Genomic DNA, 144,179 nt, shown 5'->3' with positions numbered 1-144,179 from the left:
GTCGGTCCCATTGAGGCTGGGACGGCCTTCCCTGGGACAAGTTGGAACAGAGTCGCATCACGCGCCCAGAGTACCCACGCCTGGAGGCCCTGCCCGCTGACCAGCTCAGCCAATCGCTGAGCGGGAAGGCGGGAGGGGCGGGGCCGGGCGGGCCGCAAACCCAGGCCTTAAAGGCTGAGTCAAGCGCGACCTGGCCAGCACCTCGGGCCTCGGCGACCTTTGGAGAGATAAACGTGCGACCGTGGAGTGCGCCTGCGCAGCTTTGGAAGCCGCAGGTCAGGAACCCAGTCGGGCTGAGGCGGGTCCGGGCCAGAGACTGGAGGAGGCGATATCCAGGGACTCCGGGGAGGGAGTAGGCGCGACCTCCAGGAAACAACAGCGTCTATCCGCCGGGAGTTAACGAAGTTGGGTTCGGCACTGCCTCGAGCTTTGGCCTCCTTGAGGTGGTGAAGGGGGAAGGGCTATTTTGGGGAAACCCAGGGCGAAGCTGAGACCACAGTGGGTACTAGGCCGGTCAGTCTCTGGGCACAAAGTCCCGGTGGATCGCTGTAGTCGGACCTCCGAACGTAGGGTTACGGGACCAGTCGCTCGCTGCGCCACCGTAAACATCCTCTGGAAGCGACTGGCTAGTGTGGAGGAGGCCTGAGAGTGGGGCGGCAACGTTCCTGGGCTGGCCCCACCTGCAGCGCTGGTGCGAGCTCAGCCCGGCAGGGTTCTCCGAGCCCTAGGAGTCAGAGTCGGGCCCTGTCTGGCACGAGAACTGGGGCTGAGGTCGCCGTCGTGATCGCGTGCCAGTTGGAGGGAGAGAGAAGGAGTGTGGGCTACACAGGACAAGGGGAAGGACGGGTGGAGGGCTGGGTGCACTTCGGCCCATTTTGTCTTGGGGAGGCTTTTCAGAAAGTTTTCAAGTAGCGGAGATTCGAAGGTGTAACTCTCCCTCTGCAGTATATTAATCAAGAAGAAAGGTGTGAGGTAGCACCTAATTTTTCGGAATTCATGTCTGTCCCTACTTTGGATCAGACGTCCTGATAAATAAAATTTTTCGTCACCTCCGTACCTTCTTCAGTAAGTAACCTGAACCAATGGTTTCTTAGCTATTATTGTCTGGACTCCGACCCGTAAGATGGCAGAGACCCGTGCGTGCCTGCGTACATGTGCATTCAGTCTTGTCCGACTCTGCGACCCATGGACTGTAGCCGCCAAGCTCTTCTGTCCATGGAATTTTCCAGGCAGGAATATCTAAGTGGGTTGCCATTTCCTTCTCCAGAGGATCTTCCCGACTGAGGGGTTGAACTGGAGTCTATTTGGTCTCCTTCATTGGCAGGCGGGTTCTTTACCCAGCTGAGCGATCCTTACCATGGTGAATTTTCAGTGCACTCATAGTGAAGTCGGTTTCAATTCCTATAGCACTTGTCAGCCTGTTTTTTCAATTTGATGGCTGAACCAAAAAGTAATAATTTTGTGTAATATTTTATCTGTTTTTCTCCATCTGTATCTTTAACCTTTTTCTACAGACCTTTCATAAATATTTGAGAAGATCATTTAAATGTTCTCAGTCCACTATAGTAGCTGTAACATCTCAGAAGAAAGCTTTTTTTATTTAAGGATTGGCCTCATCAAATACTTACTAATTTCTTTTTCTTTCTTAGGTTTTTGAAATATGAATCCTTCATTCTTCCTGACTGTCCTTTGCTTGGGAGTAGCATCAGCTGCTCCCAAACTTGATCCAAATTTAGATGCACATTGGCACCAGTGGAAGGCAACTCACAGGAGGTTATATGGCATGGTTGGTAACATCTGAAATATCCAGAGGGACCCCCACAGAGAATGGTCTGTGCTGTTGGTCTGAATAGTTTCTGGAGTAGTTTTGTCAACTTTGACCAAGGTGGTAACTTAATAGCATATATTTCTGAGCACAGCATGGGCATTCCTGTGTGGGAGTTTGGAGAACGGCTCCCAGAAGTATAAAGCCATTCCTGACAATTTTTCTCTGTCTGAAAATCCATTTGGTGAACGTGGGTTGGGTTTTAAGGAGAAATAAAAATGATCAATTATATGTTTACATCTAGAATGAAGAAGAATGGAGGAGAGCAGTGTGGGAGAAGAATAAGAAAATAATTGACCTGCATAATCAGGAATACAGCGAAGGGAAACATGGCTTCCGCATGGCAATGAATGCCTTTGGTGACATGGTGAGTGTGGCATGAGTTGCTGAATTTTTTGTGCCTCCTCTCCTCTGTACTTTAGCAAAATAACTTCTTACTTTTTCTACATTTTATTTACTTTTCCTTAAAGACCAATGAAGAATTTAGGCAGGTGATGAATGGTTTTCAAAATCAGAAGCATAAGAAGGGGAAACTGTTTCATGAACCTCTCCTTGTTGACGTCCCCAAATCTGTGGATTGGACTAAGAAAGGCTATGTAACTCCTGTGAAGAATCAGGTATGACAGTATTCAAATCCAGGTCTTCTAACTTAGGAGTGTTTGGGTATATGGATTGTTGTTGGTCTTTGTATCTGGCTTATAAACTGATGGCTCTTTTATTTTCAGGGTCAGTGTGGTTCTTGTTGGGCGTTTAGTGCCACTGGTGCTCTTGAAGGACAGATGTTCCGGAAAACTGGCAAACTTGTTTCACTGAGTGAGCAAAACCTGGTGGACTGCTCTCGGGCTCAAGGCAATCAGGGTTGCAATGGTGGCCTAATGGATAATGCCTTCCAGTATATTAAGGACAACGGAGGCCTGGACTCAGAGGAATCTTATCCATATCTTGCAACGGTAAAAGGAGCTCCTTATCTTGTCATTACAGCTCTGCTTTCTAACATTTTCAGAGATAAGAGACACCTTATTCAGCATTCACATTTTAGATGCAAACTGTTAGAACCGCCATTATAAATTATCAGCTATTGCAGAGGTCTCTGATTTTAGATGGTTAACATAGTTTGTCTTCTATGCAACATGGAGAATATGTGTGCCATTTCTATGCATGCATGCGTGCTAAGTCACGCCAGTCATGTCAGACTCTTTATGACATCATGGACTGTAGCCCGCCAGGCTCCTCTGTCCATGGGATTCTCCAGGCAAGAATACTGGGGTGGGTTGCCATGCCCTCCTCCAGGGGATCTTCCTAACCCGTGTCTTATTATGTCTCCTGAATTGGCAGGTGGATTCTTTACCACTAGCGCCAGGTAGGAAACACCATTCTGTATATAATGCATATTTCTCCATAGTGAAAAATTTATTATGGCCAGGTAGATCTTAATGGCCTCATTGAAGAAATACCTACTACTTTTTCAACTTCAAACCAATCAGTAGCATTTTTCTGGGCTGCTTTATAACAAAATTGACTTAGAAATCATTAAGTTGCAAACTGCTGAGTCTTAATGGTCCTAGAATTCATGTTGCCCAGGAGGTGAATGGTAGTAATCAAGTCTTTTTCCCCTTTACCTTTAAAAGGACACAAATAGCTGTAACTATAAGCCTGAGTGTTCTGCCGCCAATGACACTGGCTTCGTTGACATCCCTCAGCGGGAGAAGGCCCTTATGAAGGCAGTGGCAACTGTGGGCCCCATCTCTGTTGCTATTGATGCAGGCCATACATCCTTCCAGTTCTATAAATCAGGTAGGTATTTGTCTTTTATTATAGAAATTCAGGCAGTCAAAATTGGAAGACACCACCATGATTGACTTTGGCATGGAGTCCTGTTTTCTAGGACTAAAGAATTTTGAGTGTATTCATTTAATAACGGTGTTTCCATTTGACATTATACTTTAAGCATTTTCTCATGATGACAAACTCTTCATAAATATTTTTAAATGGCTATGTAATTAATTCTTTATATACAACCTATATGTAACTATTCTTCAATTGTTGGGCCCTTTTTCAAAGTGTTTTACTATTATAGTTAGAACTGTAAAGAATCCAATAGTTCAAGTATTTTTTTAAGTGCAAAATTTATCTATTTTGTTGAATTTTGTTGATTTCTAGTAAGTTGAGTTTTTATTTTTATTTTTCATCAGTCATTTTTGGTTGACTGTTTAAGTCTTATTTGGAATTTGTTTATGACATTTCTTTGAATTTTGAGATGCTTCTCTTTTAATTAGTCGATAGAATGGGTTACTTGCATGTGTCACTTGGAGCTCCTTATCCCAACACTGAATTTTACTCTCCCAGGTATTTATTATGATCCAGATTGCAGCAGCAAAGACCTGGATCATGGTGTTTTGGTGGTTGGCTATGGCTTTGAAGGAACAGATTCAAATAACAATAAATTCTGGATTGTCAAGAACAGGTATAAAACCCCAAATGTTATATTTTAAATTGAAAAGGGAAGTATTTAATTACAGGTACAAAAATTCTGAAATCCCAGAAAGTCTTTCTCCTTGTTAGAATAAACAGAGAAGTACTAATATGTGATTATAAGATTCTTTAGTGAGTTTGTTGGGGTTATTATGTATTTGTAACATTGCATTTTTAAATTCTGAAAATTTTCTTAATTCAGAAACACACATTTAGCCCAAGGGTTTTAGATAAAGAATTTTTCACCTGTAGAGTTGAGAGCTGCCTTCCTTTTTCTGTCTCTAATTTTTGAACAAGGAATAGTGGGCAAAAAACATTTGCCTCTGCTGATTGTTTCAGTCTGAAAGATTGTCCAAGAGTCCAGTGGCCTCTGTGCATCCTTTCTTTCTATTATCATTTGATGTCCTGCCATTGCATTTTACTCCCAGTGATTAGAGGTCTGTGAGGGTTGTAAGAATCAATTTTCACAGCTAAAGCTCTTTAAAGTGAGGTGTAAGATAGCCTGTGGAGATGGACTGCTACATTGGAATCTCAGTTCTGCCTCAATTTCTTACCTTAAAAAGTAAAGATAAGGACCCACAGGAGTAATATAAATATATGTAACAGAACTTACAATTGTACCTAATACATGATAAGTACTGTTTTAATTATTAGTTGTTATTATTAATGAAACTAATGTGTACTTGATTCTTTATATAAAATGGAAAACATGTTCTTCTTTCAGTTGGGGTCCAGAATGGGGCTGGAATGGCTACGTGAAAATGGCCAAAGACCAGAACAACCATTGTGGAATTGCCACAGCAGCCAGCTATCCAACTGTTTGAGCTGATGGATGGTGATGGTAGAGGACTTGAGGACAGCCTATCTGGAGGAATTTTATCTTAAAACTGACCAAACCCTTACTGTATAAGATCATACACTTGAATCATTGAGGATCCAAGTTGTGATTTGAATGCTGTGACATTTTTATAAGGGTAAAATGTTACCACTACTTTAATTACTATTATAAATAGCTTTATAATGTTGAAGACTCATTGCTTAACTCTAAGACTTTTGAATTTTCATTTTTTAAAAGGATATATAAAACTCTGCCTTTTACAATAAATTTTAATTCAATACATAAAGGTGGAACTTTTTCTTTTTAATGCATTAACTTGTAGTAGTTGGAGTATATAATTGGCCTATAAAGACATAAGTGACTATGTCAATGTTGCATTAGGACTAGACACTGGGTGACTTTGCAAATATTTTAGTTTTAAATACGCATATTTTATGTCAACTGTGTTACCTAGTGTTTCCAAAAGTAAATTTAATGGTTGTGATTAACAGATTTTCAGGTGCTTGTTAATAACTGGAGAAATGTGTTCAAGATCCATAAGAAATGAGGCTGAGCTACAAGAATAGTCCTCTGGCCTCAGAAGACTGATGAGATCACTAGGGCACACTTGGGCTTAGCTACCTAATCTCCGAATTAAAGACCTCAGAAAGGAACAAAAGAGGCTAATCATATGGCTATACAGTGACTACAAATAAAACAGTATTTTTGTATACTTAAAAGATGGGAAGGAAATATGCCAAACTTCTGGATGAATTAGGGATGATTATTTTCTTTAAGCTGTTCTGAAGAAACCATGTATTTTTATTAGGAAAAAAATTGTAAAAATATATGTACATTTCCTGCAAGCTAAAGAAGCACGCATACATGTTTTAAAAGTCTCATGTTCCCAGTCAAGGAAATACAAAGAATGCGCTGCAGAAGTATTTAATTTAGCCATAATCTATTGTGAAGGAAATAAGAGATGGAGGACAACTGGAACCTTATATCCCACAAAACCTTTAATAGTCTTTGTCCACAGCCATTTCTGGAAAATGCAGTTTATCACATTCAGTCAGGCTTCCCTTCATCTTACTTTACAACAGCAGGCTAACTCAGTGCTGTCTACAGACTCCTGAAACAACTGAAGACTAAGCAAACATGTAGATGCTAAATTGAGTGAAAGTATGATGGATTTTTATTTAAATAATAAAGTTTCAAGTCTGTCAAAGCAGAATACCTCCTGTAGATGTCTAAATTGTATTTTAGTATATTTGATGTTTCTATAACTTTAGCTTGCAAAAAGTTCCAAACCACATCTGTCATCTAACAAGATTTTTTTTTCAGAGGAGACAATAGACTTGAAATAGAGCTGGAAACAAATTTGATCATCACAAAAATCTGAAGTACAAACTTACTACAAGTATTTCCTATAGTCCAGATATTTTAATAGTTCCTTATAATAGTTAAATTGCAAAGGAAGTAAAGAAAGGTGAGAGAGAATTCAGCAAATTAGTTTATGTGGGTATGTAGCTCTAACGCTTGCATGCATGTATGCTAAGTCACTTCAGTCATGTCTGACTCTCTGCAACCCAGTGGACTGTAGCCCACCAGGCCCCTCTGTCCATGGGATTCTCCAGGCAAGAATATGGAGGGTTTTACTATGCCCTCCTCCAGGGGACCCAGAAATGGAACCCATGTCTCTTACGTCTCCTGCACTGGCAGCAGGTTCTTTACCACTAGTGCCACCTGGGAAGTCAAAGGGAAGGGAAGGGCTCTGTAATAAAGCTTCATTCATAGCACATACTTCAGTCAGTATGTATTGAAGGTATTTGGGGGCTTCCCTGTGACTCAGCTGGTAAAGAATCCACCTGCAATGTGGGAGACGTGGGTTTGATTCCTGGATTGGGAAGATCCCCTGGAGAAGGGAAATGCTACCCACTCCAGTCTTAGGGACTGGAGAATTCCATAGACTGTAGTCATGGGGTTGCCAAGAGTCAGACATGACTGAAGCAACTTATGCAGGCATGCAAGTGTTAGAGCTACATACCTATATAAACTGTTTTTACAAATTCTTAAAATTTGTAAACATTTTTTAAATCCTTAAAATCAAGTGTAGCCTGCCTATTTCTGTTAATAATTGGTGATTGACAAAAGTTAGAGCAAAAAGGCCACATTAAGTGTTTTGCATGTAAAATTTGAATTTGGTCATATTTTCTAATCTTAGTTACCTTTTGACTGGTATATGAAAAGCAAAGGAAAACTTCTGGGATTTAGAAAAGCAAATATTAGTGATATCTTCACTTTAAGCAGTGGAGAAGGAAATGGCAACCCACTCCAGTATTCTTGCCTGGAGATTCCATGGACAGAGGAGCCTGGTGGGCTCCAGTCCATGGGGTCGCAAAGAGTTGGACATGACTGACCGACCATCACTCACTCACCGACTCACTTTAAGCACAGAATTTCACAAATGTCCATGATCATCTCTATTTCTAAATAATAAACTATTGCCAAGAGCTACTCCATGGTCTTGTTCCTTAGTACCATATTTTGAAACTTTTGTAGTTTATGTACATTCAAGTATTAAAATCCCACTTTTATGTGACAACACTGGATGGGCTCTGGGGGCACGGGAGTAAAGCAAACAGTCACAGTCCCTCCATCATGGAGCTCACATTCTCATGTTGCTGAGCCTATGCATAACCTCCATCCCGGCCACAATGGCCACTTTGTTCACAAGCCCATTGGCAATGATAGGAGTGGCTGGGTAAAGAATCTGGTATCCACAGCACACTTCATCCTATTCACTTGATTTACTGAGGTCACCCTTAGGTGAGCATTCACCTAGGACTCAAATATACTTGTGCTTTTTGCCCATTCAGAGAGCTCTATCCACATACCTCTTCTCCAGACCTCTATGTTGTCTCCAGACCAATTTTCCAGTTATGTTCCAGATCTCTGATCATCCAGCCAAACCGTGGCCACAGTCCATGGATCAGTATATACTCCTGGCCATTTTTCCTTCTAAGCAAAATGAACAAGATGCTCAACATTCTGCTTACAGGGAGAATTATCCTTTGTCCCTGTCCTAGGAATGTCCCAGAAAAGGACTTTAGTGCTGCAGCTGTCCATTTCACTTGGCGCCTGTATATCATGCAAAACCTTCTGTAGCCCATATTTAAACATTCATTCTCTACTAAGACCCAGTAGCAATATAAAAGCTATTTCTCAAAAGCATAGTTATCCACAGAGGATACCATGACTTTGTTCCAAAAGCCAAGGGTCTGCATTAAGATTTGCCTATCAGAGTCTCAGTGATTCCAAATAGCATCTCTCTTTGCTACTGATACTTTAAACACAATTAGATCTACTGGATCACTTAGCTCAAGTGGCAGAGCAGCTTACATGGCAACATTGGCATCCTGGACTTGTTAGAGAATCTTGTTCTGTTGTTCAGCTGCCCAGTCATGTCTGACTCTGCAACACATGGACTGCAGAACACCAGGCCTCTCTGTTCCTCACCATCTCCAGAAGTTTGCCCAAGTTCATGTCCCTTGCCTCAGTGATGCCATCCAGCCATCTCATCCTCTGACACCCTCTTCTTCTGCCATCAATCTTTCCCAGTACCAGGGACTTTTCCAATGAGTTAGCTTTTCACACACATCAAATGACCAAAACACTGGAGTTTCAGCTTCAACATCAGTCCTTCCGAGTATTCAGGGTTGATTTCCCTTAAGATGGATTGATTTGATCTCCTTGCTGTCCAAGGGACTCTGAGGAATCTTCCCCAGCACCACAATTTGAAGGCATCAATTCTTTGGCACTCTGCCTTCTTTATGGTCCAGCTCTCACAACCATACATGACCACTGGGAAGACCATAGCCTTGATTATATGGACTTTTGTTGGCAGAGTAATGTCTCTGCTTTTCAACACACTGTCTAGCTTGTCATAGCTTTCCTGCTAAGAAGGAAATGTCTTCTGATTTCATGGCCGCAGTCATCATCTGCAATGATTTTAGAGCCCAAGAAGTGGAAAGCTGTCACTACCACCTTTTCTCCCTCCATTTGCCATGAAGTCATGGGGCCGGATCACATGATCTTAGTTTTTTTAGTATTCAGTTTTAAGCTGACTCTCACTCTCCTCCTTCACCCTCATCAAGAGTCTCTTTAGTTCCTTTTCACTTTCTGCCATTAGAGTGGTATCATCTGCATATCTGAGGTTGTTTATGTTTTTCCCACCTATCTTGATTCCAGCTTGTAACTCATCCAGCCCAGCATTTCTCATGATGTGCTCAGCATACAGATTAAACAAGCAGGGTGACAGCAGACAGTTCTGTCATACTTCTTTCTCAATCTTGAACCGATGAGTTGTTCCATACAGGGTTATAACTGTTGCTTCTTGACCTGCATACAGGTTTCTCAGGATACAGGTAAGATGGTCTGGTATTCCCATCTCTTTAAGAGCTTTCCACAGTTTATTATGATCCACACAGTCAAAGGCTTTGGTATAGTCAATGAAATAGAAGTAGATGTGTTTCTGTAATTCCCTAGCTTTGTCTATGATCCAGCAAATATTGACAATTTGATGTCTGGCTCCTCTTCCTTTCCCAAACTCAGCTTGGACACTGGAAGTTCTTGGTTCTCATAAAGCTGAAGCTTAGCATGCAAGATTTTAACCATGACCTTACTAGCACGGTGGGGCTCAGCTGGTAAAGAATCTGCCTGCATTGCAGGAGACCTGAGTTCAATCCCTGGGTTGAGAAGAGCCCCTGGCGAAGGGAAAGGCTACCCACTCCAGTATTCTGGCCTGGAGAATTCCATGGACTGTATAGTCATGAGGTTGCAGAGTTGGACATGACTGAGCAACTTTAACTATCACTTTAGTAGCATGGGAGATGAGTGCAATTGTGTTTGTCTGAGTCCCACTCAAAACTAAGCTATTTGGGTTGCTCAATCAATGGACCAAAGTAGCTTGCCCAAATGAGAACTATGCTGCCTCTAAAATCCTAAGAAGCACACTAAGCATTGGGCCTGCCTCTCTTTTGGTTATAAGAGGGGCCAGATGAAACAACTCATCCTTCTTCTTAGAAGGGATATCTTGACAGGTTCAACTGAACAACTAGAAATTTAACTGAGATGAGGAGCCACTGAATTTTTCTAGAACTTATTACCCACCCTTTGTGAAAGTGTCTCTACTAATGGGACAAATAAGTCTATAGTAGTTGCTACTTCTTGCTCACTAGTTTAACATAATGTCACCAGTGTAATGAATCAGTATGATGTCTTGATGAAGGAAAAGACAATCAAGACCCATGCAATCTAAATTATGAAATAGAGCTAGAAAGTTGATATATACCCAAGGCAAGACAATTATAATGTATTACTGACCTTACCAGTTGAAGACAAACTGTTTCTAATGATCTGTCCTAATATGTATGGAGAGAAAAGCATTTGCCAAATTAATATACTGTATACCAGGAACTAGGGGATTATTAATTTGCTTAAGCTACTTAACAGAACATCTGGAACAGCATCTACAGTTGGAATTACCACCAGGTTACATTAATGATAATTCACTGTATGTCCCCTAGATACATCTGTTTTCTTCACAGGTCAAATAGGCAAGTAGAATGCGAAGGGGGTGAAAGTTACAACCCCTGCAACCATCAAGTTCTTGATGGTGGTACTAATCATTGTAATCTTGAGGGAATGAGTCATTCCTTTTGGTTTATTATTAATATTGTGCTTGATAGAGGCAGTTCTAGTGGCTTCCAATAGGCTTTTCCTACCATAATAGCCCTCAGCCCACATGTAACCCCTTCATGAATCACAACTTTGTCATGGTGAAGGGACTTGCATAACTCAATGAAGCCATACCATGCAGGGCCACCCAAGAAAGATGGGTCATAGTGAAAAGTTCTGACAAAATGTGCTCCACTGGAAGAGGGAATGACAAACCACTTCAGTATTCTTGCTGTAAGAACCCCATGACCAGTATGAAAAGGCAAAAGTATATGATACCAGAAGATGAGCCCCACAGGTTGGAAGTTTGCTATTGGGGAAGAAGGGAGAACAATTAATAATAGCTCCAGAGAGAATGAAGAGGCTGGGCAAAAGTGGAAAAAATGCTCAGTTGTGGATGTATCTGGTGGTGAAAGTAAAGTCTGATGCTATTAACAATACTGCATAGGAACCTGAAATGTTAGTTCTATGAACCAAGGTAAATTCGATATGGTCAAGAAGGAGATGGCAAGAGTGAACACCAACATCTTAGGAATCAATGAACTAAAATGGACAAGAATGGGTGAATATAATTAATATAACCATTATATCCATGACTATGGGAAAGAATCCCTTAGAAGAAATGAAGTAGCCCTCATAGTCAACCAAAGAGTCTGAAATGCAAGACTTGGGTGCAGTCTCAAAAATGACAGAATGATCTCAGTTCATTTCCAAGGCAAACCATTCAACATCGTGGTAATCCAAGTCTATTCCCCAACCACTGATGCCAAACAAGCTGAGGCTGACCAGTTCTATGAAGACTTAGAAAACCTTCTAGAACTATAGGGGGTTGGAATGCAAAAGTAGGAACTCAAGAGATACTTGGAGTAACAGGCAAGTTTGGCCTTGGGTACAAAATGAAGCAGAAAAAAAGGTAATAGAGTTTAGAAAAAAAGGTAAGAGTTTTGTCAAGAGAACAAACTGGTCATAGCAAATACCCTCTTCCAACAATAAAAAAGACAGCTCTATACATGGACATCACCAGACAGTCAATACCAAAATCAGATTGATTATATTCTTTGCAGCCAAAGATGGGAAAGCTCTATACAGTCATCAAAAAAAGACCTGGAAATGACTGTGTCTCAGATCATGAACTCCTTATATCAAATTCAGACTTAAATTGAAGAAAGTAGGGAAAACCACTAGACCATTGAGAGAGTCATTTCCTAGGCAGGTTGATAAAGTCTAGGGGTCCCCAAGGAGAGAGGGGTCTGGAATTCTCAAGGAGGAAGAAAGGACAAACTTTTTTTCCCCTCTACATTCCTTAGGATTATATAACAATAATGTATCCTGCCTGAGGACAGCCTCTGGATTAAACCTGGCTAATCCTGTTATCTTAAAATGTAAGTTATGGGAATAGGTCTGGTCTTTACAAGGATGATATAACAATAATGTATCCTGCCTGAGGACAGTCTCTGGATTAAACCTTCTGGCTAATTCTGTTATCTTAAAATGTAAATTATGGGAGTAGGTCTGGTGAGGACTTTACAACCTCCAGACATTCTTTGGATTCATTGGATAGTATATAACTCCATTGCTAACACTAGCAAGGGGGTACTCTCTCTACCCCCTTCTGATGTCTATGTCAGAAGCTTTCTCTATCTCCTTTATACTTTAATAAAACTTTATTACACAAAAGCTCTGCACGATCAAGCCTCGTCTCTGGCCCTGGATTGAATTCTTCGCCTCCGGAGGCCAAGAATCCTGGAGTCTTTGCATGGTTCAGCAACAATCTTTCACCATTCAGGTATGACCTAAATCAAATCTCTTATGATTATGTAGTGAAAGTGACAAATAGAGCCAAGGGATTATCTCTGGTAGACAGAGTGCCTGAAGAAGTGTGGATGGAGGTTAATAACGTTGTACATGAGGCAGTGACCAAAATCATCCCAAAGAAAAAGAAATGCAAGAAGACAAAGTGGTTGTCTGAGGAAACTTTACAAATAACTGAGAAAAGAAGAAACGTGAAAGGCAAGGGTGAAAGAGAAAGATATACCCAGCTGAAGGCAAAGTTCCAGAGAATAGCAAGGAGAGATAAGAAAGCCTTCTTAAGTGAATAATGCAAAGGAATAGAGGAAAATAATAGAATGGGAAAGACTAGAGATCTCTTCAAGAAAATTGGAGATATCAAGAGAATATTCCATGCAAGGATGGGCACAATAAAGGGCAGAAATGGTAAGGACCTAAAAGAAGCAGAAGAGATTAAGAAGAGGTGGCAAGAATACACAAAAAACTATACAAAAAAGGTCTTAATGACCTGGATAACTGCAACGGTGTGGTCACTCAACTCTAGTCAGGCATCCTGGATTATAAAGTCAAGTGGGCTCAGGGAGCATCAGTACAAACAAAGCTAGGGTAGGTAATAGAATTCCAGCTGAGCTATTTAAAAATCCTAAAAGATGATGCTGTTAACGTGCTGCACTCAATATGTCAGCAGATTTGGAAAACTCAGCAGTGGACACAGGACTAGAAAAGGTCAGTTTTCATTCTAACCCCAAAGAAGGACAGTGACAAAGAATGTTCAAACTACCATATAATTGCCCTCATTTCACATGCTAGCAAGGTTATGCTCCAAATCCTTGAAACTAGGCTTCAGCAGTATGTGAACCAAAAACTTCTTCATGTACAAACTGGGTTTAAAAGAGGCAGAAGAACCAGAGATCAAATTGCCAACATACATTGGATCATAGAGAAAGCAAGTGAGTTCCAGAAAAACACCCACTTTTGCTTCATTGACTACATGAAAGCCTTTGACTGTGTGGATCGCAACAACTGTGGAAAATTCTTAAATAGAGGGGAATACCAGACCAGCTTACCTATCTCCTGAGAAACCTGTATGCAGGTCAAGAAGCAACAGTTAGAACTGGACATGGGACCATGGATTGGTTCAAAATTGGGAAAGAAGTACATCAAGACTGTATATTGTCACCCTGCTTATTTAACTTATATGCAGAGTACATCATGCGAAATGCCAGCCTTGATGAATAACAAGCTGGAACCAGGATTACCAGGAGAAATATCAACAACCTCAGATATGCAGATGATACCACTCTAATAACAGAAAGTGAAGAGGAACTAAAGAGCCTCTTGATGAGGGTGAGAGACAAGATGGCGGAAGAGTAGGTGAACGTGGAGTACATCTCTCTCCTTGGATGCATCAGGAATACACCTTAGACAAAGAATATCTTGCAGAATACCAGCTCAGAGTGGCCAGGAGTCCCTGACCACCAGAAAGGAATATATAGATCCATATAAAACTTGGTAAGATGAAGGAAAGAGGCGGGGGGGTGGAAAGGAGAGTGAGCGGGACTGGATTTGCATCCAGTGGGTGGGGGAACTGACACAGGGGTCAGCAATTCTTGCTGTAGCCCTACATACCCTGGACAGGGAGACAGTTCCTAAAAACCACAGTGGCTGGAAGCTCAAGTGCAGGGATTGGAGAGCAGTCCCAGGGTGAAGTCTGCTGTTGACTATGGGTAAACGGCCAAAGCGGATGTGAGTCAGGAGATCGCAGTTTGAAATGCCTGTGGAGGAAAGCTGAGCAGCTGTGGAGGCAAGGCAATACTCCTGAGTCACACACAGTGGGTGGAGCCATCACTGTAGACTCTCTTTTCCCACACACCAGCACCAGCAACAGAGAAATAGAGAAAGACTCCATAGAGGGTGGCCCTTTAAGTGCCTAATGTGTGCAGCAACAGAGAAGAACCAGCCAAAGAGGCCCTTGGAATGTTAACTGCCAGAGGCTAGGAAAATACTCTAATTGGGCCATAGTTCTTGCAGCTTCCCTCATAGCTCAGTTGGTAAAGAATCTGCTTGCAACGCAGGAGACACCAGTTTGATTCTTGGGTCGGGAAGATCCCCTGGAGAAAGGGATAGGCTATCCACTCCAGTATTCTTGGGCTTCCCTTGTGCCTCACTTGGTAAAGAATCTGCCTGCAATGCAGGAGACCTGGGTTTGATCCCTGGGTTGGGAAGATCTCCTGGAGTGGATGGCAACCCACTCTAGTATTATTGCCTGGAGAATCCCCATGGACAAAGGAGCCTGGTCAGCTGGAATTCCATCACCTCCACTAGCTTTGTTCCTAGTGATGCTTCCTAAGGCCCACTTGACTTTGCACTCCAAGATTTATATCTTTTCCCAAATTTGAGAAGTTTCAGACACTATTTTTTCAAGTACTTTTTCAGTGCTACTCTTTCTCGCCTCTCTTTCTGTGTTTCTGATGGCATGTGTGTTAACTCTTTTGTTATTGTCCTACAAGTCCTTGAGATGCTGTCTTTTTTAAACTTCTATTTTGTAGTTGTGGTTTCTCACATATGGTGATTTCTACTGATTTGTCTTCATATCTCTGAATCTACCTTCTGTTGTGTCCACCTTACTATTGAGCTTATACAGCAAGTTTTTCATTCTGATTATTGTATTTTTCAGTTCTTTAATCTTCATTTGCTTATTTTTTGAATTTTTATTTCTTTGGTTAGATTTTCTATTTTTCACGTTTCCAAAAATATGTAACTGCTTGTTGAAACATTTTTAAGATGACTACTTTAAAACCCTTGTCAGACGATGCCACAAAAAAAGAAAACTACAGGCCAATATCACTGATGAACATAGATGCAAAAATCCTTAATAAAATTCTAGCAATCAGAATCCAACAACACATTAAAAAGATCATACACCATGACTAAGTGGGCTTTATCCCAGGGATGCAAGGATTCTTCAATATTCGCAAATCAAATTCTTCCATATCTGCAAATCAATTAGTGTAATACACCACATTAACATATTGAAAAATAAAACCCATATGATTATCTCAATAGATGCAGAGAAAGCCTTTGATAAAATTCAACATCCATTTATGATAAAAACTCTCCAGAAAGCAGGAATAGAAGGAACATACCTCAACATAATAAAAGCTATATATGACAAACCCACAGCAAACATTATCCTCAATGGTGAAAAATTGAAAGCATTTCCCCTAAAGTCAGGAACAAACAAGGGTGCCCACTCTCACCACTACCATTCAACGTAGTTTTGGAAGTTTTGGCCACAGCAATCAGAGCAGAAAAAGAAATAAAAGGAATCCAGATTGGGAAAGAAGAAGTAAAACTCTCACTGTTTGCAGATGACATTATCCTCTACATAGAAAACCCTAAAAACTCCACCAGAAAATTACTAGAGCTAATCAATGAATACAGTAAAGTTGCAGGATATAAAATCAACACAGAGAAATCCCTTGCATTCCTATACACTAATAATGAGAAAATAGAAAGAGAAATTAAGGAAACAATTCCATTCACCATTGCAATGAAAAGAATAAAATACTTAGGAATATATCTACCTAAAGAAACTAAAGACCTATATATAGAAAACTATAAAACACTGATGAAAGAAATCAAAGATGACATAAATAGATGGAGAAATATACCATGTTCATGGATTGGAAGAATCAATATAGTGAAAATGAGTATACTACCCAAAGCAATCTATAGATTCAACGCAATCCCTATCAAGCTACCAATGGTATTCTTCACAGAGCTAGAACAAATAATTTCACAATTTGTATGGAAATACAAAAAACTCGAATAGCCAAAGCAATCTTAAGAAAGAAGAATGGAACTGGAGGAATCAACCTATCTGACTTCAGGCTCTACTACAAAGCCACAGTCATCGAGACAGTATGGTATTGGCACAAAGACAGAAATATAGATCAATGGAACAAAATAGAAAGCCCAGAGATAAACCCACGCACCTATGGACACCTTATCTTTGACAAAGGAGGCAAGAATATACAATGGATAAAAGACAATCTCTTTAACAAGTGGTGCTGGGAAAACTGGTCAACCACTTGTAAAAGAATGAAACTAGACCACTTTCTAACACCATACACAAAAATAAACTCAAAATGGATTAAAGATCTAAATGTAAGACCAGAAACTATAAAACTCTTAGAGGAGAACATAGGCAAAACACTCTCTGACGTACATCACAGCAGGATCCTCTATGACCCACCTCCCAGAATATTGGAAATAAAAGCAAAAATAAACAAATGGGATCTAATTAAAATTAAAAGCTTTTGCACAACAAAGAAACTATAAGCAAGGTGAAAAGACAGCCTTCAGAATGGGAGAAAATAATAGCAAATGAAGCAACTGACAAACAACTAATCTCAAAAATATACAAGCAACTCCTGCAGCTCAATTCCAGAAAAATAAATGACCCAATCAAAAAATGGGCCAAAGAACTAAATAGACATTTCTCCAAAGAAGACATACAGATGGCTAACAAACACATGAAAAGATGCTCAACATCACTCATTATCAGAGAAATGCAAATCAAAACCACAATGAGGTGCCATTTCACTCCAGTCAGAATGGCTGCAACCCAAAAGTCTATAAGCAATAAATGCTGGAAAGGATGTAGAGAAGAGGGAACCCTCTTACATTGTTGGTGGGAATGCAAACTAGTACAGCCACTATGGAGAACAGTGTGGAGATTCCTTAAAAAACTGGAAATAGAACTGCCTTATGACCCAGCAATCCCACTGCTGGGCATACACACCGAGGAAACCAGAATTGAAAGAGACACGTGTACCCCAATGTTCATCATAGCACTGTTTATAATAGCCAGGACATGGAAGCAACCTAAATGTCCATCAGCAGATGAATGGATAAGAAAGCAGTGGTACATATACACAATGGAGTATTACTCAGCCATTAAAAAGAATACATTTGAATCCGTGCTAATGAGGTGGATGAAACTGGAGCCTATTATACAGAGTGAAGTCAGCCAGAAAGAAAAACACCAATACAGTATACTAATGCATATATATGGAATTTAGAAAGATGGTAACCATAACCCTGTATATGAGACAGCAAAAGAGACACTGATGTATAGAACAGTCTTTTGGACTCTGTGGGAGAGGGGGTGGGATGATTTGGGAGAATGGCATTGAAACATGTATAATATCATATAAGAAACGAATCACCAGTCCAGGTTCTATGCAGGATACAGGAAGCCTGGGGCTGGTGCACTGGGATGACCCAGAGGTATGGATGGTATGGGGAGGGAGGTGGGAGGGGGGTTCAGAATGGGGAACACATGTACACCCATGGAGGATGCATGTTGATGTATGGCAAAACCAATACAATATTGTAAAGTAAAAATAATAATAATAATAATAAAATATATAAATAAATAAAACCCTTGTCAGATAATTATATCATATATATCTTGGGGCTGGTATCTGTTCATTGTCTTTTCTCATTTCTTTTGTGATTTTCCTGGTCTTGGTAAAACACGTGTTTTTTGTGTGTGTGTGTTTGTTTTGTTATTATATCTGAGATATTTTATATATTATTATGAGATTATGGATCTTATTTAATCTTCTTTAGCAGTCATAGTTCAAGAGCCAGGTGGGTGTATTTGTTCAGCTTCCTGTCAGGATCTTCCAAAGCATCCTGGCCAAAATGGGGCACTGACTCATGCTCCTTTATTGCAAATGGGTAGGGTAAAAGTTCAGATCCCTCATCACCTCATCGTCATTTGTCAGGCAAAGGTGGGGCAGTGACTCACATCACATTGTTTTCTCTGAGTGATGTTGTATGATCAATTCACTGCTTGGCTCTACTGCCTTCCAGGTGGGAAAGAAGAGTGAGCAGAAGTCTGACTTACACCATTTTGTTACTGTGGGTAGGGGTAAAGGGTCAGCTCCCCATGGGGCCCCACTGACATAAGGCGAGGGGAGAGGCAAAGCATGAACTTCCTCTCGTTGTACCAGTCCGTTCTGCCTCTCTGATGCCAGATAAGGTAGAGAGTTAGCTCCCCAATAGGCCTTGATGACAGGGGTAAGAGAGGTGAAGCCTTGTTGTAACTACGTCTCCCTTGTACAACCTTGTGAAGTTTCACTGTTAGCATGTGGGAGTGGAGGATCAGTTCAAGGCTTGACCCCACTGATGTTCTCCTGAAGAAGCAGAGGGGAATCAGGCCACTGCCTGCATCTAGGAAAGTATGGAATTTCAGCCCTTTCAAATACTACTCTTTCTCTCCTTATTTGTGTCCGGGTTTCAAAAATATGATGGCTTTGCTTTGTGAGATCTCCTGTTTTTATTCTCCTCTCTCATTTCAATTTAAATCTCTTTTCATCATCTCTGTTTTCCTTATCACACTTGATTTTGATTCAACTGCAAACAATTTCTTTTCATTGTGGGACTTTGTCTCACAAAAATGGAACCCCGGCAGGTCAACTCAGAGTTCATAGCAGTTATATTGCTCTCTCTGTTTTTACTCTATCTTAACATAGGCCTCTTGCACTAAAGTGGTACTGGAGACAATGAACTTCCTTTCAGAGCTGCTGTTCTCAAACTAGCCCATCTCATTGTTTCCCTTGCATTCTCTTTCACAGATGCTACTAATGTGCAGATGGTGTGTCTCTACACCCATATTTTGGGATTTATGGGGCTATCTTGTCATCTTTTTTCTTTTCTTTTTTTTTTTGGGTAAATTTATCCCTGATGCTTGATATTTAGTTTTGTTTTGATATCTAGTTGTTTTGTTTTTTTATGTAGTAGTTTAGAATGACTAAACAACTTTTTTGCCACTTTCATTGTCTTCCAAGAATCCCATCTCTCTTTCCATTCTTCATTTTCTATCATTCATTCTTCTCAGAACAGTCTGTGTGGTACTCTCTCTCTCCATTGTTTCTTCATGGATAAAGTGGCATCACAGGTACTCACAGGTTATCCAAACAGAAGAGAGAATTCTCATTTTGAGTCAATGACTGATTTAAGCCATCCCTCCCACAAGTTCAATGATGATGTGCTCAGTCACTTCAGTTGCGTCCAGTAAACTCTGCAATCTATGGACTGTAGCCAGCCAGGCTCCTCTGTCCATGGGGATTCTCCAGGCAAGAGTACTAGAGTGGGTTGCCATGCCATCCTCCAGGGGATCTTCCCAACCCAGGAATTGAACCCATATTTCTGGGATCCCCTGCATTGTAGGCAGTTTCTTTACCCACTGAACCACCTGGGAAGCCCATTAGCGCATTCGGTTCAGTTCAGTTTAGTTCAGTCGCTCAGTTGTGTCTGACTCCGCAACCCCATGAATCGCAGCACGCCAGGCCTCCCTGTCCATCACCAACTCCCAGAGTTCACTCAAACTCACCTCCATCAAGTCGGTGATGCCATCCAGCCATCTCATCCTCTGTCATCCCCTTCTCCTCCTGCCCCCAATCCCTCCTAGCATCAGAGTCTTTTCCAATGAATCAACTCTTCACATGAGGTTGCCAAAGTATTGGAGTTTCAGCTTTAGCATCAGTCCTCCCAAAGAACACCCAGGACCAGTCTCCTTTAGAATGGACTGGTTGGATCTCCTTGCAGTCCAAGGGACTCTCAAGAGTCTTTTCCAACACCACAGTTCAAAAGCATCAATTCTTTGGTGCTCAGCTTTCTTCACAGTCCAACTCTCACATCTATACATGACCACTGGAAAACCATAGCCTTGACTAGACGGACCTTTGTTGGCAAACTAATGTCTCTGCTTTTGAATATGCTATCTAGGTTGGTCATAACTTTCCTTCTAAGGAGTAAGTATCTTTTAATTTCATGGCTGCAGTCACCATCTGCAGTGATTTTGGAGCCCCCCAAATAAAGTCTGACACTGTTTCCACTGTTTCCCCATCTATTTCCCATGAAGTGATGGGACCAGATGCCATGATCTTAGTTTTCTGAATGTTGAGCTTTAAGCCAACTTTTTCACTCTCCTCTTTCACTTTAAGACCCCCTAAACCTTGTTCCTATTAGCTCATGGTATCAGAATGAGGAGAAGTAAACCTACAGGTCTGTCTCCTGACTGCTTTCCTAAGGCATGTAACTGGTCTCTTATCAACTGCACACAGGCCTCCTGAATGCATAGTTTCTCTATCCCACAGAGCTCCTTAAACTGCTGTTGTAAGGGACATATGCAGTAAGCAAGGGCACCAGTATAAAGACAAATGCTAATCAAATAGTGTCAGAGCAGCATTTCACATACTCCCATCAAGCACAGGATATGAAGTGAAGAACAGAATGGAGAAATCATGTCCTAGAGAGGGCTGGTGGGCACTGCGAGTAGGCTGTGTAGGAGTGTCCTGTGCACTACCAAGAAGCCAAGAGATGCACTCCACACCATGTTTCTACCAAGAAATGGGAAGAGCCAGGTCTGACAGGGAAACATTCTATCCCTAAATTAAAACAGAGTGCAGTTCATGGACTGTGAATGCACATTTATGGCATAAAAGAATTTCAAATCTCTGTTTTCATAAAGCAAAAATCTCAAGTCTTTGTGATTGAGTTTCACATTAACTGGGACTTTATTTGCTTTCAACCTAAGCATTGTCAGTTTGAGAAGTAATCCACTGAGATACATAGATCTCTCCATCTAAATTCTAGGGTTTCTTCTTTTGATCCTTGATAAAAAATTTTTATCCAAGAAACAGAATAGATACATGAACCATTAGAGAATGAAATAGGGAATCAAGAAAGATTTAAGTTTTGGTGGCCCTTGCTTTTTTTTTTTAAGTTTTTTAAAGACTATAGCAGAATAAAAGGATCACTGGCTCCGAGTCTCCTAGAGACAACAAGTGATCAAACTAAAACAAACAAGCAAACCCACATCCCTAAACAAGTTTCAGTTCAGTTCAGTCACTCAGTCGTGTCTGACTCTTTGCGACCCCATGAATTGCAGCTCGCCAGGCCTCCCTGTCCATCACCAACTCCTGGAGTTCACTCAGAGTCAGTGATGCCATCCAGCCATCTCATCCTCTGTCATCCCCTTCTCCTTCTGCCCCCAATCACTCCCAGCTTCAGGGTCTTTTCCAATGAGTCAACTCTTCGCATAAGGTAGCCAAAGTACTAGACTTTCAGCTTTAGCATCATTCCTTCCAAAGAACACCCAGGACCTATCTCCTTTAGAATGGACTGGTTGGATCTCCTTTCAGTCCAAGGGACTCTCGAGAGTCTTCTCCAACACCACAGTTCAAAAGCATCAATTCTTCGGTGCTCAGCTTTCTTCATAGTCCAACTCTCACATCCATACATGACCACCGGAAAAACCATAGCCTTGACTAGACGGACTTTTGTTGGCAAAGTAATATATCTGCTTTTGAATATGCTATCTAGGTTGGTCATAACTTTCCTTCCGAGGAGTAAGCATCTTTTAATTTCATGGCTGCAATCACCATCTGCAGTGATTTTGGAGCCCCCAAAAATAAAGTCTGACACTGTTTCCACTGTTTCCCCATCTATTTCCCAACAAGTTTAGGCAACCTCAATTCCCTGCCCTGCCCCATGGTAAAAAACATGAATACTTTAGGTAGCAGTTCAGAATTTATCTTTATCTCTTACCTGACCCATCAATGGAAGTTCAAAGTCATGATTTTTTTGGACATCCATATTTTTGCATATAGAATATAAATTCGTATTAGATGATAACTGATTTTTTAAAAATTCAGGTAGAGAAAGAAGCAATAACTTTTAACTAAAACCTTCTACATTTTTTGATTACTGTTGAACTTGCTACCATTTAGCAAAAGCAAAATTTCATATGTTTACCTCAAATCTCATTGCTTTACAACTGTGGCATACATTCCACTAAAAATAAAAAGATGAAGCAGTTGATCCAGTGATTAATTTAACACTGCTTTCATTAGGAAAAGGGGGGAGGGGGTCATGACGAAGAGGAAACCAATAGACAAAAAAGGTAAATTAAACATACAATGGTTCCCTTAAAAAAAAAAAAAAAAAAGAAGAAGAAGAAGAAAAAGAGTTGTCATTTTCAATTATCAATTAGTATCAATTCAATTATCAATGGTGATAATTGAAGTAAAGGAAACTTCAGCTAGTCTTTTACATCCAACAATGTGGAAAGATGGGATGTATTTTTCAAGTTTAAAATTTCTATATTGACAGTAACATTTTATAATTAGGCATAATATAAATATGCATCCAGTTAAAATTAATACATAAAAGTCTTGCCACATGACTAAGAATGAGACTGATTTTTCCCTACTAATGCTTTTGCAATTTTTTAAGTGAGAGGCTTGGTTCCACAGTTGCCAAGCAATAGAGATTAAAATAAGTCTAAGAAAGTCATCTTTTAAAATGAAATAGAAAGTAATTTTATCAAGAAATTAATTTCTCTAGTTGAGAATCAAAGGATAATTCAAAATCCCTATTAAAGGAAGCCTATCCTTATTTTAGAAATGGCCAATTTTCCATTGGTACTCAAGCTTAAAAGGAATTTATTATTTGAAATTTGCATAAGGAAATAATGAAAAACTTTCTGGTTAAAGGCTACTAATATGTCTTCCTTATGGTGGCTGCTGCTGCTGCTAAGTCGCTTCAGTCATGTCCAACTCTGTGCGACCCCAGAGATGGCAGCCCAACAGGCTCCCCAGTCCCTGGGATTCTCCAGGCAAGAATACTGGAGTGGGTTGCCATTTCCTTCTCCAGTGCGTGAAAGTGAAGTCGCTCAGTCACGTCCGACTCTTAGCGACCCCATGGACTGCAGCCTACCAGGCTCCTCCATCCATGGGTTTTTCCAGGCAAGAGTACTGGAGTGGGGTGCCATTGCCTTCTCCTTCCTCATGGTTACTAATAAATAAATATGCTATAATTCTAAATAACTAGGGCTGCTTCCCTCCAATAACTCAGCAAGTAGTTTATATTTTTAAAAACTAAAAGATCTTCATGACCCAGATAACCCAGATCACTCACCTAGAGCCAGACATCCTGGAATGGGAAGTCAAGTAGGCCTTAGGAAGCATCATGACAAACAAAGCTACTGGAGGTGATAGAATTCCAGATGAGCTATTTAAGAATCCTAAAAGATGATGCTGTGAAAGTGCTGCACTCAATATGCTAGCAAATTAGGAAAACTCAGCAGTGGCCACAGGACTGGAAAAGGTCAGTTTTCATTCCAATCCCAAAGAAGAGCAATGTCAAAGAATGTTCAAACTACTGCACAACTGCACTCATCTCACACACTAGCAAAGTAATGCCCAAAATTCTCCAAGCCAGGCTTCAACTGTATGTGAACTTCCAGATGTTCAAGCTGGTTTTAGAATAGGCAGAGGAACCAGAGATCAAATTGCCAACATCCGTTGGATCATCAAAAAAACACAAGAGTCCCAGAAAAACATCTATTTCTGCTTTATTGACTGCGCCAAAGCCTTTGACTGTGTGGATCACAACAAACTGTGGAAAATTCTGAAAGAGATGGGATTACCAGACCACCTGATCTGCCTCCTAAGAAATCTGTACGCAGGTCAAGAAGCAACAGTTAGAACCAGACATAGAAAAACAGACTGGTTCCAAATTGGGAATGGATTATGTCAAGGCTGTATATTGTCACCCTGCTTATTTAACTTATATGCAGAGTACATCATGAGAAACGCTGGGCTGGATGAAGCACAAGCTGGAATCAAGATTTCTGGGAAAAATACCAATAACCTCAGATATGCAGATGATACCACCTTTATGGCAGAAAGTGAAGAACTAAAGAACCTCTTGATGAAAGTGAAAGAAGAGAGTGAAAAAGCTGGCTTAAAACTCAACATTCAGAAAACTAAGGTCCTGGTACCTGGTCCCATTACTTCATGGCAAATAGGTGGGGAAAATAATGGAAGCAGTGAGAGACTTTATTATTTTGAGCTTCAAAATCACCACAAATGGTGACTGCAGCCGTTAAATTAAAAGACGCTTCTTCTTTGGAAGAAAAGCTATGACCAGCCTAGACAGCATAAAAGGCAGAGACATTACTTTGCCAACAGAAGTGCGTTTAGTCAAAGCTATGGTTTTTCCAGTGGTCATGTATGGATGTGAGAGTTGAAAAATATCTTTATGTTGTTGGACAATATCTTTATACTGAGCGCCAAAGAATTGATGCTTTTGAAATGCTGTGTTGGAGAAGACTCTTGAGAGTCCCTTGGACTGCAAGGAGATCCAACCAGTCCATTCTAAAGGAGATCGGTCCTGGGTGTTCTTTGGAAGGAATGATGCTAAAGCTGAAACTCCAATACTTTGGCCACCTCATGCGAAGAGCTAACTCATCTGAAAAGACCTTGTTGCTGGGAAAGATTGAAGGTGGGAGGAGAAGGGGATGACAGAGGATGAGATGGTTGGATGGCATCACCGACTCGATGAACACGAGTTTGAGTATGCTCCAGGAGTTGGTGATGGACAGGGAAGCCTGGTGTTGTGCAGTCCATGAGGTCGCAAAGAGTCTGATATGAATGAGCCACTGAACTGAACTGATAGCCACATTTCTCACAGCCTTTAAAATCCTGATGTTCACAGAAAACTGTAGAATCTTTTAAATTTTATTTATTTATTTATTTTACTTTACAATATTGTATTGGTTTTGCCATACATTGACTTGAATCTGGCATGGATGTACATGTGTTCCCCATCCTGAACCCCCTTCCCACCTCCCTCCCCATCCCATCCCGCTGGGTCATCCCAGTGCACCAGCCGTGAGCACCCTGTATTATGCATCGAACCTGGACTGGCGATTCTTAAAATACAAAGTGACTTTTCATGAATTTAGGTCCCTTGGACTTAACCTATTTTTTGGTCAAATCAATCTACATAAATGTCAAGTAATTGACTAAATTCTTAACACTTTTAATCTAAATATGATTTTCCACATTTTATTAGATCTCTGATAATATTTGTTAGAATAAACATACACACACATTTCCAAAATATTTCATTTTATGCAATCCAGGCACTTTTTATCAAATTAACAAGAAAAGTTTAATACTCAGATGGAAATGCAAAAGATCTAAATAACTAAAACAGTTTATAAAATAAAAATAAAATTGGAGAACTTATATTGTTTGATTTGAAAAATTACTATAAAACTATAGTAATTGGCATGGGGTGGGAGGTGGGAGGGAGGGGACATACATATACCTATGGTCAATTTATGTTGATATATGGCAGAAACCAACACAATATTACAAAGCAATTATTTTCCAGTTAAAAGTAAACTTTTTAAAATGTCAAAAAAAACTTGTAGTAATCATAATAGTGTGATATTGGCGTAAGGATGGACCTACAGAACAATAGAGCAGAATGGCAAATCCAGAAATAGACACAAACATTTGTCTGTTCAATTAATTTCCTATACAGGAGCCAAGTACTTCAATGAACAATGATAGTCTTTTCCATAAATAGTGATGGAATAACTGAATATTTGTATAGGGATAAAGCTTAATCATTACCCCATACTCCATATTATGCATAAAAATTAACACAAAGTGGATCAAAATCCTGACTTTAAACATTAAAAATATAGTTTCTAAAGGGTGAAAATGTTTTAAACAAGGATTTCTTTATAAATAACGTTAAGCAAAAAGAAAAAATCAATAAATTAGACTTCATCATGATTAAACCTTCTGCAATTTGAGAGTCTCTTAAGAGAACAAAAACTAACCATGTGATGAAAGGTTTTATATAACATGATCATCGATGTTAAATCCTGGTTATGATACTTTGCAAGATATTACCATTGGAATAAAATGGGTACATCTCTTTACATTTCTTTTTTTTTTTTTTTAAACTTTACATAATTGTATTAGTTTTGCCAAATATCAAAATGAATCCGCCAAAGGCATACATGTGTTCCCCATCCTGAACCCTCCTCCCTCCTCCCTCCCCACACCATCCCTCTGGGTCGTCCCAGTGCACCAGCCCCAAGCATCCAGTATCGCGCATCGAACCTGGACTGGCAACTCGTTTCTTACATGATATTCTACATGTTTGAATGTCACTCTCCCAAATCTTCCCACCCTCTCCCTCTCCCACAGAGTCCATAAGACTGTTCTATACATCAGTGTCTCTTTTGCTGTCTCGTACACCATCTTTACATTTCTAGAAACTGTATATTAATCTATCAGTTCAGTTCGGTCACTCAGTCATGTCCGACTCTTTATAATTATTTCAAATTAAAGGCTTAATCTAAAAAAAGCACATCACAGACTGAGAGAAAACATTTGCAAAATATATATCTAACAAACAGCCTATATACAAAATATATTTCAATATTTTAGATATAAAAAATAAGATGATGAAACTTAATAAAGGTAAAATATTTGAACAGACCACTCACTGAAAGTTGCATACAAACAATGACAGGAAAATATGTTCAACATAATTGTCTATCCCAGAGATGCAAGTGAAATCTCCATCCAACTGAGTGGCTAAAATTAAATGACTGACACTTTTCTGGCTCCAGGCTAGATGTAAGCACATGCCCCTATCTATGTTCCTCACACTGCTTTCAAAACAAACAAAGAACCAAAATAATTCTAGATGAAATTTATAAAGCAAGCAACAAAAGATGCCAGAAGTAGAGGGAAGAAGATAGATTGTATAGAGACCCTGAGACTAGAGAAAAGCCAGTGGTGATTTCCTATAGGTTTTGTTTGTTTGTTTGTCTTTGTTTTTTGCCTCACATATCATAGCCTGGGCACTTAAGAGTCTTGTGACCTGGAAAGAACAATGGGCAAAAAGAGAAAAACTTCCAGAAAAAGCCCACTTTCTCCAGCATAAGAACCAGGAAAAAGGACAAAAAACTTTTGACCATTCCTTCCCAATTTAGGGATACATAAAAGAGCACACACAAAGACACACACACTCACCCCTTAATTGTCACTGGCCATGGAAGCTGCAAGGATTGTAGACAGTCTTGTCTTTTACCCCACCCTGCAATAACAGGGAGGCACCTTCTTGTCAGCCATGGAGCTGACATGAAGTCCTGACACTCATTCCTGACAAGTAATAATGGAGTAGCACTTTACATTTACAGCCATGGAGACTCTGGGCAAAGACTGATTTTCGGTCTCTTCCCTTCAGTAACTAGGTGGAACTCAGCCCTCGCCAAATGACCACAGACTGTGGGAACACACTTGTCCTTCATCACTGACCTGCAATAGCAAGGTGGTGTCCCTTTCCCTCCACATGGGATGCTGCAGCTGCAGAGAATACCAGCAAAGTTCTGTCTGTGCTTACCACCCTTCAGAAAAAGGGATACCCCTCCCGACTAAATAAGGGGGGATGGGGGTACAGAGGACTATAGAGAGAAGTGAACTAGAAAGAGCAATTTTCTTAATCTTTGCATGAAGTCCTGTGCAGATCTCTGAACAGCCCATGCATAAACCAAAAAAATAAGAAAAGGTTTAAGAACTGAACACTGATGTGGACTTTTGCCCAGGTTTCGAATGCTGTCATAATTTAAAAAAATTAGAAGTTAAAAAAAAAAAAACCTGAATTTTGCAATAAGGAGCTCATGATATGAGCCACAGTCAGCCCCAGGTCTTGTCTTAGCTGACTGTACAGAGCTTCTCCATCATCATCTCTTGGGTTGTTGAAGAAGTTTGCTATGAACAGTGTTCTCTTGACAAAACTTTGTTACTCTTTGCCCTGTTCATTTTATACTCCATGGTGAAACTTGCCTGTTATTCTAGGTATCTCTTGACTTCCTATTTTGGCATTTTAGTCTGCTATGATGAAAAGGACATTTTTAATTTTTTGAGTGTTAGTTCTAGAAGGTGTTGTAAGTCTTCATAGAACCAGTCAAGTTCAGCTTCTTCAGCATCGGTGCTTGGGGCATAGACTTGGGATTACTGTGATGTTGAATGGTTTGCCTTGGAAATGAACTGAGATCATTCTGTCATTTTTAAGATTGCACCCAACTACTGAATTTCAGACTCTTTGGTTGACTATGAGGGCTACTCAATTTCTTCTAAGGGATTCTTGTCCACAGTAGTAGATAAAATGGTCATCTGAGTTAAATTCATCCATTCTCGTCCACTTGAGTTCATTCTCGTCTATACGTCAATGTTCACTCTTGCCACTCCTGCTTGACCACATCCAATTTACCTTGTCGTGGACCCAACATTCCAGGTTCCTATGCAATATTGTAGTTTACAGCATCAGACTTTACTTTCACCACCAGACACATCCACAACTGAGCAATGTTTCCGCTTTTGCCCAGCCACTTCATTCTTTCTGGAGCTATTAGTAATTGCCACCCACAAGGGATCAGTTACATTGGGGCTTCCCAGGCGACGCTAGTGGTAAAGAACCTGTCTGCCAATGCAGGAGACTCAAGAGACATGGGTTCAATTCCTGGGTCAGAAAGATCCCCAGGAGGAAGGCATGGCAACCCACTCCAGTATTCTTGCCTGGAGAATCTCATGGACAGAGGAGCCTGGTGGGCAACAGTCCATAGGGTCGCTGAGAGTCGGACACAACTAAAATGACTTAGCATGCACACACACTTCCTCAGTAGCATATTGGACATCTTCCTAGGTGTCTTGTAAGGGGAGCTTATCTTCTAGTTTCATATATTTTTGCCTTTTCATACTGTCTATGGGGTTCTTATGGCAACAATACTGGAGTAGTTTACTATTCCCTCCTCCAGTGGACCATGTTTTGTCAGAATTCTTCACTATGACCTATCCGTCTTGAGTGGCCCTGCCCCGCATGGCTCATAGCTTCACTGAATTGTGCAAGCCTCTTCATTACACAAGTCCCTGTGATATATGAAGGGGGTTGTTCCACTGCCTTCTGATATTTTTCAAGTGACTTCATACTTCCATCTTTCCAAAATTTTTATCTTTTTGAGCAAAGAACCCTTCCAGGTACCTTTTATATTCTTCCAGGGAATTGAAATTTTTTGCAATAAGCAAATTTTGTAAAGACAAAAATAAATGGAAATCTGAAGGTGTAACGTCTAATAAATACGGCAGATGAATCAGAACTTCCCAGACAAGCTGTAACAGTTTTTGCATGATCATCAAAGAAACATGAGGTCTTCTTTTATCCTGATGGAAGATTATGCATTACCTGTTGCCAATTCTGGAAGCTTTTCTGTGAGTGCTGCTTTCAGTTGGTCTAACTGGGAGCAGTGCTTGTTGGAATTAATTGTTTAGTTTTCCAGAAAGAGCTCATAATAGAGGACTGCCTTACAATCCCACCATATACACATCACCTTCTTTGGATGAAGACTGGCCTTTGGTGTGGTTGGTAGTGGTTTATTTCACTTGCCTCGTGATCTCTTCCATTTCATATAATTGTATAGCATCCACTTTCCATCACCCATCACAATTTGTTTTATAAAGGGAACATTTTCCTTACGTTTCAGTAGAGAATTGCATGCAGAAATATAGTCAAGAAGGTTTTTATCATATAACTTTTGTGGAACCCAAACATTAAAGTGATTAACATAACCAAACTGGTGCAAATGGTTTTCAATGCCTGATTTGTATATTTTGAGTCTGTCAGCTATCTCCTTCATGGTATAACATTCAGTTCAATTCAGTTCAGTCACTCAGTCGTGTCCGACTCTTTGGGACCCCACGAACCGCAGCATGCCAGGCCTCCCTGTCCATCACCAACTGCCGGAGTCTACCCAAACCCATGTTCATTGAGTCAGTGATGTCATCCAACCATCTCATTCTCTGTCGTTCCCTTCTCCTCCTGCCCTCGATCTTTCCTTGCATCAGGATCTTTTCAAATGAGTCAGCTCTTCGCATCAGGTTGCCAAAGTATTGGAATTTCAGCTTCAGCATCAGTCCTTCCAATGAATATTCAGGACTGATTTCCTTTAGGATGGACTGGTTGCATCTCCTTGCAGTCCAAGGGACTCTAGAGAGTCTTCTCCAACACCACAGTTCTAAAGCATCAATTCTTTGGCGTTCAGCTTTCTTTATAGTCCAATTCTCACATCCATACCTGACTATTGGAAAAACCATAGCCTTGACTAGACAGACCTTTGTTGACAAAGTAATGTCTCTGGTTTTTAATATGCTGTCTAGGTTGGTCATAACTTTCCTTCCAGGTATAACACTGATTGTTCTTAATTAATGTCTCAATTTGATTGCTATCAATTTCAACTGGTTTACCCAACCATGGAGCACTGTCCAGCAAGAAATCTCTAGCACAAAACTTTGCAAACCACTTTTGACATGTTTGATCAGTCACAACACTTTCTGCATACACTGCAGAAATCAAGTTTTGTGTTTCAGTTGTGTTTTCACCTTTCTTGAAACAATAAAGCATAATATGCCAAAATGTTACTTTTTTCTTTCAGCTTCAATATTAAAATGGCTACACAAAAATTCACCTATTTTGATAAGGTTTTTCTAATGCATGTATTGTGACAGCTGTCACAATACAATCTAATTGTTTCAAATGAAGTTAAAGACAAGTAAGTGCTACTAGAGCCATCATAAGAAGAACAAAAATTAAAGAACCTTTTGGCCAACCCAATAAATCACAGAGAGAAAACAACCTGAGGGACCTATGGGACAGAAACCAAAGGTCTGACATTTAAATCATCAAAGCACCAGAAAGAGAGAAGAAAGAGTGTGAATTAATATTTACTGAATAAATATTTGAAGAAATAGTAACTGCAAAGTCCTAATACTTAGAAAAAGACACACACAAAAATCTAATGTCTGAGGAAGCGGAGCAAATACTAAAAGAAAAATCCAAATAATCTGTACCAAGACATATCAGAAGAAAATTTTTGAAAAATAAAAACAAAGAAACATCCTGAAAGCAGCCAGAGATAAATGAGGGTTAAACCTACAAGAGAATAATGATTTGAGTAACAGCTGATTTATCATTAGAAATGATGGAAGCCAAAAAAGGCACAACCTTTCTAAAGTGCTGAAAGAATGAACTGTCAACCAAAGTTTTACATCCAGAAAAAAATATTCTCTAAGAACAAAGATGAAATCTATATTTTCAAATGAAACAAAATTCAGAGAATCTGTCACCAGCAGATCTTCTCTAAAAGAATGATTAAAGTAAGTTCTTCAGACAGAAAGGAAATGAGAGCAAAAGAAAACTTAGAACACCCAAAATGGAGAAAAATCAACAGGAAGAGTAAATATATAGTTAATACAATATACTATTTTTTCTATCTTTTGAGATTTTCCTTTTCAGTGGGTGAAAATAAAAATGATAACACTGTCTAATGTGATTCTCAGTGTAAGTAGAAGTAATATTTAAGACAATCATATTATAAAGAGGGAGGTTAAGGGCTGATAAAATTTCTATATAATCTTTGAAGCAGTAAAATATTGATACTAGTAGCCAATGATATGTTACAGAAATTGGGAGAATGGATTACAAAAGATGAAGACAAAATTTTAAAAAACCAAACTACATGCTATGCACAAAATCTCACATGAAATGTAATGATTTAGGTATGCTAAACCTAAAAGTACCAAAAAGATATAACTTGCAAACACTAAGCCAAGAAACCTGGAATGACTATATTAATATCAGACAAAGTAAATTTCAGAGCAAAAAAAATTACCAGAGACAAAAACAATGTTATATAACTATAAAATAGTCTGTTCATGAAGAAAAGATAACAGTTCTAAATATATATTCATCAAACAACAGAGATTCAAAACACAGTAGATGAAGTAAAATCTGACAGAATTGAGAGGAGAAATGGACAATAGATTATAATTATAGTTTGGATGTTGGGCTTTCCAGGTGGTGCTAGTGGTAAAGAACCCTCTTGCCAAAGCGGGAGATGGAAACAGATTCAGGTTCTATCTGTGGGTCGGTAAGATCCCCTGAAGGAGGACATGGCAACCCCCTCCAAAATGCTTATCTGGAGAATCCCTTGAACAGAGGAGCCTGGAGGGCAACAATGCATAGGGTCACAAAGAGTCAGACGTGACTGAAGTGAGTTCGCACACACACATAGTTTGGGATTCTAACACTCCTCCCTCAATAATGACAGAAGTAATGAACAGAAATTCAGAAGAGATAGAAAAGAATTGAAGGACCCCATCAATCAACATAATCTAGGGAACTCCTTGGTGGCCCAATGGTTAGGACTTGGTGCTTTCACTGCTGTGGGCTGGGTTTGATCCTTTGTAGGAGAAATAAAATCCCACAAGCCATGTAGCATGGCCATACACACATACACAAGCAAAAAACCAGGATCTAATTGAAATGTACTGAACAACAGCAGAATACATCATTTCAAGTATACCTAGAAGATAAAGACAGTCTATGTCCTGGGTGTTCATTGGAAGGACTGATGTTGAAGCTGAAACTCCATTTGGCCACCTGATGCAAAGAGCTGACTCATTTGAAAAGACCTTGATGCTGAGAAAGATTGAGGGCAGAAGGAGAAGGGGACAACACAGGATGAGATGGTGATAGTATCACTGACTCAATGGACATGGGTTTAGGTGGACCCCTGCAGTTGGTGATGGACAGGGAGGCCTGGCGTGCTGTGGTTCATGGGGTTACAAAGAGTCAGACACGACTAAGTGACTGAACTGAACTAAACTGATGTCCTAGGATATAAAACAAATATGAAAAACATTAAAAGAATTAAAGTCATACAAAATATATTCTCTGACCACAGGGGAATCAAACTTGAAAGCAATAACAGTGATCAGAAAGTCTTCTGACCTTGGAAATTAAACAACACTTTTCTCAGTTATGACAAACTCAACATTCCAATGGTCAAAATGAAGCTTCAGGAAAATAATATATGTGTGAAAATAAAAATACAGCATAACATCTGTTGGATGTGGTTAAAGCAGTGCTTATTAGGAAATTTAGAGAACTAAAGTTATATAGTAGGAAATAAAACCAATAATCTAAGCTTCCACCTCAAGAGAACAGTAAAAGAAGAGAAACTAAACAGAAAGCTAGAAGAAAGGGAATGATAAAGATAAAAACAAGAATCAGTAAAACGGAAAACATGAAAGTAAAAGAGAAAATCAAAGTCAAAGCTTTAGGCTTTTTAAAAATACAAATGAAATTGATAAACATCTTAGCAAGACTGACAATGGTAAAAGGAAGATACAAATTACCAACATCAAGGATGAAAGCGAATTCCTACAGAACCCACAGATATTAGAAAGGATAATAAGACAATACCATGAACAAGTCTATGCATAGAAATTCAACAAATTAGACAAAATGGCCCATTTCCTTGAAAACCACAAACACAGCACTCATCCAGGATGAAGCTGATTGTTTAAGTAGTCTTATTAAATAAATTGAATGTGCAGTAAAAAGAAAACAAACCCAAAAAAAAGAACTTGCAAAAAAGGAAATCTCCAGATCAGTTGTCTTCACTGGTGAATCTACCAAACATTTAAAGATGAACTAATGTGTGGAATCTAGTCAACCTCATGGAAGCTGAGAGTAGAATTATAATTGCCCAGGGTTGGGAGGGGGAGGAAATGGGGAGATACTGGTCACAAGGTATACCATTTCAGTTATGCAAGATAAATAAATTCTGGAAATTGAAAGAACAGTGGGCAATGTGATGACTATAATTAACAGTATGTGAAATTTGCTATGAGATTAAATCTTAACTGTTCTCACCACAGAAAAAAAGAAAAAGAAAATGGTAACTGTGTGAGGTGATAAATATGTAAATTAGATTCTTTGTGATGATCACAATATATATGTAAATCAAAGTACCAAGTTATACACCTTTAATGTAAATGATTTTTGTCAATCATACCTTAGTGAAAGTGGGGGTGATATAACATCAGAAATTGAAATTTTTAAAACATATTATGATTATTTACAATTCTCCAAAAAAATAAAGCAAATTTTATAAAACATGAGCAGGATCTGTATGGCAAAAAATACAAAATGTTGACTAAAAAAAATAAAACAAATGGACATACATGACATGTTCATAGATTAAAATCCTCAGTATAGCTCAGATTCCTGAGGTTTTGGAGTAAAGTTTGCCTTTACCTCATGATAACCATCTTCCATCTGAAAAGCAGCTTCTGATTTGCCATTGGATCCTGACAGACACTAAACTCCTGAATATAGGAAAGCAAGTGATTGCTGCTGCTGCTGCTGCTGCTGCTGCTGCTGCTGCGTCGCTTCAGTCGTGTCCGACTCTGCGCAACCCCACAGACGGTAGCCCACCAGGCTTCCCCGTCCCTGGGATTCTCCAGGCAAGAACACTGGAGTGGATTGCCATTTCCTTCTCCAGTGCATGAAAGTGAAAAGTGAAAGTGAAGTCGCTCAGTCGTGTCCAACTCTAGCGACCCCATGGACTGCAGCCTACCAGGCTCCTCCATCCATGGGATTTTCTAGGCAAAAGTACTGGAGTGGGGTGCCATTGCCTTCTCCGAAGCAAGTGATTATGTGACCCAAAATATCCATCATTTACTTATGTAATCTGCTTCACTGAATTATAATAATGGATACATAAAGCTATTTCTTTGTTAAACGGGATAGCAAAATATAAGACCAGACCAGAGCCTCCCTGTGGTCCAGCGGTTAAGAATCCACCTGCCAATGCAAGGGACACAGTTTTGGTCACTGGTGCTAGAAGATCCCACATGCCGAGGGGCACCTGAGCCTGTGTGCCACAACTTCTGAACCCATGCTCTGGAACCTGCCAGCAGTAACTACTGAAGCCCATGCCCTGTATAGTTCATGCTCTACAACAAGAGAAGCCACCGCAATGAGGAGCCTGCTCACTGCAACTGGAGAAAGCCCACACACAGCGACGGAGATCCAGTGCAGACAAAAATAAATAAATTATATTTAAAAAAAAGACCAGAGCAAAACAGAATCAGAAAGTATAAGCAAACTGTATAATAAAGTAGTTCACAGTGTCATGGTATCAATACTTATTTTAGAAAACTGTTGACCAAAGCCACCTGCATACTTGGGCAGCCATAATGATAATCACTTGCAAGAGCTGTTTTGCAACAGAGGTCCAGATAAGGAATAAGGTGCTGTAGTCAAAAACTAACTGGGAGAATTCAGGAGGGGCCTAAAAGAGGAAGGAGATGTCAATCTATATTCTACCAAACTCCCATAATCCTTCTTGCTGAAATTCATCTTGGCTGAGAGACACACACACCACCAGGAAGGACCCTGAGTCATACCGAACACAGGTCAAGCAAGGTGATTGGCCAGAGAAAACCCGGAAACTAATCCCATTACCATAAAACCCGAGATTGTAAGCCACATGATAGAGCAGTTCTCCTGGTTTCCCTTACTTTGCTGCTCTCTGCCTGAATACCACTTCCCAATAAAATCTTTTGCTTTGTCAGTATGGATGTCTCCTTGGACAATTCATTTCCAAGTGTTAGACAAAAGCCCACTCTCAGGCCTTGGAAGGGGTCCCCTTCCTGCAACACTTACTCTTATTGACTCAACACATGACTCCCCAATGCACCTTAGAGCCCCATGGGAAGTCCCCTATAAACATTTAACAGGGGAGGAAAGAGTACCTTTCTTAGGTTATGGATGTGTCTGCAAGGGATGGTGGCAGAATGGTGACCCTAAAAAACTGTAGTGAAGAAAAATCCTCCTTAGTGGGCAGAGTTTGGGGAGGTATATTTAATTGTCCACTTTGTTCGGAGGAAGATATGTTTAAAATCATACTAATTCTCTTGGACTGCAAGGAGATGCAACCAATCCATCCTAAAGGAAATCAGTCCTGAATATTCATTGGAAGGACTGATGTTGAGGCTGAAACTCCAATACTTTGGCCACCTGATGGGAAGAGCTGACTCATTTGAAAAGATCCTGATGTTGGGAAAGATTGAAGGTGGGAGGAGAAGGGGACCAGAGAGGATAAGATGTTTGGATGGCATCACCAACTCAGTGGACATGAGTTTGCGTAAACTCCGGGAGTTGGTGATGTTCTGGGAGGCCTGGCGTGCTGCAGTCCATGGGGTCTCAAAGAGTCAGACACGACTGAGTGACTGAACTGAACTGAGCTGATGTTGAAAATCATACTAACTCAAGATTAATGATTCAATGAGTTCACTGGTAGTCTGGGACTGGAAAATTATCAAGGAGACTTGGAAGAGACTATATGGATGCACTTCTAGGAACCAAACAGAGAGGGAGGATACAAATAATCACTACTGGACAGGACAAGAGGGTGAAAAACAAGTAGAATTTGGGTATTTATTCCTTTGGTCTTCTGTACGAAGCCTTGAGTTGGCCATTTTAATGTTCCTCTTCTGAAGACCATAGCTCCTCTTGGGGCAATTTCTTGCCAAGCTGTAGTTATATACCCAGCCCCCCACCATAGGTCTTGTGGTGAAAATGGCTCCATACAGCTACTAGTCACAGGGTGTGTCTCAACAACCCTGCTCGTATTTTATTAGATCTCCTTAAGTATCCCATTGTTTCCTAACAACTGACCACAGCAACCCTGATCATAAACTCCACAAGAGTAAGGATTTTTATCTCTTAATATTGTTTGTTAAAATCCCAGCATCTAGGATCATGTCTACCGCACAGCAGGTTTTCAATAAATGTTTGTTGAACAAATATATGTATGGCCCATTTTCTCTCCATTAGAACACTGTAGACTTAAAACTAGTCACAACCTAGAAACTGAGAATTATGTTTTTGGTTTCTTTTGTTATTGTTGGAATGTTTAGGACTTCAAGCCTGGGAGACAGCATCTCAAGTGACCCTCAGAGAATTGTTCCGAAGAGGAAAGGGGAAGGAGTCAGGCCATATTCAAATTTGCAACAAAGGGGGCAGGTAGTCTGAACATCAAAGATTATTGTTTCAAGTTAAGAATTTAGCACTATTCTGTGCAAGAGAAGATGCAAGGGTCTGGGCTCACTAAAATTATTCCTTTCAGATGCATTTCAGCTGTCTGTGGCCAGCATCTTGGGTTTCCACACTCCCTACAGGGAGTGCCTCAGCCTGATGGCTATTAGATAGCAGATATTCTTCTTCCTGAATTCCCTTAGGACTCACTGGCTCACACAGAAGAGCTGCAACACTCATGACTGTGACATCATTGTTTACTGATATGGCAGGAAATAAATACTCCATTTCACAACATGAATAGCAATTCATATGGCATCACTAATAATTAGTTTTCAAAAATGCATGTTATCTGCTATCTGGTATTGGAATGGATGTGAGAAAACAACATAAACTGATACAGTTTTTCTGAGGACAATTTATTCAGTTCAGTTCAGTTCAGTTCAGTCACTCAGTCGTGTCTAACTCTTCGAGACCCCATGAATTGCAGCACGCCAGGCCTCCCTGTCCATCAGTGAACAGAGTTCACTGTTAGCGTCTGTTAAATATTTAACATTGACAGGGCCTACATGGAGGCTCATGGTTAAACTGGCTCATTATGTTGACCTCACAAAGAATGAAGTCACATTGACCCTTGAGACTGATCGCATTGCTCAAGCAGACATTCTGTTTTCCCACTAGTGCCGACTTTCTCAAGGCTATGCGAGCACCAGATTCCAGACCTCAGGTTACGTGACCACAAGACCCTAGCTGCAGGCTAAAAATTAACCACCTGCTCAAAGAATTTTTCATTGGCAAGGTATAAGAAGGACCCCGTCAGGAAGAGAGGACACTGGTTCTTCTCAAGGGCCAGTCACTTTCTTGGTTTCCCTTTAATAAATTTCCTTTTCTTGACTGACTGTCTGGCTCACTCTCTTTTCTCCACACTTGCCTTACAAACATGACCTTTTTTTTTTTTTAATGCCATCTGGCTTTCAGGATCTTGATTCCCCTGCCCAGGGACTGAATCAGGCCCTTGATAGTGAAAGCACAGAATCCTAACCACTGGACCACCAGGGAATTCCCATGTGTATACACTTTAACTGGGCAAGTCTATCATTTTGGCATTTCTGTTAAAGAAATAATCACAAACATACAAAAAATGTATGGGCAATGATGTGTGCTATATATTATTTATAAAAGTGAAAACTGGAAACAAACTGAACATCAGTCACAAAGAGACTGATTAAATAAACATGATATACCCCTACAATGCAGCCAAGAAAAAGAATGCTTTAGTTCTACATAGCCTGACTAGATGGGCTTCACTGGTGGCTTAAACTGTAAAGAATCTGCCTGCAATGCAGGAGACCAAGGTTCAACTCCTGCTTCAGGAAGATACCCTGGAGAAGGGAATGGCTCCCAGTATTCTTGCCTGGAGAATTCCATGGACAAAGAAATCTAGTGGGCTACAGTCCATTGGGGTCACAAAGAGTTGGACACAACTGGAGACTTCCACTTCACTTTCAACCTGACCAGATAACTGGATCAGGAGACACTTTGTGCAAAAACAAGTAGTAAATAAGTAGTGATCATGCTTTTTGGAAAACGCAGTTAGCTCTAACATAAAGTCTAGAAGTCAACATCAGTTAATACTGGTTTTATACGGACGATGGGATGGAGAGTAGAGGGAAATTCCATTATCCGGCAAGGACTTATAATTTAAAGAGAAACATTAAAATATACTTACATTAAAAAATAAACAGGGACAACTGAAGTGTTTAAAAGAAAACAGGCTTATTTAATAGCTCTGCTCAGCACAGAATGTAAGGATGATAAAATATCAAGTTGCGAAGCTTATTATAACACTAATAAATGTAGTCGGGATGACCATCTACTGAACTGTCACATTTTGCTTTCCCAGTACAAGTTCAATGGTATTTACCTTAAAAGCTGCATTTAAAGAAAAAGAAGGGTATTTGATTATTAACAAACCAACTGCATTGTTTATGGAAAACACATTTTTTTGTCCTTCCTAAAGAGTCCACATGACACTGAGTGGGTCCATTTTTGCAAAGATGGAAAATTCAATATGATTAACGAGGTATATCCATGACCATTGGGAGTTGACCAACACAGAAGACTCCTTACCCAGTTGAGGTAAACCTGAATTCCTTTCACTCTGGCCTGGGGCCTAGCCAGGGAAGAGGGTCGAGGGTGGGGTGTGGGATGTGGCAGGAGCTCATCTCCACGGGAGACGTGCCTAGATCCCGGCTGCGGGGAAATCCACCCTGTCTCCCAGTGAAGAGGAAAAGTTAAAATTTTACATAACCTCCTGCTCCTTCTGCCTCTCTAACTCAGCTTACTCCTTGCAAAGTCTGGATCACATAGGTCATATAGTCTCAGAAAGGGGGGACTTACAATACTAGGAACTGGAGCTTATCTCACTCACCCTTGTCCTGCTCTTTGCAACTGCCCAGCCCCTGCAAACCTGCTTAATCATGCCTGTCCATGTAAAGGTCAGGCATCCCCCTCCCCATCTTGACTGCTGTTTCCAAGCGTGCAAAACCCCTTAGTTTAAACCAGCCTATTAGCAGCTAGTGTTGCCCACTATAGTCATTCTATAAAAACTCTGTAACCCCTTTGTTCTGGGCTCAGAGCTTAGAATGTTAACTCCTTTGGGCCCGCTGGCGTAATAAACTTGAGTTCTCCAACTCTCCCGAGTGTGGTGCTTGGTTTCTGCAACACCAAAACCCAGGCGTGGGAGCACGCCCACAGACTCCTGCAGGGCAGGTGAGGACGCGCCCAGTCGAGCACTAGCACATCCACTCCGGCGGGGAGACGCCTCCGGATCCAGCCAAGCAAGGCGGGAGAACACGCCCAGACGCAGGACTGCGGTGGATTCCCTGAACGAGGCATAGCGAGGCCAGAGGATGCCAAGATGGAGCGGCAGCGGTGGTGGCTGGGAGCAAGGGAAGAGCCCGTTAGCACCCGCTGAAATGCTCCCACTGCCCTCTCTGCTGGCCCAGAGCCCTGTCCACCCTGGCAGCAGGGAACTGAGGAGGCTGAGCACCAGGGGCAGGGTGTTCCAGGCACGGGTCAGGCTGAGAATTTCCTAGGAAAGCTGCTGACGCTTTATGTCTCTGCTCACGTAAATTGCACTAACTACTTGATGATTGTATTCCTTTTTTCATCTTATGAATAGGACCAAACTTTAAAAATCATTGTTATAGAAAAAATGTTTGATGTGAATTAATATGACCTTATTAATATTAAATTACATATAGTTAATATATTAACTTTAAATATATAAATATTTATTGCTACTGCTACTGCTAAGTCACTTCAGTCATGTTTGACTCTGTGCGACCACACAGACGGCAGCCCACCAGGCTCCCCCCTCCCTGGGATTCTCCAGGCAAGAATACCAGAGTGGATTGCCATTTCCTTTTCCAATGCATGAAAGTGAAAAGTCAAAGTGAAGTTGCTTAGTCATGTCCCACTCTTAGAGACCTCATGGACTGCAGCCTACCAGACTCCTTCCATCCATGGGATTTTCCAGGCAAGAGTACTGGAGTGGGGTGCCATTGCCGTCTCCAAATATTTACTAGTGATTTATATTAATATTAACTAGAATCTAGTTAATATTAATATATATTAATACATTAGTTCTTATTTAGTTAATATAGTAACATATTGCAGATGTTAACAAGCACAATATATGTAATTTAGTTAAAAGATGTCCTTATAATATTATTCTCATATGTACCTAATTTGGTTAAAAACAAACCAGGATGTTTACTTAAGGTGGCAGCAGAGTCATCTCTGAGAAATACGTGTTTTTTGTTTTTGCCGCACTGTTGTGGGAGCTTAGTTACCTGACGAGGGAACCAAACCAAGGAAGCTCAGAGTCTTAACCATGGAACTGCCAGTGCTTTTCTTGATAATCATTTTCTTATTTTGGCTTGTGTTCATTTTCATACATTAATCATTTTTTAAATTCCTCTTTTCCCTTTCCTGAGATAAATTCTGTTTGTCTCAAATACTTTCTTTTATAGTATCGCTGTGCTCAATGTTCAAATGTCTTATTTGCCTTATTCCCAAAATGTGTCTTGACTTCTTTTGGCAACCTTGAGTTTTAATGGGAGCATTGATGGAAAAAGAATGCCTATTCTTTTCTTTGTATTAAAAAAAATGTGAAAAACATAGTGATGGAATAAATGTTAGGTATTAAAGCAGGACTCCAAGCAACAGTTAGAACCAGACATGGGACAACAGACTGGTTCCAAATTGGGAAAGGAGTACGTATGTCAAGGTTGTACATTGTCGCCCTGCTTATTAAACTTATAGGCAGAGCACATCATGTGAAATGCTGGGCTGGATGAATTACAAGCTGGAATCAAGATTGCTGGAAGAAAATATCAATAAACTCAAATACACAGATGACACCACCCTTATTGGCAGAAAGTGAAGAGGAACTAAAGAGCCTCTTGATGTAGGTGAAAAAGGAGAGTGAAAAAGCTGGGTTAAAAGTCAACACTCAAAAAATGAAGATCTTGGCATCAGTTCCCATCACTTCATGACACATGGATGGGGAAACAATGGAAACAGCAAGAGACTTTATTTTCTTGGGCCCTAAAATCACTGCAGATGGTGACTGTAGCCATGATATTAAAAGATACTTGCTCCTTGGAAGAAAAGCTATGAACAACCTAGACAGCATATTAAAAAGCAGAGACATTACTTTACTGACAAAAGTCGGTATACTTAAAGCTATGGTTTTGCCAGTAGTCATGTATGGATGTGAGTTGGATTATAAAAAAGCTGAGCACCAAAGAATTGATGATTTTGAACTGAGGTGTTGAAGAAGACTCTTGAGAGTCCCTTGGACTGCAAGGAGATAAAACCAGTCAATCATAAAGGAAATCAGTCCTGAATATTCATTGGAAGGACTTATGCTGAAGCTGAAGCTCCAATACTTGGGCCACCTGATGCAGAGAACTGACTCATTTGAAAAGACCCTGGTGCTGGGAAAGATTGAAGGCAGGAGGAGAAAGGGAGGACAGAGGATGAGATGGTTGGATGGTATCACTGATTCAAGGGACTTGAGTTTGAGCAAGCTCCTGGAGTTGGTGATGGACAGGGAAGCCTAGCGTGCTGCAGTCCATGGGGTCGCAGAGTCAGGACACAACTGAGAGACTGAACTGAACACATATTCAAGTTTCCCAAACTGTCTCTTTTATGAAAAAACTGCTATTTCAATCGGGAGCCAATAGAAGACCACCCGTCGCATTTGGCAGTTAAGTTAAAATTTAACCTGTTCTCTTCAGGATCTTTGAGATTCTGGGCAGGTTACTTTTTAAGACACTGCTCTACTGCTTTCTAAAATGCATAAAAGCCTCCAGAGAGACCACAACTGTGGACGCGGAGGTCTATGGGAAATGTAGTCTTGAATCCGTCTGTTTCACCGCGCGGCACTCTGGGAAGAGCATTCTGGGCTTCTTCAGCGCGTGTGCAGCCGTAGCCCCGCCTCCTCACTCGTCTCTGAACTCTAGGGGAGCGGTGTCGTTACGTGGGGTTCTGCTCGGAAAGTGAAGGGTGCGCACCTGGGGTGAGAGTGCGAGGGGGCGGGGGGTCAGCTGGGAGGGGGTGCCTTTGTGCCTAGGGATGAGAGCGGAAAATCTTTGACACGCACTCCCACCAACGCTGGTGTACATGCTCGAGCGGGCCCTCAGCCTGGGGAAGGCCAGTAAGGAGTGACCCGGGCCCTCGGGCTCCGAGGGTGCAGGTCGGGTTGGTCCGGTTAAGAGCAGGTGTTCAGTCTAGGCCTGGTTGTGTGGGACCTTGGATTTGGCCTCGCCTGCAGCCTAACAGGGGGAAAAGCCCATGTCGGCGACAGGAGAGAGAGTGAATTTATACCGCTGATGATGGCCATGGGTCTGCAATGAGAACCCTACTACGGAGCCAGAAGAGCCTGGGTAAATGCCAGGTCTGTCACCTGGAAGCAGGGTTACAGAAGGAACCTGGATAAGAGTCCAGTTTCTCATGAAAATGATACTAGTGATGACTGTTTCATGGCGTTGTTTTGAAACTTAGACCTAAGTCATCCCTTGCAAAGTATTTACACAAGTGCCAGATAATGAGCACTGAATAAGTTCCAGTGCTATTATAGTTGGAAGACACTTTATTCTTTTTCACTGGATGGCTTTATGTAACCTCACAACCACTTTAACAAAAGGGGAGGCTCAGGGTGGTGGAACGATGTGCTCAGGTCATAAGTTAGTGGTGAGGGAATTCAGATTGGAGAGTAAGTGTGCTTTACTTACAACCTCAGGCTTATCTAAATATCACACCAGCCTAAAACCGTCATTGTAGCCTTCACAGCCCTTAATATAGTGGCCTGCCCCCAGTTTCCAGAAATACAAGGAACGTGAATGTAGATGGAATCCTACCATGTGTCAGATGTGTTCTGGGAATTCTACTGTCTCTTCCTGTCACTTGGGGCAGACAGCGGTCCCTGGCCTCTTCTGCATTGTCAGGAAGTCTCTCTTTTACGTGTAGTATTATAATAAATTCCAAGAATTAGGCGTTTGCTCCTAAAATGAATTTGTTTCTTAGATCCACATCCCACTTACCTTGAAATAAAGCCATCCTTGTGAGGTTGGAAGCAGGGAGTCTCTATAAAAGGGAGTCTTACCTGGAAGAGAGCATGCATAAGACTTTAGACCTCGCTCCAGAATCTCCTAGCAGACACAGACTGGGCCTAGAAAGGAGTAGATGCTAAATTTGCAAGATCAGAAGCTGTTCTTAATCCCCCTGCTCAGAATGAGCCAGTCTTGGTGATGATGCCACCTCCAGAAGCCACCAAACTCTTGACCTTGGGGAGTTTGGGCCATTGCTGAGAAGAGCAAAGTGAGCTGAGGTGGTCCAGGGGCAGGCTACTCAGGAAGAGACATTTTGTTGGATAGCTTGTAAGGGCAAGGGCTAGGGGTAAGAAATAACCAGCAGAGGAAGGAAATGCTGTCTCTCCTCCCCTTGAATGGCCCCACTTATTACAGATGCTGTGCTGCTGTCACATGTGTCCATCACATGTGACATCCTGACTTCACAGGATCCCAGGATGATAATATGTGAAGGGCTTTCCAAGGTCGTCTATTTTAACTCTCTTGAAAACTTTAAAGACATTGAACCTGAAAGGTTCAGTAATTTGTCCAGGGAAACTCAGTTTGTGACAGAATTAGGAGAACAGTGCACTCGATGCTGTCATAGGTTAGTCACCAAAAGCATCTTATCAAAAAGGCCTTTTAACAAATACATCACAGCTAAAACAATTTAAAATTATTGCCTTATAGCATCCTATCTAGGCTTTCTGTGGATTGTTTATACCAGGGGGTAAATAATAGTATTAATAGTAAGAAAAATAGATAAATGATTCATACTGAATATTTTTCTGCTAAGTTAGTTTTAATGAAAGAATAGTGTCTTATTCTTTGGTGTATTTGATTAAACTAAATCTCTTGTTTTTATTTATTTGTGTTAGAAGGACACATGTATTATTTTTAAACAGTTGAGAAAAGTTTACATTCACTTGGTAAAAAACCACAGATGTAATCCTCATGGTCATCTCAGAGTCACACAAAGAGAGGTGGTGCCACCTGTACATGATCCCTCTCATGCCTTTTCAAGGCCCAGAGGAAGATGAGGAAAATAAGGAAGATGATCCCCAACTGGGGTGCTGAGATTTGGGGAGGTGAATCTGGGAGCTATACAACAGGTTAAATCTCATGACATCCATCTTCTTTCTGTCCTCTCAGCTGAACCACAATTCTCTACTCTCCCAAAAGCAGAAAATGAACATAATTCAGGTGAGCTCTTTATTCTTTCTCCATTCTGCATTGTATTGGATTTATAAGTCTAAGAAGCATACATATATTAATGGAAAAGGAAAACTAGAAATAGATCAAGTCAATCTTGAGGGATAATATATACACTGTCTTACTATTCACTGTGATGTTTGCTGTCAGCCTTTGATAGGTAACCTTTGTCAGGGTAAGTAGGTTACTTCCAGGAACCAGTTTGCTAAGATTTTACATTAGTCATGAATGCATATTAAATTATGTTGATTAAAGAACCTGCCTGAAATGCAGGAGACCCAGGTTTGATCCCTGGGTTGAGAAGATCCCCTGGAGAAGGGAATGGCTACCCACTCCAGTATTGTTCCCTGGAGAATTCCATGGACAGAGTATCCTGGCAGGTTACAGTCCATGGGATTGCAAAGAGTTGGATACGACTGAATAACTAACACACACACACACACACACACACACATTTTGTTATCTATTGGAGAAAAACTATAGCTTATTTCCTTTATAAATACTGTAAACAATATAATAGATTTTCTAGTGTACTAAACGGAGAAGGCAATGGCAACCCACTCCAGTACTCTTGCCTGGACCATCCCATGGTTGGAGGAACCTGGTAGGCTGCAGTCCATGGGGTTGCTAAGAGTCGGACACGACTGAGCGACTTCACTTTCATGCATTGGAGAAGGAAATGGCAGCCCACTCGTGTTTTTGCCTGGAGAATCCCAGGGACGAGGGAGCCTGGTGGGCTGCTGTCTATGGGGTCGCACAGAGTCGGACACGACTGAAGCGACTTAGCAGCAGTAACAACAGCGTACTAAAATCCGTGTAGACCTTAATTGCTAATAAGTTTGGTAAGTTGCTTCTTACATGTTTTCCTAGGACTTTTTGCTAGTACTGTATTTAGGATGTTTATTTTTGTATTCACAAGTTGAACTACATATACTTTCTTGTTTCTGTGTCCAATTATGGTATCATGGCATGGTCATAATCTCATGAAAGGAAATGGGACATTTTCCTGCTCCTTTAATAATATTGTAGATGAGAAAATTGTGTTTATGTGTAGGTTTTGTAAAGCTCACCTATGACTTAGGACCTTATGAAGACTTTTTGCATGAAGATTTTCAGTATTTATTGGTCATAAGTCTATGGTGGATTTGTATTTTTTTCTTTCATCATTACATTTTCATAGAAAATTGTTCATTTTTATTTAAATGTATTTATATAAGCTTGTTTATAGTATTCTCTTAGGATTTCTAAGTATTTGTTTCTTTTATCAGCAGTATCCTTTTTGATCAGCTTTAAAATTTTATTCAGTATAATTGTTGCCAATCAGGAAAGGACAAAGTATGTTCTATTAGGCCCAATCTAAAGCTAAGAATTTCTGTGTCTGAGGGTCTTAGTATTCTGTGCTAGCAGTGGAATGTAAATATTGTGAGTAGAAGAACATACACTTGCCTTGTTTGTGATTTTTACCTTTGGGTACGTTCCTGTCAGCACCCTTTGTTGACAAGAGTATGCTTTCTCCATTGAATTGCATTAGCATTTCTGAGGGAAATCAACTAGCATCCTACGTATGGATCTGTTTCTGGATTCTGTTTACTTCTTTTTTTATTTTCTAAATATTTTTATTGAAGTATAGTTGATTTACAGATTTCTGCTGCATGACAAATTGACTAAGTTGAATATATATGTGTGTGTGTATATATATATATATTTAGTACATTCTTTTTTATATTCTGTTCCATTATAGTTTATCACAGGATATAGAATATAGTTCCCTGTGCTACACAGTAAGACCTTGTTGTTTATCCATCATATATATAATAGTTTGCATCTGTTAATCCCAAACTCCCAGTCTTTCCCTCCCCTGTCTCTGCTCCCACTTGGGAACCACAAGTCTACTTTTTATATCTTTGTGGACTCTGTTCATTTCTGATGATCTTAAATCCTTTTGCTAATACCACATTTTCTTGATGAGTGTCTCTTTACAGTAACTGTTGAAATAAATAACATGTGTCTTCCTACTTTTTTAAAGAGTGTTTTGGAGATTCAAAGTTCTTTGCTTCTCTATAGAAAGTTTTGAAAATCAGCTTGTTGATCTCAGGAAAACCTGCTGAGATTTTGATTTTGACTGCACTGACTCTATAGAATCTGTAATATAGCTCAATTTGAGAAGAATTGGCATCTTCTTCAAAGTGAGTCTTCCAATTCATGAGCACATTATCTCTCTCACTGGGGGATTCAGAGGGTTTTCATTTTTTTTTAAGTTTTGTGTTTTTTTTTTTTTTTGATGTGGACCACTTTTTTCAAGTCTTTATTAAATTCCTTACAGTATTGCTCCTGTTTTGTGTTTTGGGTTTTTAGCCATGAGGCATGTGGGGTCTTTGCTCCCTGACCAGAGATGGAACCCACACCCCCTGCGTGAAATCTTAACCACTGAGTCTCCAGGAAAGTCCCAAGGTTTTCATTTTTATTCTTTTGAGTCAAAATCGTAGTTCTGACTTACAGTTTTTACAGTTTAAAAGAAAAGTCTGTGTTTTGAAGATAAGCTCTAGTGGTGTAGTAGTGAAAGCAGGAACAATATAGGAAGCTATTTCTGTAATCCTAGCAGGGATGATGGTCGTGAGAGAGTTACTTACAAGAAGTAGTGGGATTCTGGAGGTACCTTAGGTAAGAGCCAGCAGTCTAAGAGTGTGTGTTTCTTCTCTATGACCTTACAAATAGAGTATGTCATCAAACTTTTTGCATTTCTACAAATGTGATTAAAAAATGATAACTAAAATTTAGTTTTACAAGCTTTCTTCTTCTCATAAGTGAAGTAGAACATCTTTTTTGTTTGTAATTCATCTATATTTCTTTTTTATTGAACTGTTTATTTCTTAAACATTTTCCTGTTGATGTGCTAATTTTTAATTACTATATCCAGCATAGCTTTATAGCCATTTTATGACAATATAAATTGTACAATTTTCCTAGTTTTTTGTATTTTTTCTCTGCTCATGCTTTTTACTTTTATTTTTTAACTGGTGAATTGTTTGGGCGTTTGAAAAATATTTATTGAAATATAGTTGATTTACAATGTTGTGTTAGTTTCAGGTGTATAGCAAAATGATTCAGTTATACAAATATACAGACACATATTTGTACACAAACACAGATACATGTATATATATATATACAGTGTATATATTCTTTTTGAGATTCTTTCCCATTAAAGGTTAATACAAGATAATGAGTATAGTTTCCTGTGCTATACAGTCAGTCCTTGTTGGTTATCTATTTTATATATAGTGATGTCCATATGTTAATCCCAAACTCCTATTTTATCCCTCCATCCTTTTTCTGTTTGGTAACCATAAATTGTTTTCTATGTCTTTGAGTTTATTTCTCTTTTGCAAATAAGTTCATTGGTATCTTTTTAGATTCTACATATAAATGATATCCTGTATTTGTCCCATTCTCTTTATGCCTTACTTCACTTAATATGATAATCTCTGGATTCATCCATGTTTTGCAAATGGCATAATTTCTTTTTTGTGGCTGAACATTATTCCATTGTATGTATTCATGTATGTCTGCTTTTGTGTATATGTATATCTTCTTTATCCATTTTACTGTGGAAGAACATTTAAGTTGTTTCTGTGTCTTGGCTATTATAAATCTATTCAGTTCGGTTTAGTCACTCAGTCGTATCCGACTCTTTACGACCCCATGAACCACAGCATGCCAGGCCTCCCCGTCCATCACCAACTCCTGGAGTTTACTCAAACTCATGTCCATTGAGTTGGTGATGCCATCCAACCATCTCATCCTCTGTCGTCCCCTTCTCCTCCTGCCCTCAATCTTTCCCAGCATCAGGGTCTTTCAAAATGAGTCAGCTCTTCACATCAAGTGGCCAAAGTATTGGAGTTTCAGCTTCAACATCAGTCCTTCCAATGAACAGCCAGGACTGATCTTCTTTAGGATGGACTGGTTGGATCTCAAGGGACTCTCAAGGGTCTTCTCCAACACCACAATTAAAAAGCATCAATTCTTCGGTGCTCGGCTTTTTTTATAGTTCCACTCTCACATCCATACATGACTACTGGAAAAACCATAGCCTTAACTAGACAGACCTTTGTTGACAAAGTAATGTCTCTGCTTTTTAATATGCTGTCTAGGTTGGTCATAACTTCCCTTCCAAGCAATAAGTGTCTTTTAATTTCATAGCTGCAATCACCATCTGCAGTGATTTTTGAAGCCCCCAAAAATAAAGTCAGCCACTGTTTCCACTGTTTCCCATCTATTTGCCATGAAGTGACGGGACCAGATGCCATGATCTTCGTTTTCTGAATGTTGACTTTTAAGCCAACTTTTTCACTCTCCTCTTTCACTTTCATCAAGGGGCTCTTTAGTTCTTTTTCACTTTCTGCCATAAGGGTGGTGTCATCTGCATATCTGAGGTTATTGATATTTCTCCCAGCAATATTGATTCCAGTTTGTGCTTCTTCCAGTCCAGTGTTTCTCATGATGTACTCTGCATATAAGTTAAATGAGCAGGGTGATAATATACAGCCTTGACGTACTCCTTTTCCTATTTGGAGCCAGTCTGTTGTTCCATGTCCAGTTCTAACTGTTGCTTCCTGACCTGCATATAGATTTCTCAAGAGGCAGGTCAGGTGGTCTGGTATTCCCATCTCTTTCAGAATTTTCCACAGTTTATTGTGATCCACACAGTCCAAGGCTTTGGCATAGTCAAAAAAGCAGAAATAGATGTTTTCTGGAACTCTCTTGCTTTCTCGATGATCTAAAGGATGTTGGCAATTTGATTTCTGGTTCCTCTGCCTTTTCTAAAACCAGCTTGAACATCTGGAAGTTCATGGCTCACATACTGCTGAAGCCTGGCTTGGAGAATTTTGAGAATCACTTTACTAGTGTGTGAGATGAGTGCAATAGTGCAATAGTCTGAGCATTCTTTGGCATTGCCTTTCTTTGGGATTGGAATGAAAACTGACCTTTTCCAGTCCTGTGGCCACTGATGAGTTTTCCAAATTTGCTGGCATATTGAGTGCAGCGCTTTCACAACATCATCTTTTAGGATATGAAAGAGGTCAACTGGAATTCCATCACCTCCACTAGCTTTGTTTGTAGTGATGCGTCCTAAGGCCACTTGACTTCACATTCCAGGATGTCTGGCTCTAGGTGAGTGATCACACCATCGTGGTTATCTGGGTCGTGAAGATCTTTTTTGTACAGTTCTTCTGTGTATTCTTGCCACCTCTTCTTAATATCTTCTCCTGTTAGGTCCTTACCATTTCTGTGCTTTATCGAGCCCATGTTTCATGAAATGTTCCCTTGGTATCTCTAATTTTCTTGAAGAGACCTCTAGTCTTTCCCATTCTGTTATTTTCCTCTATTTCTTTGCACTGATCGCGGAGGAAGGCTTTCTTATCTCTCCTTGCTATTCTTTGGAACTCTGCATTCAAATGGGTATATCTTTCCTTTTCTCCTTTGCTTTTTAACTTCTCTTCTTTTCACAGCTATTTGTAAGGCCTCGTCAGACAGCCATTTTGCTTCTTTGCATTTCTTTTTCCTGGGGATGGTCTTGATCCCTGTCTCCTGTACAAAGTCACGAACCTCTGTCCATAGTTCATCAGGCAGTCTGTCTGTCGGATCTAGCCCCTTAAGTCTATTTCTCACTTCCACTGTATAATTATAAGGGATTTGATTTAGGTCATACCTGAATGGTCTAGTGGTTTTCCCTACTTTCTTCAATTTCAGTCTGAATTTGGCAATAAGGAGTTCATGATCTGAGCCATAGTCAGCTCCCGGTCTTGTTTTTGCTGACTGTATAGATCTTCTCCATCTTTGGTTGCAAAGAATATAATCAATCTGATTTCGGTGTTGGCCATCTGGTGATGTCCACATGTAGAGTCTTCTCTTGTGTTGTTGGAAGAGGGTGTTTGTTATGACCAGTGCGTTCTCTTGGCAAAACTCTATTACTCAAAACTCTTTGCCCTGCTTCATTCTGTACTCCAAGGCCAAATTTACCTGTTACTCCAGGTGGTTCTTGACGTCCTACTTTTGCATTCCAGTCCCTTATAATGAAAAGGACATCTTTTTGGGGTGTTAGTTCTAAAATGTCTTGTAGGTCTTCATAGAACTGTTCAGCTTCAGCCTCTTCAGTGTTATTGGTCGGGGCATAGACTTGGATTACTGTGATATTGAATGGTTATTATAAATAGTGCTATGGTAAATATTGGGGTGCAGATATTTTCAAAGTATGGTTTTCTCCAGATATATACTTAGGAGTGGGATCGCTGAATCATATGGTAACTCAATTCTTAGTTATTTTAAGGACCTTCCATAATGTTCTCCATTCTGACTGCACCAATTTACATTCCCACCAGCTGTGTAGGAGGGTTTTCTTTTCTCCACACACTCTCCAGCATTTGTTACTGGTAAATGTTTTGATGATGGCCATTCTGACTGGTGTGAGGTGACACCTCATTGTACTTTTGATTTGCATCTCTCTAATAATTAGTGGTACTGAGCATCTTTTCATATGCCTGTTAGCCATTTGTATGTCTTCTTTGGAGAAAGGTCCATTTAAGTCTTCTGCCCAGTTTTTGATTGGGTTACTTGATTTCTTTGTTATTTAGTTGTATGAGCTGTTTGTGTATTTTAGAGAGTAATCCCTTGTTGGTAGCATCATTTGCAGATATTTCTCCCCGTGTGTAGGTTGTCTTCCATTTTTTTATGGTTTCCTTTGCTGTGCAGAAGCTGTTCCATTCAATTTAGGTCCCATTTGTTTATTTTTGTTTTTATTTAAATTACTGCAGGAGATAGTTCCAGAAAAATGTTGCTGCGACTTATGTCAAAGAGTGTTCCACCTGTATTTTGTTCTAGGATTTTTATATTATCCAGCGCTCCATTTAGGACTTTAATCCATTTATTTTTCTATATAGTTAGTTCATTATTTTACATGTAGCTGTTCAGTTTTCCCAGTACCACTGGTTGAAGAAGAGACTCTGTTTTCTCCATTGTGTAATCTTGCTTCCTTTGTTGTAGATTAATTGACCATAAATGTTTGGGTTTATTTCTGGGTTTTCTATCCTGTTACATTAATCTGTATGTCTGTTTTTGTGCCAATAGCATATTGGTTTTTTTCCTATTTATTTTTTAACATATTTTTAAATTGGAGGATAACTGCTTTAATAATCTCATCATAGATCACAGCCTTATCATGGAGAAGGGGCTTGCATACCTCACTGAAGCTATGGGTGGCCATGCAGGGCCACCCAAGACGGACAGGTCATAATAACAAGTTCTGACAAAATGTGTTCCACTGGGAAAGGAAATGGCAACGCCCACCAGTATTCTTGCCTGGAGAACCCATGGAAAGTATGAAAAGGCAAAAGGATACAACACCAAAAATGAGCCTCCCAGGTCAGAAGGTGTCTAGTATGCTACTGGGGAAGAGCAAGAGATGACTCTACACATGGACATCATCAGATGGTCAGTACCGATTTCGGATTGATTATGTCCTTTGCAGCAAAAGTGGAGAAGCTCTATACAGTCAGTTAAAATAAGACCTGGAGCTGACTGTGGCTCAGATCATCAGCTCCTTATTGTAAAGTTCAGGCTCAAATTGAAGGAATTAGAGAAAACCACTAGGCCATTCAGGTATGACCTAAATCAAATTCCTTATGATTATACAATGGAGGTGATGAATAGATTCAGGGGATTAGATTTAGTAGACAGAATACCTGAAGAACTGTGGACAGAGGTTCATAAAATTGTACAGTGTTACAGTGACCAAAACTATCCCAAAGAAAAAAATATAAGAAGGCAAAGTGGTATTTGAGGAGGCTTTACAAATAGCTGAGGAAAGAGAAGCAAAAGGCAAGGGAAAAAGGGAAAGATATATCCAGCTGAATTTACAGTTCCAGAGAATAGCAAGGAGAGATAAGGACATCTTCTTAAATGAACAATGCAAAGAAATAGAGAAAAACAATAAAATGGGGAAGACTAGAGGTCTCTAAAGAAAATTGGAGCCATCAAGGAAACATTTCATGCAAAAATGGGCATAATAAAGGACAGGTATGGTAAGGACCTAACAGAAGTAGAAGAGATTAAGAAGGAAGAATATTCAGAACCATATAATAAAGGTCTTTTTCAGTTATGATTTTCTCAGGATATGTGCCCAGTAGTGGGATTGCTAGATATATGGATGGAGACGGCAATGGCAACCCATTCCAGTACTCTTGCCTGGAAAATCCCATGGACAGAGGAGCCTGGTGGGCTGCAGTCCATGGGGTCGCTAAGAGTCGGACACAACTGAGCGACTTCACTTTACTTTTCACTTTCATGCATTGGAGAAGGAAATGGCAACCCACTCCAGTATTCTTGCCTGGAGAATCCCAGGGACGGGGGAGCCTGGTGGGCTGCCGTCTATGGGGTCACACAGAGTCGGACACCACTGAAGTGACTTAGCAGCAGCAGATATATGGTAATTTTATTCCTAGTTTTTTTAGGGACTCTCCATACTGTTCTCCATCGTGGCTGTAGCAGTTTGCATTCCCACCAGCAGTGCAAGAGGGTTACTTTTTCTCCACACCCTCTCCTGCATTTATTGTTTGGGGATTTTTCAATGATGGCCATTCTGACTGGTGTGAAGTGATACTCATTTTAGTTTTGATTTTCATTTCTCTAGTAATGAGCTGTCTTGAGCATCTTATCATGGTGTCATTGGCCATCTGTATGTCTTCTTTGGAGAAATGTCTGTTTAGGTCTTCTGCCCATCCCAGTGTTCAATGCAGCACTATTTACAATAGCTAGGACGCTGAAGCAGCCTAAATGTCCACTGACAAATGAATGCAGAAAGAAGTTGTGATACATATGTGCAATGGGATACTACTCAGCCATAAAAAGGAACACATTTAAGTCAGTTCTTGTGAGGTGGATGGACCTGGAGCTTGTTATACAGAGTGAAATAAGTGAGAAAGTAAAAAATATACCTTAACATATATATATGAAATCTAGAAAACTGCTACTGATGAATTTATTTGCCAGGCAGGAATTGAAATGTAGACTTAGAGAACAGATTTAGGACACAGTGAGGGAAGGGGAGGAAGGGACAAATCGAGAGAATAGCATTGAAACATATACATCACCATATGTAAAATAGAAAGCTAACGGGAAGTTGCTGTATAACTTTGGAAGCTCAATGCAGTAGTCTGTGATAACCTAGAGAGGTTGGATGGGATGGGGGCGTGGAGGGGAGGTTCAAGAGGGTGAGGACATATGTATACATACAGCTGCTTTCATGTTGTTGTATGGCAGAAGCCAACACTATATTGTAAAGCGGTTATTCTCCAAGCTAGGCTTCAGCAATACGTGAACTGAGAAAATACAGATGTACAGGCTGGATTTAGCATCACATCTTGCTTAAGCCTAGCTTGAAGGATTTTGAACATGACCTTGTTACCACATGAAATGAGTGCAGCTATATGTTAGTTTGAACATTCTTTGGCACTGCTCTTCTTTGGGATGGGAATGACAACACCTTTTCCAGTTCTGTGGCCACTGCTGAGATTTCCAAATTTGCTGATATACTAGGTGCAGTACTTTAACAGCATCATTTTTTAGGATTTGAAATAGTTCAGCTGGAATTCTGTCACCTCCACTAGCTTTGTTTGTAGTAATGCTTCCAAAGGCCCACTTGACTTCATAGTCCAGGATGTCCTGCTCTAGGTTAATGACCACACCATTGTGGTTATCCAAGCCATTAAGAACTCCAGGCTGGGTGAATCCCAAGCTGCAATCAACATTGCCAGAAATATCAACAACCTCAGATATGCAGACAATACCACTCTAATGGTAGAAAGTGAAGAGGAACTAAAGAGACTCATGGTAAGGGTGAAAGTGGAGGGTGAAAAAGCTGGCTTGAAACTCAACATTCAAAAAACTAAAATCATAACCTCCAGTCCCATCACTTCATGGCAAATGGAAGGGGAAACAGTGGAAGCAGTGACAGATTTTCTTTTCTTGGGCTCCAAAAATCACTGCAGATGCTGACTGCAGCCATGAAATTAAAAGACGCTTGCTCCTTGGAAAGAAACCTATGACAAACCTAGACAGCATATTAAAAAGCAGAGACATCAGTTTGCCAGAAAAGGTCTGTATACTCAAAGCTATGGTTTTTCCAGTAGTCATGTACGAATGTGAGAGTTGGGCTGTATAGAAGGCTGAGCACTGAAGAATTGATTTAGGCTTGTGGTGCTGGAGAAGACTCTTGAGAGTCCCTTGGAGTGCAAGGAGATCAAATTAGTCAGTCCTAAAGGAAATCAACTCTGAATATTCATTGGAAGTACTGTTGCTGAAGCTCCAATAATTTGGCCACCTGATGTGAAGAGCCAACTCATTGGAAAAATCTTCTCTAGCACTAAAGTTTGAAAGCATCAGTTCTTTGGTGCTCAGTGCTAGAAACGACTGAAGGGAAGAGGAGAAGGAGGCATCAGAGGATGAGATGGTTGGAGATGAGACAGCATCCCTGACTCAATGGACATGAATTTGAGCAAACTCTGGAAGATAGTGGAGGACAGAGGAGTCTGACATTCTACAGTCCATGAGGTCGCAAAGAGTTGGACACAACTTAGCAACTGAACAACTCAACAGCAACTTGGTTTACAGTGTAGTGTTGATTTCTGCTGTACAACAACATGAATCAGCCATAATTTTATATATATATATCCTCTGCCTCTTGAGCCTCCCTCCTCACTCCCATCTCACATCTCTAGTTTGTCACAGAGTGCCAGGCTGGGCTCCCTGTGTTAAATAGAAGCTTCACACTAGCTATATATTTTACACATGATAGTGTACAGATGGCGATTCTACTTCCTCACTTCGACCTTCTCTCTCCTTCCCCCACTGTGTCCATGAGTCCGTTCTTTACTTCTGTGTAGTAGAACTGTACTATTTTTCTAGAAACCATATAGATGCATTATTTGTTTTTATGTTTCAGATGTATTTCATTCTGTATAACAGGCTCTAGGTTCATTCACCTCACTGCTGCTGCTGCTGCTAAGTTGCTTCAGTCGTGTCTGACTCTGTGCGACCCCATAGATGGCAGCCCACCAGGCTCCCCCGTCCCTGGGATTCTCCAGGCAAGAACACTGGAGTGGGTTGCCATTTCCTTCTCCAATGCATGAATATGAAGAGTGAAAGTGAAGTCGCTCAGTCGTGTCCGACTCTTAGCGACCCCATGGACTATAGCCTACAAGGCTCCTCCATCCCTGGAGTGGGGTACCATTGCCTTCTCCACATTCACCTCATTACAACTGTATAAAATTTGTTCCTCTTTAGGCTGACTAATATTCCACTGTGTATATATCACATCATCTTTCTTGATTCATCTGGTGATGGATATCTAGGTTGCTTCCATGTACTGTTGGTGGTGTTGTTCAGTCACTAAGTTGTGTCTGGCTGTTTGTGAGCCCATGAACTGCAGCATGCTATCCTCCCCTGTGCTTTACTATCTCCTGGAGTTTGGCTCAAACTCTTGTCTATTGAGTCAGTGATGTCATCCAACAATCTCATCCTCTTTTGCCCCCTTCTCCTCCTTTCTTCGGTCTTTCCCAGCATCACAGTCTTTTCCAGTGTGTTGGTTCTTTGCATCAGGTAGCCAAATTATTGGAGCTTCAGCTTCAGCATCAGTCCTTCCAATAAATATTCAGGGTTGATTTCCTCTAGGGTTGACTGGTTTGATCTCCTTACTCTCCAAGGGACTCTCAAGAGTCTTCTCCAGCACCACAGTTTGAAAGCATCAGTTCTTTGGTGCTCAGTGCTCTTTATGGTTCAACTCTCACTTCCAAATATGACTACTGGAAAAAACCATAGCTTTGGCTATACAGACATTTGTTGGCAAATTGATGTCTCTGCTTTTTAAGACACTAAGTTTGTCATAGCTTTTATTCCAAGGAGCAAGCATCTTTTAATTTCCTGGCTGCAATCAACCGTCTGCAGTGATTTTGGAGTCCAAGAAAATAAAGTCCATCACTATTTCCATTTTCTCCCCCATCTATTTGCCATAAAGTGATGGGGCCAGATGCCATGATCCTAGTTTTTTTTTAATGTTAAGTTTAAGCCAGCTTTTTCACTGTCCTCTTTCACTTTCATCAAGAGGCTCTTTAGTACCTCTTCGCTTTCTGCCATTAGGGTGGTATCATCTGCATATCTGATGTTGTTGATATTTCTCCCAGCCATCTTGATTCCAGCTTGTGAGTCATCCAGCCTGGCATTTTACATGATGTATTCTGCATAAAAGTTAAATAAGCAGGGTGACAGTATACAGCCTTGACATTCTCCTTTCCCAATTTGAATCAGTCCATTGTTCCATGCCCAGTTCTACCTGTTGCTTCTTGACCTGCATACAGGTTTCTCAGGAGACAGATAGGTTGGTCTGGTATTCCCATCTCTCTTTAAGAAATGTCCACAGTTTGTTGTGATCCACACAGTCAAAGGCTTTAGCATGGTCAATGAAGCAGAAGTAGATGTTTTCCTGAAATTCTCTTGCTTTTTCTCTGATCTAGTGGATGTTGACAGTTTGGTTTCTGGTTCCTCTGCCTTTTCTAAATCCAGCTTGTACATCTGGGAGTTCTCAGTTCACATATTGTTGAACCCTAGCTTGAAAGATGTTGAGCATGACCTTAGTAGCATGTGAGATGAGGGCAATTGTACAGTAGTTTGAATATTCTTTGGCATTGCTCTTCTTTGGGATTGGAATGAAAACTGACCTTTTCCAGTCCTGTGGCCACTGCTGACTTTTCCAAATTTGATGGCATATTGAGTGTAGCACTTTAACTGCATCATCTTTTAGGATTTTAAATATCTCAGCTGAAATAATATCATCGCCACTAGTTTTTTTTTGTAGTAATGCTTCCTAAGGTCCACTTGACTTCAACTCCAGGATGTTTGGCTCTAGGTTTGTGAGGACACCTTCATGGTTATCTGGATCATTAAGATCTTTTTTGTATAGTTCTTCTTTGTTCTTGATATCTCTTCTTAATCTCTTCTGCTTCTCTTAGATACTTGTTTCTGTCCCTTATTGTGCCCATCTTTGCATGAAATGTTCCCTCAGTATCTCTAATTTTCTTGAAGAAGTTGCTAGTCTTTTCCATTTTATTGTTTCCCTCTATTTCTTTGCATTGTTCACTTAAGAAGGCTTTCTTATCTCTCCTTGCTATTCTTTGAACTTTGCATTCACTTGGGTATATCTTTCCCTTTCTCCTTTACTTTTTGCTTCTCTTCTTTTCTCAGCTATTTGTAAGGCCTCCTCAGACAACCATTTTGCCCTCTTGCATTTCTTTTCTTTGGAATGGTTTTGTTCACCACTTCCTATACAACGTTATGAACCTCCATCCATAGTTTGTCAGGCACTTTGTCCATCAGATCTAATCCCTTGAATCTATTTGTCATTTCCACTGTATAATCAAGGGATTTCATTTAGTTCATACCTGAATGGCCTAGTGTTTTTCCCTACTCCCTTTAATTTAAGTCTGAATTTTACAATAACGAGCTCATGACCTGAGCCATAGTCAGCTCCCAGTCTTGTTTTTCTTGACTATGTAGAGCTCCATCTTTGGCTGCAAGGAATATAATGAATCTGATTTAGGTATTGACCATCCATTGATGTCCATATGTAGAGCCGTCTCTTGTGTTGTTAGAAGAGGGTGTTTGCTATGATCAGTGAGTTATCTTGGCAAAACTTTTGTTAGTCTTTGCCCTGCTTCATTCTGTACTCCAAGGCCAAACTTGCCTGTTACTCCAGGTGTTTCTTGACTTCCTACTTTTGCATTCCAATCCCCTGTGATGAAAAAGACATCTCTTTTTGGTGTTGGTTCTAAAATGTCTTGTAGATCTTCAAAGAACTGTTTGGCTTCAACTTCTTTGGCATTATTTTTGGGGGCATAGGCTTATATTACTGTGATGTTGAATGGTTTGCCTTGGAATTGAACCTAGATCATTCTGTCGTCTTAGGGATTGCACCCAAGTACTGCATTTCAGACTCTCTTGTTGACTATGAGTGCTGCTCCATTCCTTCTAAGGGATTATGTCCACAATAGTAGATTTAATTGTCATCTAAATTAAGTTCACCCATTCCCTTCCTAGGGAGAAGGCAGTAGCAACCCCACTCCAGTACTCTTGCCTGGAAAATCCCATGGATGGAGGAGCCTGGTAGGCTGTAGTCCATGGGGTCACTAAGAGTTGGACAGGACTGAGTGACTTCACTTTCACTTTTCACTTTCATGCATTGGAGAAGGAAATGGCAACCCCTCTAGTGTTCTTGCCTGGAGAATCCCAGGGACGGGGGAGCCTGGTGGGCTGCCATCTCTGGGGTCGCACAGAGTTGGACACGACTGAAGCGACTTAGCAGCAGCATTTCCTTCCTAAAATGTTGATGTTCACTCTTGCCATCTCCTGTTTGACCACATCCACTTTACCTTGATTCATGGACCTAACATTCAGGTTCTTCTGCAATATTGTGCTTAACAGCATTGGACTTTACTTTCATCACCAGATACATCCACAACTGAGCATTTTTTCCACTTTGGCTCAGCCTCTTCATTCTTTCTGGAGCCGTTTCTTCACTCTTCTCTAGTAGTATATTGGACATCTACCAACCTGGGGGCTTATCTTCCAGTTTTATGTCTTTTTGCCATTTCATAGCGTTCATGGTGTTCTCAAAGCAAGAAAAATGAAGTAGTTTGACATTCCCTTTCCAGTGGACCTCATTTTCTCAGAACTCTCCACCATGACCCATCTGTCTTGGGTGGCCCTGAATGGCACAGCTCATAGTTTCATTGAGTTACATTGAGTTACAAGGCTGTAATTGATGTTATCATTTGGTTAGCTTTCTGTGATTGTGGTTTTCATTCTGGAGGTCATGGTATTGCAGTTCTTGCTGCTTCTGTCTACCCTCTGATGGATGAGGATAAGAGGCCTGTGCAAGCTTCTGATGGAAGGGAATAGCTGTGAGGATAACTGGGGTCTTGCTTGGTGGGCAGAATGCTGCCCAGTAAATCTTTAATCCAATTTTCTGTTCATGAGTGGGGTTGAGCTCCCTCCCTGTAGTTTGGCCTGAGATGGACCCATCCTGGCGTCTGCATTTTCTGTGGTAGTGCTAATGTCAACCTCCTCCAAGAGGACTTATGCCAACACACCGTACCTAGCAGGACTGCTGCTGCCAGTGCCCTTGACCCTGTGGCAGGCTACTATCAACCTACACCTCTGCAGGAGACTCCCACACACTCACAGACAAGTCTGGCTCCGTCTCTTGTTGGGTCACTGCTCCTTTCCCCTGAGTCCTGTTGCCCAAGGTTTTCTTTGTGCCTTTCAAGAGTCTCTGTTTCCCTCACTTCAGTTCAGTTCAGTCGCTCAGTCTTGTCCGACTCTCTGTGACCCCATGAACCACAGCACGCCAGGCTTCTGTCTATCACCAACTCCCGGAGTTCACCCAAACCCATGTCCATCAAGTCGGTGATGCCATCCAGCCATCTCATCCTCTGTCATCCCCTTCTCCTCCTGCCCTCAATCTTTCCCAGCATCAGGGTCTTTTCAAGTGAGTCAGCTCTTTGCATCAGGTGGCCAAAGTATTGGAGTTTCAGCTTCAACATCAGTCCTTCCAATGAACACCCAGGACCAATCTCATTTAGGATGGACTGGTTGGATCTCCTTGCAGTCCAGGGGACTCTCAAGAGTCTTCTCCAACACCACAGTTCAAAAGCATCAATTCTTTGGCACTCAGCTTTCTGTATAGTCCAACTCTCACATGAGTCCAACTCATGACCACTGGAAAAACCATAGCCTTGACTAGACGGACCTTTGTTGGCAAAGTAATGTCTCTGCTTTTGAATATGCTATCTAGGTTGGTCATAACTTTCCTTCCAAGGAGTAAGCGTCTTTTAATTTCATGGCTACAGTCACCATTTGCAGTGATTTTGGAGCCCAGAAAAATAAAGTCTGACACTGTTTCCACTGTTTTCCTGTCTATTGGCCATAAAGTGATGGGACCAGATGCCATGATCTTAGTTTTCTGAATGTTGACTTTTAAGCCAACTTTTTCACTCTCCTCTTTCACTTTCATCAAGAGACTCTAGTTCTTTTTCACTTTCTGTCATAAGGGTGGTGTCATCTGCATATCTGCTGCTGCTGCTAAGTCGCTTTAGTCGTGTCTGACTCTGTGCGACCCCATAGACAGCAGCCCACCAGGCTCCCCCGTCCCTGGGTTTCTCCAGGCAAGAACACTGGAGTGGGTTGCCATTTCCTTCTCCATCTGCATATCTGAGGTTATTGATATTTCTCCCGGCAATCTTAATTCCAGCTTGTGCTTTATCCAGCCCAGCGTTTCTCATGATGTACTCTGAATAGAAGTTAAATAAGCAGGGTGACAATATACAGCCTTGATGTACTCCTTTTCCTGTTTGGAACTAGTCTGTTGTTCCATGTCCAATTCTAACTGTTGCTTCCTGATCCGCATACAGGTTTCTCAAGAGGCAGGTCAGGTGGTCTGGTATTCCCATTTCTTTCAGAATTTTCCCCAGTTTATTGTGATCCACACAGTCCAAGGCTTTGGCATAGTCAATAAAGCAGAAATAGATGTTTTTCTGGAACTCTCTTGCTTTTTTGATTATCCAGTGGATGTTGGCAATTTGATCTCTGGTTCCTCTGCCTTTTCTAAAACCAGCTTGTTTCCCTAGTCCTCTGGAAATTGTTCTGTAGTCAAATTGCACTGACCTTCAAACCTGGGGATTCCTGGTCCCTTTATCAGATCCCCAGATTGGGGAAGTCTGATGAGGGGCCTAGAGCCTTTGAATCACATTGAGAACTTCTTTGTTATAGTTGTTCTCCAGTTTGAGCATCACCCACCTGGTGGCTCTATGGTAGGGCTCCAGGCTGTATGCTAGGGCTAATGTCAACACATTGCACCTCCCAAGACTGCTGCTGCCACTGCTCCTGTCCCCACAGCAGGCCACTGCTGACCCACACCTCCTCAGGAGACCCTGAAACACCACAGGCAGGTCTGGCTCAGTCTCTTGTGGAGGTCACTGCTCCTTTCCCTGGGTCCTGGTGCGCACAAGATTTTATTTATGCCCTCCAAGAGCCTCTGGCAGGTATGTGGTTTGATTTTAACATGATTGTGCCCCTCCTACCATCTCGTTGTGACCTCTTCTTTGTCCTTGGACGTGGGTTATCTTTTTTTGGTGGATTCCAACATCCTTCTGTCAGTGGTTGTTCAGCTGCTAGTTGGGATTTTGATGTTCTCACTGGAGGAGAAGGGTGCACATCCTTCTACTCGGCCATGTCCTGGCTATTGTAAATAATGTTGTATGAACACTGGGGTGTGTGTCTTTTTGAATTGTCATGTTTTCATGCTATATGCTTAGTAATGGGATTGCTAGGTCATATGGTAAATTTATTCCTAGTTGGTTAAGGAATCTTCATGATGTTCTCTGCAGGGGATGTACCAATTTACATTCTCATCAGTAGTACAGGAAGGTTCCCTTTCTCCACATCCTCTCCACCATTTATTGTTGGTAGATTTTTTGATGATGACAATTCTAAATGGTGTGAGGTGATACCTCATTGTAGTTTTGATTTGCATTTCTCTAGTAATGAGTGACATTAAGCTTTTTTTCACGTGTTTGTTGTCCATCTATGTCTTCTTTGGAGAAATTCTGTTTAGGTCTTGTCATTTTTTTAATTCGGTTTTGTTTTCCTTATATTGAGCTGTTTATGTTTTTTGTAGATTAATTGTTTGTCGGTTACTTTGTAATTATTGTCTCCCATTCTGAGGGTTGTCTTTTCATCTTTACAGTTTCCTTTGCTGTGCAAAAACTTTTAAGTTTAATAAAGTTCCATTTATTTATTTTTGTTTTTATTTCCATTGCTCTAGGAGGGAGTCAAAGAGGATCTTGCTGTGATTTATGTTAAGGAGTGTACTATCTGTGTTTTCCACTAAGAGCTCTATATTTTCTGGCCTTACCTTTAAGTCTTTAATTCAACTTGAGTTTGTTGTTAGGAAGTATTCTAATTTCATTCTCTTACATGTAGCTGTCCAGTTTTTCCAGCTAAGAGGCTCTTTTTTCTCCATTGTATATTCCTGCCTCCTTTTTCAAAAATAAGGTACTCGTGAGTACATGGGTTTATTTCTGGGGTTCTATCCTATTCTGCTTAGCTATATTTTTGTTTTTGTGCCAGAACCATATTGTCTTGATGAGTATAGCTTTGTAATATAGTCTGAAGTCAGTAAGATTGATTCATCTATCTCCATTTTTCTTTCTCACAATTGCCTTGCCTATTCGAGGTCTTTTGGGTTCCCAAACAATATGTAAAATTTTTTGTTCTAGTTCTGGAAAAATTCCATTGGTAATTGGATAGGGATTGCATTGAATATGTGGATGACTTTGGGTAGTATTCTCAAATTTTCACAATATTGATTCTCCTAATCTAAGAACATGGTATATCTCTCCATCTGTTTGATCTCTTTTATCAATATCTTATAGTTTTTTGCATACATGTCTTTTATCTCTTTAGGTAGGTTTATTCCTAGATATTTTATTCTTTTTGTTTCAGGGATGAATGGGATTGTTTACTTTCTGATTTCCCCTTTTGATTTTTTATTGTTAGTATAGGATACAGGGGATTTCTATGTATCATTTGGTATCCTGCAACATTACTGAATTCATTGATTAGCTCTAGCAATTTTCTGGTGGCATCTTTAGGGTATTCTGTTTAGTATCCTGTCATCTGCAGATAGTGAAAGTTTGGCTTCTTGTTTTTCAGTCTGGCTTCCTTTTATTTCTTTTTCCTTTCTGACTGCCATGGCTAGGACTTCCAAATCTATATTGAATAATAGTAATGAGAGAGTCAGTTCCTAGGCAGGTTGATAAGAAGTCTGGGGTCCCTGAGGAGGAGAAAGGGGTCTTGGGCTCTCAAAGCAGAGATAGGGGTCTGGAATTCTCAAGGAGGAGGAAAGGACATCATTTTTTCCCCTCTACATTCCTTAGTCTGATGATTACACAACAACTCAGTTTAAACTCTGTACTAAGGACTGATGTTGAAGCTGAAACTCCAGTACTTTGGCCACCTGATGCAAAGAGCTGACTCATTTGAAAAGACCCTGATGCTGGGAAAGATTGAGGGCAGGAGGAGAAGGGGACGACAGAGGATGAGATGGTTGGATGGCATCACCGACTCAGTGGACATGAGTTTGAGTAAACTCCGGGAGTTGGTGATGGACAGGGAGGCCTGGCGTACTGTGTTCATGGGGTCGCAGAGTTGAACACGACTGAGTGACTGAACTGAATTGAAGGATTATATAAATGGCAACCCGCTCCAGTACTCTTGCCTGGAGAATCCCATGGATGGAGGAGCCTGGGCGGCTACAGTCCACGGGGGTCGCAAAGAGTCGGACACGACTGAGCGACTTCACTCATAACAACAATGTGCCTGCTTGAGGACAGTTTCTCCTCCTGAAAACCTTCTGGCTAATCCTGTTATCTTAAAATGTAAATTATGGGAGTGAGTCTAGTAAGAGCTTTACAACCTTGAGACATTCTTTTGATTTATTGTAATAACTAATTAAAAAAGTATATAACTCGCTTGCTAACACTAGCAAGGGGGGCATTCTCTATCCCCCTTCCGATGTCTATGTCAGAGGCTTTCTCTGTCCCTTTTCTTACTTTAGTAAAACTGCTACACAAAAGCTCTTTTGAGTGATCAAGCCTGGTCCTTGGTCCCAAAGCCAAATCTTCTTCGGAGATCACAAATTTGACATCATTCACCGTAAGGTATCAGTGGCAAGAATGGGCGCCCATTATCATGTTCCTGATCTTAGAGGAAATGCTTTTAGTTTTTCCCCATTGAAAATGTTGTTTGGTGTGGGTTTATTGTATATGGCCTTTATTATGTTCAGGTAGGTTCTTTCTATGCCAGTTTTCTGGAAATGTTTATCATAAATGGGTGTTGAATTTTGTCAAAAGCTTTCTCTGCATTTATTGAGATGATCATATGGTTTTTATTTCTCAATTTGTTAATATGGTTTATCACATTTATTGACTTATGTATATTCAAGAATCCTTGCAGCCCTGGGATAAACCCCACCTGATCATGGTGTATGATCCTTTTAATGTGTTGTTGGATTCTGTTTGCTGTCATTTTTTTTGAGGATTTTTGCATCTGTATTCATCAGTGATATTGGTCCTGTGATTTTCTTTTTTTGTGGTATCTTTGTCTCATTTTGGTATCAGGGTGATAGTGGCCTCATAGAATGAGTTTGGGAGTATTCCTCCTTCTGCAATTTTTTGGAAAAATTTGAGTAGGATCAGTTCAGTTCAGTTCAGTCGCTCAGTCGTGTCCAGCTCTTTGCGACCGCATGAATCGCAGCACACCAGGCCTCCCTGTCCATCACCAGCTCCCAGAGTTCACCCAGACTCACGTCCATCGAGTCAGTGATGCCATCCAGCCATTTCATCCTCTGTCGTCCCCTTCTCCTCCTGCCCCCAATCCCTCCCAGCATCAGAGTCTTTTCCAATGAGTCAGCTCTTCGCATGAGGTGGCCAAAGTACCGGACTTTCAGCTTTAGCATCATTCCTTCCAAAGAAATCCCAGGGCTGATCTCCTTTAGAATGGACTGGTTGGATCTCCTTGCAGTCCAAGGGACTCTCAAGAGTCTTCTCCAACACCACAGTTCAAAAGCATCAATTCTTCGGCACTCAGCCTTCTTCACAGTCCAACTCTCACATCCTTACATGACCACAGGAAAAACCATAGCCTTGACTAGATGGACCTTTGTTGGCAAAGTAATATCTCTGCTTTTGAATATGCTATCTAGGTTGGTCATAACTTTCCTTCCAAGGAGTAAGCGTCTTTTAATTTCATGGCTGCAGTCACCACCTGCAGTGACTTTAGGGGCCCCCCAAAATAAAGTCTGACACTGTTTCCACTATTTCCCCATCTATTACCCATGAAGTGATGGGACCAGATGGCATGATCTTAGTTTTCTGAATGTTGAGCTTTAAGCCAACTTTTTCACTCTTCACTTTCACTTTCATCAAGAGGCTTTTTAGTTCCTCTTCACTTTCTGCCATAAGGGTGGTGTCATCTGCATATCTGAGGTTATTGATATTTCTCCCAGCAATCTTGATTCCAACTTGTGTTTCTTCCAGTCCAGCCTTTCTCCTGATGTACTCTGCGTATAAGGTAAATAAGCAGGGTGACAATATACAGCCTTGACGAACTCCTTTTCCTATTTGTAACCAGTCTGTTGTTCCATGTCCAGTTCTAACTGTTGCTTCCTGACCTGCATACAGATTTCTCAAGAGGCAGGTCAGGTGGTCTGGTATTCCCATCTCTTTCAGAATTTTCCACAGTTTATTGTGATCCACACAGTCCAAGGCTTTGGCATAGTCAATAAAGCAGAAATAGATGTTTTTCTGGAACTCTCTTGCTTTTTCCATGATCCAGCGGATGTTGGCAGTTTAATCTCTGGTTCCTCTGCCTTTTCTAAAACTAGCTTGAACATCAGGAAGTTCACGGTTCACATATTGCTGAAGCCTGGCTTGGAGAATTTTGAGCATTACTTTACTAGCATGTGAGATGAGTGCAATTGAGTAGGATAGGTGTTAACTATTCTCTAAATGTTTGATAGAATTTGCCTGTGAAGCCGTGTGGCACTGGGCGTTTGTTTGTTGGAAGATTTTTGATCATGGTTTTGACTTCAGTGCTTGTGATTGGTCTGTTCCTATTTTCTGTTTCTTCCTGGTTCAGTCTTGGAAGGTTATACTTTTGTAACAATGTGTCCATTTCTTCCAGGTTGTCCATTTTTTTGGCATGTAGTTGCTCCTGGTAGTAGTCTTTTATGATCCTTTGTATTTCTGCATTGTCTGTTGTAGTTTCTTTTTCATTTCTAATCATATTGATTTGAGTCTTCTCCCTGTTGCTTTGATGAGTCTGGCTAATTGTCAACTTGGTTTATTGTCTCAAAGAACCAGCTTTTAGTTTTATTGAACTTTGCTCGTATTTCATTATTTTTTCATTTATTTCAAAATAAATCAAACATCTGATCTCTATGCTTTCTTTCCTTCTACTAACTTCGTCAGGTTTTTTGTTCTTTTTCTAGTTGCTTTATATTCTAAGGTTAGGTTGTTTATTTGATGTTTCTTGTTTCTTGAGGTTAGCTTGTATTTCTGTAAACTTCCCTCTTAACACTTCTTTTATTGCATCCCGTAAGTTTTGAGTTGTCTTTTTTGGGGGTAGTAACATACTGTTTTGATGACTACAGCTTTGTAGTATAATCTCTAGTCAGGTAGCCTGATCCCCTCTCCCCATCCCCCCAGTTCTATTTTCTTTTTCAAAATTACTTTGTCTATTCAGGGCCTTTTGAAAACATTTAATCTTTATATTGTTGAATTTAGCATTTTTTTCTTTTATGTTTTGTTGATTTTTAGTCATTGTTGGCCATTACCCACTATAACGATATAAAAGAATTGTTCTGTGTAGTCTTTTAGAATATGGTTTTATTTTTTACATTTAAATCTTGAATATATTTTAATTTTTCCTGCTCTGTGGTGTGATACATAGACCTCTCTTTTCCAGATGGCCATCTATTTATCCAAATGACATTTGTATCCAGCCTTTCCTCACTCATTAAATGATATTATCTGTATTTAAATAGGAAAGTGATTCTGTTTATCATTCTTCCTACTATCCACTTTCTCTAGTTTAAGCTTAGACATCTTTCTGGGCTCTCACTAGTGCAGTGCTCCTTTTGCCCACTTTTATGTTTGCATTAGACTGTGGACAATAGTATTCTAATTTTTTAAAATCTAGTATTACCTTACCCTCTGTCTTCCAGAATTTTTTCAAAATTCAGGCCTTGTGCTGAGATTTTTTTGCATTCCTGTTTTGTCATATTTTTATTACTTTAAAAGTTTTGTATTTTATCTGAATGTGTTTTTGGAGACAGGAGATATAAGTATGTGTGTTTAGTCTATTCCCTTAAACTAGAGAAACAATTTTTGGTTGTAAATCTCCCTGGTGGCTCAGACAGTAAAGCGTCTGCCTGCAATGTGAAAGACCTGGGTTTGATCCCTGGGTCGGGAAGATCCCCTGGAGAAGGAAATGGCAACCCACTCCAGTACTCTTGCCTGGAAAATTCCATGGCCAGAGGAGCCTTGTAGGCTACAGTCCCTGGGGTTGCAAAGAGTCAGACATGACTGAGCAACTTCACTTCACTTCACTCTTAATATTTTTGTTTTCTCTTTTTACCACTGAGAATGTATTTCTCAGCCTTCCTGGCTTATCTTTATACCTTACTTTTAAATTTTGCTATTCCCTTGAATTTATTCCTTGGTTGTTTTCTTTCCTAAAATTTCTATATCCTTTCTGAACCAGCCCTTTTTCTCTAATGACTTCAATAACCATCTTAAGGATTAATGTCTCCTAAATCCTTTTTTTCATTTTAGACCTTCCTTCTCCATTCCAGGATCATGCAGCCAATCATGAAATAATTCCATTTGTAAATTCTGCAGGTGTTTTGAGTACAATTGAACAACATCTACTCTCTGTGACCCAACTTGTGATTCTTATTTATTTTTCCAGTCTCTGTGTATGGCATCAGCATCTATCTTGGTTGTGGAGCATTTCTTTGTATAGCTATAAAAAAAAAAAAATAGTGACCAGATTTTTTTCCTCTAAGAATTAATTCCCTTTCTTTATCTCTGTTGCTTTGCCTTAGGATAGATCATCCCTAAAATTGGGTAGTTTGTTTTGTTGCTGAAGATATTATCCACTATTCATATAGAGTGATAGTTCTAATGAGGAGAGATTTTTCTTCCTAGGAGACATTTGCAAGTATTTGAAGATATTTTTGATTGATGCTATTGATATCTGATTAGTAGAAGTAGGGATGCTGGTAAACATCCTGGAATACACAGGACAGTCTTCCACAGAAATAGCTTTATCTGGTCTAGAGTGTCAGTAGTGCCAAATTGAAGAAACCCTGTTCTAGTGTAAAGGCGGAGTTGCTCATCTTTTATAGCATTTTGTTTTAAACTCTAAACAGTTAAACATATGTTAGGAGAAAACCATGGTTTGAAAGTATACACTCACCCCAGTGTTCATTGCAGTGCTGTTTACAGTAGCCACAGCCTGAAAGCAGCCTAAGTGTTCATCAAAGACTCTATATAGATACGGTGCATATATACAATGGAATGTTACTCAGCCATTAAAAAATGAAATAATGCCATTTGCAGCATCATGGATGGAAAGGTGGGGAGGGAGGGATAAATTGGGAGTTTGGAATTGAACACTGCTATGTTGTGCTACTGTATAGCACAGGGAACTCTGCTCAGTATTGTCATAACCTAAATGAGAAAGGAATTTGAAAAAGAATATATATGTATATATAAATCTCTTTGCTGTACACTTGAAACTTACAGAATATTGTAAAACACCTATAGACCAATATAAAATAATCATTAAAACATAAACAGAAAATATAGTAAGAGTTAGTTTTCAAAAATATTTTCTATGTCCTGATTCTGAACCCTCAGATTGAGTAGAAATATATTGTTACAGGCATCAGTGTCATTCAAGGATGTGACTGTGGAATTCACCCAGGAAGAGTGGCATCAGATGGACTCTGCTCAGAGGACCTTGTACAGAGATGTAATGCTGGAGAACTACAGCCACCTCGTCTCAGTGGGTGAGCAGACCTTACCATGCAACTTCCTCAAGAATGCAGATTCAGTTTTTTCTTTTTTTAAATATTAATCACTTTTATTGAAGAATATTAAATGAAAAATAAAATTCAGCACTTCATTATACAAATCAATAAGTTTAAAAAGTTATGCAGTAGCTTACCATCATCAGAGTCATGGTTTGGAATATTTTCATCATCCCCCCAAAATTCCTTGTACCCCTTTGCAGTGAGTCCCTTCCTCTCATACCTCTTCTCAGATGCCAGCCAATCACTGATCTATTTTCTATTTCAATACTTTTTCCTTGTTTTGAATCTTATATAAATGAATTTATATATAGTATCTTTTGTCTGACTTCCACATTTAGCATGATGCTTTTGAGACTCCTGTGTGTGTATCACCAGTTTATTCTTTTTAGCCTGAGTAGAATTCTTTTGTGTGCATATACTACAGTTTGTTATTCTTTCAGCTCATGGATACATGGGTGTTTTTCCAGTTTGGAGCTGTTATGAATAAAGCTTCTGTGAACATTCACATATAAGTCTTTGTGTCAATATGTTTTTATTTCTTATGTAAATACCTAGGAGTGGGCTTACCTAGTCTTCTGGTAAGTTTATATGTAACTTATTCAGAAAGTTCCAGATGTTTCCCCATTGGGTCTACTGTGTTTCATGCCTATAAGCAATGCCTAAGAGTTCTCACTGCTGTTACCAGCAGTTGGTTTGGTAAGTCTTACTATTTTTAACCATTGTAGTTGATGTCTAGTTGTATCTTATTGGATTTTAATTTGCATTTCTCTGGTAATTAACAATGTTGAACTTCTTTTCATGTGCTTTTTAACCATTCATAATCTCCTTTAATGAAGTGTTTCATCAAATCTTTTGCCCATTTTTTTGTTTTGTTTTTTGGTTTGGGTCTTATTGTTGAGTTGAAGGAGTTCAGACCTTACCAGATACATGTTTTGAAAATGTTTCTTCTCCAGGTCTGGCTTGCCTTTTTAGAAGAAAATGTTTACAGATGGTTTTGGTTTGCTATATACTTAAAAAAATTTTTATATGACATGATTAAGATTCAGGGATTTAGATCAATTGTATTCTTCATGTTTCCCCTAATGGTTATATCTTACATAACTATAGTATAGTCTTAACGCAAGGAAATAGACATTGGTACAATGAATTTGAATAGCTTTGTATCATTTTTTTACTTTATAATTTTGTATTGAGGCATGGTTGATTTATAATATGATGTTAGTTTCAGGTGTACAGCAGAGTGATGCAGTTATATATTCTTTTCCAGATTCTTTTCCCTGATAGGTTATTACAAAATACTGAGTATAGTTCTCTGTGCTACAGAGTACATCCTTGTTGTTATCTATTATATATTGGGTTGGCCAAAAGGTTCATTTCTTTTTTTCCCATAAGATGGCTCTAGTAGTGCTTTAGTTGTCTTTAATGTCATTCGAAACCAGTTTGTTAGATTTTATTGTGACAGCAGTCATATCAGTATACATTTAAAAAAACGTATCAAAATTGGTGAATTTTTGTGTAGCCATTTTAATATTGAACACAGAAGAAAAAAAAACAGTTTTGACCTGTTATGCCTTATTATTTCAACAAAGGTAAAAATGCAACTAAAACACAAAAATAGACTTGTGCAGTGTATGGAGAAGGTATTGTGACTGATCAAACATGACAAAAGTGGTTTGTGTAGTTTTGTGCTGGAGATTTCTTGCTGGACAGTGCTCCATGGTCAGGTAGTTGAAGTTGATAATGATCAAATAGAGACATTAATTGAGAAGAATCAATGTTATATCATGTGGGAGATAGCTGACATACTCAAAATATCCAAATCAAGATTTGAAAGTCATTTGCACCAGCTTGGTTATGTTAATCACTTTGATGTTTAGGTTCCACCTAGGCTAAGTGGAAAAAACCTTTGTAACCATATTTCACATGTGTTTCTCTACTGAAACGTAATAAAAATGTTCCATTTTTAAAACAAATTGTGATGGGTGTTGAAAAGTGGATACTGTACAATAATGTGAAATGGAAGAGATTGTGGGGGCAAGTGAAATGAACCACCACCAATCACACCAAAGGCATCTTCTTCCAAGGAAGATGGTGTTGTGTGTATGGTGGGATTGTAAGGGAATCCTCTGCTATGAGCTCCTTCTGGGGAATCAAACAATTAATTCCAACAAGAATTGCTCCCAGTTAGACCAACTGAGAGCAGCACTTGATGAAGAGTGTCCAGAATTAGTCAACAGAAAATGCATAGTCTCCATCAGGATAATGCAAGACCACATGTTTCTTTGATGACTAGGCATAAACTGTTAAGCTTTGGCTGGAAGTTCTGATTCACCCACCATATTCACCAGCCATTGTACCTTCAGATTTCCTTTTATTTTGGTCTTTACAAAATTCTCTTAATGGAAGAAATTTCAGCTCCCTGCAAGACTGTAAAAGGAACCTGGAACAATTCTTTGCTCAAAAAGATAAAAAAGTTTTGGGGAAATGGAATTATGAAGTTGCCTGAAAAATGGCAGAAGGTAAAGGAACAAAACAGTGAATTCATGGCACAATAAAGTTCTTGGTGAAAATGGAAAATGTGGCTTTTTTTTTTTTTTAATCAAAGGAACTTCTTGGCCACCCCAATACATAGCAGTGTGTATAGGTTAATCCCAAATTCCTAATGTATCCCTTTCTTCTCCTTTACCCTCTGGTAACCATACGTTTATTTTCTGTGTCTGAGTCTGTTTATATTTTGAATTAAATTCATTTGTATCTTTTTTTTTATTCTGCACAAAAGCATATTTCATGATACTTTTCTTTTTCTATCTGGCTTACTTCACTTAGCATGATAATTTATAGGTCAGCCATGTATCTGCAGAAGGCGTGATTTTATTCTTTTTGTGGCTGAATAATATTTCATTCTGTGTATGAGATTATATCTATATCTATCTTACCACAATTTCTTTATCCGTTCATCTGTGTATGGACATTGGGTTGCTTCCATGTCCTAGCTATCATAATAGAGCTGTGGTAACATTGGAGTATATGTATCTTCAAACCATGGTGTTCACCAAATATATACCTAGGATTTGGAGAAGGAAGTGGCAGCCCACTCCAGTATTCTTGCTTAGAGAATCCTGTGGACACAGGAGCCTGGGAAGGCTACAGTCCGTGGTGTTACAACTTAGCGACTGAGCACACGCCTAGGATGTGCTTCCATGGATCATATGATAGCCCTATCATTTTCAGTTTTTTAAGGAACCTCCATACTGTACTCCATAGTGGCTACACCAGTTTACATTCCCACCGGCAGTGTGGGAGGATTTTTTCCTCCACACCTTCTCTAGCATTTGCTACTGATGGATGTTTTGATGATGGCCATTCTGACTGGTGTGAGGTAATAACCTCATTGTAATTTTGATTTGCATTTCTCTGATAATTAGTGATATTCAGCATGTTTTCATATGCTTATTAGCCATCTGTACATCTTCTTTGGAGAAATGTCCATTTAGGTCTGCCTGTTTTTTGATTGAGTTGCTTGGTTTCTTTTGTTACTGAGTTTCATGAACTGTTGTATGTTTTGGAAATTAATTCCTTATTGGTAGCATCATTTGCAGATATTTTCTCCCAGTTTGTAGGTTATCTTTCATTTTTATTGTGGTTTCCTTTGCTGTGCAAAAGCAAAAGTGTTGTTAGGCCCCCATTTGTGTATTTTTGTTTTTATTTCCATTACTGTAGGAGGACAGATCCAGAAAAATATTGCTGCAATTTATGTCAAAGAGTGTTTTGCCTGTATTTTCCTCTAGGATTTTTATAGTATCCAGTCTTACATTTAGGTCTTTAATCCATTTTGAGTTTATTTTTGTATATATTGTTCAGTTCAGTCTAGTCTCTCAGTCGTGTATGACTCTGTGACCCCATGAATCGCAGCACACCACACCTCCCTGTCCATCACCAACTCCTGGAGTTTCTCATCCTCTGTCGTCCCCTTCTCCTCCTGCCCTCAATTTCTCCCAGCATCAGGGTCTTTTCCAATGAGTCAACTCTTCGTATGAGGTGGCCAAAGTATTGGAGTTTCAGCCTCAGCATCAGTCCTTCCAGTGCACACCCAGGACTGATCTCCTTTAGGATGGACTGGTTGGATCTCTTTGCAGTCCAAGGGACTCTCAAGAGTCTTCTCCAACACCACAGTTCAAAAGCATCAATTCTTCGGCGCTCAGCTTTCTTCCCAGTCCAACTCTCACATCCATACGTGACCACTAGGAAAACCATAGCCTTGACTAGACGGACCTTTGTTTGCAAAATAATGTCTCTGCTTTTGAATATGCTATCTAGGTTGATCATAACTTTCCTTCCAAGGAGTAAGCCTCTTTAAATTTCATGGCTGCAATCACCATCTGCAGTGATTTTGAAGCCCCCAAAAATAAAGTCTGACACTGTTTCCACTGTTTCCCCATCTATTTCCCATGAAGTGATGGGACCAGATGCCATGATCTTAGTTTTCTGAATGTTGAGCTTTAAGCCAACTTTTTCACTCTCCTCTTTCACTTTCATCAAGAGGCTTTTTAGTTCCTCTTCACTTTCTGCCATAAGAAAAGGGTGGTGTCATCTGCATATCTGAGGTTATTGATATTTCTCCCGGCAATCTTGATTCCAGCTTGTGCTTCTTCCAGCCCAGCGTTTCTCATGATGTACTCTGCGTAGAAGTTAAATAAGCAGGGTGACAATATACAGCCTTGACATACTCCTTTTCCAATTTGGAACCAGTCTGTTGTTCCATGTCCAGTTCTAACTGTTGCTTCCTAACCTGCATACAGGTTTCTCAAGAGGCAGGTCAGGTGGTCTGGTATTCCTATCTCTTTCAGAATTTTCCACAGTTTATTGTGATCTACACAGTCCAAGGCTTTGGCATAGTCAATAAAGCAGAAATAGATGTTTTTTTCTGGAACTCTCTTGCTTTTTCGATGATCCAGTGGATGTTGGCAATTTGATTTCTGGTTCCTCTGCCTTTTCTAAAACCAGCTTGAACATCTGGAAGTTCACGGTTCACATATTGCTGAAGCCTAGCTTGGAGAATTTTGAGCATTACTTTGCTAGCATGTGAGATGAGTGCAGTTGTGTGGTGGTTTGAGCATTCTTTGCCATTGCCTTTCTTTGGGATTGGAATGAAAACTGACCTTTTCCAGTCCTGTGGCCACTGCTGGTTTTCCAAATTTGCTGGCATGTTGAGTGTAACACTTTCACATCATCATCTTTCAGGATTGAAATAGCTCAGCTGGAATTCTATCACCTCCACTAGCTTTGTTTGTAGTGATGCTTTCTAAGGCCCACTTGACTTCACATTCCAGGATTTCTGGCTCTAGGTGAGTGATCACACCATCATGGTTATCTGGGTCATGAAGATCTTTTTTGTACAGTTCTTCTGTGTATTCTTGCCACCTCTTCTTAATATCTTCTGCTTCTGTTAGGTCCATACCATTTCTGTCCTTTATTGAGTCCATCTTTGCATGAAATGTTCCCTTGGTATCTCTAATATATTGTTAGAGAAAGTCTATAATTTCATTGTTTTTATGTAGCTGTTCAGTTTTCCCAGTACCATTTGTTGGGGAAGAGACTCTTTTCTCCATTGTATAGTCTTGCCTCCTTTGTCATGGATTAATTGACCATAAGTGTGTGGGTTTATATCTGGGTTTCTGTCCTCTTCCATTGATCTCTGTGTGTTTTTGTGCCAGTACCATGCTGCTTTAATGACTACAGCTTTGTAGTAGGGTCTGAAGTCAGGGGCCCTGATTCCCCCAGCTCTGATTTTCCGTTCTCAAGATTGCTTTGTCAAGTTTCAGGATCTTTTGTGTTCCCATTCAAATAAAAAATATTGGGTTCCAGTTATGTGAAAAAAGCCATTAGTAATTTGATACAAATTGCATTGAATCTGTAGACTGCCTTTGGCAATATGATCATTTTGAAAATACTGATTCTTTGAATCCAGGAACATGGTATATCTTTCCATTTGTTTATGTCATCTTCTCTTTCTTTCATCATATCTTGTATCAACAGTTATCAGAATATAGGTCTTTTGCCTCCCGAGGTAGTTTTATTGCTAGGTACTTTATTCTTTTTGATGCAGTACTAAAAGGATTGTTTCCTTAATTTCCTATTCTGATCTTCCTTGCTAATGTATAGAGATGCATAGATTTCTGTGTATTAATCTTGTATCCTGCAACTTTACTAAGTTTATATATAAGCTCTAATAATTTTCTTCTGTGTATTCTTGCCACCTCTTAATCTCTTCTGCTTCTGGTAGGTCCTTGCTGTTTCTGTCCTTTCTTATGCTCATCTTTGCATGAAATGTTCCTTTGGTATCTAATTTTCTTAAAGAGATCTCTAGTCTTTCCCATTCTGTTCTTTTGTATCTCTCCTTGCTATTCTTTGGAATCTACATTCAATTGGGTATGTCTTTCCCTTTCTCCTTTGCCTTCATTTCTTTTTTTTTCTCAGCTCTTTGTAAGGCATCCTCAAACAACCATTTTGCCTTCTTGCATTTCTTTTCTTTGGGATGGTTTTGGTCACTGCCTTCTATGCATTATTAAGAACCTCCAACCATAGTTCCTCAGGCACTTTGTCTACCAGATTTAATTACAAACCGCCATCCATAATTCCCCAGGGACTTTGTCTATCAGATCTAATCCCTTGTCTAACCTATTTGTCACTTCCAGTGTAACATAATCATAACAGACTTGATTTAGATCATACCTGAATGGCCTCGTGGTTTTCCCTACTTTCTTCAATTTAAGTCTGAATTTGGCAATAAGGAGCTCATGACCTGAGCCACAGTCAGCTCCAGGTCTTGTTTTTGCTGACTTGTGTAGAGCTTCTCCATCTTTGGCTGCAAGAAATATAATCAATCTGATTTCAGTATTGACCATCCCATGATATCCATGTGTAGAGTCGTCTCTTGTGTTGTTGGAAGAGGGTGTTTGCTATGATCAGTGTGTTCTCTTGGCAAAACTCTTGTTTGTCTTTGCCTTGCTTCATTTTGTACTCTAAGGCCAAACTTGCCTGTTACTTCAGGTATCTCTTGACTTCCTACTTTTGTATTTCAATCCCCTATGATGAGAAGGATATCATTTTTGGGTGTTAGTTCTAGAAGGTCTTGTAGGTCTTCATAGAACCGTTCAGCATCAGCTTCTTTGGCATTAGTGGTTGAAGCATAGACTTGGATTACTGTGATGTTGAATGGTTTGCATTGGAAATGAACAGAGATCATTCTGTCAAATTCTTGTTCACTATGAGGGCTACTCCAATCCTTCTAAGGGATTCTTGCCTACATTAATAGATATAATGGTCATCTGAATTAAATTCTCTCATTCCTGTCCATTTTAGTTCACTGATTCCTAAAAAGTTGATGTTCACTCTTGCCATCTCCTGTTTGACCACATCCACTTTACCTTGATACATGGACCTAACATTCCAGATTGCTACGTTATTGTTCTTTACAGCATCAGACTTTGCTTTCACCACCAGACACATCCACACGTGAGCATCATTTCTGCTTTGGTTCAGCCTCTTTATTCCTTCTGGATCCGTTTCTCTGCTCTTCCCCAGTAGCATATTGGAACCTACCAACCTGGAGGCTCATCTTCCAGTGTCATATCTTTTTGCTGTTTCATGCTATTCATGGGGTTCTCGTGGCAAGAATACTGACGTAGATTGCCATTCCCTACACAGAAGAACTGTATAAAAAAGGTCATAATGACCCAGCTAGCCATGATTGTGTGGTCACTCACCTAGAGTTAGACATACTATAGTTGAAGTCCAGTGGGCCTTAGGAGGCTTTACTATGAAGAAAACTAGTGGAGATGATGGAATTCCAGCTGAGATAATTCACATCCTAAAAGATGATGCTGTTACAGTGCTACACTCAGTCTGCCAGCAGATTTGGATATCAGCAGTGGCCACAGGACTGGAAAAGGTCAGATTTCTTTCCAATCCCAAAGAAGGGCAATGCCAAAGAATATTCAGACTACTGTACAATTGTACTTATCTCACATGCTAGCAAGGTCATGCTCAAAATCCTTCAAGCTAAGCTTCAATAGTACATGAATCGAGAACTTCCAGATGTACATGCTGGATTTTGAAAAGCAGAGGAACCACAGATCAAATTGCCAAAATCTATTGGGTCATAGAAAAAGTAAGAGAGTTCCAAAAAACCATCTACTTCTACTTCATTGACTATGCTAAAGCCTTTGACTGTGTGGATCACCACAAACTGGAAAATTCTTAAAGAGATGGGAATACCAGACCACTTTACCTCTCTCCTGAGAAACCTGTATGCACGTCAAGAAGCAACATGGTACAGTGGACTACTTCAAAATTGGGAAAGGAGTGTGTCAAGGCTCTGTATTTTAACCCTGCTTATTTAACGTCTATGCAGGGTACTTCATGTGAAATTCTGGGCTTGATGAATTACAAGCTGGAAACAAGATGGCTGGGAGAAACATCAAAAACCTCAGATATACAGATGACACCATCCAAGTGGCAGAAAGCCAAGAGGAACTAAAGAGCCTCTTGATGAAGATGAAAGAGAGTGAAAATGCTGGCTTAAAACTCAACGTTGAATAAACTAAGATCATGGTGTCCAGTACCATCACTTCATGGCAAAATGATTCAGAAAAAATGGAAACAATGGCAGATTTTATTTTCTTGGGCTCTAAAATCACTGCAGATGGTGACTACAGCCATGAAATTAAAAGATGCCTGCTCCTTGGAAGAAAAACTATGACTAACCTAGACAGCATGTTAAAAAGTAGAGACATCACTTTGCCGACAAAGATCTGTATAGTCAAAGCTATGGTTTTTCCTTTGGTCATGTACAGACATGAGAGTTGGATTGTAAAGAAGGCTGAACAATGAAGAATTGATGCTTTAGAACTGTGTGCTGGAGAAGACTCTTGGGAGTTCCTTGGACAGCAAGGGGATCAAACCAATCACTCCTAAAGGAAATCAACCCTGAATATTCATTGGAAGGACTGATGCTGAAACTGAAGCTCCAGTATTTTGGCTTCCTGGTGCAAAGAGCCAACTCATTGGAAAAGACCCTGATGCTGGAAATGATTGAGGGCAGGAGGAAAAGGGGGCAACAGAGGATGATATGGTTGGATGGCATCACCAACTCAATGGATATGAGTTTGAGCATACTCTGGGAGATACTGAAGGACAGGGAATGGTGTGCTGAAGTCCATGGGATCACAATGAGTTGGACATGACTTAGTGACTAAACAACAACAGAGGAGTATTCTGGTAGTATTTTTAGGATTTTCTGTTTATAGTATGATATCATCTGCAAACAGTGACAGTCTTACTTTTTCTTTTTAAATTTGGATCCTTTTTTTTTTTCTTTTTCATCTGATTGCTGTGGTTAAGAGTTTCAAAACTATGTTGAATAAAAGTATCAAGAGTGGACACTCTTGTCTTGTTCCTGATCTTAGAGGAACTCCTTTCAGATTATAGCATTGTGTATGATGTTAGCTGTGGACTTGTCATATATGGCCTTTATTGTGGTAGGTTCCCTCTGTGCCTGCTTTCTGAAGAGTTTTTATCATAAATGGAAGGTGAATTTTATCAAAGGCTTTTTCTGCATCTGTTTAGGATCACATGGTTTTTATTCTTCAGTTTGTTGATGTGTATTACACTGATTTGTGGTTATTGAAAAATCCTTGCATCCCTGGGATAAATCCCACTTGATTATGGTGTATGATCCTTTTAATGTATTGTTGGATTTGATTTGATAATACTTTGTTGAGAAATTTTGTGTCTATGTTCATCACTGATACTGGCTTTCTTTTTTGTGGTGTCCTTGTACAGTTTGGGTGTCAGGATGGTGGTGGCCTCATAGAATGAGTCTGGAAATGTTCCTTCCTCTGCAGTTTTTTGAAATAATTGCAGAAGGATAGGTGTTAGCTCTTCTCTAAAAGTTCGCTAGAATTTACCTGTGAAGCTATCTGGTCCTGGACTTCTCTATGTTGGGAATTTTATAAAACACAGATTCAGTTTCAATACTTGTAATTAGTCTGTTTATATTTTCTGTATCTTCCTGGTTCAATCTTGGGAGATTTTACCTTTTAAGGATTTAACTATTTCTTCTTGGGTGTCCATTTTATTGTTGATTTTTGTTGGCCTATGAAAACTCAGCAGTGGCCACAGGACTGGAAAAGTTCAGTTTCCAATTCTAATCCCAAAGAAAGGCAATGCCAAAGAATGCTCAGACTACCACACAATTGCACTCATCTCACGTGCTAGTAAAGTAATGCTCAAAATTCTTCAAGCAGGCTTCAGCAATATGTGAACCGTGAACTTCCTGATGTTCAAGCTGGTTTTAGAAAAGGCAGAGGAACCAGAGATCAAATTGGCAACATCCACTGGATCGTCGAAAAAGCAAGAGAGTTCCAGAAAAACATCTATTTCTGCTTTATTGACTATGCCAAAGCCTTGGACTGTGTGGATCACAATAAATTGTGGAAAATTCTGAAAGAGATGGGAATACCAGAGCACCTGACCTGCCTCTTGAGAAATCTGTATGCAGGTCAGGAAACAACAGTTAGAACTGGACATGGAACAACAGACTGATTGCAAATAGGAAAAGGAGTATGTCAAGGCTGTATATTGTCACCCTGCTTATTTAACTTCTATGCAGAGTACATCATGAGAAACGCTGGACTGGAAGAAACACAAGCTGGAATCAAGATTGCCGGGAGAAATATCAATAACCTCAGATATGCAGATGATACCACCCTTATGGCAGAAAGTGAAGAGGAACTAAAAAGCCTCTTGATGAAAGTGAAAGTGGAAAGTGAAAAGTTGGCTTAAAGCTCAACATTCAGAAAACTAAGATCATGCCATCTGGTCCCATCACTTCATGGGAAATAGATGGGGAAACAATGGAAACAGTTGTCAGACTTTATTTTTGGGGGGCTCCAAAATCACTGCAGATGGTGACTGCAGCCATGAAATTAAAAGATGCTTACTCCTTGGAAGGAAAGTTATGATCAACCTAGATAGCATATTCAAAAGCAGAGACATTACTTTGCCAACAAAGGTCCGTCTAGTCAAGGCTATGGTTTTTCCAGTGGTCATGTATGGATGTGAGAGTTGGACTGTGAAGAAGGCTGAGCGCCGAAGAATTGATGCGTTTGAACTGTGGTGTTGGAGAAGACTCTTGAGAGTCCCTTGGACTGTAAGGAGATCCAACCAGTCCATTCTGAAGGAGATCAGCCCTGGGATTTCTTTGGAAGGAATGATGCTAAAGCTCAAAGTCCAGTACTTTGGCCACCTTATGCGAAGAGTTGACTCACTGGAAAAGATTCTGATGCTGGGAGGGATTGGGGGCAGGAGGAGAAGGGGATGACAGAGGATGAGATGGCTGGATGGCATCACTGACACGATGGATGTGAGTCTGAGTGAACTCCAGGAGTTGGTGATGGACAGGGAGGCCTGGTCTGCTGCAATTCATGGGGTCGCGAAGAGTCAGACACGACTGAGTGACTGAACTGAACTGAACTGAACTGTACATTTGTCTTATATATTGTGGTCCTCCTGTGCTGGGTGCATACATATTTTGAATTCTTTTATCTTCCTCTTGGATTTGCTCGATCTTGCTCGATCATTATGTAGTGTCCTTCTTTGTCCTCTGTAACAATCTTTATTTTTAAAGTCTATTTTGTCTGATATGGTATTAATACTCCAGCTTTCTTTTGATCTCCTTTTGCATGGAACACCTTTTTCCATCCCCTCACTTTCAGTCTGTATGTGTCTCTAGATCTGAGGTTGGTCTCTTGTAGACCACATATGTACAATTCTTTCTCTTTCTCTCAATTCAGCTAGTCTTTGTCTTTTGGTCAGAGCATTTACTCTGTTTACATTTAAGGTAATTATCCATATGTAAGTTGTTATTGCCATTTTGTTCATTGTTTTAGATTTTTTTTGCAGACCTTTTCTTTCTTTCCTTGTTTTCTTCTCTTGTGGTTTGGATTCCTTTTCTTTTCTGTGTGTTTATCATGGATTTTTGTTTGCAGTTACCATGTTTTCATATAGCAGTATGCATATATTGATATATACTTGATTGTTTTAAGTTGCTGATCTCTTCAATTTACATTTCTGAAAGCCTTGTACTTCTATTCTCCATATCTCACAATTACTGGTTTTGATATATTTGTGTGTGAATAATTTCCTACCTTATTATATGTTTGTCTTTACTAGTGAGCTTTCCCACTATGTAATTTTCGTGTTTCTAGTTATTGCCATTTCTTTTCCACCTAGAGAAGTTCCATTGGCATTTATTGTAAAGCTAGTTTGGTGGTGCTGAATTCTCTTAGCTTTTGCTTGTCCATAAAGCTTTTGATTTCTCCATCAGATCTGAACACAAGCCTGTTCTGGGTAGAGTGTTCTCGTGTGTAGGTTTTTCCCTTTTAGCACTTTGAATACATTGTGCCAGTCCCCTCTGGCCTGTGGAGTTTCTGCTGAAAAATCAACTGATAGTCTTATTTCCTTTTACGTTATTTTTTGCTTCTACCTTCTTTTAATATTTTTTTCTTTGTCTTTAATTTTTGTCAGTTTGATCTCAGTGTCTTGACATGTTCCTCCTTGGGTGTATCCTGCATGGAATTCCCTGTTCTTTCTGGACATGGGTGATTTTTTCCTTTCCCATGTAGGGGAAGTTTTCACCTATTACCTCTTCAGATGTTTTCTCAGTCCCTTTCTTTCCTTCTTCTTGGATCCCTACTATCCAAATGCTATTGCATTTGACCTTGGCCCGGTGGTCTTATAAACTATCCTCATTTCTTTTCATTCTTTTTTCTTAATTCTGTTTCACAGCAGTGATTTCCATCACTATTCTAGCTCACTGATTTATTCTTCTGCCTCGTTTATTCTGTTGCTTTTTTCTGGTGTATTTTTGTTTTAGTTACTGTATTCATCTACTCTCTTTGGTTGTTCTTTATACTCCTAACTCTTTGCTAGAAACCTCTTGTAACTTCTCACTCTATGCATCCATTCTTTTCCTCAGTTTCGTGTTCATCTTTACGATAATTACTCTGAACTCTTTCTCTGATAAATTGGTTATATCCACTTCACTAAGTTGTTCTTCTAGGTTTTATCTTGTGTCTTCATCTGGGCAATGCTGTTTTGCCATCCCGTTTTAAATTTCTATTTGTATTTTTATGAATATAGTACTTATGTGGTTTTTTTTTTTTTTTTACTTTGGGTAACTGGCCTTCTGTAGGGGATGTCCTATGTGTCCCATCAGTACACTCCCCTCTCATCACGTAAGGGCCAGAGATCAGCTGGTCCTAGGATAGGTTCTGACCTGTTTGAGGACTCAGTTCTTCAGACTGCATGATTGTAATTTTTTTGCTTCTTATGTCTGTCTCCTGGTAGGTGAGGTTTTTCTGGAACCTTTGCATGCTTCCTGGCAGGAGGATCTGGTACCTGCCTGCTGGTGGAGGAGCTGGGTCTTGTTGCTCATGTAGGCAGGGCTGTGTCAAGGGGCATATCTAGAAGTGCCTATAGGCTCAAGATGTCATTAGGCAACCTATCTGCTGATGGATTGGGCTTGCTCCCACCTTGTTGGTTGTTTGGCCTGAGGTATCCCAGCACTGGAGCTTTTAGGCTGTTGGGTGGGGCAAAATCTCATTGCCAAGAACCAAAAATGTCTACTTCTAGCCAGAGTTTATGTCCCTGCTGTGTCCGCCACCAGCTTATAGACCCCAGAGAGAGCCACAGCCGCCATAGGAGACCTCCAAGACTGGTAGGTAGGTCTGGCCCAAGCTCCCATGGAGTCACAACCTTTTCTTTTTTTTTTTTTTCATTTTGGAGTCACTGCTTTGCCCCTGGGCCCAGTGTGTGCAGGGCCTTGTATGTACCCTCCAAGAATGGAGTATTTCCCCAGTCCTGTGGTACTCCTGTAATCAAGCCCCACTAGTCTTCAAAGCCACATGGTCTGGGGGCTACTCCTCCCTATTCTGGACCCCTAAACTGAGAAGTCTGGCATGGGGCTCAGAGCTGTCACTCCTGTGGGAGAATTTCTGTGACAATTATTTTCCAGTTTGTGGTTCACCCACCTGGGTGATGTTGGATTTGATTACATTGTGAGGACTCCCCCACTACTGTGTCATGGTTTCTTCTTTGTCTTTGGATGTAGAATATCCTTTTTCTGGTAGATTCCAGTCTTTCTTATCAATGGTTATTCAGCACTTATTGTGATTTTGGTGTGCTAGGCCATTTTATCATATGTGGATTCGTGTAATCACCACAACAATTCAGACTCAGAACTATTCCATCACCACAAAGATTTCTTCGATGCTACCTCTTTATTTTCATATTCATCCTTTCTCCTACACTATGCATAATCTCTGCCAACTATTAATTGGCTCTTCATCTGTACAATTTCCAGGACATTATGTAAATGGAATCATGCAGATTCTGACGTGTTGAGATGGAAATCCATCCAAGTTGTAGTGTGTGTGTATCAATAGTTTATTTTTTACTACAATGGTATTCCACTCTATAAATGAATGTGTTACAGTTTGTTTAGCCATTCACTTATTAAAGCATATTTGGTTGTTAATAATTTGGGGCTATTATAAATAAAGATGCTACGAACATTCATGTTCAGATTTTTGTGTAAGACAAATTTTTCTCTGGGATAAATGCCCAGAAATGTGATCAGAGTTGTATGGTAAGTATATATTTTGTTCTTTAAGAAACTACCAAACTCTATTATCAAAAAGATTACAAATAACAAATGTCGGCAAACATATGGAGAAAAGGGAACCTTCGTACTCTATTGGTGGGAATAAAAATTGGTGCAGTAAGCAGTAAATGTGGAAAACAGTATGAAGTATCCTCAAAATACCAAAGATAGAACTACTAGCAATTCCACTCCTGGGTATATATCCAAAGGAAATTAAAACACTAATTCAAAAAAGATACATGCACACCAGTATTCATAGCATTATTTACAACAGCCAAAATATGGAAGCTACCTATGTTTCCATCCACAGATAAATATATATGTATATAATGGAATATTTACTCAGCTATAAAAAATTTTCTATATACAACAGCATAGATGGACTTGGACTGCATTATGCTTTAGTGAAATAACACAGACAGAGAAAGACAAATAGTGTTCGGTGGATTAGTCCCTGAGTTGTGTCCCAGTCTTGGGAACCCTATGGCCTGTAGTCTGCCGGGCTCCTCTGTCCATGAGATTCTTCAGGCAAGAATACTGGAGTGGGTTGCCATTTCCTTCTCCAGGGGATCTTCCTGACCCAGGATTGAACCTGGGTCTCCTGCATTGCAGGCAGACCAACTGAGCTACAAAGGAAGCTTTGTATTTGTAGTTTTCCCAATACTGTATAATATCACTGTATTATATAGTGGAACCAATATAATATGTGGAACCTAAAAATAAGACAAACTAGGGAATATTACAAAAAGAAACAGACTCACAGAGAAAGCAAACTAATGGTTACCAGTGAGGAAAGTGAAGGGGGTGGGGTAAGATGGAGGTAGGGGAGTAAGATGGACAGACTACTATGTTTAAAATAAATAAGGTACAGGAATATATTGTATAGCATAGAGAATGTAACCAATATTTTATCGTAATCATAAATGGATTATAACCTTTAAAATTGTGAATGACTATGTCATACACCTGAAACTTGTATAATTTGTAGATCGATTATGCCTCAATTTAAGAAAATAGAAACTGCCAAACTGTTTACTAAGAGTGGCTGTACCATTTTGCATTTCTACGAACAGTTTGTGAGAAATCCAGTTACTTTTTATCCTTCTTAGTACTTGGTATTGTCAGTATTTTTTGTATTAGAAAAATGCTTTCCCTACATCTTTTGAGATGGTTTTTTTTTTTCTTTCATTTATTTAATGTGGTATGGCACATAAATTGATTTGCATATAGTTAACCATCCTTGTGTCCCAAAGGTAAACCCCACTTGTTCATGGTAATAAGTGTGTAGTAATATCTCATCTTGGTCTTAACTAGCCTTTTTTAAATAGCTAGTGATAATTAAAATATTTTTTCATGTGTTCATATGCCATCTCTATATCCTTAGATAGTAAACGTCTGTTCATGACTTTTGCATATTTTTTCTATCTTTATTGAGGTATAATGTCAAAAATTGTATATATCTAAGGTATAACACACAGGGAAGCCCTAGTGGGTTAGCAGTAAAAAATTTGCCTGCAATGCAGGAGACTTGCAGGAAATGCGGGTTCACTCCCTGAGACAGGAAGATCCCCGGAAGTAAGAAATGGCAACCCAGTCCAGTATTCCTACCTGGAAAATTCCATGGACAGAGGAGCCTGTCAGGCTGCAGTCCGTGGGGCTGCAAAGAATTGGACATGACTGGGCAACTAAACAACAGCAACAAAGGTGTAAGACTTGATGTTTTTATATATGTATACTTTGTGAAATAATGGCCACAATCAAGCTAATTAACATACCCAGCACCTGACATAGCTACCTGTTTTGGAGGTTGGGGGTGGAGCCATGAGTACACAAAAGATCTACTCTCTTGGCAGACTTCAAGTATAAAATACAGTATTGTTAACTAGTCACATTTGTGTATTGGATCTCCATAGCTTATTCATCTTGGTTAATTGAACTTTGCATCCCTTTAACCAGTATCTTCCCATTCTCTAGCTCTCCAAGCCCTGGAAACCAACATTCTACTCTCTGTTCCTATGAGTTTGTTCTGAATTCCACCAAGATTATGCAGTATTTGTCTTTCTGTTTCTGGCTTATTTCACTTAGCATAGTGTCCTCTAGTTTTATCCATGTCAGGGCAGATGTCAGGATTTCCTTCCATTTTGTGGCTAAATAATATTCTATTGTTTGTATGTATACCGCATCTTCTTTAATCATTCATCTGCCAATAGACATTTTTGGATTGTTTAAATATCTTGAGTATTTTGAATAATACTGAAGTGAACATGGAGTGCAGATACTGATTTCACTGGCTTTGAACACCCAGAAGTAAAATTTCTGGCTCAGAAATCAGTTCTGTTTTTAGTTTTTTGAAGAAACTCTATTGTTTTACATAACGGCTACACTAATTTACATTCCCATCAACTGTGTAGGAGGGTTCTGTTTTCTCTACATCCTCAGCAACACTTACCTTTTGTCTTTTTGATAATCACCGTTTTCTAACAGGTGTGAGGTGATACCTCATTGTGGTTTTGATTTGCATTTTCCTGATGATTAGTGATGTTGAGCACATTTTCATATTTCTGTAGGACATTGTATGGCTTCTTTTTGAGAAATGTCTACTCAGGTCCGTTTCCCATTTTTAACCTGGTTATTTGCTTTTATCCTATAGAGTTGTAAGACTTACTTTTTTTAGATATCTACTCATAATTATTATTTTTTTTTTGAAAATGCATTTTATTTTATTTTTTTTAATTTTATTTTATTTTTAAACTTTACATAATTGTATTAGTTTTGCCAAATATCAAAATGAATCCACCACAGGTATACATGTGCTCCCCATCCTGAACCCTCCTCCCTCCTCCCTCCCCATACCATCCCTCTGGGTTGTCCCAGTGCACTAGCCCCAAGCATCCAGTATCGTGCATTGAACCTGGACTGGCATCTCGTTTCATACATGATATTTTACATGTTTCAATGCCATTCTCCCAAATCTTCCCACCCTCTCCCTCTCCCACAGAGTCCATAAGACTGTTCCATACATCAGTGTCTCTTTTGCTGTCTCGTGTACAGGGTTATTGTTATCATCTTTCTAAATTCCATATATATGCGTTAGTATACTGTATTGGTGTTTTTCCTTCTGGCTTACTTCACTCTGTATAATAGGCTCCAGTTTCATCCACCTCATTAGAACTGATTCAAATGAATTCTTTTTAATGGCTGAGTAATACTCCATTGTGTGTATGTACCACAGCTTTCTTATCCATTCATCTGCTGATGGACATCTGGGTTGCTTCCATGTCCTGGCTATTATAAACAGTGCTGCGATGAACATTGGGGTACATGTGTCTCTTTCCCTTCTGGTTTCCTCAGTGTGTATGCCCAGCAGTGGGATTGCTGGATCATAAGGCAGTTCTATTTCCAGTTTTTTAAGGAATCTCCACACTGTTCTCCATAGTGGCTGTACTAGTTTGCATTCCCACCAATAGTGTAAGAGGGTTCCCTTTTCTCCACACCCTCTCCAACATTTACTATTTGTAGACTTTTGGATCACAGCCATTCTGACTGGTGTGAAATGGTACCTCATAGTGGTCTTGATTTGCATTTCTCTGATAATGAGTGATGTTGAGCATCTTTTCATGTGTTTGTTAGCCATCTGTATGTCTTCTTTGGAGAAATGTCTATTTAGTTCTTTGGCCCATTTTTTGATTGGGTCATTAATTTTTCTGGAGTTGAGCTGTAGGAGTTGCTTGTATATTTTTGAGATTAGTTGTCAGTTGCTTCATTTGCTATTATTTTCTCCCATTCTGAAGGCTGTCTTTTCACCTTGCTGATAGTTTCCTTTGATGTGCAGAAGCTTTTAAGGTTAATTAGGTCCCATTTGTTTATTTTTGCTTTTATTTCTGATATTCTGGGAGGTGGGTCATAGAGGATCCTGCTGTGATGTATGTTGGAGAGTGTTTTGCCTATGTTCTCCTCTAGGAGTTTTATAGTTTCTAGTCTTATGTTTAGATCTTTAATCCATTTTGAGTTTATTTTTGTGTATGGTGTTAGAAAGTGTTCTAGTTTCATTCTTTTACAAGTGGTTGACCAGTTTTCCCAGCACCACTTGTTAAAGAAATTGTCTTTAATCCATTGTATATTCTTGCCTCCTTTGTCAAAGATAAGGTGTCCATATGTGTGTGGATTTATCTCTGGGCTTTCTATTTTGTTCCATTGATCTATATTTCTGTCTTTGTGCCAGTACCATACTGTCTTGATAACTGTGGCTTTGTAGTAGAGCCTGAAGTCAGGTAGGTTGATTCCTCCAGTTCCATTCTTCTTTCTCAAGATCGCTTTGGCTATTCGAGGTTTTTTGTATTTCCATACAAATTGTGAAATTATTTGTTCTAGCTCTGTGAAGATAACTGTTGGTAGCTTGATAGGGATTGCATTGAATCTATAAATTGCTTTGGGTAGTATACTCATTTTCACTGTATTGATTCTTCCAATCCATGAACATGGTATATTTCTCCATCTATTAGTGTCCTCTTTGATTTCTTTCACCAGTGTTTTATAGTTTTCTATATATAGGTCTTTAGTTTCTTTAGGTAAATATATTCCTAAGTATTTTATTCTTTCCGTTGCAATGGTGAATGGAATTGTTTCCTTAATTTCTCTTTCAGTTTTCTCATTATTAGTGTATAGGAATGCAAGGGATTTCTGTGTGTTGATTTTATATCCTGCAACTTTACTGTAATCATTGATTAGTTCTAGTAATTTTCTGGTGGAGTCTTTAGGGTTTTCTATGTAGAGGATCATGTCATCTGCAAATAGTGAGAGTTTTACTTCTTCTTTTCCAATTTGGATTCCTTTTATTTCTTTTTCTGCTCTGATTGCTGTGGCCAAAACTTCCAAAACTATATTGAATAGTAATGGTGAAAGTGGGCACCCTTGTCTTGTTCCTGACTTTAGAGGAAATGCTTTCAGTTTTTCACCATTGAGGATAATGTTTGCTGTGGGTTTGTCATATATAGCTTTTATTATGTTGAGGTATGTTCCTTCTGTTCCTGCTTTCTGGAGAGTTTTTATCATAAATGGATGTTGAATTTTGTCAAAGGCTTTCTCTGCATCTATTGAGATAATCATATGGCTTTTATTTTTCAATTTGTTAATGTGGTGTATTACATTGATTGATTTGCGGATATTGAAGAATCCTTGCATCCCTGGGATAAAGCCCACTTGGTCATGGTGTATGATCTTTTTAATGTATTGCTGGATTCTGATTGCTAGAATTTTGTTAAGGATTTTTGCATTTATGTTCATCAGTGATATTGGCCTGTAGTTTTCTTTTTTTGTGGGATCTTTGTCAGGCTTTGGTATTAGGGTGATGGTGGCCTCATAGAATGAGTGTGGAAGTTTACCTTCCTCTGCAGTTTTCTGGAAGAGTTTGAGCAGGATAGGTGTTAGCTCTTCTCTAAATTTTTGGTAGAATTCAGCTGTGAAGCCATCTGGACCTGGGCTTTTGTTTGCTGGAAGATTTTTGATTACAGTTTCAATTTCCGTGTTTGTGATGGGTCTGTTAAGATTTTCTATTTCTTCCTGATCGAGTTTTGGAAAGTTGTACTTTTCTAAGAATTTGTCCATTTCTTCCACGTTGTCCATTTTATTGGCATATAATTGTTGATAGTAGTCTCTTATGATCCTTTGTATTTCTGTGTTGTCTGTTGTGATCTCTCCATTTTCATTTCTAATTTTATTGATTTGATTTTTCTCCCTTTGTTTCTTGATGAGTCTGGCTAATGGTTTGTCAATTTTATTTATCCTTTCAAAGAACCAGCTTTTGGTTTTGTTGATTTTTGCTGTGGTCTCTTTTGTTTCTTTTGCATTTATTTCTGCTCTAATTTTTAAGATTTCTTTCCTTCTGAATACATTTGAATCAGTTCTAATGAGGTGGATGAAACTGGAGCCTATTATACAGAGTGAAGTAAGCCAGAAGGAAAAACACCAATACAGTATACTAACACATATATATGGAATTTAGAAAGATGGTAACGATAACCCTGTATACGAGACAGCAAAAGAGACACTGATGTATAGAACAGGCTTATGGACTCTGTGGGAGAGGGAGAGGGTGGGAAGATTTGGGAGAATGGCATTGAAACATGTGAAATGTCATGTATGAAACGAGATGCCAGTCCAGGTTCAATGCACGATGCTGGATGCTTGGGGCTGGTGCACTGGGACGACCCAGAGGGATGGTATGGGGAGGGAGGAGGGAGGAGGGTTCAGGATGGGGAACACATGAGAAATAAAGGAAAAAAAAAAAAAAGATTTCTTTCCTTCTACTAACCCTGGGGTTCTTCATTTCTTCCTTTTCTAGTTGCTTTAGGCGTAGAGTTAGGTTATTTATTTGACTTTTTTCTTGTTTCTTGAGGTGTGCCTGTATTGCTATGAACTTTCCCCTTAGGACTGCTTTTACCATGTCCCACAGGTTTTGGGTTGTTGTGTTTTCATTTTCATTCGTTTCTATGCAAATTTTGATTTCTTTTTTGATTTCTTCTGTGATTTGTTGGTTATTCAGCAGCGTGTTGTTCAGCCTCCATATGTTGGAATTTTTAATCGTTTTTCTCCTGTAATTGAGATCTAATCTTACTGCATTGTGGTCAGAAAAGATGCTTGGAATGATTCTATTTTTCTGAATTTACCAAGGCTAGCTTTATGGCCCAGGATGTGATCTATCCTGGAAAGGTTCCATGTGCACTTGAGAAAAAGGTGAAATTCATTGTTTTGGGATGAAATGTCCTATAGATATCAATTAGGTCTAACTGGTCTATTGTATCATTTAAAGTTTGTGTTTCCTTGTTAATTTTCTGTTTAGTTGATCTATCCATAGGTGTGAGTGGGGTATTAAAGTCTCCCACTATTATTGTGTTATTGTTAATTTCTCCTTTCATACTTGTTAGCATTTGTCTTACATACTGCGGTGCTCCCGTGTTGGGTGCATATATATTTATAATTGTTATATCTTCTTCTTGGATTGATCCTTTGATCATTATGTAGTGACCTTCTTTGTCTCTTTTCACAGCCTTTGTTTTAAAGTCTATTTTATCTGATATGAGTATTGCTACTCCTGCTTTCTTTTGGTCCCTATTTGCATGGAAAATCTTTTTCCAGCCCTTCACTTTCAGTCTGTATGTGTCCCCTGTTTTGAGGTGGGTCTCTCGTAGACAACATATGTAGGGGTCTTGTTTTTGTATCCATTGGGGCATTCAACCCATTTACGTTTAAGGTAATTACTGATAAGTATGATCCCGTTGCCATTTACTTTATTGTTTTGGGTTCGAACTTATACACCATTTTTGTGTTTCCTGTCTAGAGGATATCCTTTAGTATTTGTTGGAGAGCTGGTTTGGTGGTGCAGAATTCTCTCAGCTTTTGCTTGTCTGAAAAGCTTTTGATTTCTCCTTCATACTTGAATGAGATCTTTGCTGGGTACAATAATCTGGGCTGTAGGTTATTTTCTTTCATCATTTTAAGTATGTCTTGCCATTCCCTCCTGGCTTGAAGAGTTTCTATTGAAAGATCAGCTGTTATCCTTATGGGAATTCCCTTGTGTGTTATTTGTTGTTTTTCCCTTGCTGCTTTTAATATTTGTTCTTTGTGTTTGATCTTTGTTAATTTGATTAATATGTGTCTTGGGGTGTTTCGCCTTGGGTTTATCCTGTTTGGGACTCTCTGGGTTTCTTGGACTTGGGTGATTATTTCCTTCCCTATTTTAGGGAAGTTTTCAACTATTATCTCCTCAAGTATTTTCTCATGGTCTTTCTTTTTGTCTTCTTCTTCTGGAACCCCTATGATTCGAATGTTGTAGCGTTTAGTATTGTCCTGGAGGTCTCTGAGATTGTCCTCATTTCTTTTAATTCGTTTTTCTTTTATCCTATCTGATTCATTTATTTCTACCATTCTATCTTCTAATTCACTAATCCTATCTTCTGCCTCTGTTATTCTACTATTTGTTGCCTCCAGAGTGTTTTTAATTTCATTTATTGCATTATTCATTATATATTGACTCTTTTTTATTTCTTCTAGGTCCTTGTTAAACCTTTCTTGCATCTTCTCAATCCTTGTCTCCAAGCTATTTATCTGTGATTCCATTTTAATTTCAAGATTTTGGATCAATTTCACTATCATTATTCAGAATTCTTTATCAGGTAGATTCCCTATCTCTTCCTCTTTTGTTTGGTTTGGTGGGCATTTATCCTGTTCCTTTATCTGCTGGGTATTCCTCTGTCTCTTCATCTTGTTTAAATTGCTGATTTGGGGGTGTCCTTTCTATATTCTGGCAGTTTGTGGAGTTCTCTTTATTGTGGCTTTTCCTCGCTGTGTGTGGGTTTGTATAGGTGGCTTGTCAAGGTTTCCTGGTTAGGGAAGCTTGTGTCGGTGTTCTGGTGGGTGGAGCTGTATTTCTTCTCTCTCCTTTCGAAGAGTTGGGTTGCTTTTCTGGGTGCCTGATGTCCTCTGCCGGCATTCAGAAGTTGTTTTGTGGAATTTACTCGACGTTTAAATGCTCTTTTGATGAATTTGTGGGGGAGAAAGTGTTTTCCCCGTCCTACTCCTCCGCCATCTTCTCATAATTATTATTTTAGTTTTCAAATTTTTTCACCCATTCTCTGAGTTAACTTTTTCATTCTTTTGGTCATTTCCTTCTCTATCCAGAAGCTTTTTAGTTTGATGCAATCTCACTTGCCTGTTTTTGCCTTTGTTGTCCATGCTTTTGTTGTCATATAACAACCATTGCCAAGACTGACGTCAAGGAACTTTTTACCTAAGTTTTCTTCTAAGTGTTTTGTGATTTCAGACCTTTATGTCTTCAATCCGTTTTGAATTGATTTTTGTATATAGTGTGAGACAAGAGTCCAGATTCAGTTTCTACATGTGGATGTCCAATTTTCCCAGTACTGTTTATTGAAGAGACTGTCCTCTCCCCATTTTGTGTTTTTAGCACTAATGTGAAGACCAGTTGACTGTAGATGTTCAGATGTATATTTGGGCTCTCTGTTCTGTTCCACTGATCTGTAAATCTCATTATGCCAGTGTAAAACTGTTTTCATTACTCTCATGACTATATCAGTCCAGTTCCGTTCAGTCGCTCAGTCATGTCCAACTCTTTGCAACCCCATGAACCGCAGCATGCCAGGCCTCCCTGTCCATCACCAACTCCCGGAGTTCACCCACACTCATATCCATTGAGTTGGTGATGCCATCCAACCGTCTCATCCTCTGTCATCCCTTCTCCTCCTGCCCTCATTACTGTATAGCCTTATAGTATATTTTGAAGTCAGAAAGTGTGGTGCCTCTAATTGTTCTTCTTTTTCAAGATGTTTTGGCTATCCAACATCTTTTTTGTTTCCATATGAAATTTAGGATCATTTTCTCTATTTCTATAAGCCACTAGGATTTTGATAGGGATTCAGTTCAGTTCAGTTCAGTCACTCAGTCATGTCTGACTCTGTAACCCCATTACTCTGATGACTATATCAGTCCAGTTCAGTTCAGTCGCTCAGTCATGTCCAACTCTTTGTAACCCCATCAACCGCAGCACGCCAGGCCTCCCTGTCCATCACCAACTCCCAGAGTTTACCCAAATTCATGACCTTGAGTCGGTGATGCCATTAAATCTATAGATCACTTTGGGTCACATGGACATTTTAACAGTATTTCTTCAATTTGTAAACATGGGATGTCTTTCCATTTACCTGTATCTTTAATTTCTTTCATCATTTTATAATATTCAATGTACAAGTCTCTGACCTCTTTGGTTAATTTCTAAGTATTTTTTTAATTTCCTTTTTGGATAATTCATTGTTGGTATAGAAACGCAACTGAATTTTGTAGGTTGATTTTTGTATCCTCTAACTATACTAAATTTATTTATTAGTTTTAATACAGTTGTTTTGGTTGAGTCCTTTGGATTTTCTACATACGGAAGTTTGTCATCTGCAAAGAGAGATAGTTTACCTTCTTAGTTTTTATTTAGATGTTTTTTGTTTCTTTTTCTTGTCTTATTGCCCTGAGTAGGACTTCTCATGGTTCTAATAGAAGTGACAGTATGCATTCTCACTTAGAGGGAAGACTTTCAGTTTTCCCCCATTGGTTATAGGCTTTTCATATGTTGCCTTTACTAAGTTGGGAAAATTGTCCTCTGTACCTATTTTGTTGAGAATTTTAATTTTGAATGGCTGTTGAACTTTGTCAAACGCTTTTCCCACGTTTTTTGTGATCTCTTCTTTCATTTTATATAGTATAGCACATAGATTGATTTGCATATAGTTAATACACATCCTTGTGTACCAAGGGTAAATCCCACTTGTTCATGGTTTAAGTTCTTTTAAATGTGCTGTTAAATTTAGTTTGCTAGTCTTTTGTTGAGGATTTTTGAATGCCTGTTCTTTAGGGATATTAGCCTATAGTTCTCTTGCAGTAACTTTCTCTGGTTCTAGAATCAGGAGTGATGCTGACCTTGTAAAATGAGTTTGAAAGTGTCCCCTGTCCTTTTTAAAAAATGTGTGTATTGGAGTACAGTTGATTTACAATGTTGTGTTAGTTTTAGGCATATAGAAAAGTGGTTGAGTTATATGTATACATGCATTTGTTCTTTTTCAGATTCCTCACCCATATAGGTTATTACAGAATATTGAGTGGAGTTTCCTGTGCTATACAGTAGGACCTTGCTTTCCATTTTTTAAAAGAGTTTGGGAAGAATTGGTATTCATTCCTTGAGTGTTTGGTAGAATTCTACCATAAAGCCATCTGGCCCTGGACTTTTCTTTCTCAGGTTTTTGATTACTGATTATTGTTGTTTAGTCGCTAAGTCCTGTCTGACTCTTTTGCAGCCTCACGGACTATAGCCCACCAGGCTTCTCTGTCCATGGAATTTCCCAAGCAAGAACAATGGAGTGGTTGCCATTTCTTTCTCTAGCGGATCTTCCTGACCCAGAGATTGAACCCATGTCTCCTGCATTGGTAGGTGGGTTCTTTACCACTGAGCTGCCAGCGAAGCTGCTTGATTACTCCTGGACAAATACTGGGTCAAAAAGGAAATGAAAAGGAAATTCTAAAAGTATCTTAAGGTCTCCTTATTTTTTAATAGGTCAGTTCAGGCTTTTGTTTCTTCATGATTCAGTTTTGACAGGTTGTATCTTTCTAGTAATTTATCCATTGTATCTATTGTAATATCTCCTCTTTTCATTTTTATTTTATTTATTTGAATTTCTCTCTTTTTCCCTTTAGTGTAAGGGTTTGTTGACTGTTTAGCTTTTCAAAAAAACAACTTCTAGTTTATATTACTCTGTTCTCTATTTCTGCTCTAATCTCTATTATTTTCTTCTTCCTACTAACTTTGGCTTAGTTCTTTTTTCTAGTTCCTTGTGGTATAAAATTAATTATTTCTTTGATATGCTTCTTTTTTATGTAGGCATTTATCATTTTCTTCTTACACTGCTCTTGCTGCCTCTCATAAGTTTTAGTATGTTGTGTTTTTGTTTTTCTTAAGATACTTTTAGAATTCCCTTTTCATTTCCTTTTTGACCCAGGAGAGTATGTTACTTAATTTCCACATTTTTGAATTTTCTTTTTTTCTGCCTGTTGATTTCTAGTTCAGTAAAGATGCTTAGAATGATTTCAGTCTTCTTAAGTTTGTCAAGGCTTGGTTTGTGACCAAACATCTATCATGAACAATGATCCCCGTGTGCTTGAAAGAATGTGTATTTTTCTCTTGGGTGAAATCTTCTGTATATATCTGTTTATATATACACACACACACATGCAGTCTAGAGTTAGATGTGTATATGTCTATAATGGTTATATCTTCTGTGGAATTGACTATTTTATCATTTTATGGTGACCTGTTTAGTCACCAGAGACAGTATTCTGTCTGCTGTAAGTATAGCCACTTATGTTTCTTTTTACCATTTCTGTGAAATATCTTTTTCCATCCCTTCACTTTTAGCCTATGTTTGTCTTAAATTTAAAATGAATCTCTTGTATTTAACATATCTCTGAATCTTGTTTTTTAATCCATTCATGTATTCTATGCCTTTGATTTGAGAATTTAATATGTTTACATTTAAAGTCATTATTGATAAGTCAGGACATACTGTTACCATATTGTTAACTGTTTTCTCTCTTACAGTTGTTTTGTCCCTTTCTTCCTGTCTTCTTGTCTTTTTTTATTATTTAGTAATTCTTGTATGATTTCTTTTGATTCTTTCTCTCAGTATCTTTTGCATGTCTATTGCATTTTTTTCTTTGTAGTTAGCTTGACTTTTGCCAAAATATTTTGTAGTTATAACCATCTATTTTAGGTTGATAGTCTCAACTGCTCACAAAAACTCTACACTTTTACTCTTTCCCCCATACTTTTTGTTCTTGCAGTCAAAGTTTGCTTCTTTTTATATTATGGATCTATTATATAATCTTTATCTAATTTTTGTCTTTTAATTTTTTATTAGCATAAAAATTATTTTAACTATTACAGTATTACATTATTCTGTATTTATTTGCCTTCATCAGTGAGACTTTTGATTTGCTGTTTAATATATTTTCACTTCATTTTGAAGAACTCCCTTAATTCAACATTTGTTATAAGGCAGGTCTAATAGTTACAAACTCAATTAGTTTTTTGAGTTTTATTTTTCTCAGAAAAGATTTCTTTTTCTTCGTTGCAAAGGATACTTTTGCTAAGCCTAGTATTCTAAGTTGGCAGGTTTTTTCTTTTAGTGTTTTGAAGGTGACACCCTACTCTCTCCTAACCTGCAAGGTTTGTGCTGAGTAATTGACTAATAGTCTTACAGGAGCTCCCTTCTATGCGATGAGTCACTTTTCCCTTGCTGCTTTCAAAATTCTGTTGTCCATAACTTTTGACAATTTGATGATGTGTCTCAATGTACTTTAGGTTAATTAATCTTATTTGGGACCTTTGAGTTTGATCAATCTGGATGTTCATTTCCTTTCCAAAGATTTGAGAACTTTTAAGCCCTAATACCTTTTTTATTCTTTTACTTTTTTATTAAAATATATTTGACATGTAACACTGTATAAACTTAAGGTATTCAACTTTGTTAATTTGATACATTATATGGTGATATGTTTGCCATTGTAGTGACAATTAGCACCTCTATCACACTACATAATTATTCTTTCAGCTAAGTCGTGTCTGACTCTTTTGTGACCCCATGGACTGTAACCCACCAGGCTCTTCTCTCAATGGGATTTCTCAGGCAAGAATACTGGAGTGGGTTGCCATTTCCTTTTCTAGGGGATGGATCTTCCTGATCCAGGGATTGAACCCGTGTCTCCTGCATTATGGACAGAAGCCACTGAGGAAGCTTTTCTTCTTAGTAGTTGGAGTAATTAAGTTATAATCTCTTAGCAAATTTGGTGATTATAATACACTGTTGCCTATTTTTACTGTGCTGTGAATTATATCTCTAAGGCCTATTTACCACTCATTACAAGTTTGTAATCTTAAATAACTTCTATCCTGCTCCGTACCACCTACCACCCTTGCCCTCCCCCTATTCTTGGAAACTGCAATTTTATTCTCTGTTTTTACAAGTTTGGCATTTTAAAATTCCACATATAGGTAATATCATACAGTATTTGTCTTTCTCTATTTGACTTTTCTCACTTAGCACAATGTATAGTGTGCTATAAGTCCATCCAGTGTTGTAAATGAAATGACAAGCTATCCTCCTGTCTCATGGCTAAATATTCCACTGTATATATGTACCACATTTTCTTTATCCATTCATCTATCAATAGACATTTAGGTTGTTTCTAAATCTTGACTACTGTAAGCAATGCAGCAGTGAACATAATGAAGATAAATGCCCAGAAGTGAAATTGTTGGACATGTTAGATCATTTTTTAATTTTCTGAGGAGCCTCCATACTCTTTTTCATCAAGGCTGCACCAGTTTACATTCCTACAAACAGTGTTCCCTCTTCTCCACATCCTCACTGCCACTTGTTATTTCTTATCTTTTTGATAATAGCTGTTTTAACAGGTGTGGTGTGATACCTCATTGTGGCTTTGATTTGTATTTCCTTGATGATTTATGATGTAGAGCATCTTTTTATATACCTGTTGGCCATTTATATGACTTATTTAGAAAAATATTATTCAAGTATTCTGCACATTTTTAATTGTTCTTTTGTTATTGAGCTGTATGAATTCTTTATATATATTGGATATTGTCATATATATGACTGGCAGATTTTTTTCTCCCATTCTGTATGTTGCCATTTCATGTTGCTGTTTCTTTTGATGTGCAAAAGCTTTTAAGTGTGATGTAGTGCCATTTGTTGATTTTTACTTTTGCTGAATTTTCTTTTTTTTTTTTTTTTTGGTGTCATATTCAGAAAAGTATTGCCAAGATCAATATTAAGGACCTTCTTCCTTGTGTTTTCTTCTGTTAATAAGAATTTTATTGTATCAGGTTTTGTGTTTAAATGTTTGATCCATTTCAAATTAATTCTTGTGGGTGGTGTAAGTTAGGGCTCCAGTTTTATTGCTTTGCATGTGTTTATCCAGCACCATTTATTGAAGAGGCTATCTTTTCCCCATTGGGTACTCTTGGCTACCTTGTCAAATATTAGTTGACCTTATAAGCAAGTATTTAATTCTGGCATCTCTATTCTGTTCCACTGGTTTGTACATTTTTGTACCCACACTATACAGTGTTTACTACTGTTGTTTGAAATCAGGAGGTATGATACCTCCAGCTTTGGTCTTTTTCCTCAAGGTTGCTTTGGCTATTCATGGTCTTTTGTAGTTCTATACAGATTTTAAGATTTTTTTTCTATTTCTGTGAAGAATGCCATCATCATTATGATGGAGATTGCATTGAATCTAGTGATGACTTTTGGTTATATGGACATTTTAGCAATTCTTTTTTTTTTTTTAATTTTATTTAACTTTACAATATTGTATTGGTTTTGCCATATATCAAAATGAATCCACCACAGGTATACATGTGTTCTCCATCCTGAACCCTCCTCCCTCCTTCCTCCCCATACCATCCCTCTGGGTCATCTCAGTGCACCAGCCCCAAGCATCCAGTATCGTGCATCGAACCTGGACTGGCGACTCGTTTCATATATGATATTATACATATTTCCATGCCATTCTCCCAAATCATCCCACCCTCTCCCTCTCCCACAGAGTCCAAAAGACTGTTCTATACATCAATGTCTCTTTTGCTGTCTCGTATACAGGGTTATTGTTACCGTCTTTCTAAATTCCATGTATATGCGTTAGTATACTGTATTGGTGTTTTTCTTTCTGGCTTATGATCCATGCACACAGATCCATTTGTTTGTGTCTTATTTGATTTCTGTCAGCAAAATCTTGCAGTTTTCATTGTAGAGATTTTTACTTTCTTTTGTTAAGTTTATTTCTAAACGTTTTATTGTTTTTGATGCTATGGTGAATGGAAGAGTTTTCTTTCTTTTACATGTTTCATTCATTCTTAATGTATAGAAATAGATTTATACCTCAATATTTTATTTTGGGTGATTGTAAATGCTACTGTATTTTAAGTTTCTGTCTCCTTATCAGTTGCTAGTTTATAGAAACATTTTTATATGATGTTCCTTTATACTGACACCTTGCTGAACTTTCTTGTGAGTGATGAGAGCGGACACATTTGCCTTGTTTGCAACCTCAGAGGAAAAACATCTTGTCTTTCACCAAGTGATGTTAGAAGATTTTCTTCAGCTATTCTTCATCAACTTGAGGAAGTTTTCCTCTATTCCTTGTTTTCAGAGAGTATTTATCATGAATGAGTACTGAATTTTGTCAGACACTTCTGTTGTATCTGCTGCTGTGATTATGTTTTTTCCTTATTTGCCCCATTAACATGGTAGACTCCACTGGCTGATTTTCAAGTAGTAAATTGGCCTTGCATAATTGGAATAAACCTTACTTGGTCATATATTTTTATTTATTGCTCAATTACATTTGTTAGTATTTTTAAAGTAGTTTTTTCACTTTTATTCATGAGAGGCATTGGTCTATATTTTTTATACTGTGTTTATCTAGGATTTATAAATTTATAATGTAAATTTATATTATTTATATAATACTGGCCTCATTCAATTCGTTGGAAATTTTTTCCTCCTGTTCTGTTTTCTGGAAGAGACCATGTAGAAGTTTTGTTTATTTTTCTTTAAATGTTTGGGGGAATTCCCTAGCAAAAGCACCAGGACCAGGAGATTTCCTTTTTGGATGTTTTAACTTACAAACTCAGTTTCCTTAATAGTTATAGTACTATTTAAATTGAGTCTATTAGATTTAAAGAGTAGAGTTTCTCATATTATTCTCTTATTTTCATTTTAATATCTGTAGCATCTGTATTTATATCCTTGTTTTATTCATCATGTTGATAATTTGTTCTCTCTCAAATAAAAGTTGTCAGTTTCATTGCTTTTTTCAACCAGCTTCTATCAACCAGCTTTCAACCAACTACAGACTTTTCTCTGTAGTTTTTCTGTTTTTAATTTCACTGATTTCTGCTCCTTATTTTTTTCCTTCTGCTTAAGTTGGGTTGTGGTCTTTTATAGTTTCTGACTGTGAGACTCTTTTAGATGTTTCTTTTCTAATGTAATAATTTAATGATATAAATCTCTCTCTCTTCACTGTTCTAGCTACATTATGTAAATTGTATATAAAGTCACTAAAACATTTTTAATTTATATCTCCTTCTCTGATAGAATCATCACTTACATGATATATGATCTTGAAGAAGTGAAATTAAAGTATAACAACTGTTTGCTGTTGTTCAGTCACAAAGTCATGTCCGACTCTTTGCGACCCCGTGGACTGCAGCACATCAGGCTTCCTGTCCGTCACTGTCTCCCAGAGTTTGCTCAAACTCATGTCCATTGAGTTGGTGTTGCCATCCAACCATCTCATCCTCTACCTTCCCCTTCTCCTCCTGCCTTCAATCTTTCCCAGCCTCTGGGTCTTTACTTAATACCTACTATTTGGTGGACCCCTGTACAGTCTTGAAGATATATAACATATCCCCAATTTTCATAGGGTGGTCTGAATACTCAGTCCAGTCATTGAACTAACTAGTAGAGAAGTATTAATAATTATGAACAAAACACAGAGCCTCTCTGCTTTCAGGGAGCATGACATTTTGAGAGGGAAATAAATCATATAAACAAATGTAACTAAATTTGATAGGCATCAGGAAGCAAAAATATGCAATGCAGTTTCTCTAGTAACAGTACTTTAGAGAGCGCCATGAAATCTTTCTATTAAAAAAAGTATGATATGAGGCTTCCTTGGCAGTCCAGTGGTTAAGACTTCATGCTCCCAATGGGACATGGGTTCGATCTCTGGTTAAGGAAATAAGATTCTGTGTGCTTCACAGTGCAGCCTGAAAACTTTTTTTTAATAAAAATTAAAATGTCTGATATTTGTTAGTACGGAATGAAGAATACATCAGGAGAGGTATTCAGTGAACTATGTACTATTTTATAAAGTTTTTTAAATTCAAAAAGAATTATTAAGATAAAGTGATGCTTGAACACATCTCTAAAGAAAGTACAGGAAGAAATGAAATAAGGAAATATAAGTATTCCAAGGAGTATATGGTGTTCTTTCAGTTCAGTTCAGTCACTCAGTTGTGTCCGACTCTTTGCGACCCCATGAATCACAGCACGCCAGGCCTCCCTGTCCATCACCAACTCCCGGAGTTCACTCAAACTCACGTCCATCGAGTCAGTGATACCATCCAGCCATCTCATCCTCTGTCGTCCCCTTCTCCTCCTGCCCCCAATCCCTCCCAGCATCAGGGTCTTTTCCAGTGAGTCAGCTCTTCGCATGAGGTGGCCAAAGTACTAGAGTTTCAGCTTTAGCATCATTCCTTCCAAAGAACACTCAGGACTGATCTCCTTTAGAATAAATAGACTGGTTGGATCTCCTTGCAGTCCAAGGGACTCTCAAGAGTCTTTTCCAACACCACAGTTCAAAAGCATCAATTCTTCAACATTCAGCTTTCTTCACAGTCCAACTCTCACATCCATACATGACCACAGGAAAAACCATAGCCTTGACTAGACGGACCTTTGTTGGCAAAGTAATGTCTCTGCTTTTGAATATGCTATCTAGGTTGGTCATAACTTTCCTTCCAAGGAGTAAGCGTCTTTTAATTTCATGGCTGCAGTCACAATCTGCAGTGATATTGGATCCCCAAAAAATAAAGTCTGACACTGTTTCCACTGTTTCCCCATCTATTACCCATGAAGTGATGGGACCAGATGCCATGATCTTAGTTTTCTGAATGTTGAGCTTTAAGCCAACTTTTTCACTCTCCTCTTTCACTTTCATCAAGAGACTTTTTAGTTCCTCTTCACTTTCAGCCATAAGGGTGGTGTCATCTGTATATCTGAGGTTATTGATATTTCTCCTGGCAATCTTGATTCCAGCTTGTGCTTCTTCCAGCCCAGCGTTTCTCATGATGTACTCTGCATAGAAGTTAAATAAGTAGGGTGACAATATACAGCCTTGAAGTACTCCTTTTCCTATTTGGAACCAGTCTGTTGTTCCATGTCCAGTTCTAACTGTTGCTTCCTGACCTGCATACAGGTTTCTCAAGAGGCAGGTCAGGTGCTCTGGTATTCCCATCTCTTTCAGAATTTTCCACAGTTTATTGTGATCCACACAGTCAAAGGTTGCCTGCAATACAGAAGACATGGGTTTGATCTCTGGGTTGGGAAAATCCCCTGGAGAAGGAAATGGCAACAAGAAAGCAAGAAGGCATATGGTATAACATGTGGAAAAGGACCAAGAGAATACATTGAAGCCATATTCTGAAGTTTTTAAGCAATACGTAGACATTAAGTGTTTTAAATAAAATAGTAACTCAATCAGATTGTTCCTTTAATAAATGTACATTTTTGAGACTAAAAAAAATTCCAGGTGTATTAGATTTTACATAGCAACTTCATCTCCAGGAATCTATCCTAAAGCTATATCTGCACAGATATAATATAATACATACACAAGGTCATTCATCACAACATAGTTGATAATAGGAATAAAACAACAACAACCCAAACGTTCATCATTGATTGATTGATTTAGATTACATCTACCCACAAATGACTGTTATGCAGCCATAATATAAGAAGAGTTTATACACAGATAAGAAGTAATATTCAGTATATATTAAATGAAAAAGAAGTAGAACAGTGTGCATTAAAAGTTATCTTTTGAGTAAAGAAAGGGAGAGAGGAATATATGCAATTGCTTATATCTTAAAAAATGAAAATACTGGAGGAAAATCAGAAAATAATAAAAATGGGAGGGAGGGGAGTGACTGGAGGGGACAGGAATAAATGTGAGACTTTAATTATACCTTTTTATACAATTTGAATTTTTTAACTACATGAATATTTTACATACTTAAAAAGCTACAGAAAAATTTTAAAGCAGTTTTTGTTAAGTGTGAAAATTTGGAGACTGTTTCATACAATTTTGATTAGACATACTTCACCTTGTTCCTTCTCTTAAATACAGCTAAAACCCTAGACATTATATATAAAACAAACATAATACTTTGGACAGTGGGTTAAAAAAACAATCCAGAAACACCAACAGAACAGACAAAAAAAAAAAAAAAAGCCCAAGTAAAACCTGCTTCCTCTAGACGGGGAAAAGAATAGAGGCGGCATAGAAAAATAGAAAATTTTAGATAGCTGCCCTACCTCAGCTAAAACACCATGGAAAAACTGAAGCCCATCTGCATTAGTAAAGACTGACTTCCATCATTCTGCTCTAACAAGTACCACTCCACCTTTCCAATAGCATGATGACAGAGAAAGCCTGATGGGGAACCAGGACTTTCAGCACTGACTAGCAGCAAAAAGTGGCCCCAGTCCCTCCCTCATGGTGTCTGGTGAGAGGCCAAGTGGAGAACCTGGACTTCAAACCTCATCTGGCAGTAAAAAGCAGTATCTCTCTAGCTTCCATGGTGTCAGAGGCAGCCTACTATAATAGAAGATAAAGAAGATTCACAGTCACATAACATAATGCTTAGAATGTTCAGGATGCAGTTGAAAATATTAACAGTAACAAGTTATAAGGTGAATTAAAGCATATGGATAAGTTAATGACAGCAGTAGCACAAGGGATGGCAAAGATCACAGGGAATAAGCTATTAACAGGTGCCTGCACTAAATTAGAAGTGAATTGTTACAGTGTTACTGTAATACAGACACAGATTACTTTAAAATGTATATTGTAAACACTGGGCAACCACTAGAAAGATTTTAAAAGAAGTGTAAATGATACACTAAGAGAAGAAATGAAATGGATTCATATAAAAAGAATGGCTACAAGAGTAATACACCATGATAACACTAACCAAAAGAAAATGGAAGTAAATATATTAATTTTAGACAAAGTATACTTTAAAACGTGGAAGATTACCAAGAATAGAGAAAATTGTATACTGAAGTCAGTTCTCTAAGAAGACATTAAAGTCCTAAATATTTATGCACCTAACATAAATTCAAATACAGGAGGAAATTCAAATTCAAAATACAGAAGGAAAAAACTGATAGAACTGGAAAGAGAGACAGTTAAATCCACTATTAGAGTTGGAGCCTTAAACTCTATTCTGTCACTATTAATAGATCAAGAAGGCATAAAATTAATAGGGATATAGATGACCTGAACAGTGCTGTCAACCAGTTTGGATACTGATACATACACACATACATATATATGTGTACACACACACACACACACACACACACACACACAGACTATTCCAGCTATGAGAGAATACACTTTATTTGCAAGTATACATGAAATATGTATTCCAATACTTTGTCCACCTGTTGTAAAGAACCAACTCATTGGAAAAGATCCTGATGCTGGGAAAGATTGAGCACAGGAGAAAAAGGGGGCAACAGGATGAGATGGTTGGATAGCATCATCGACCCAATGGACATGAGTTTGAGCCAACTCTGGGAGATAGCAAAGGACAGGGAAGCATGGCATGCTGCAGTCCATGGGGTCGCAAAGAGTCAGACATGATTTAGCAACTGAACAACAATGAAAACCACAGATACATTGTTAACCAAAATAGAACACATTCTAGGCCAAAAACACACTTCAACAAACTTAAATGTATAGAAATTAAAAGTATATTCTCAGATTACACCAAAAGTAAACAAGAAATCACATATAGAAAGATAGCTGGAGTACTCCAAAATATTTGCAAATTAGCCAAAACATTTCTAAATGGTGCATGAGTCAGAAAAAGAGGTTATAAGAGAAAGCTTGAGAATTTTTAATGGAAAAAAAAAAAAAAAAACTTGTAGATGCAGCTAAAGCAGTACTCAGAGGTTAGTTTATAGTACTAAGTGCACATAGTAGGAAAAAGATCTAAGGTCAGTAACCAAAGTGTCCATCTTAGGAAACTAGAAAAAGGAAATTAAACCTAAAGCAAGCAGAAGAAGGAAATAATAACAAAGCAGAAATCAGTGAAATTGAAAATAGGAAAAAAATGAAGAAAAATAAACAAGTTCTTTAAAACGATCAATAGATTAATCCCTAGCTAGGCTAACAGAGAAAAGAAGAAAGACAAATTACCAATATGAGTTATAAAAGAACAGTCAGCACTACTGATCCCTTAGACACTAAAATATATATAATAAGGGAATACTGCAAACAGTTCTCTGCCCATAAAGTTGATTATTTGAATGAAATAGACTGATTCCTTGAAACACAAATGTCCATATGTTCTTGTGATGAAATACCTTGAATAGTTCTATATCTGTGAAAGAATTTTTATTTAGAGTTTAAAACCATCTAAAAAAGAAAGTGCCAGACCTAAATGATTTCACCAGTAAATTCTATCAAATTTTTAAGGAATAATACCAATTCTGTACAAACTCTTCCAGAAAAGTAAGCAGCAGGAAAGAATTCCCCACCATTTCATTAGTCCAGTATTAACATACAATGGGAAAACTAGAAGAAAGCTACAGACTTAATATTTCTCATGGACTTAGATCTAAAATCTTTTATAAATATTAAAAAACCAAATACAGCAAATTTGTTTCACTGCAGAAAGGCAAGACTGGTGCTACATGTATAAACCAATAAATGTAAGTCACAGTAACAGACAGTAAGAAATACTGTGTGATCATAGCAATGGAAATTTTTTTAAATTTCCAAGGCATTTGTATATTTGCATCCCCCACAATATCATGTTGAAATCCCAGCCTTCAAAGTATTTAAAGGTGGGGCCACTTGGCAGTTATTTGGTCATGAGGCCAAAACTATCATAAATGGGATCAGTGTCCTTAGAAAAGGAACCCCAATGAGCTTACTCACCATTCTATCATATGAGGATACCTCAAGAAATCAGCCATCTCTGAACCAGGAAATGGGTCCTCATCACACAGCGAATTTATTGGCACCTGGATCTTGGACTTCCCAGCCTCCAGAACTATAAGAAATAAATGTTTGTTGTTTATAGACCACGCAGTTTATGGAATTGTTACAGCAGCCTGAATACTAAGACACAGTTCATTGCGAAAAAAGTAAAGAATCACTCTTAGAAAATTAGGAATATGAGAATATGACCCAATAAAGGATATATATGAAAGATCTAATGCTAACAACATACTTGTTGTGGGAGATAGAACACTTTCCCTCTAAGTTAGAAAATAAGGTAAGGATCAATTTCTCATCACTATTATTTAGTGCCTTCCTGGAACTCCTTACTAGTAAAGTAAGGTTAAGAAAAGGGGGAAGAAAGTATATAGATTGAAAAGGAACAAATAAAACTGCATTTATTCACACATGACATTTCCTATAGAAAACCCCCCAAAATATACCAAAACATTCCTGGAAATAATAAGCGAATATAACAACTTTACAGGATCCACGATCTATTTGTAAAAGTTATTTCTGTCCTGTATATTAAAAATGAACAATTGAAACTTAAGTACAAAAAATAATAATAATTGTGTTAAAAAGAGGAAGTCAGATCAGAACAGTCGCTCAGTTGTGTCCGACTCTACGACCCCATGAATCACAGCACGCCAGGCCTCCCTGTCCATCACCAAGTCCCGGAGTTCACTCAAACTCACGTCCATTGAGTCAGTGATGCCATCCAGCCATCTCATCCTCTGTCGTCCCCTTCTCCTCTTGCCCCCAATCCCTCCCAGCATCAGAGTCTTTTCCAATGAGTCAACTCTTCGCATGAGGTGGCCAAAGTACTGCAGTTTCAGCTTTAGCATCATTCCTTCCAAAGAAATCCCAGGGCTGATCTCCTTCAAAATGGACTGGTTGGATCTCCTTGCAGTCCAAGGGACTCTCAAGAGTCTTCTCCAACACCACAGTTCAAAAGCATCAAATCTTTGGTGCTCAGCCTTCTTCATAGTCCATCTCTCACATCCATACATGACCACAGGAAAAACCGTAGCCTTGACTAGACGAACCTTTGTTGGCAAAGTAATGTCTCTGCTTTTGAATATGCTATCTAGGTTGGTCGTAACTTTCCTTCCAAAAAGAGGAAGTACTTAAGGATAAATCTACAAAATATGTTTGCAGAAAACTACAAGACGCAGATGAAAGAAATTGAACAATATCCAAATAATGGAGAGATGTTTTTTATTTATGGATTGGACAACTTAAGATATCAGTTCTCTCTGCTATCTTGATCTATAGATTCAAGGCAGTATCTGTCTTGATTACAGGAAATTTTTATCAGTAAACTGATTCTAAGATTTATATGGAAAATCAAGGGATCTACAATAGCCAAAATGAATCTGATAACAGAGAATGATATTTCCTGATTTCAAGGTATATAATATTGGTGAAAGAATACTCTTGTTATTGAGTGGAACAGAATGGAAACTTGAGTAGATACACACAAACATAATAAAGTGAATTTTGACAAAGTTCAAAGGCAATTCAATGGAGAATGTATAACCTTTCATCAAGTAGTGCCAGAACAATTGAATGTCCATATGTTATAGAAACAACAACCTCAAATTCAGGCCTCATATCTTACCCCAAAAATAAGCTTAATATAGATCATAGGCATAAGTGTAAAATGCAAAACAGAACCATCTAGAAGCCAAAAACATAGAATATCTGAGAACTAGGATTGTCAATACATTTTTACATACACCACCAAAAGAAGATTTATGAAAGAAAAAAATTGATATGTTGGACTTCATTATAATTTTAAAATGGTGCTCTGAAAGACACTGTTAAGAGAATGAAAACAAAAACCATGGACTGGAAGAAAATTTGTTAATTGTACTGTTACTCAGGAATTATACAGAATATACAAAGAGCTCTTAAAATTGAATAGTAAGAGATAATGATGTCAGTAAAATAGTGAGCTAGAAAACTCCAAGCTCTCATTCCCCCATAGAAACAATGTTTTAAAAGTTTGTCAGAACTCTGAATAGTGAAGTTTTATAGTTAAGCAACTAAACAAATACACGATCGAGAAAAGGTCATCTACAAAATGGTAGAAAATTCTTTAGTGTTCTTACTCATCTTTGTCCCACACACTGCTGAGTACAGTGATGGTCTTGGTCTTGAGCAGGTGGCTTCCCAGTTCCCAGGTCCTTCCTCAAACCAGAAAATTTACAAATTGCAAATTATTTTGTATGTCTGTTCTGACCTATCGTGGGGGATACCTAAAGGGTTAACTCAAGGTGTTCATCTGTTTCACATAATACAGAGTACGGGCAGGAAAAGTGACAAGACATGCTCGTAAAAGACACAAAGCAGACTACAAGTCCATAGATGCCTGGGGCAAGAGAGTATGAGTGGAGATATACAATAGGCCATGTAAGACAAAGAGGATAAGCTGGGGAAAGATTCTTGAAAATTAGGACACTCAAAAGTAGCCAAAAACATAGGTGAATTCAAAAAGCCATTGACTTGCCTGGGCAAGACACATACTCAGAATCTAAGACTGGAGAAGACCTTAAGCTTCCACCACAGTCTGACTTCTGGCATAAAACAAACCTAGGTAAGTGGTGACGGAGTGCCACAGAATAGATCCAGTTTGCAGATAGGGAGAGGTGGTTCTCTCATTTTTGTGTTGTTTGTTTTGGGCAGTTTTTTATTTTTTAGCTTCTATCAAGGAATTCCATCAAAATATCAGCTAAATGTGAACCGAAGGAACGGAGAGTTTGGTGATCCACACAGTACAAGCAATTGATTGTACAAAAAAATAGTTTGGGTAAATCTCAAGACACTTGGACTACTACAGCCTCCAACAGTCAAAAAAATAATAATATTAGCAAACCCTGGAAAAGAGGAAAATCTGATTTCCAGAGTTGACACATTTTAATAATCAAATGCCCTATTTTCAATGAAACATCACAAAGTATACAGAGGAATGGGAAAACACGCCTCATTGAAGGGAACAAAAGTCTTTGACAGGAAAAACCACCCTTGAGGAACCCAGACATTAAATTTTCTGGAGAAGTACTTTAAGCTAACTGTCTTAAATATGACCAAAAAGCAAAGAGAAAACATGGAAAAGAACTAAAGGACATTAGGAAAACAACATATGGATAAAATTAGAACAGCAAAAAAAAAAAAAAAAGGAAAAGTTAAAAGGAACAAAACAGAAATTCTGCAGTTGAAAATTTTTCTGAAATGCAAAATTCACTATAGGACTTCAACAAGAGACAGAAAGACAGAAAAAGAGCTACAAGATAGGACAATTGAATTTACCTAATCTGAGAATCACAAAGGAACAAGAATGAGGAAAAGTGAACAGACCAAAAGACTTTCGGGGTACCATCAAGAGGAAAAATGAATGCATAGTGTGAGTCCCAAAAGAGAAGAAAGAAAAAGGAATAAAAAGTTACTTGAAAAAATAATGGCTAAAAACTCCAAACTTGATGAAATACATGAATCTATAAATCCAACAAGTTCAATGAACTCCAAGTGTAAGCCCCAAAAGACCCAAACTGAGAAACATACTCTGTCAAAATATATACAGAGAATCTTAAAAGCGGTGAGAAAAGTGACTCATCACATGCATGGGACCCTGAGCACAATTATCTCCCTATTCCCCCCAGAAACTTTGGAGAACAGAAGGCAGTGGGATAATGTATGCTGAAAGAAATGGACTGTCAAGTGAGAATTCTATATCCATAGGAAATGGCAACCCACTCCAGTGTTCTTGCCTGGAGAATCCCAGGGACGGCTGAGCCTGGTGGGCTGCCATCTATGGGGTTGCACAGAGTCGGACAAGACTGAAGCGACCTAGCAGCAGCAGCAGCAAGATAGTGCTTTAAAATTGAGGGAGAAATTAAGAAATTCTAAGAAAATTAGAGGGAGTTCATTACCACTGGAGGTGCCCTTAAGGAATGTTAAAGGAAGTCCGTCAGGTTGAAATGAAAGGATGTTAGATGGTGACTGGCATCTAAAATCTCCAGTAAAGCCCAAGGTATGGACAAATAGAAAAGCCAGTTTTAGTTTTAACTTTGGTGTGTTGCTTCACTTTTTATATTCTGCAAAACTAACAAATAAATAAAAATGATTATGAATCTATATTATTGGGCTCACAGTGTAAACAGATGTAATTTGTGAGATGAGTAGCATAAACGTAGAGGACAGAAGTGTAAGAGCTTTCATATGATTGACGTCAGGATGACATCGATTTAAATTAAATTCTTATAACTATGTATATAACCCCTGTGATAACCAAAAAAAAATCTACAGAATATACATAAACAAATGAGACAAATCAAAATTTATCAGAACAAAACAATCAGCTAAACACAAATGGTGCTAGTCATGGAGAAAATGAGGGCAAAAAAACTATAATATATACCAAAAGCCGGTGGCAAAGTGGCTGAAGTAAGTCATTCCTTGTCAGTAAATACGTCAAGTGTAAATGGATTAAACTGTATCAAAAGAGAGAGATTGTTAGAATTTTAAAAATGAACCAATTTTATGCTGTCTTATAAGAGACTTAATTTAGATCTAAAAACACACTTAGGTTGAAAATGAAAGATGGGAAAAGATATTCTATGCAAATAGTAACCAAAAGACAGTAGAGGAGGCTATTCTATTAATAGACAAAATAGACTTGGAGTCAGAAACTGTTACAAGAGGGAAAAAAAAAAGAACATTATATATTGACAAAAGGGTCAGTCCACAAAAAAAAAAAGAAATGCATAAGCATATATGTATCAAACATCAGAGTCTCAAAATATATGAAGCAAACACTGACAATTGAAGGGAGAAGCATATGATTCTACAGTAATGAACACTTCTGTATTCCACTTTCAATAATGGATTAAACAACCAGAGAAAGATTAAATAAAGGACTTGAACATCATAAAACAACTGAACCTAACAGAGAAGACTCCACCCAAGTTCAGTAAACTACATATTTTTTTCTGATGTGCATGTGGATCATTCTCTAAAATAGACCACAAAACAAGTTTTAACACATTCTAAAAGACTGAAATCATATGTAGTGTCTATTCCAAACACAATAAATCATTAACAGAAAATGGAATGTCATAAATATATAGAAAATAGAAAGTGAAGTCACTCAGTCGTGTCTGACTCTTTGCAGCCTCATGGACTGTAGCCCACCAGGCTCCTCCGTCCATGGGATTTTCCAGGCAAGAATACTAGAGTGGGTTCCTATTTCCTTCTCCAGGGGATCTTCCCGACCCAGGGACTGAACACGGGTTTCCCTCATTGCAGGCAGACGCTTGACTGTCTGAGCCCACCAGGGAAGCATATAGAAAATAGCATGCTCTTAACCAGTGAGTGAAGAAATCACGAGAGAAATTAGAAAATATCTTGAGACAGTAAAAATATAAATACAGTATACCAAAACTCATGGGATATGGTGAAAGTAACACTAAGGTGGGAATTTATACCTGTAAACACATATATCAAACAAGAAAAAAGCTCTAAAATCAATGACCTGACTTTACACCTTAAGGAAGTAGAGACCAAAGAACAAACTAAACCTAAAGTTAGCAGAAAGAAGAAGATATTATAATACAGATTAGAAAAGAGATAAATAAATGGATAAACAAGAAATCAGTGAAACCAAAAGTTAGTTCTTTGACAAAGAAGCAAAATTCACAAACCTTAGCTAGATGAATAAGAAAAAAAAAGAAGGCTCAAATTACCTAAATCAGAAATGAAATTGGGGCAATATTACCAATTCCACAGAAATAAAATATTTATGAAAATACTATGAGTAATTATATGACAGCAGATTGGACAACCTAGACGAAATGGTCAAATTCCTAGAAACCCTTTGTCTTCCAAAACAAAATTATAAAGAAATAGAAAATAACATAGATCTATATGTAGTTTCTAGTATAATTTTCCAATTAAGAGAAACCAAAGTTCCTTGGAGAAATGGCTGGTTCTAGAGCTGGAACATGGAACATGCAAGATGAGTATGTAAGAACATAAGGAAATACTCAAAAAACAGAATGATGGCGGTATGTCAAAGACCATAGGAGCCTAACCGAAAGACCTTGCAATAGCTAAAGCTGCAACAATTTGAACAATAAAATGATAAATAATAAAATAGTGTTGGTTTATAACTCAAAGTATAAATTACTTATGAGTCCATACTAGTAAGTGTGGATGATTAATACAATTAATCATACAGATAAGTATGATTAAGTAAGTAAATGGGAGAGAACCGTAAAATCTCCAACACAGAATTACTAACAATATAGTTACTGTACCTTCAAGGAAGTGGAGCAAAATTTCCCACCACTTGCTTCCCTTGTGGTTCAGTTGGTAAAGAATCCACTTGCAATGTGGGAGACCAGGGTTTGATCCCTGGGTTGGGAAGATCCCCTGGAGAAGGAAATGACTACCCACTCCAGTATTCTGGCCTGGAAAATTCCAAGGATTGTAAAGTCCATGGGGTTGCAAAGAGTCGGACATGATTGAGTGACTTTCACTTTAGTGGGTTTTGCCTAGTGACTTTCTTCTCAGAGTACAATATAGGGACTTAGCTGATAGTCTGATGTTTAAGACTCCCCACTTCCACTGAAGAGGGCACAGGTTCAATCCCTGGTCAGAAAAAAGATCCTGCATGCCACTCTGCATGCTAAAAATTAATAATGATAATAAAGAATATGTATCGGGTGAGGTTGGGAAGTAACTACATTGGAGAATCCTGATATAATTTTAACCAGGTTATCATCATTGATTAATCATACTGATAGCATGTACCCTTGATTTGGTAGGGTAAGAATGACAGTCATTTTACCTCTGTGGTCCTTCTCCCAGAAACACAACACCATTTTTAACTATGAGAAAAACACCAGACAAACCAAAACTGAAGCCTTCTTACAATGTCCTCTAAACTGTCAAGATTATATTTTAAAAAATGATTACTTATACTCCAGAGGAGGCTAAAGAGACAAGATAACCAAATATAATGTGGTATCCTGGATGCAATTGTGGAACAGGAAAAGAAAAATGATTAGATTAAAAAACAAGGAAATCTGAATAAAGTATAGATTTTACTTAATAATAGTGTATCATTATTATATTAATTGGTACGTCAAACATGCTAGTGATAAAGAATGTTAACAGTAGGGTAAGTTGGATACAAGTTATACAAGAATTCTCCTTTCTCTCTTTGCCATTTTTCTGTTAATTTAAAAGTATTCTTAAATAAGACATGTATTGAGGGGGGGGGAACCTCCTCAAGGCATGAGTACAGCAGAATGGAGAGGAAAGGGAGAGGGGAATCACTGCACGACAGAACAATATAAATGGCTCAGTCATTACAGAGAAAAAAAATAGAATACAGATAAGCAGAACATCTCTAAGGGAAGGTGCATTATTTGGGCAATCTGATTGTTGCTGCTAATGCTGTGGTTTTAAAAAGTGAATCCAAAATTAGAATAAGCTCACTTTGAGTAGAATTTAATATGTAAGTTTTTAACTTATATGCAGAGTACATCTTGCAAAATGCTGGGCTGGATGACTCACAAGCTGGAATCAAGGTAGCTGGAAGAAAACAACCTCAGGTATGCAGATGATACCATTCTAATGACAGAGAGCAAGGAGGAACTAAAGAGCTGAGGATGATGAGGGTGATGAAAAAGCTGGCTTGAAACTCCACATTCAAAAACTAAGATCATGGCATCTGGTCCTATCACTTCATGGTAAATAGGTGGAGAAAAAGTGGAAACTAGTGACAGATTTTATTTTCTTGGGCTCCAAAATCTCTGCGGAGAATGACTGCAGCCATTGCTCCTTGAAGAAAAACTAGGACAAACCTGGACATCATATTAAAAAGCAGAGATGTCACTTTGCTGACAAAAGTCCATATAGTCCAAGTTATGGTTTTTCCAGCAGTTCTGTATGGATGTGAGAGTCGAACCATAAAGAAGGCTGAGTGTCAAAGAATTGATGCTTTCAAATTTTGGTTCTGGAGAAAACTCTTGAGAGTCTCTTGGACAGCAAGATAAAGCCAGTCGATCTAAAGGAAATCAACCCTAAATATTCATTGAAAGGACTGATGCTGGAACTGAAGCTCCAGGACTTTGGCCACCTGATATGAAGAGCTGACTCACTGGAAATAACTGTGATGCTGGGAAATAATGAGAGCAGGAGAAGAAGGGGGCAACAGAGGATGAGATCGTTTGATGGCATCACCAACTCAGTGGACATGAGTTTGGGCAAACCTAGGGAGATAGTGAAGGACAGGGAAGCCTGGTGTGCTGCAGTTCATGGGGTCACAAAGATTCAGACAAATCTTAACAACTGAACATTAACAAGAATAAAAAAGTGTGGTCTAAATTTCAGTTCCATCCTCTTCACTTAATTCTATTTTGTTAATATATCAGAAAGGTAATCTGAAGTTTGGTACAAGGGTAAAGATTTCCAAATTAAGTGACAAGAAGCATTAACTCTGAGTTGCAATGTAGAAACAAAGCTGGCATATCTGTTGTAAATACATGAAAACAGTAAATTCAGAAGTGGAAAGATATTTAAAGTTTAACCAAAACCTAAAGCTAGATTTCTTTCTCTTTAGATATTGAGACATAAAATGCATCTGTTGGTTCTTTTGAAGTTTGGGCTTATGAAGATCTTCTGTCAGGCTTCCCAGCTTGGGGATCCAACAGAGGGACTGGGAATCCCCAGGGAATCTGAACTTGAAGGCCAGTGGGATTTGATTATAAGACTTCCACAGGACTGGGGGAAACAGACTCCAGTCTTGGAGGGCACCAGCAAAATCTTGCATACACAAAGACTCAGAGGAAAGGATCTGTGAACCCACAGGAGACTGAACCAAAACTACCTGCTGGTGTTGGAAGGTCTCCTGTGTAGGCATGGATTGGCAGGCGCTCACCACAGGGATGGGGGCACTGGCAGCAGCAGTCTGGGAAGGTCCCCCTTGGTGTAAACCCTCTTGGAAGTTGCCATTAGCCCTACTAAAGAGCCCATATGCCCAAGGCCTGGGTAGCTTCAGGCCAAAAAACTACCAGGGAGGGAGCACAACCCCACTCATCAGCAGGTACTTGAATTAAAGCTTTATTGAGCATGGCCCTGCCGAACAGAGCAAGACCCAGTTTTTCCCCACTGCCAGTGCCTCCTATCAGGAAGCTTACACAAGCTTTTTAACCTCCATCAGAGGGCAGACAGAAGAAGCAAAAATAACCACAGTCCCACAGTGACTAAAACAAAGCCACATTACAGAAACTTAATTAGCTTGGAAAAGCAGAAAGTTATGTCCTAGATGAAGGGACAAGATAAAACCTCAGAAAAAAACAACTACATGAAGTGGAGATAGGCAACATTCCAGAAAATAATTCAGAATAATGATACTGAAGATGATTGAGGGTCTTGGAAAAAGAATGGAGGCAAAGATTGAGAAGATGCAAGAAATGTTTACCAAAGACCTAGGAGGACAAAGAACAAACAGGGATGAATAATACACTAGAAGAAATCAATAGGAGAATAACTGAGGCAAAAGAACAGATAAGTGGCCTGGAGGACAGAATGGTGGAAATCACTGCCGCAGAACAGAATATAGAAAAAAGAGAATGAAAAGAAATGAAGACAGCCTATTTTAAATAATAGGCTGGGACAGACCTCTGGGACAACATTAAATGCACCAACATTTGCATTACAAGGGTCCCAGAAGGAGAAGAGGGAGAGGAAAAGGACCTGAAAAAATATTTGAAGAGATAATAGCTGAAAACTTCCCTAACATGGGAAAGGAAATAGGCAACCAAGTCCAGGAAGCAGAGAGAGCCCCAGGCTGGATAAACACAAGGAGGAACACACTGAGACACATAGTAATCAAACTGACACAAATTAAAGGCAGAGATAAAATATTAAAACCAACTAGGGAAAAACGACAACATAAAAGCTCCCATCAGGCTATCAGCTGATTTCTCTACAGAAACTCTACCAGAAGGGAATGACATGATATATTTAAAGTGATGAAATGGGAAAACCTACAACTAAGAATACTCTACCCAGAAAGAGTCTTCTTCAGATTTGTTGAACAAATCAAAAGCTTTCCAGATAAGCAAAAGTTAAGAGAATTCAGCACCACCAAACCAGCTTTACAACAAATGCTAAAGGAACTTCTCTAGGCAGAAAACAAGAAAAGAAAAATACCTACCTACAGAATATAAACCCCAAACAATTAAGAAAACAGTAATAGGATCATACATATCAATAATTAGCTTAAATGTAAATGGATTAAGTACCCAACCAAAAGATATATAGACTAACTGAACAGATGAAAACATGTGCATGTATCCAGTTCCACTTAACCACATGACTCTACTTGATCCCCCCAGATTGTATATAATTATTTTATATTGTTAGGTTAATCATATTCCCATTATGACTTGCAACTGTAATTATCTTTTTGTCTATTGATTGTGAAAACTGATAAACATCTTTCTCTATTGTGATTATGTAACTGTAGCAATACCATTGTATCATCATTGGTCAACAGAAAAATGATAGAATTCTATATCACCAAAAGTACCATTTAATAGAAAAACCTGTAATCACTTTTTACAATTCAGATGCATAAAATTCAGAATTATCTTGGAATTTTTTGAAAATGCCCAGGTTTTGATTTTTTTTTTCACCAGAGCTCCAGATATGTTTCTAATGAGTAGCCATGTTTAAAGACTGCTGGAATATATGAAGATCTTTTTTGATGTTCTTTCTCAAGCCTTTATCAAGCATAGTAGAAACGCTCTTGTATACACATATATAAATAATATGTATAATATATATATATTTTAGAAAACCTATGAATTTTTCTAACTAAAAAATTTATGGCATTTTTATTGTACTTGTTTGACTTAGTATAAATAGAATGTTAGATTTCTAACTTAAATAGATATGCAACAAGCAACAAAAGTTTACTGTATAGCACAGGAAGCTATGGTCAATATCTTATAATAACCTATGCCGCTAAGTCACTTCAGTCGTGTCCGACTCTGTGCGACCCCGTAGATGGCAGCCCACCAGGCTCTGCCATCCCTGGGATTCTCCAGGCAAGAACACTGGAGTGGGTTGCCATGTCCTTCTCCAATGCATGAAAGTGAAAAGTGAAAGGGAAGTCGCTCAGTCGTGTCTGACTCTTTGCGACCCCGTGGACTGAAGCCTACCAGGCTCCTCCATCCATGGGATTTTCCAGGCAAGAGTACTGGAGTGGGTAGCCATTGCCTTCTCCATATAATAACCTATAATGGATAATAATTTCAAAAATAATATATGCGTATATGTATGAATCACAAAAAGAATTCTACTTTTTGAAATTTAGTAATGTTTATCTTTCTGCCAGTTTTTCTAAATGTCCTATGGACATCTAATAACAATGTATGAGATACAAAATTTTAAATATATTTGTATAAGATATGAGTACTATAAATAGAAATCTATTATATTTAAATTATTAATGACCTCATTCAAGGTGCTTCTATTATTTTTTCTGCACTTGATAAAATATTCTCAGAGAAATGTTATTATGTCTTACAATGATTATATATTTTTTGCTTTCCCTTATATTTCTTATTTTTGTTTTATGTATCTTTGTTTCTTGGTTGTTAGGTATCTAATGGTTTATGATGTCTATCTTCTTTGAGAGTTGTATCTTTTATTAATAAAATATTCATCTTTGTTTCATTTTAAGAGAAAAAAAGACAATTTGGTACTGACACAAAAACAAATATAGATCAGTGGAACAGGATAGAAAGCCCAGAAATAAACCCATGCACCTGTGGTCACCTAATCTATGACATATGAGGCAAGACTAAACAATAGCAAAAAGGCAGTCTCTTCAATAAGTGGTACTGGGAAGACTGGACAGTTACATGTAAAAGAATGAAATTAGAACATTCCCTAACACCATCTACAAAAATAAACTCAGAATGGATTAAGGACCTAAATGTAAGACTGGACCCTATAAAACTCTAAGAGGAAAACATAAGAACACTCTTTGAAGGAAATGGCAACCTACTCCAGTATCCTTGCCTGGAAAAATCTCATGGACAGAGGAGCCTGGTGGACTGCAGTCTGTGGGGTCGCAAAGAGTCAGGCACAACTGAGCAACTAACACTTACTTACCTACTTGACATAAATCAGAGCAAGATGTTTTTTGACCCACCTCCCAGAGTAATGAAAATAAAAATAAACAAGTGGGACCTAGTTAAAAGCTTTTGCAGAACAAAGGAAACCACAAACAAGACATAAAGACAACCCTCAGAATGGGGAAAAATATTTGCAAACAAAACAACTGACAAAGGGTCAATCTCCAAAATATAAATAATTTTAACTTACATAGTAAAAAAGATCATGCAGTTGACAGTGTAAACACAGGAAACAAATCAATCATTTGTGGGTGGGTAAGCCAAAGAATGCTTAAACTACCACAAAATTGCACTCATCTCACATGCTAGTACAGTGATGCTTAAAATTCTCCAAGCCAGGCTTCAGCAATACGTGAACTTCCAGATGTTCAAGCTGGTTTTAGAAAAGGCAGAGGAACCAGAGATCATACTGCCAACATTTGTTGGATCATTGAAACAGGAAAGGAGTACCAGAAAAACATCTGCTTTATTGACTAAGCCTCTAACTGTGTAGATCACAGCAAACTGAAAAATTCTTCAAGAGATGGGAATACCAGACCACCTGACCTGACTCCTGAGAAATCTGTATGCAGGTCAAGAAACAACAGTTAGAACTGGACATGGAACAACAGACTGGTTCCAAATAGGAAAAGGAGTATGTCAAGGCTGTATATTGTCACCCTGCTTATTTAACTTATATGCAGAGTACATAATGCGAAATGTCGGGCTGGATGAAGCACAAGCTGGAATCAAGATTGCCAGGAGAAATATCAATAATCTCAGATATGCAGATGACACCACCCTGATGGCAGAAAGCAAAGAAGAACTAAAGGGCCTCTTGATGAAAGTGAAAGAGGAGAGTGAAAAAGTTGGCTTAAAACTCAACATTCAGAAAACAAAGATCATGGCATCCGGTCCCATCACTTCATGGCAAATAGATGGGGAAACAATGGAAACAGAAACTTTATTTTGGGGGCTCCAAAATCACTGCAGATGGTGACTGAAGCCATAAAATTAAAAGACACTTGCTCCTTTGAATAAAAGCTATGACCAACCTAGACAACATATTAAAAAGCAGAGACATTACTATTGCCAACAAAGGTCCATCTAGTCAAAGCTATGGTTTTTCCATTAGTCATGTATGGATGTGAGAGTTGGACTATAAAGAAAGCTGAGTGCCGAAGAATCGATGCTCTTGAACTGTGGTGTTGGAGAAAACTCTTGAGAGTCCCTTGGACTGCAAGGAGATCAAACCAGTCCATCCTAAAGGAGATCAGTCCTGGTTGTTCATTGGAAGGACTGATGCTAAAGCTGAAGCTCCAATACTTTGGCCACCTGATGCTAAGAACTGACTCATTGGAAAAGACCCTTGTGCTGGGAAAGATTGAAGGTGGGAGAAGGAGATGACGGAGGATGAGGTGGTTGGATGGCATCACCAACTCAATGGACATGAGTTTGAGCAAGCTTCAGGTGTTGGCGATGGACAGGGAAGCCTGGCATGCTGCAGTCCATGGGGTCGCAGAGTTGGACACAACTGAGCAACTGAACTGAACTGAACTGAACTTATAATAAATATTGGTAAATTTCTCAGCAACTCTGCATGCCTCATCTACATAAGTTTAAAATCCCCAATATTCCTAACTCTCACTATTTCCCATCTCCTACAGTACATTATTGTTGTTTTAAAACACAATTTACTATTTTTAAGAGTTCTGAAAATGATAAAAGTTTATTTTATTTTTATCCACTTGTGTCCAGATTATGGTGCTCTTTTTTTTCTATATATTAATCCAGATTTCCACCTGATCTCATTTTTCTTCTAGCTGAAGAATTTCTTTCAGAGAATTAACTTTCCTGTAATACATATCAGTTGGTGATAAAGTCTTTCAATTTTTATTTGTTTGAAAATGCCTTATATTAGTCATGTATAAAATTCTAGGCGGGCTTTTTTCTTTCAGTACTTTAAAATTGTTACTTCATAGTCTTCTGACGTATAATTTGTGACAAAAAGTAGGCATCCATTCTTTTTTCTTCTTCCATACATATTATGTCTTTTTCTATTCAACATTTTCTTTTTATCTGTGACTTTAGCAATTTAATTATAATGTATCTTGGTGTGGTGTTCTTCATGTTACTTCTCCTTGGCGTTTATTTAGCTTCTTAGGTCCATGGATTTATACACTTCTTGGGTTTCCCTTGTGGCTCAGCTGGTAAAGAATCTGCCTCTAATGCGGAAGATCTTGGTTCAGTCCCTGGGTTGTGAAGATCCCTTGGAGAAGGGAAAGGCTACCCATTTCAGTATTCTGGCCTAGAGAATTCCATGGACTGTATAGTCCATGGGGTTGCAAAGAGTCAGACACAACTGAGCAACTTTCACTTTCACTTTGCTTTCAAAAATCTAACTTTTGCCCATTATTGCTTTTTCCATTCTCTCTTTGTTCCTTCTGAAATACTAGTTACCCATATTAGACAACTTTATCCCATAGGTCAGAAATAACTGTTTATTATTTTCTAGTCTGTATTCACTGTGGGTTTCTTCTTTCATAGTTTTTAACCTTAAAGTTATCCATTGTGCCTTTTGTCATTTAACCTTCCATATGTAGTGTGTGTGTGTGTGTGTGTGTGTGTGTGTATACTATTATTAATCTTATCCATTTTTTTTTTGTTTCTTGTTTGGTTGATTTGTTTACTCATTTCAGATATTTTTCATATTGAGAATTCCAGTTAGGAACTTTTTTTAATAAATTCTCTTATCATATTCTTGAACATATGGAGTATTTTTACTGTTTTAATGGCCTTGACTATTAATTTTATGTGTCGTTTCTTACTCTGTGGCTTACTGATTCATTTTTCTTCTTGATTACAATAATACATCCCTTTTATTCATATTAAGTAATTTTTTATCGAGGGCTAGATGTTACAGATTTTATGTTGTTAAGTGGTAGTTTTGCTGTATTGTCTGAAATCTTCTGGGCCCTTTCCTAGGATGAATTTAAATTACTTGGAATTACTTTAATCCTTTAAAGGTTTGCTTTAAGTTTTGTTATATTGGATTCAGAACTCATTTTACTCTCAGACTCATTTGGCCCCTCTACCAAGGCAATAAATGCCCTTCTGGTTACTGTATCCAATTGGCCATGGGTTAGGAAGTTTTATACCTCTCTGTGTGCTTTGTGAAAGTTCAGCCTACGCTTTTCCACTGGTTTTTCCCCAACCTCAAGTGTTTTCCTTACATTTTCAAAAGTTAGTACTCAGGAGACCCTTCTGCAGATCAGACAAAGACTCTGTATCTTTCTTCTCTTGTATTTTCTCTTACAAATCCTATTTGTCATGACTTTCTTGAGGTCCAATTCTATTGCCTTAACTTAGTGAGTCCACCAAGCGGTTTTGGTGGTCTCTTTTTGTTTAGGGTTGAAAACTCTCTAAGCAATAAGCTTTGGTAATCACAGGGCTCACCTCATTTGTTTCTCTGTTCTCAAGTATCACTGTCTGTACTGCCTGTTTTCTAAAGTCTAAAACCCATTTCATACACTTTGTATGGTTTGTTTAGATGTCTGATATGGAGGTGTGTGTGTGTGTTTGTGTGTGTGTGTGGTTGCTTCAGTCGTGTCCAACTCTGTGATCCCATGGACTGTAGCCCACCAGGCTCTTCAGTCCATGGGATTCTCCAGGCAAGAATAGTTGAGTGGATTACCATGCCCACCTAGAGATGTAACCCGCATTGCCTACATTAGCAGGCAGGTTCTTTACCACTAGCACCACCTGAGAAGCCCTCATGGAGAGGTAAATTGGTTCTTCTACTCCATTATGGCTGGCTATAGAGTCAGTCCTGATGAAATCTTGTTTAAGGAACAGACATTGACAATTTTAGAACTTAATGTTATTTAGGCTTGTGACTTACGGGTTTAAGAAGAGTGATCCCTTATAAGTATAAGAAAATGGTTTTTGCTATCATTCCCTCCACCAAAAAAAAATTCTAGCAAGCACCCTCAATGTGCCATTTCTGAAGCTGTACCTTTCTTCACATTCAGAAACAATGAAACCTATGCAGCTAACTCAAGTGCTAAAGTATTTCCCATTTACAGGGTACTGCTTTACAAAGCCAGAACTGATCTTCATGTTGGAACAAGGAGAAGATCCATGGTTATTAGAGAAAGAATTTATAAACAGAAGTTCCCCAGGTGAGTTACTGAATACTGGCAGAAGGCATCCAAGAAAATTAGATCCGAAGTGATCACCTAGATAGAAGTCAGCAGTTTGAAATGTTTTTCAGCACTCTCCTATTAGAGGTCTTTACATTTGAAATTTTAGAAATAATAAATCTAATAAAATGTGAGAAGGGGACAACTAAAAGCAATGGAATGTAAGCATGTTGATATTCTCATCTTTAGAAGATGGGAGCTAAGTATACCCTTTGAAACTGAAAAATTAAGTAATGGATGCATATTTAACAGTAAAAAGGTAAAAACTAAGAAAAGTTAATAAACTGAAATTGGGAGTAACAGAGCAGAAGAGAGAAATAAATTAATTTTATCATTATATAATAAATTACTAGATACAATCAAAATTAATAGATGATTAAGAAATTGTATAGTTAGAAAGGATAAAGACTAGAGCAAAGTGCAACCCTCCTAATTGTTAAAAGTTATTTACATTTGACAGACTAAAGAAAACAGACCTATTAGTAGAGAAGTTTCTTATAAATACTATATCAGGGTCCTCAGGATCATCATCAGGTTTATTAATTCACCTGGAGGACTCAGCACACAGGCATACTCGTAACTAAGATTTATACTGTGAAATCATGCAGAGCAAAATCAGTAAAGAGAACAGATGTATGGGGCAAAGTCAGTAGAAAACCAGTTATGACAACTCGTGTGAAATATCTACCTGGAAAGTTCATTTGCAATGAAGAGTCTGATGCTGGGAGGGATTGGGGGCAGGAGGAGAAGGGGACGACAGAGGATGAGATGGCTGGATGGCATCACTGACTCGATGGACGTGAGTCTGAGTGAACTCTGGAAGTTGGTGATGGACAGGGAGGCCTGGCGTGCTGCAATTCGTGGGGTCGCGAAGAGTCGAACATGACTGAGCAACTGAACTGAACTGAACCCAGAGTTTTTACTGTAGGCACCCATATATCAAAATTCTAGGCTTTCTGATAGAAGCTAATTATTCAGCATAAATATATTTTTTGTACAAACAGTTTAAGCACATTGAGCCCCTCTTAGCAATTCTGGTAACCATCTTGAAATCTGAGTTCCCAGATGCTAGTTAAGGGCTCATCTTGTAAGCAGGCTTTTCTAAGGGTAACAGTCTAGGCCTGCTGTGTTAAAAATTTTCACCACAAAAGCTATGCAAACATACAACATAAAACAGAGGAAGACAAACATATCTGACATATCAACTCTCAATGTAAATGGATTAAATACACCTATTAAGAGAAAAGGCTATCATATTGTATCAAAGAAATTGTTCTTGCTTAGTCACTAAGTCATGTCTGACTCTTTCACGACCCCATGGACTGTAGCCCTCCAAGCTCCTCTGTCCATGGGATTTCCCACGCAAGAATACTGGAGTGGGGTGCCATTTCATTAGCCAAGGGATCTTCCCAACCTAGGGATCGAATCCACGTCTCCTGTTTGGCAGGCAGATTCTTTACCACTGAGCCACTAGGGAAGCCCATCAAATAGTACATCTACAAAATAGTTTAGGAAGTTTGAAAATGCAGTCATGGATTATTAAGCCAGTAAACATAAAAGCAACTCAGTGTTTATTTATTTCAAAGTTCAGTTCAGGTCAAAAACAGGTGGAAAAAGGACATTTTGATAATGCTAAAGAAGATAATTTTTAAAGGATACAGAAAAGTTCAAAATATTAGTACACCAAATAAACTGTCATCAAGATTCATAAAACAAAAAACTGCAAGAGTTATAAGGAGAAACAGGAACTCATTAGAAGTAGTCAACCTTAATATCCCTCTCTAATTTTGTTTCACACCCTGTGGACTCTAGAATGTGTGTGTGTGTGTGTGTGTGTGTGTGTGTGTGTGTGTATGTGTATGTGTATGTGTTAGTTGCTCAGTCATGTCTGACTCTTTGCAACCCCATAGACTGCAGCCCACCAGGCCCCTCCGTCTATGGGATTCTCCAGGCAAGAACACTGGAGTGGGTTGCCATTTCCTTCTCCAAAAGGAACTATAGAAAGAAAGAAACTAAAGTCACTCAGTCGTGTCTGACTTTTTGCGACCCCATAGACTGTAGCCTACCAGGCTCCTCCATCCATGGAATTTTCCAGGCAAGAGTACTGGAGTGGATTGCCATTTCCTTCTCCAGGACTCTAGAAGAGTGCTTGGCAAACTGTGGCCCACATGCCAAATCCTGCCTACTGATTGTTTTGGCAAAGAAACATTTATTGGAACACAGCAATATCCATTTGTTTACATATTCAAGCTACAAGGCAGACTTGAATAGCTACAGTAGAGACTGAATAACCAGTAAAGCCTAAATCATTAACTCTATGGCCTTTCACAGAAAAAGTTTACCAACCTCTTATCTAGAAATATAAATAGCATATTTTATAAAGATGAATGTAGTATGTTCTGAAAACAAAGCTATGCAAACACGCTACATAACTAAATTTATAGAGGGATGCAAAGAATATCACAGTGAAGGTTTATTTTGGAAAAGTGAGCAAAGCTTCATAAAGCATAGCTATGGTGCTATAGATTAAAAGGTGAACTATTATTTTAGGTACAACCAAGAAAGAGAAAATGCTTCTCATTTATGGGTTTTCCTTCAATTTTAAGATGCGTCTTGATTTTGGTGATGGGTATTTACTGTAAAGTCACAGATATGGGTGCTTTTATCCCTTTATAAAGTGAATGATATACAGGTAGTAGCTTCTTTCAGGTTTTAAAATAAATGTTGCTTAAATTTGTGAGAAGGATGTTACAAACTTTGTTTTTTGTTGTTAAGATTTGGGAAAATAGTGTGCCCTACCTGAAGGGCACTTACGTTCTCAAGGGTTCTAAGGCTAGAATGGAGGATAATTTAGGGAAAGAATGTGAGTATGAAGTTATTGTTGGAAATGAACCACTTAATGAGGACTGATACGCTATCAAAAATTAGAGCAGAAAATAATGTGTACTAGACAGGAAACCTGGGTTCCATCCCTGGGTCAGGAAGATCCCCTGGAGGAGGAAATGGCAACCCACTCGAGTATTCTTGCCTGGGAAATTCCATGGACAGAGGAGCCTGGTGGACTATAGTCCATGGGCTTGCAAAAAATCAAACACAACTGAATATGCATGCATGCTCATGCTAAGAGGATTGGTAGCAAGAACACATAATGAGCATATAGTTAGTGTAAAACTTTCTTTTTCTGAATTACATCACTTTAATCTTTCATCTGTTGGTACCTAAGGTAGTATAACCAAAGCCTTCAAATATTTTTAGCATGGGCATGACATTTTTGCATGGAGTGTGGGTAACAAGAGGACAATAGCAGTCAAATGTTCATAGGAAATTTGTGGTAAATAAATATAAAAAAGGATACTTAAAAGATTTTTAGGGCCAACTTGAAACACAATCCTTAAGATCTTGCAGTGAATAAAAACTAGATATGTGGAAAAATAGATGGAAATTAAGGATTGGACAGGAGCAAGACTAGTCTGGAGGACATAAGTGAACAAATTAAAAAAAAGGAAAGTAAAGATTTGATGATTAAGAGGGATTCACTACTGAACAACCCTGATATAATACCAAGGCACTAGAACCAGGAAAGAGGGGTAACTCCAACACAGGCAGAAAAATTACTTTAACTCTCATCAGGTTTCTCACTTCCACCTATACACTTATGTTTCTGATACTTTCTTTCAACGTAAGAAAGTTGGTGCCATGATTTTTGTTTGTTTGTTTGCCATACATGTAGCTTGCAGAATCTTAGTTCCCAGACCAGGGTGGAGCTCCAGTTGGAAACATACAGACTAGTGGTTTTCTTATCATTGTACTCTATGTTTCACTGTGAATAGAGTCACTGGTGTGCTTCCCTAAGGCAAACTCTATCTCAGTAAAGCCACTAAAAGCAATTCTCCATTGATACATTTTGTTATCTACTTAGAGCAAAATCCTTGTCGAATTCATTCCAGTCTTTGTTTTCTCTGTTCCCAGGATTCAGCTCTCTTAAATATATTCTCTTTTCTTAATTGTTGCTTTCCTTTATATCCTCTTCTTTTTCCAGTTTTGAAAATTATGGTTTAAGTTACCAAAGATATGTGTAATTTCATTTCTAGATTGCTCTCTCTTTTTCCACTAGAAAAAGTTTTTAACAACAAAAGAAGAGAGAATACAAACTTGAAATTATTTTGGGGGAAGAAACTGAGCCAGACACCAAGGAGTCAAACACATAATGGGGCATAGGTATATAAATCTCATTTTATAAGTGTGTTAAGTATCATAAAATATTCTTAATTTTCTCATTTTTAGAAGAATTCCAACCTGATGAACTCTTAGAGGAGAGCCTAGAAAACCAAGGCAAACATTTGAGGCAAGTTTTATTCATCAACAAATCATTGACTATGGAACAAGAAATATCAGGAAAACCATGTACTCTGGACATAAACATTTTTCCTGCAGAAACAATACCCTGTAAATTTGACACTACAGGGTCTACTTACTTGCTTCTTAGCTCACTGGCCCCACACTGTCAATATTCAAAAAAGACTTATGCGCCTAATGTATGTGAGAATTGGCTTTTCAGTATTAAGGACGGCAGAACTAATACTGGAGAGAATTCTTTTGTTTGTAGTAAAAATGTGAAAACCTTTGGACATAAAGACAAAGTTATCCAGCATCAGACAATTCAGACTTTGCAGCAAGCTTTTGAATATAATGAATGTAGAAAAGATTTTCTTGAAAAGACTGCCCTTGTTATGTCTAAGAGTACCCATCCAAAAATGAAACCTTATGAATTCAATAAATTTGGGGAAAACCAACATGAGAAATCAACCTTGATAGTTTCTCAGAGCAGTCATCCAGAGGAGAAGAGTCACTATGAGTTTAATAAATATGAATGTACTAAAAACAGAAATAATTTTAGTAGGATCACTCAAAAAACTGACATAGAAGGGAAATCTTTCAGCCAAAAATTACACACTAAAGAACAGGAAAAATTTTATATAGGGGTGAAATCCTTTGAATATGGAAAGAATTTCAGCCATAATTCAACCCTCCCAGTGCATCAGAGAATTCACACAATAGAACAAACCTATGACTATGGCACATGTACAGACGCTTTGGGTTACCAGTCAGCTTGCAATGTGCATAAGAAAACTCAAATAATGTTGAAACCCTGTGCGTGTAATGAATGTGGAAAATCCTGCACTAAAACTTCATGCCTGATTCAGCCTCAGAAAAGTCACATGGAGGAGAAACCCTTTGAATGTCATCAATGTGGGAAAGCTTTCAGTGAGAAGTCACGTCTAAGAAAACATGAGAGAACTCACACAGGAGAGAAACCCTATAAATGCGACGGATGTGAGAAAGCTTTCAGTGCAAAGTCAGGACTAAGAATACATCAGAGAACTCACACAGGAGAGAAACCTTTTGAATGTAATGAATGTGGGAAATCTTTCAACTACAAATCAATTCTCATAGTACATCAAAGAATTCATACAGGGGAGAGACCCTTTGAATGTAATGAATGTGGAAAATCTTTCAGCCATATGTCAGGCCTAAGAAATCATCGGAGAACTCACACAGGTGAAAGACCATATAAATGTGATGAATGTGGGAAGGCTTTCAAACTGAAGTCAGGCCTAAGGAAACATCATAGAACTCATACAGGGGAGAAGCCCTATAAATGTAATCAGTGTGAGAAAGCATTTGGCCAGAAATCACAACTCAGAGGACATCATAGAATTCACACAGGGGAAAAACCCTATACATGTAATCATTGTGGGGAAGCATTTAGCCAGAAGTCAAACCTTAGAGTACATCACAGAACTCACACTGGGGAAAAACCCTATAAATGTGATGAGTGTGGAAAAACTTTCAGGCAGAAATCAAATCTTAGAGGACATCAGAGAACTCACACTGGGGAGAAACCCTATGGATGTAATGAATGTGCCAAATCTTTCAGTGAGAAGTCAGTCCTAAGAAAACATCAGAGAACTCATACAGGAGAGAAACCCTATAATTGTAATCACTGTGGTGAAGCTTTCAGCCAGAAATCAAACCTCAGAGTACATCAGAGAACTCACACTGGAGAGAAACCCTACAAATGTGATACATGTGGAAAAACTTTCAGTCAAAAATCAAGCCTTAGAGAACATCAGAAAGCCCATACAGGGAAATAAAAATATAAATATAATGAAGATGGAAAAACTCTGAGCTGAAAATAAAGTCTCACCATACAAAATACATATGAGAGAACTCCTAAGAATATAATAAAAACTTGGAAGTTCTTATGCAAGATACTAGTTTCACTCAACATCAGAAAACTTAACATGAGCAAATCTCTTGGAATATATTTTATATGGGCAGTTTCATCTTGAGTATAGTCCTCATTGTAGATCAGAGAATTCAATCCAGTAAAGAAACTAAAATAATACAAGAAATACTCTAGGCATTCAATCCTTAGAAAACTCACACTGCAGAAGAACTCTGGGAATGTAATGAATATGTCATAACTTTGTCCCAGCAAATCAAAATTCACTCATCATTAGAGAAATCAAACAGTGAGAAAATTGGGAATGGAGTAAATGTGAGAACTGTTAGTCAAACACCAGTTTTTTCAATAAGCAGAAAATAACATAAAGGGTAGAGACCTTACAGTATATTAAAACAGACAAGAAAACAAGTAATGGATGTGGGGAATCCTACTATGTCCAACCTCTATTTGACTAACATAAGGGTAATAACTATATGACATATAATGACATATGTCATATGATATATGACATAATGATATATTCATTGTTCACCAATAACCATTTCCTCTTTTTCTAATGCCATACCTAGCTTAAATTTCTCAACCACTGTCATCCAACTTGAAATCCTATTTTTAACCTCTAGATAGTGAAATGTAGGGCTTAATGACAAGTCTTACTAAATACATCTCTCAAATTCTTAATGTTTTCTCCTGTCCCTTGTCAGAATGCAGTGGATATTACCCCCAGCAAAACCAAGGGGCTTATGCACAGAAGATGAAAGAGTACAAAATAGAAAGAAACAGGGCCAAAGAATAAATATTGAATGGAATTTTCTCCTGCATGTACACAGACATTTTGCTATGAGGAAATAGAATTGTTCTTTGCTGAGCTTCTGCAGGTTCGAGTATACCTAATACTGACGTATACTCAAACCTATGAATATGATTTCTGTGGACATGTGAACTCAGTGAAGTATATCAGAAATATCACACAGGAAAAACCCCTGGCAAATCCTGAATGACCATAGCTTTTGTCCATATCTCTTCCTCGTCAGTCAGGTGAGTATCAGGGGAAGATATCTAATATTACTGCATATATAGGTAATCCATTACCCAAAAAAATGAGATCTCATTGAATATCTGATAACTGAGCTGTCAAAGCTCAATTTGAATATGTCAAAGCTTTTAATGAGTCATCAAAGTTTAATATCACTCAGAGTTTGTTACAAGGGAAAAATTTATCAGTTTGAGAAAGTTAATAATAGCCTTTATGTTAATCAAAACTGTTGTTTCTTGTGTAATATTAAGACATTTAATGAACTATAACAGTATTGGTTCATGGACATTTACTAGAATAAGAAGATTTTTAAAAATAAGAAATAAATGGTATAAGTTACACAGTGTTGAATATATGCGAATATTTTCTGAGTTTTCTGTTGTCTACATCAGTTTGTATGTGCATGCCACTTAAATGTTTGTTTTGTATGTATTCTAGAACTCTACAGCATTGTAATAGAATTATGTACCCCTTATTTAGTAACTGTTCTGATATTAATACATCATCTACATGTATACTAATAACAAATAAACCTTTCACAGGAAGTATCTGAAAATTCGAAATCCTATACCACATTTCTTTTCTCTTGTTGCCTCCTGACATGTGCATATAGGAAAGGCCATTTTTACTAAGCTGTCTTTTTTCAACAAAGACAAACCCTGTTTTCTGTGTACTTTTGTATTATCTCAGGGTCACTAATACAAATATTGTGTTGAAGCCTACACACATACAAATTTATGTAAATATGTTTGTATCCTGCCTCTCTTCAATGTCACTGAATCCTTCCTCAGTTGTATCAAGTATACTGATAATCCATCCCTTATAAGGCATTCTTCATTTGTTGGTTTTTTTTTATTTCCAGCATTTAAATTTTACTATAATTTCTCTCTCTTCTGAACTAACCTATCTGATCTTGAATGTTATTTAGCTTTTTTTACAATCATTTTATATGGTTTGTGGCATTCTCTGTCTCAGTTAAACAACTGCTTGAGTTCTTGTTTCTCCCTGCAGCTACCTAGCTCTCCAGACTTTGGACTCGTTTTTTGCCCCATAATCTCAGATATATGATGTAGTCAAAAAAAAGTTGTTAATTGAAACTCTTCCCAGCTATCTTCTTATTTAAGAATAGAAACAATGCTTTTTCCTGCTCTCTAATGATCTGAAATGTAACTGAGAGTTGTTAGTTGATTTTTGACATATGTTCCTGGGTAATTTGATACAGAAATGATGATAAAATAATTGGATATTCACATATTTCAAATGCACCTTGATATTTATACAATAATTAAAGTTTTATTCAAAATAGATTATAAACTTAAACAAAATAGCTAACAGTATAAAATTTCTGTTGGGAAACATAGAAACTGCTTTGAAGCATGGAGAGATTTTTAAGATGTAATACAAAGAATTGTGTGAGACATAAAAGCAAAAAAGATAAGCTGGAGTTTATTAAAATTTAAAGTGTTTGCTTTTCAAGATTTTATTTTGAAAACAAAAAAATCACACATTGGGAGAAAATGTCTCTAATAGATGTATCTGTCAAAGTACTGAAATTCACAATATTCCATGTTCATAATGCAATAATTCCAGGCCAGAATACTGGAGTGGGTAGCCATTCCTTTCTCCAAGAGATCTTCCCACTCCAAGGATCGAACCCAGGTCTCCCACATTGCAGGTGGATTGTTTATCATCTGAGTCCACCAGAGAAGCCCAATAATACAAACAACTCAGTTTAAATTGGGAAAAAAGATAAGATTAAAACAGGTATTTCACAGCAGAAGATATATAGATAGCCAGTAAGTACTAGAAAAGATTCCAAAGCTTTAATCATCAGGAAAGTGTAAATTAAAACTATAATGCTATAATGTGATAGCATTAAAAATCCATTTGATAATTCCTTGTAAAAGTAATGCTGCTCCTGCTGCTGCTGCTGCTAAGTCACTTCAGTCATGTCCGACTCTGTGCGACCCCAAAGACGGCAGCCCACCAGGCTCCCCCGTCCCTGGGATTCTCCAGGCAAGAACACAGGAGTGGGTTGCCATTTCCTTCTCCTATGCATGAAAGTGAAAAGTGAAAGTGAAGTTGCTGAGTCGTATCTGACTCCCAGCGACCCCATGGACTGCAGCCCACCAGGCTCCTCTGTCCATGGGATTCTCCAGGCAGGAGTACTGGAGTGGGTGCCACTGCCTTCTCCAAAAGTAATGCTGCCTTATCTAAAACCAACCATTTCAATTCTAGGTGTTTACGCCTAGCAAAACTTAAATTATTGTAAAAAATAAAATAATTTTTTAAAAAGAATTGTATTAAAATGTTCATAGAATCTTTATTTATACTATCCCCAAGTTAGAAAGAACCAAAATGTCCATCAGCAGATAGATGTATAGTCAGTGCTGTTGCCTAACAATGGAATACCACTCAGTAGTGAAAATGAAGAACCTATTAATATTACACTAATACATGTAACAACATTAATAATAAGATCAGGCTGAGCAAAGGAAGCCAGGCACCAGAAAGTAGAGCTGTATGATTCTATTTATGCAAAATTCTAGGAAAGACGTCTAATCTAGAGGGATAGGAAGCAGCCCATTGGTTGCCCTGGTGTGGGGTGAAGATTAATTTGGTAGGGGAACGAGGGAATGTTTTAATATGACAGAAAGTTCTATGCAGATTGTGATGGTATTTACAAAGGTATATAAATTTTCAAAACTCATCAGAAGGTATCAAAAATGCATGTTCATGTTAGTCGCTTAATCGTGTCCAACTGTTTGCAACTCCATGGACTGTAGCCTGCCAGACTCCTCTGTCCATGGAATTCTCCAGGGAAGAATACTGGAGGGGGTTGCCATACTCTCCTCCAGGGGATCTTCCTGACCCAGAGATCAAACCTCGGTCTCCAGCATTGCAGGCAGATTGTTTACCATCTGAGCCACATATTTATATAAATTACACATCAATATATCTGATTTTAAAGATTATAGAAGTGAATTTTGGATCTCCAGCATATTATGGGACTCAGATTCTGAATTCGTCACATGGTTCACTTGCTTTACTCCTTGTATATTTATTCCCTTCTCCCTCCCATGTGGCTGTGTGACCTTGGGCAAGGCAGTTCTCCTTTATATCCCTCAGTTTCCTCATTTGGTAGGGGTGCATAATGATGGTAATTACCTACAGTGCTTCTTGAGGGCATTTTCTGAGTTAATCTATATGTCAGTTATTTTAAACTATGCCTGGCACAGAGTAAATGAGCAATAAGTAATAACTAACCATTATCTTTTGAATTGTGGTGCTGGAGAAGACTCTTGAGAGTTCCTTGGACAGCAAAGAGATCAAACCAGTCACTGTGAAAGGAAATCAACCTTGAATATTCATTGGAAGGACTGATGCGGAAGCTCCAATACTTTGGCCTCCTAATATAAAGAGCTGACTCACTGGAAGAGACCCTGATGCTGGGAAAGATTGAGGGCAGGAGGAGAAGAGGGTGACAGAGGATGAGATGGTTGGATGGCATCATCAACTCAGTGGACATGAGTTTGAGTGAACTCCGGGGGACAGTGAAGGACAGTGAAGTCTGGTGTGCTGCAGTTCATGGGATAGCAAAGAGTCAGACTTGACTTAGCAACTGAACAACAGCAAACCATTACCTATTTTACTACTACTATTAAAAACAGAGCTTAAAGCAAGATTTTAGCTGATATAATAAAAAATACATTAGGCCTAAAGGAGATTCAGCCTTGATATAGGTGGGAATTCCTCATATTCTTGAGGCATTACTTTTTATCTGATGATACAATTCCTGAAATTTTGGAAGCTTCAGACCTGTGCACTGGCCTATGTACCTCAGCCAAATTTCCAAGTGTCCAACTCCCAGGAAATTTCTTTTCCACAACAGCAGGAAAATCACCACCTGCGACTATCTCTCCCCTTCCCCCCAGAGCTTCTCTCTGATAGAAGTCTGAACTAAACTGGAATATTGTCACTTGGGTTCTCTGTTACAAGTTCTTGCATCCAGGGTAGGAGTTACACAGCAGATGTATACCTATTCTAGACAGAAGTCACGCTTTAAGATAGAACCAGCAACACACACACACACACATGCTCTAATGGTCACTACTGCCCTGAGTCCTGTTTCCTTGCTATACTGAAGGTGATTCCATTAATGCCTTTTAACACAGGAACTGCATCTTGAGTTCTCTTGTGTACAGGAGTCACTTCATGGTGACCTCTCTGACAAAAGATTTAGAGATCAGCAGGTGATTTGGCCCTAATCATGGGCAAAAGGCATGAAATTTTTCCTTCTTTACCAGAGCTTATGTCAGAACCTTAAAAAGACACCATTTCAAGTAGTAGATAGCCTCCTGCCAGGTTACAGAGTTTTGGGGGGCATGACTTGGGCCAGAGTTTGAGAACTCATCTTCAAGGTCAGTGGAGAATTTTGAGAAGGACCTTGAGATAAGATTGAGCTTGATGAGACAGATTTGGAGAGTAGAGTGACATATATACATGACCATGTATAAAACAGTTGGCTAGTGGGAACCTGCTATATAGCACAGGAAACTTCTTGGTGCTTTGTGATGACCTAGAGGGATGGGATGGGGAGGTGGGAGGGAGGTTCCCAAGGGAGGGGATGTATGTTACTCGGGTTGACATACAAAGCTGATTCACTTTGTTGTACATTAGAAATTAACAACATTGTAAAGCAACATACTCCAATAAAAAAGAAATTTTAATAGGAAAAAAATATTTAACTCAATTCTCAGAGGCCCCTCCATATTCCTAAGGGAAACTTAGAGTCATCAGTGGTGAAGGCATGACTATTCCTGTAAATTCTTCAGCAGTAGGTGAGATGAAATCAAATGGAGTGATGAGACAAAGTGGTTTTTTACTTGATAGTATAACATTTTCATGTCAAAATTATTGGAACAGTGCAGAAACAAACTGTACTCACAAGATACAGGAAAATAAGTATAGAAAGTTGTAGTGAAAAGATGCAGTCATATTTATGCATGCAACAGAAGCCACCAAGTTGCCATCAATTGTGCAACTTTATTCCCTGAACTAATGCTTTATATCCACATATTTTAAATGGAAGTGAGGGTTTGGGGCCTTTATTTTTCAATGTACAGCATATGTTTTGGTGACTTATCCATGGAAAAAGCAAACCCAATGTCTAATCTCTGCAGGAGGCTGAGCAATATCTTATCCTGAGTCTACAAGCCAAGTGTTTGTCCCATGGAAGCCCCTTTGTAGCTGGCAGCTCCTGGACATGAAGGTGACCTTTCTGGTACAGACAGCACAGATGCTGATGTCTCCAAATAGGCAAACCAGGTAGACTTCAGGGGCCTCCTGTAAAGCCCTACTAGTACCACACTGGAAATACAAGCCAGGCTACAAGGTTTGAGCAACTTCCCAGATCAAAATCTGTAATGGCTGTTGAGGATCAGAAGCCTCTGGGATTTCTAATTCTGCCTGATTTCACAGAGAACAATCCAGCTGAGGCAGGGGTGGTGGCACTGTCTTGCCACTGGTGCCAGGGGTTTTCAGGATGCTGGGGATCATGACAGGTGTTTTTGCTGGTCTGCTTGCTGTACGCTTCAGGCTGTCAAGCAATGTTTCCTATACATGTGCCTTTTCTGTGTAATCTTTAAGAGCAAAGAGTAGCTCTTTCCGCCATCTTTCCGTGCCGCCAGAATGGTGCGCATGAATGTCCTGGCCGATGCTCTCAAGAGTATCAACAATGCCGAAAAGAGAGGCAAACGCCAGGTCCTTATTAGGCCGTGCTCCAAAGTCATCGTCAGGTTTCTAACAGTGATGATGAAGCATGGTTACATTGGCGAATTTGAAATCATTGATGATCACAGGGCTGGGAAAATTGTTGTGAACCTCACAGGCAGGCTAAATAAGTGTGGAGTGATCAGCCCTAGATTTGATGTGCAACTCAAAGATCTAGAAAAATGGCAGAATAACCTGCTCCCATCCCGTCAGTTTGGTTTCATTGTACTGACAACCTCAGCTGGCATCATGGACCATGAAGAAGCAAGACGAAAACATACAGGAGGGAAAATCCTTGGATTCTTTTTCTAGGGATGTAATCCATACAAATAAAATGTCTCAGAGGAAAAAAAAAAAAAAAAAGAGCAAAGAGTAGCCTCTGTGCATGAAAGAGTGCACGACAGCCGCTGACACGTACCATACTTAGCTCTGAACAACATCTGGGGAAGGCAGTGGCAACCCACTCCAGTACTCTTGCGTGTGAAATCCCATGGACGGAAGAGCCTGGTAGGGTCTTTTTGGGATACAATGAAAACACTGCTTAAGGGGGAGTTTATAGCTAAATAATATGAAAAGATTGGAAAACTTCACTAAAGAGGCTAAGTCATGGGGTCTCAAAGAGTCTGACATGACTGAGCGACTTCACTTTCACTTTTCACTTTCGTGTATTGGAGAAGGAAATGGCAACCCACTCCAGTATTCTTGCTTGGAGAATCCCAGGGATGGCAGAGCCTGGTGGGCTGCTGTCTATGGGATCGCACAGAGTCAGACACGACTGATGCAACTTAGCAGCAGCAGCAGCTGAACAACATCTAAATGCGGACTTCTTTAAGCTTGGGCACATTACACCTACTTATCAATAATAAAGGTTTATCAAAGGAAGGAGTACATGAATGATGTTTATAACCAACAATACACTGGTAATTTGTTTTTATATTATTAATATATTTTTCTTGGGAAAAGAATACAGTTTTTATTTTTTATTTTTATTTTTTTTTAGAATACAGTTTTTAAAATAAGTCTGGCTTAGCCTCTTTAGTGAAGTTTTCCAATCTTTTCGTATTATTTAGCTATAAACTCCCTCTTAGCAATGTTTTCATTGTATACCATGATTTTGGTATAACTATCGTGATTGTAGAAGAGATTTTGTATGATGTCTATCTTTTTAAATCTGCTGAGGCTTAATTTGCGGCCTAACATATAATCTCTTCTGGAAAATATCCCATTGGGCTTTGGATACAATATTCTGTATATGTCAGATCTAGGTGGTTAATTGCGTTGTTCAAGTTCTCTATTTCCTTATGGATCTTCTGTCTGGTTGTACTGTTCATTAGTGAGGTACTGAAGTCTCCCTGGGAGAAATATCAATAACCTCAGATATGCAGATGGCACCACCCTTATGGCAGAAAGTGAAGAAGAACTAAAGAGCCTCTTGATGAAAGTGAAAGAGGAGAGTGAAAAAGTTGGCTTAAAGCTGAACATTCGGAAAACTAAGATCATGGTATCCGGTCCCATCACTTCATGGCAAATAGATGGGGAAACAGTAAACAGTGGCTGACTTTATTTTGGCGGGCTCCAAAATCACTGCAGATGGTGATTGCAGCCATGAAATTAAAAGACGCTTACCTCTTGGAAGGAAAGTTATGACCAACCTAGACTACATATTAAAAAGCAGAGACATTACTTTGTCAACAAAGGTCCATTTAGTCAAGGCTATGGTTTTTCCTGTGGTCATGTATGGATGTGAGAGTCGGATTATAAAGAAAGCTGAGTGCAGAAGAATTGATGCTTTTGAACTGTGGTGTTGGAGAAGACTCTTGAGAGTCCCTTGGACTGCAAGGAGATCCAACCAGTCCATCCTAAAGGAGATCAGTCCTGAGTGTTCATTGGAAGGACTGATGAAGCTGAAACTCCAGTACTTTGGCCACCTGATGTGAAGAGCTGACTCATTTGAAAAGACCCTGATGCTGGGAAAGATTGAAGGCAGGAGGAGAAGGGGATGGCAAAGGATGAGATGGTTGGATGGCATCACTGACTCAATGGACATGAGTTTGGGTAAACTCCAGGAGTTGGTGATGGACAGGGAGGCCTAGCGTGCTGCAGTTCATGGGGTTGCAAAGAGTTGGACACGACTGAGCAACGGAACTGAGCTGAAAGTCTCCCTATTATTACAGAAATGTTTGTTTCCCCCTTCAGTTGTGTTTTTAAAGGCTACTTACCTCCCAGGATATTTATGACTTTCTTAATTCCCTTAACATATGGGATTGCTTTAGAATGCCCTACTTCTTAAATGTCTGGCTCCCAAAAATGAAAGAAAAATTAAGAGAGAAAAAGAAGTGCTGGACTTATACATCCTCTTGAAATTGCTTCAGCCAGATAAAGAGGGGCTTGCAAGAATGGCAGCCTGCCTCTGTTTCCACACTTCTGTCATCAGAAGCAGTAGTCAGCAGTAAAAGAAGATTTCCAGTATTTGGGGGTCATTCTCCTTATTGCTCACCCTGTTTCCACAACAGGAAATACATAAAACTACATAAAAACTGCTTCAGGAACATGTTCATGGTTGTCTGCACAAGGTTGAAGGTGTGTGAGATGAGTAACTGCTATGGTGCTAAAAGCTGAAATTGACTAAAATCAACTTCAATTTATAGGACCAATGCTTCTCCAGGAATAGAAATCTTCAGTAGACTCCAAAACAGTTACAACAGACAGATTCTGCCAGCATAATTTTTGTCTGGATAGGGAGACAGATTCCTGGTCCTTCCTAACCCCACCATCTTCCCTCTAGCTCTACCTCCTTTTCATATTATTCAAATTTACAATGGTTAATTGTGTATTTAAGGGACAATGTTATGTTTTGTTTCTATAACAGCATTTTTCACCATATAAATTCTGTTGCTTATTTCTGAATGCTCTCCAGTTTGTGGCTTGGAAGTTCTCAGAGCTTAAGTCAATATCCTCAGTCACTGGAAAGCCAAGTATATTGTTTCTAGGAAGCTAAATGTTTTGGTCAGATTTGATGTATGATTTATGTTTTATTTTATCTACAAGATTATTCTTTAAATCCATGGGAAAGATTTTTAGTTTGGAGGGGGTAGTTTTCTGAGAGATAAATCTTCCCTACCCAATTATCTGGCAATCCTACTTTAATTAATTTCACTCCATCTGGTGAGTTCTGTTAAGATTATTTGTAAAATTTAATTATGGGAGACCTAGCGTCTTTTATTTCCCAAATCAGCCATGGCTTTCAGGTGGCTGCTGTGGAAGGACTATTTAATACAAGTAAACCAAAGGCCCCCTGAATGCCTGTGGACCATTGAGCAGACAAGCTCTTCGTGAAAAGTTAGTATCTTTTATTTTTTCACAAATCACCACAGCTAATTAGCATCGCCTCCTTTAAGTTTCTTATTGGCATGTGTTAATCAAAATTAACCCACCATATGAAATAAGCATGTTGTATTTTAAACTAAGAAAACAGAGAAATGTGAAGAGCAATATTACTAAGTCACGTCACTCAAATTTGATATGCTTATTACAATGACATTGATCTTTGTGTCTTAGCTTCTGAATGTGTTTGGTGTAGTGGATAACTCTGGCAATTAGATGGTCCTTCTTGATGATGTTTCTACATGCATAAAAAATAATAGGATTACAATGAAAACCAAATGTACTGAAAGAAAGGAAGGAAATATTTTTAAAAATAATTTTGGTATAGAAGTAAATGTGATACTTTACTAATACATAAGATACCCAAATCTCTTGTGAGATATATAAACTGTCATAATTTCAAAGCAGAGATGAGCCAAGTAATATTTCTAAATACATATAACTACTTGTATGTGATACATGAGAATATTTATGATTTCTCTTTGTGACGGAGTGATAGGTACTCTGACACTTCGAATTTTTGTTGCCCATGTTCATAATTGAAGGAATAGATAAGTTTTAATAAGGGCTGGTTACATTTAAGATGTAATCTGGGGAGTTTCCTGGTGGCCTAGTGGATGGGTTCACTCCCATGGCCTGGATTCAATCCCTGGTTGGGGAACTGAGATCCCACAGGCCACACAATATGGCCAAAAAAAAAAAAAAAAAGTTACTTTGAGTGACCTCAGCAAGATGGAAGAGTAGGTTGTCCCTGACCTCAGTTCTCCTTAGAGGAATACTGACTAGCAACTATCCAGAGACAAGATACCTTTGTGAAAATTCCAGAACCCAGAGGTAAAACTGAAGCACTCTCCTTGGACCGACAACAACAACAACAACAACAAAAAAAAAGGGACCACGTTAGAAAGGCAAGAGCAGCAGTTTCAATTTGATCATACCACCTCTTCCCAAGGCTGATACAGCACTGCATCAAGAGACATCTCTGGGCCGATAGTTTCTCTAGTGGGAATTAGCCCAAGGTGGGCATACAACTTCCTCAGCATTGCAGATGCTTCTCAGAAGGCCCACTTGGATCTCACCTCACAGGAATTTGTGGAGCTGGACCACCTGATATTAGACAGAGATAAAGAAGGCAGCAGAGTTTATAGTAGCCAGCACAAATGTCTGCAAATCACATTCCTGCTGCTGGTTGTGCCTGAGCAGAGATCGTAGCCAGTGGTCTCTGCTCATTTGCAGACCCAGACCACTGGCTTCATGTGCCCAGGGAGCTCAACTGGCAGTTATGTCAGGTTTGGGTCCCCAGCCAACAATCACTACTGACTATAACATCCATTCTAGGGGCCACTCAGGGAAGTAAGACAGCAGCCCTTCCAACTGCTGAACATAATCTCTAGTCTCGCCCAACTGGAAAGCCTAGACAAAAAACATGGGCAGTTATGGAGTTCATCCTATAGCTGCATTGGGGTAGGAAGGTAAACCAGCTGCCCCTCTCAACTCAAGAGTATAGCCTCCAGCCCTTCATGAACACAGAACCAAATAGGGACTCCCAGGAAGCCTTAAAGCCCAATATATAGAACTGCCTGGCTGCAGAGCACAGCCTGTGCCTTCATCTAGCCAGTGACCCAATCAAAGAGAATAGCCTGAGCATAATTTGTGGCCCTCTCCTGACAAGTAAGCCCAGACAGCAACCCTATCCAACTGTGGAGCACAGTCTCCACCCCACCCAACCATATAGTATAGTTGACAGCCCCACCAGATGAAGGAACCCAATGGAGCAACTTTTATCAATAGTGGCACACAGCCTGCAGCATCCAATCACAAAACCAGCCTGTGACCCTGACCAATTTAAGGGCACAGCCTGCAGCCCTACCTGGCAACAGACCACAGCCTGAAGTCCCATCCTATCATAAAGCCCTACCTGCAGCCCTGCCTGAACACAGACTTTAGCCAGTAGCACTATCCAGATGGGGAGCACAGTCTGAGGCCCCACCTGACTAGGTGGTATTGCAACGTGTGCCTGCAGCCCTACCCAGTCACAGAGTCCAATAAGCAGCAATGCTTTACAAAGGAACACAAACTGACCTGTCCAACCAGAGAGGAACACAGAACCCAACAAGTGGCACTACCTGACCATAGAGCACAGCCAACAGCCCCACCTAATCAGGGTGTCCAGTCAGTGCCTTCCCTCCCCATACTTCAGAGTAAGAGCAGTCAGAGCCTTCCCTCCCCCCACTTCAGAGTATGAGCAGTATAAGTATTAACTAGAGAACAAGCCTTACTTTCCCACAGGTGTTACCAGATAACCTGCCCAGGACACAAAGCTGAGATAACTGGTGAAGTTCTTCCCCTGACAAAGCAAACCTGTAAATTCTGGAAAAGAAAACTACTTCTTCAGTTGCACAGAAACCAAAACAAGGTACAAGGATCACAAAGAGTCAGGTAAACATGACATCACCAAAGGAAACTAATAAAGTTCTAAGAATGGACCCTAAAGATCTATTAACTTTCTGAAAAAGAATTCAGAATAATCCTCTTAAAGAAGTTTATCAAACTATTAAGAACACGCAGATAAATAACTAAGTGGAATTAGGAAAACAATACATGAACAAAATGAGAAGTTAAAGAAATAGAAACCAACACACACACTAAAATCCCCTTGTATTCAGGATACAATGACTGAAGAACTCAACAGAGTTTCAATAGCTGACTTGACCAAACAGAAAAAAGAATCAGTGAACTAAGGTGCAGATAATTAGAAATTATCCAATCATAGAAGAAAGAGGAAAAGGAATTTAAAAGGATGAAGAAAATCTACAGAACTTGTAGGACACCATCAAAGGAAATAATATATTCATAATAGGAATTTAAGAAAGAGAGAAAGAAACAGTCTATTTAAAGAAAGAATGGCTGAAAGCTTCCCAAACTTGGGGAGAGAACTGGTCATATTCAAGACCCAAAAGTCTCCAGATATGTTGAACCCAAAAAGAGCTACATCAAGAGACATTGTAATTATTGTCAAAAGTCAAAGACAAAGAATTTAAAAAGTAACATTTAAGAGAGCCTCCCTCCTAAAATTATCAGTGGGTTTCAAAGCAAAAATCACTCAGGCGGAGAGAGTGGGATGTTGTATTCAAAATACTGGGGAGAAAAGACTGTCAACTAAGATTGTTATGCCTAGCAAAGCTGTCCTTCAGAAATGAGATAAAGTGTTTTCCAAACAAACAAAAGCTAAACTACACCAGATCTGCCTTACAAAAGTTGCTAAAGAGAATTCTTCAAGCTAAAATGAAACAATGTTAGCAGTGTAAAAGCATATAAACATGTAAAATTCAAAAGTAAAAGTAAATACAGGGGTCCCCAGTCACTTTTCACTTTCATGCATTGGAGAAGGAAATGGCAACCCACTCCAGTGTTCTTGCCTGGAGAATCCCAGGGACAGGGGAGCCTGGTGGGCTGCCATCTGTGGGGTCGCACACAGTCAGACAGTACTGAAGCAACTTAGCAGCAGCAGCAGCAGCAGCAGTCTCCAGCCTCTGGATCTATACTTTTTGTCAGATTGCAGCAGCATTAGTGCACAATAAATGTAATGTACTTGAATTATCCCAAAACCATCCCCCACCCCCTGGTCCATGGTGCCAAAAATGTTGGGGACCTTTGGGTAAATATATAGTCAAAATCAGATTCTCTAATATTGTTATAATGGTGGTGCATAAATAACCTTCAACTCAAGATTTAAAATGAAAAAACAAACATAATAAATATAACCATGACTATAGTGATTTTTTATTGGATTCACAATATTTTAAAAGCTGTAAACTGTAAAACATCAATAACCTAAAATATGAGGGAGAGGACTTCCCTGGTGATCCAGTGGTTAATACTCCATGATTCCAATGCAGTGGGCACAGGTTTGATCCCTGATTAAGGAACTAAGGTCCCAAATGCTGCAGGGCATGGCCAATAAAAAAATGTGAAAGAGGAGGGAGAAGTATAGTTTCCATATTTTGCCAAAATTATCAACTTAAGATAGTATTTTAAAATAAGATATCTTATAACTATAAGCTTCATGGTAACCA

The 144,179-nt window shown here is 38.8% G+C and overlaps 2 protein-coding genes and 1 pseudogene across 4 annotated transcripts; all 3 read left to right on the top strand.

Moving 5' to 3' along the window:
• Positions 1-211: 211 nt before the first annotated feature.
• Positions 212-5,418, top strand: CTSV (cathepsin V; the record flags this gene model as incomplete). Its single annotated transcript, NM_174032.2, is given in 8 exon segments — positions 212-275; positions 1,651-1,786; positions 2,070-2,192; positions 2,296-2,442; positions 2,551-2,775; positions 3,454-3,619; positions 4,172-4,289; positions 5,022-5,418. Coding segments are annotated over 7 exon segments (1,005 nt in total). The 3' UTR covers positions 5,122-5,418.
• Positions 5,419-42,993: 37,575 nt separating this feature from the next.
• On the top strand, positions 42,994-134,236 carry ZNF782 (zinc finger protein 782). 3 transcript variants are annotated; one of them, XM_059889506.1, is made up of 5 exons: positions 42,994-43,055; positions 45,272-45,322; positions 69,944-70,070; positions 123,545-123,640; positions 127,946-134,236. In XM_059889506.1, exons 2-5 carry the CDS (start codon positions 45,308-45,310, stop codon positions 129,814-129,816), a joined length of 2,109 nt encoding a protein of 702 aa, XP_059745489.1. In that variant the 5' UTR covers positions 42,994-43,055; positions 45,272-45,307; the 3' UTR covers positions 129,817-134,236. The 3 variants fall into 3 exon arrangements, with proteins under 3 accessions (XP_059745489.1, XP_005210474.1, XP_059745488.1); XM_005210417.5 differs by having other exon boundaries at positions 42,994-43,068; XM_059889505.1 differs by having other exon boundaries at positions 42,994-43,446.
• A 2,198-nt stretch (positions 134,237-136,434) lies between these two features.
• Positions 136,435-139,626, top strand: LOC616893 (40S ribosomal protein S15a pseudogene; annotated as a pseudogene).
• The last annotated feature ends 4,553 nt before the right edge of the window (positions 139,627-144,179 follow it).

The sequence above is a fragment of the Bos taurus genome, chromosome 8 (assembly GCF_002263795.3).
Source record: "Bos taurus isolate L1 Dominette 01449 registration number 42190680 breed Hereford chromosome 8, ARS-UCD2.0, whole genome shotgun sequence".
NCBI classification, from domain to species: domain Eukaryota; kingdom Metazoa; phylum Chordata; class Mammalia; order Artiodactyla; family Bovidae; genus Bos; species Bos taurus.
Note: the sequence above shows the minus strand (reverse complement) of the source record. Positions and strands in the feature narration are given on the sequence as shown.

What these genes read in the sequence shown, in the direction of transcription:
- ZNF782 (XM_059889505.1), top strand. Translation starts at nt 43,402, where the DNA reads ATGAGAACCCTACTACGGAGCCAGAAGAGCCTGGGTAAATGCCAG. An exon ending in AGAGCCTGGGTAAATGCCAG is followed by an intron (nt 43,447 to 45,271) that starts GTCTGTCACCTG and finishes CTGTCCTCTCAG; the next exon opens with CTGAACCACAATTCTCTACT. An exon ending in AGAAAATGAACATAATTCAG is followed by an intron (nt 45,323 to 69,943) that starts GTGAGCTCTTTA and finishes ATATTGTTACAG; the next exon opens with GCATCAGTGTCATTCAAGGA.